The 144,179-nt window shown below is 39.6% G+C and overlaps 6 protein-coding genes and 1 long non-coding RNA gene across 11 annotated transcripts; 4 read left to right on the top strand and 3 right to left on the bottom strand.

Moving 5' to 3' along the window:
• Positions 1-30,394: 30,394 nt before the first annotated feature.
• PMS1 (PMS1 homolog 1, mismatch repair system component) lies at positions 30,395-74,581 on the bottom strand. 3 transcript variants are annotated; one of them, XM_030952385.1, is made up of 13 exons: positions 74,536-74,581; positions 72,082-72,228; positions 68,239-68,421; positions 66,204-66,306; positions 64,954-65,117; positions 53,605-53,721; positions 49,822-49,944; positions 48,558-48,701; positions 46,468-47,363; positions 42,046-42,501; positions 41,373-41,503; positions 32,592-32,752; positions 30,395-30,816 (listed from the first exon to the last, which is right to left on the bottom strand). In XM_030952385.1, exons 2-13 carry the CDS (start codon positions 72,211-72,213, stop codon positions 30,625-30,627), a joined length of 2,802 nt encoding a protein of 933 aa, XP_030808245.1. In that variant the 5' UTR covers positions 72,214-72,228; positions 74,536-74,581; the 3' UTR covers positions 30,395-30,624. The 3 variants fall into 3 exon arrangements, with proteins under 3 accessions (XP_030808245.1, XP_030808247.1, XP_030808246.1); XM_030952387.1 differs by lacking the exon at positions 74,536-74,581 and adding an exon at positions 74,436-74,446; XM_030952386.1 differs by lacking the exon at positions 74,536-74,581 and adding an exon at positions 74,248-74,367.
• ORMDL1 (ORMDL sphingolipid biosynthesis regulator 1) lies at positions 74,422-81,039 on the top strand. Of its 2 annotated transcripts, none has more exons than XM_030952390.1 (5): positions 74,422-74,594; positions 74,838-74,900; positions 75,968-76,161; positions 78,493-78,644; positions 79,592-81,039. In XM_030952390.1, exons 3-5 carry the CDS (start codon positions 75,988-75,990, stop codon positions 79,725-79,727), a joined length of 462 nt encoding a protein of 153 aa, XP_030808250.1. In that variant the 5' UTR covers positions 74,422-74,594; positions 74,838-74,900; positions 75,968-75,987; the 3' UTR covers positions 79,728-81,039. The 2 variants fall into 2 exon arrangements, with proteins under 2 accessions (XP_030808250.1, XP_030808249.1); XM_030952389.1 differs by having other exon boundaries at positions 74,535-74,594; positions 75,981-76,161.
• A 409-nt stretch (positions 81,040-81,448) lies between these two features.
• On the top strand, positions 81,449-87,525 carry OSGEPL1 (O-sialoglycoprotein endopeptidase like 1). The gene is made up of 8 exons (XM_030952601.1): positions 81,449-81,733; positions 81,875-82,124; positions 82,760-83,147; positions 84,050-84,254; positions 84,335-84,483; positions 85,040-85,170; positions 85,317-85,388; positions 86,242-87,525. The coding sequence occupies exons 2-8, from the start codon at positions 81,913-81,915 to the stop codon at positions 86,330-86,332; spliced, it is 1,248 nt and encodes a 415-aa protein (XP_030808461.1). The 5' UTR covers positions 81,449-81,733; positions 81,875-81,912; the 3' UTR covers positions 86,333-87,525.
• ASNSD1 (asparagine synthetase domain containing 1) lies at positions 86,615-90,318 on the bottom strand. The gene is made up of 3 exons (XM_030952600.1): positions 88,820-90,318; positions 87,773-87,954; positions 86,615-86,940 (listed from the first exon to the last, which is right to left on the bottom strand). The coding sequence occupies exons 1-3, from the start codon at positions 90,299-90,301 to the stop codon at positions 86,679-86,681; spliced, it is 1,926 nt and encodes a 641-aa protein (XP_030808460.1). The 5' UTR covers positions 90,302-90,318; the 3' UTR covers positions 86,615-86,678.
• Positions 89,814-92,993, bottom strand: ASDURF (ASNSD1 upstream reading frame). The gene is made up of 4 exons (XM_030952602.1): positions 92,846-92,993; positions 91,525-91,578; positions 90,976-91,051; positions 89,814-90,394 (listed from the first exon to the last, which is right to left on the bottom strand). The coding sequence occupies exons 1-4, from the start codon at positions 92,918-92,920 to the stop codon at positions 90,324-90,326; spliced, it is 276 nt and encodes a 91-aa protein (XP_030808462.1). The 5' UTR covers positions 92,921-92,993; the 3' UTR covers positions 89,814-90,323.
• Positions 92,994-117,640: 24,647 nt separating this feature from the next.
• Positions 117,641-134,025, top strand: SLC40A1 (solute carrier family 40 member 1). 2 transcript variants are annotated; one of them, XM_030951923.1, is made up of 8 exons: positions 117,641-117,883; positions 118,104-118,171; positions 122,332-122,491; positions 123,305-123,420; positions 123,743-123,869; positions 126,879-127,121; positions 128,974-129,633; positions 130,731-134,025. In XM_030951923.1, the coding sequence occupies exons 1-8, from the start codon at positions 117,844-117,846 to the stop codon at positions 131,048-131,050; spliced, it is 1,734 nt and encodes a 577-aa protein (XP_030807783.1). In that variant the 5' UTR covers positions 117,641-117,843; the 3' UTR covers positions 131,051-134,025. The 2 variants fall into 2 exon arrangements, with proteins under 2 accessions (XP_030807783.1, XP_030807784.1); XM_030951924.1 differs by lacking the exons at positions 117,641-117,883; positions 122,332-122,491 and having other exon boundaries at positions 117,899-118,171; positions 130,731-131,094.
• Positions 134,026-138,294: 4,269 nt separating this feature from the next.
• On the top strand, positions 138,295-143,105 carry LOC115905556. The gene is made up of 3 exons (XR_004060871.1): positions 138,295-138,409; positions 141,917-142,104; positions 143,014-143,105. It is a non-coding gene; the product is annotated as an uncharacterized LOC115905556 (long non-coding RNA).
• Positions 143,106-144,179: the final 1,074 nt, after the last annotated feature.

The raw sequence follows: 144,179 nt of genomic DNA, 5'->3' as shown, positions 1-144,179 counted from the left end.
ATGTCAATGATTACTTCTGTTCTTATTGTTACATCCTTTTATTTGCAAGGCTCAGGTCTGAGAGACTTCAGCAGCATTTGCGAATACTTTGTACAGCTCTCAAAACTCACTGTTAAGCTGTGTATTCAGAATAATGAAAATATCCAGTGAGGGATGATGTGTGAGGAACAGCATCATTTCCTTACCCGGCATCCTAAGAATCCCAACGAGAATGAACCAGGTAGAGTCCAGCTTTTCAAGGCAGTGTCCAAGTGCCCCAAGATGCACGTGCACACCTGCAACAGGGCAGTTCCTCATCTCTATACTGCTCCAGTTCTTCCTCTTGGCTCTACTCCCAGCCCTTTCCCTCCTAACATGAGCCAGTCCTTTTCCAGGGCTGTTTGACCCCTACCTCCTACCCAGCTTCAGTTACACTGCAACTCGAGTAGCAATTCCCCTCCCATTTCACACAGCATCTCCCATCCCATCCCATCCCACCCCAGACTTTTGCCCTACAGCCCCTTTTGGAGGGGGAACAGCCCCCTGCAGTACTGCCCTCCTGTCCCTTAAGCAGATCCAGTGCATCCTGCTCCTGCTGGAAGCTGTGGTTAGAGGAGAAACCTTCCAATGCGCTCAACAGAGCCTGTGGGGAATTGAACAGCTGAACACAGAAGTCATCACCACTAAGCATAAATGCACTGCAATTTTTCACAGATGGACTGTTTTGCTAAATATGAGGAGATTTCAAAGGAAGAACTAAAGCCCAAATCCATTCATAGCTTTAGGTAGCTTTTCCTCAATTCTGTGGAGTCTAGGTTTGGGGTTTGTGGTTGTTCATTGGGCAATTGGGGGTTTTTGAGGGCTTTTTTGTGTAGTTTCTTATGTAATCAGACCTTGGATGTGAATGACCTATTTTGGCTAAACGTCTCAAAAAATAAATCTGCTTGAGATTAGGTTTGGACAGCTCAATCCAGGCAGATAGATTTTGTTAAAGCTGCAGTATAACAAAGCAGGTTATTATAATCTGAAGCACTGGACGGACAAACTTAAAAACCAAAATATCCCACCTCAACTTATAAAGTTAATAGCTTTCAATAAAAAAAATTAACTTAGGAAACAGTACATTATGGGAGGCACAAGCTAGAAGCTTTACAAACAATGCTGTACCTATGTAACTCAGCAAAATTGTCAGGAAGAACCTTAGGGATGTGTTTTAACTGACTCAAGTTAGCCCTGTGCTTCCACTTGAGCCTCCTCCCAACAATGTTAACTGCAGCAAGCAGGTATCTATACATTGATTTAATACCAGCAATGAAACCAGTAATGCAGCTGCTTCTGCTTTTCTGTCAAGTCTTCCCCTGCAAGAAGTAAGACTACAACTCTGGCTCAAAATGCAAGTGTAACATGTTTGAATCCATAAAAATTAAATGTTAACAAACTCTGGAAACACTAAAGCTCCAATTCTCCCATTCAGTTTATAAAAGCGCTGACAAAATCCAAAGGAAAAAGTTAGGGCTGCAGGCCAATTTCTGAATTTGAATAGGCAAGAAGTACAGTTCTGTTCACTCTTGGCCAGGCCACTTCTAAATAATCTCAAAAAAAAAAAAAAAAGTGATAATGCTAACATCTGTTGTAGCAATCTTGCAAAACAAAAAAGGAAATGGAGAAGTGCAAATGTACTGCTCATTTAACAAGGAATTACTCCAATTAATTACTAGGTGCATTGATAAATTAAACAGAATTATTCTCTTTGGTGGCTAGACAGTGAATTTGAGGGATGAAGAACTACTACAGTGACTGTAAAACAAAAAAACTGCCTGTTTTTATTGCTTCAGAATATAGATGAGAACAAGTATTGAAGCCCTGTGTAGATGAGGCGTCAAGATCAGCAACAAGCCTTGCAGCATTTTGAGTGTAAGTAAGTCTGGCTAATTCTCACCAGCCTTAGGCACTAAGGCTCTCTGAGGCTACAGGAAAAACTGTTCCCTTCTTTACAAGTGGACATAACTCTCACATTGTACATGCTTTCAAAACAGCGCTTTCAGAAAATACAAAATAGCTTAGTGTGCATGAGTCAGCTTGTGATCTTGAACTTGTGCTCTTAGAGACTCTGTGCTCTAAATCTAATCATGAATCAAAAGTAGTCAGTGGTCCTAAAAGCTGCTGCAATTTCTCCCCATAGAAATGCCTTTGACCTACAAGTCAATAACCAAGTTAGATTTCAAACCTGTAGCTTTTCCATTATATTTATCATACTACCTCTGTACAAGAAATCCCTCAAGAGCTGAAAGCATTCACCTTGAATGAATCCCACCTGTGGAAAGGCAGAGGAACAAGCCCTGGTTCAGCAGTGCCTTTCCTGTTACTCCTTGATGGAGTATGGGTGAGTATGGGTGTTACTCCTGTATGGCCTTGGGTGAGATCTTGTTAGCAACTCTGGTTAGGAAAGAATAAAAATGCTTGGTTTGGGCATTATGTTCCATGTTTCACCTTTAAAATTACCAGAAGCACTTAAAGGTTATGATGGTAATGGAGAAATACCTGGGAAAGCATTATGGAAGCATTACTCGGTAGACAGCTTCCATTAAACTAAAAAAAAAGCAGTTTGGGAGACAGCTGCAACACAAACAGGACAATATACTGAAACCATGTAAGGTGTAATAGTCATTGTAAAGCAGACATGTGCTAACAGTGGTCTGCTTCTATGCACTTCAAGGAACTGAGTACAATATAAAAAGTGAAATTTAAAGCAGTTAAATAATTTAAGGGATGTAACCAAGGCAGCAAGAAAGATTTTATCTTCCCAAATCCAGGATGATACTGAAGGCATTTGCTAAACTTTTACTTCCTCTATCTTAAGAATGCTTAATATGAAAAGGTCTGCTCTTTGCCAAAATTAAAAGATATTTCACAGCAAATCTAACTTAAGTATAATCTGTTGCATCATAATTTGAATATGCAGCTATCCAAAATATAGTTACTCATAGCTTGGCTAATAGCTTGCAGTTAAGGTTCATGATTCATGCACTCTTTCTGCAGAAATCCTTATTAGTTTTTCACCTAGGAGAGGAGCAATTACCTTCCAACCAAGCCATACTATCAGGGAGTTTGAGCATTATTTCAGGGCACTTTGTGGTATCCAATTAAGCATTCTTAAGCACCCTACACAACAGCATGAAGAGCAAAGATTTTCTTTCCTCTTTAGCATCTGTGCATTTGAAGAGGAGGTTTATTCTGATTCCAAACAGCAATCATCTCTCCTACTAACATTTTCCCCATCATTTCCCCCGTTGTTATCCCTCAAACCCGGCAACGCTGCCATCCCCGAAGCAGCAGAGCAAACACCTGGCTGTCACGCATTATGGCATCAGGTTGCAGCGCCAGGTGGTCGGAGGAGCGGGAGGCACGTCAAACACATGCCTTCAGGCTGAGCTCAGCTGCCTACTGTATGCTGCTGTCATGTGGGAAAGCTCAGCCTAGGTGCTGGTCCAGGGCAAAATGCCCATGGCTTCTCTGCTGTAGGTGACACCTACCTCCACGTGCTGCTGACTGGCCAGAGCTCTCCACTTGCTTGTGCTGCTCACCAGCCGTGGGGTGGGACAACAAATCTCACAGGATTCCACTCATGATCACTGTGTGCCCAGAGGTGCCAAAGAACATGGGTTATTCTGACAAACAGCAGCATAACTTTATCATAATTGAGTCTTTTCCTTCTAGAAAGGACTTATTCTAAGAGCATCCTAAAACTGGGCTTTTCCCCAAGGCAGAAGTGTTCCTCTCATCGTATCATGGCATGCAGTTGCAGCATCAGACTTTTATACTCTGACCTGCAGTGAGATCGCACAGACCTGAGTCCTCACAACACCATGTATCAACAGTCACTAACACACTTGATAACTCAAACTAATAATATTTATTTAACCTGGGTTTTTCTACCATCCCATTTACAGTTACACCATTTGCCTAAGGAGATAGAAAAGGTAGCTACTCAAAATATTCTCTTTTGAGGCCACTGTGTTATCTCTGAAATAGTCTTAGCATACTTGTCTTGTTTTTTTTTAATAGCTTGTAACTTATTTATTATTTTGTATTGCTGTACAATTTCTTGTACTGCTGTATTTTCAGTTCTCCAATACCTTACCAAACCTGGGAATACTACTAAAGCACAGAACTCTCCTCTGCTTTCTAAGAGCATCTTACTCTTCTTGTTCCCAAACAACTGTCCCAACTTTTCTTATCAAGTAACACAGACCTAAACACAAGCTCTAGTTATCACAAAATTATAAGCCCAAAGCTCACTATCCCCTTAGGGATTAATTTAGTGATTTATATTTTAAAATTACAGTCTTAGGAACATTTTAAAAAACTAGAAAAGGTATTTTATCAAATAAGCGTTTTTCCATCTTAATCATTATTTTAGCAGGGTATTGCTCTGGAAATGGATCCTACACCAAGTGGGGCCTTTTACCACAACTTTCTTTTCATCACAGTGATACCCCTAATGCCTTGCTTTTATCAATGTACTCATGTGAAGACTACTGGCCTTAATAAAATGCTTCAGAAACCTGTAGCTGTCCTTGACTGCTCACTTCTTTACACCCACTGCACTTGTACAAGACCTCATCTGAACAGAGCTGTAGTAATTGCTACTACCATGTGAACATGAATGACAATCCTCATGGATAAAATAAAAATTGTGTCTATAGAAGGCACAGTGCAACCCTCAGCACCCACTGTTTGGGTTGGACATGGCTGAGCTTCAGGTCTTCAGCTGAAAAACAACTGAAAATTGGTTCCACAAATTTCTCTTGACTGTGATTAAGAAGGAGCTTAGTTACAACAAAATGCAATTACTCAGTTTTGGCCACGCAGCCTTCATGAGGCTTTTCCAGATCCGCTCCCACGGACCCTAATTCTGGTTTGGAAGCCAATTGTTCCTTGGCAGCGTTGCCATGGATCTCACTCAGAGATTTAGCAACACATTCTCCACCAGCTTACAGCAAACACCAACGTCTGCAGCTCACCCACAGCTTGCTTATACCACAATTTGGAAGCTATCCATATTAGATCCTGCCCATGATTCCCTTCCACAGGGAGGGTGAAATGCTGTGCCACATGAGACTGAGTTCTTGTAGCTATACCTGGCACTGCATTTTCACAAGAAGAAGTGCCAAAACACAAAGTCATACACAGAAATAAACAGGCAGGAGGAATTGGGATTTTCCAGGCATTTGCAGAGCCACTGGATCAAACTGATGTCCCCATCAAGGGAGACATCATGGGTATCTGTCATGGAACATCTAACCAGGAAATCAGTAAGCCTCCTTTAAAGAATGAGATGAAACTTCACAATTCCAGGTTAACATGGGAACTTTAACCACCCCTCAGCACCTGCAGGAAAGGCAATGCAGCAGGGCACCAGCAACCCTAGAGATTTCTGGAAGATGGTTGGGACAAGAGACTTTTCATTGGCACTGCTACTCATGCCTCAGTAAGAACGTGATGACTCAGGGTAACTGTTCTGTCCCAACCCAAGCCATTCTGTGATTCTGTGACTGACACAGCAGGGGCAAAGGAAATGAGGGAGGCAGAATAACAGGGAAAGTTTTGGCAAAAATAAGGTTCTGTGGCATCAACATGGACATTCGAATCGGGCACCTTGAATTGCCAATATTTTTGATTATTGCCACCATGATGACAGGAAAGTCAATGTTTACTGAATCTGAAAAGCTCCTGTTCCACTGGTTCTCCTACTACACTGAAGCATCTCACTTTAAACTTGTATTCCATAGAGAAATACGTTTCTGTTTGCTTTTCTCTTTGTTTAGGGTTTTTTAAGTATGGGGAAGCCTTCTAAATTCTGTATTTCTTTTCTTCTGGATGAATGCACTCTCAAGCTATGGGAGAACTCTCCTGATAAAGTACTACCACCTAACATGGATAAATAATTAGATAGTTCTTGGAGTGATGGGAGAATGGCATAGCCTCATTCACCAGGGCGGAGGAGGAATATTATTTTCATGCTTTGCAATTAATTTTGAAATCTTCTCTCATCATTCTTCAGTGGTGGAGATCATGAGACTCCCAACATGCACCCCAACTCTGTGAGCTGTGTGGACTTCAGACAATAAAGAAGGTGATGTAATTTTTTTGGTAAAAATAATTACATTCTTTAATGATTTTTAAAACATATTGAACATTTTCCAATAATACTTGACCAGCATATTTGGAAGAATTATTGGCATTATTACTAAAACAAGTCACAGAAAAATTCTTTTTTTTCCCCTCTGCCCAGATGGTCATATTTAACCAAACAGGGAAATAATGAATAAAAACCCTTGGACTCAATAAGAAAATCCTGGACTGGAATCTGAATTTCATGACCATTATTTTACAAGTGAGACAAAAGTCTTAAATACCAGGTTTCAGTTGTGCTAAAATACTCAAGCAATCTTTATATATGTGGAAAGAATGTAAGAGAATATTGCCATTGTGATGGTTTGCTTTAACTTCAGATATTATTAAAATAGATGTATTTTATCCCAGGAATTTTTTGGGAATACCAGGAAACCCACATGAGCAAACAGATAGAAACACACAAACATTGATTTGGACTGCTATTCAGAAACCAGGAGCCTAGATTTCTGGTCGGATTTTTTGTGTATGTCTTAGCCCCTTTTCCTTTGGCTATACCTGTTAACAACAAAGAAGTTCCACTCTCAGTGTTGGGAAGACAGTGGAATTTGGCTGCTCAGAGGAAAATTTTTAGTTGGACATTTGGAATGCTTTTTTATATCTCACATACTTGTGTTTAAAGGACAATCTGACCGTGAATAAACCTTTAGGTGAGAAAGTGCCTTTAACACACAGCTTTGACTTCAGCATTATTCCATAGTTTCATTACTACTTGAGAGTTCAACAGAGCAGGCTATAATTTATAGTAAATTACACTTAAGACTACAAAATTCTGACAGTTTTACTCCTGTGTTGTTCAATGCACAAAGTGACCCTATCATGAGGCTGTTGACCTGGCACCCTTGGGAAGTACAGCAGATTTTTCTCAGCTAATGCATGGCCTCACTCAGCAGGACAGGGCAGGCTAGCTCTAAAAAAGGGCAGCACAACAACCCCATGTTCCTGTTACCAGAACTAATGCTACACAAATGAAGAAATGAGAAAGACACATCAATTGAAATAAAGATTGGAAGAAAATTCTACCATGTGTTTGTCCCTTACAACTAACATTTGCACCAAAACTGTCTATTATATAGCAGAATGATTACTCCTAAATCAAAACCATCATTAGCTGTGTATTTCAAAAATATATTTTTCATATCATTGTGAGCATGAACTCTGACTGCCACAGACTGGGATACACATGTACTCTCACAAAGGGATGCCCTGTTGTCTCCTATGCCACTGCTCAAAACCCCCACACTGTTGCCAGATGCTAAAAGCAAACTTCATGGCTTGTAGTAATTGCAGTAGAGCCACATGAAATAACATACAAAGAAACAGAAACATAATTTTAAAAAAAAGCACTGATGATTTAACAATATTAATTCCTTTATCAGCAGTTAATCTAATAATTCCCCGTTGAAAACAAAAAATATTAGATATACAGATTTTGATTCATGTATATAATATTTTTAAATTACTTAACCAGAAAGTCCATCCTCCCTAAATGCATATTATAAATACAAATACACACCACCAATCAGAAGATGGAACTAACAAAAATAACCTTAATGAAAAATTGAAGTGTAAAAGAGCTTCTATATCCAGCTGAAGACTTCACAATGAAATTGGGACAATCTTACACTAATGGTACAGTCCCTGAAAGATTTTTCCATTCCTCTTTTCAAGAAACCCAGTATGAAATGCTGAGATCTGGAAATGTACTTCTGGCTATGATAGCTGTTCTTAATCCCATCAGTAGAGTTATGCAATCTGAAGCAGCCAACCTTTGTGTTACCCTAATTCACACTTCAATTCCCAGTTATCTCCTAAAACAAAACTATGCAAAAGTCTACCTTCAAGACTAAATTATAAAAACATTTAAAACTACCATGACCATAGAATGGTGAAAGGCGGGTTAGAAGCTAATCCATGCTCCAGACTTGCTCTTGGGTTGACTGTGACACTGGGGGGGACACAAACAGCCTCATCTTCCTGCAATTTCAAGTAACACACCCAGTATTTTTCTGAGTAATGTGATGAACTAACTGCACGCCTCATTGCTCACCCCCCTGAACTGTGGGGGAAAAAGGCAGAGAAAACTGGGACGGAAGTTGAGCCTGTGAAGAAGGGATGGCAGAGGAAAGGTGCTTTTAGGATTGAGCCTGTGAAGAAGGGATGGCAGAGGAAAGGTGCTTTTAGGATCTGTTTTAATTTCTCATTACCATATTGTGATTTGATTGGTGATAAATTCAACTAGTTTCATCAAATCCTGTTTTGCCCGTGACTCTAATAGCTGTGAGATCTCCCTGCCCTCATGGCCAACCCATGAGCCTTTTATTATATTTTCTCTCTCCCCTGTCCAGATGAGGGGACAGAGTGAATTTGATGGGCATCCAGCATCCAGCCAGGGTAAACCCACCACAGGTATGCAACACAGTCAGATTATGGAAAATTCTAGAGATATAAATATTATTTAATATCTCCAATTCCTAATATGCACTACTTAGAGCATATATTAGATTTGGGAGCTTTGACTACATTTATACTCCTGGATTAAATTAGAGTCCTTACTGAATGTGCACACTCCTATAGCAGAAAGATCCTACACCACCAAATGCCTTTGAGAAAAAAAGAAATTTCCTACTGAATGAGAAGTTTAGAATATTTTAAGCCTTTCAGTGAGGATACACTAGTAATGGAAATACAGTTTGCTTTTGAAAGTACTATTCCAGAAGGTGAACTGACTTCAAAAGCAGTAGGAAACTGAAACACCCTAAAATATTTTTTCCTCCTCCCTCCACCATAATTTTAGTTTACCACAGCTAAACTATTCTGTAGAGCCAATGCATCAGTGCACAGTGGAGACCCCAGCTGTGCAAGTCCAAGGTCCAAACAAGCAACCTGAAATAAATCATGGCAGGGACAAGCCCAGTTCTGTACCTTCAAGTGCTACATCTACCATGAATATAGCACTGCAAAGGTTTCCCCGGGATCTGCTCTGTTTCTGAACACTCCTCTGTGATTTGGATAAAAAGCTGCCACAGTGTTTCCTCAGAGACTTCACATAACCTCACAAGAATGCTTCAACACCTAATCTCATAGCACAGAGCACCAGACATTTTCCAATCTGTCCATTTCTCTGGAGCTCTTTGTCACCAGGTGATTACCACCCTATATTCAACTGGAAATTCAATTTTCATCCCTAGAGCTAAAAACCTATCAGGTGATAAAAAACCAACTCATTGCTTCAAGAACACCACGGCACGTGACTTCCCAATGGCAGAGAATTGGTGCTACTCATCAAGAAGACAGATTGCTAACACTTCTTCAGTGTAAAATATTATCAGAGAGCCATTCCAGAATAACATCTGCACATGGAAAATAGTTTTTAAGAAAGGCATATATTAATTCTGGAAGAATTATTCCTTTCAAACATAACACACAGAAGAAAGGGAAGAATATCTAGCAATTATGAATCATCCCTTGATGGGACAAGGATGGATAACACACCACCACCCACCATGACCCACTCTAAGAGCAGTCAGGCATGTTTTTGGACAGTTGCCAGCTTCTTAGCCTTCATGCAGTGTTTGGTAATTCTTGCCTTTCCACAAAGACACACAGTTTGTCTTATGCTGAGCACTGATAGACACTCAACAGTGATCTACTGCTTTTAGCTTTTCTTCATGTAATACCTACTGACATTATTTGAATATAGTTAACTTGAAAGAAGTTTGCATGGTTTTTACTACACTCTGCACATAATGAAAAAGTTACAGTAAAAAACAAAATCAAACTACACTACATCAGTTTTTAAGTCACCAGCAGAAAGAAGCAGCTTCCCAAAATAAAATTACTTCAAAGAGAATGCAATTCTGCTATGTAAGTACAAAACTCCAGTAAACACAATTTTCCCTCATCCTTCCTAAAGTTTGTTCAAAACCTGTAAAGGGGTAGGAAGCAGAGTTTAAAGATTCTCCAAAGATTGCTGTGTTCTTCTGAATCCTATTCCTGTAATGGGAAGCCTTCCTCATGAAAGGAGACACCTGCTTTTCCATGGTGCACAGTTCCCCTATGGGCCATGAATAATCTGATACATTTCAACAGTGGTTTTCATCCTCCTGAATCCAGTGGTAATCCTATTTAAAATACAGAACGGATTTTCCAAGGTAATAAATTATCTGTTATTAACATAAGATTTTTTGACAAGTTTGGCTTTACAAAATTAAGTACAGCTTTTTAAATACCTGGATAATTGGTTAGTTGTATTTTGATATCCTGCTTTCTCAGACTGACATTCTACTATTCAAGCAGAAACACAACTCAGACAACGCAAGATAACATCCTGCCCTCTAAAGATGATGTTTATATTTCATTTGTTCACATCATTACATGTTGAACCAAATACTTAGAAACAGCTAATAAACTAAAAACATGGGTGGAAAGATGAACTACATTATATATTTAGTACTTGAAAAGTCATCTGTTTCCCAGGTCCAAAAGTCCAAGGCTAGAAAAAATATTTATTATTAAGAACATCTCTTAGATGTTTAAACCAAGTGGTTGTATTCATGTTTGCTTATGGAAGCTATACTGAATTTAAAATCATCCTCAGTTAGCCAGAGATGTTCTTGCTTTTCTTCTAGCCTCAGGAATTTCACAATCTCTGCTGTGCAGGTTTGTATAAGGCTTATACATGCTCAATCATAAAAACAGACGCTCTGAATGTAAGAAAGTACAAAAACCCCAAAAACTCAAGTCAACATGATGATCTCACCAAAATTGAACACCTTTAGCATGAACCTAGCGAAGCCAAGAAGTGCAGTTTTGAAACAAATTATTGCTAATTTTATAATTAGCTTTAGTCTAGCAACTGTCCCTATCTGTCCTATATTAGGGGCATCACCTCTGCTGAAAGTTAATGCAGCATCTTCACCAGAGTCCCAGTGCAGTAAGAGCAATACCACAATACAATCATGAGCTGCTGCCACACTGCTCTGGTGAGTGACCCACTCCCAAACTCCACTTGGCACATGGGAAAAGCAGCAGAAGCTACAAATTCAGGGGTAAGTAAAGCCTTTTATAGCTGTAGCTCAGAGTTTTAAGCAGGTTTAAAAATATTACCTGAAAACTCATTCAGCAGCCCAGAGCTCTTTAGAGGGTTTTCCACAAATACACATTATTTACAAAGGAAAAAAAAATTAAGTTTCTAAAGCTTTTTGTAAAGTCTGTTTGATGAGTTTATTTTAGCCTTATTCTACATGGCTATGTTCATTTCAACCACACTGAATGGATAATGAAAACCACTCAATACCATTGCCTTTCAGCTGTAGTTCTAGCTGAAATATTAAGCTATCAGATGACAGTGGCAGCTCTCCAGGCAGGGGAAAAGTGTTTTGCACCTGTTTACAAATGCATTTAGGCATTATTCATCATTACCTTGACTCTACATCTGATTAAATACATTCATGCAAGACTTTGCTTTATGCCTGCTTCAATACCCTCCTACAGTCTTAGGTCTTTGCTTTGTCAACGACAGCGAACCCTCAAAAACTCTTTCCTGCATCAGCACAGTGGGTTGATCCTCGCTGGATGCCAGGTGCCCACCAAATCTGCTCTATCACTCCCCTCCTCATCTGGACAGAGAATACAAAATGTAATACAAAATATAATTAAAGGTTCATCATCTGAAAGGCAGGAAAAGATCACTCCCCCATTGCCATCATAGGCAAAACAGACAGGACTTGAGGAAATGAGTTGAATTTATCACCAGTCAAATCAGAGAAGGACACTGCAGCATCCCCACTACCAAGACCATGCAAACCCAATCTTTTGTGATTCAAAGAACCCCTGATATGTGTAAACATTTCCTTGAAGGCCTTTGAAGCCACCCTTCTGCTGACCTACACCAAATATACATAAGCAAACTTCTCTTAGCTGCCCCTTCCAACAGAAACCTCATCCCTGAGGATTGTCTGCTGCTGCTGATCTTACTCCTCAGTAACTTACACAAGCCATCATTCCAAGTACAGGCATGAAGGCAAAGGATGGTCTTACTTCTGCTAACAGTCATTAATCCCTCTTCTTGTTTTTACTATCACAATTGTTCTTGAAGTTTGAATCAGGCTTGAGCTGTTTTGACAGAGTTACACAACTTGGGAATTGAAATCAAAAGTACAAACCAAACATGGTGACAACATTTAATTATTTTAGAGCCATGATATGATGTAAGGAACTACTGGGAAAATTTAAAAGTGATAGAGTTCCTTTCCTAAGCTTTGTCCAAAATATTGACATCATTGCTAAAACAAACAAAAACAACAACAACAAAAAAAAGATGGGAGGTTATTTGAGGAGCAAATTAGACAAGGAAAATGTAGGAATTTCACCCCAAGATTCTGATCAACTCCAGTCAGCATTTACCAACTATGATCAATCTAATTTCCCTTAATTTTTCAGAATATGTCCTGTTCTTATGGGAAGTGCTAAGAAAAACCCTAAATTATTTATAGAGGAATAGGTCTTGAAAATGTTTTGTTTACACTGATCTGTATAAACTGCACATTTGCTAGATGCCTGCAATTAGATTTTCTTGGCATGAATATTCCTTTGGGTGTGACGGTACCTTGTTTGCCTTCCCTATTGCTTTAAAAGGGTAGTAGAGCTTTAACTGCACTTCAGGAGGTTTGGCTGATAGGTTAAAAACTCTGAAATCTGAAAAAAGTCTGTCTTGTTAAGAAAAAAAATAACCACTCTTTCTTCACCTAACTGGGGTGATAGGGCAGGGTGGGTAGGCAATCATTGCAAATATACACAAATTTACTTTGAATGTATATACATGTTTCAGCATAAATGAAATTTATTCCCCACAGACTCTCATCTATGGGATTCAAAGGCATTCTACACTGAGCTTCAGACAACACAGTGCAATTTGAAGACTGAAGAGAGCAGACCATAAATCCTTTCTACAGTTCTGCATCAACAGGTAAAAATTTCATTAATAAATCTGATTCTAAACAGCAACACCCAAAAAAACTCCAAGGAACTGCTGAAGGGAAGCAGCATGGACTGCCTGAGCCTCAGAGGAACAGGACTTTAACACGTTCCTTGTTATTTGATAGCTAGTCTTAATATAGTTAGAAGAGTCTGAAACAGATTAAGGCTGACTTTATCAGGACAGGATTGGTAAAACTTACTACTTTTATGGAGTAAGCAAAAGACATGGAGCATATGAAAAAGTTCTAGGAAAAAAAGAAAACTCATTTTTCTCTGCATTGAAACACAAAAATCTTTCCACACAGCAAGCACAAAATTTAGCATGGTTTCAGAAGAAAACAGGGGCTGGGGGGGGGGCAGGAAGATAAATCATTTGGTTACATTGAAAGCCTAAAACTATCCTTGACAGAAACTTGAGAACATAGCTAAATCTTATCACAACATACAATATGAAATATTTTCCACAAGATCGTTTCCACAATACCTCTTCCATTGGAGGCAACAGCCATTTAAAAGACCCTACTGATTTAAAATTCCCAGTAGTGGGTAGGTGGTTCCTCAGTCCAATGACAAAACAGACACGTGAGAGTCCTCAGAGGCTGCCAGACTGATCTGGAAAGCACAAGGACAGCAGGGACTCTGTCCTGTACCTACATTGAGCAGAGGGTGAGGAAACCCTGAATGGAAGAGGAGATGCTGTTCAGTGAACATTTCCTTTAGATGCTCTATGGGACAGACCCAAAAGAGCAATCAGTGCTATAAAGGGATTTGGTGCTAGTAAGGCAAGAACAGGACCATTAAGGAGATGATCAGACCTGAGCGCGAGGCAGCCCATAATATTCTTTGCAGTGAAGGAGCTTTTTGAACAAGTCACTTAGCCAGCTCATCATCTTCATAGACAGTCAAAAGGAAAAACACCCCAACTCCTAAACCTGACAGCACCCAACAGTGGGAAAAAACAGGAATACAGCAGGAGATAATGCAGAATGTAACATCTCCACCTTAGCAATTCTCTTTAGGTGATTTTCTGAGCCCAGCAGCTCTGCCAAGGCAAAGATGGTACAACCTAACACAGTTACAGGTGTGTGGTTTTGCTCCTGGCCACACACAAGCCATGTGGCTGTAGCTTACACCCCTTCCCAAGCCATATGCTTGAGCTGAGGTCGCAGCTTGACTCCAGGATGGCCAAGAGGGGGGGAAACCTCCCCAGTCTGTGTCCTGCTGGGCACTGGTCAGCACAAGAGCCAGAAGAGCCACAGGGGAGAGAGGGAGGTTACTGCTGCCACTTCTGCCAGTGAAGGCTTTGCCCCGTGGCCGCTGCTTGCCCTCAGTGGAAAGTTAAAACTCCAGAGTGGGAAGAAACAGGAAGGTTTTGCATCAGACTGTTATTTGCCATGCCAACAACAGCCAAAACAGATTAGTCGGTGTCCAAATTCATGAGCATGTCCTTCAGAGCCAGCTCCCCAGTTGTTCACCATTTATCTACTCCTCATCTCCTCCTAAGAGAGTGTTAACTGTTTCAAACCTTAAGTAAGTCACCCTCAGATTATTCATCTCAATTTCAGTTAAAGTGAGTATTCCTGGCATGGCTGGTTTCCCCAAGAGCACAACAAAATTTTTGTGTAAAAATCCACCTGTCTCCACAACCAAGTTAATGAAATACTTGTAAAGAAATGGAATTTAGAGCAGTCATTAAAGACAACATCCCATAATGATGATGAATTTTTGGAGAAGCTACAGATACTGCTACAGTTTCACTCTAATGAACTGCAATAAGAATCTATTATTCTGCGTAGACTACATAATCTCCTAAGAATGAGGAGGTTGGGGCTCTGAGAAAATTCCCTTTAATGCTTTTTCTGAAATTTCTCAAGTATGTCTCCTGCAATGACTAGGACACTGGTACTGAAAACTATTTACAAAAACCCAACAAAGCAAAAAAAAAAAAAAAAAAAAAAAAACAAAAAACAAACAAACAAAACCCACAAAAAAACCCCAACCCCCTAAATGCAATTTCACTTATTTTTAAACATATTTTGGAATATTTAATTATCAGACTGTGTCTTTAATTAAATACAGCCACAGAAGGAAATTTGAGTTTGGAGTACTAAAGATACAGGTTGAGAAAGAAGAAAATGATATCAATGAAGAAAAAAAACACAAAAAGAGAGAAGAAATAGGTAGGAGACTAGGTGAAATAGGAATAATCCTATTTCTTTCAACCTTAGATATCAAAGCTTTTACTGAGTGCTATAGAACTGAATTTAGAGTGCAACAAAAAGGAATTTCTAATTAAAGTTAATTAGGCCAGAGAATGCTATGGGGAATGAAGCTGTAGATGGAGAGTTTAAAAAGAACATGCAGACAGTTGTGGGTAACAAAATGAGAGAGTAAAAGTTATGGATGAATAGGAGAAAAAGGAGTACATTCCTCTGCTACAGAGGGACAGGATGCAAGAAGCAGTAACAACCAACAGAAAGCAAAATAGAGAATTTACTGGAGAAAAATAAAGTGTGATAGCTTTGAGGGGCAAAGCACAAACAGCAGAGATTATTTGCTGAACAAATATCAGGATTAAAAAAATTCAAATTACAGACTGATTTATTAAATTGGGGTTTCATATTATGAAAAATTAAATTTGATACTTAAATTAATGGAAAACAGTTGCACATGTCATGCAAGGAAAAAAAACCACAACACATAAAAGAGCTAGAAAGATCACAGATGCACAAAGTTATGGTTTATGCACCTCTGCAATATCCTGCTGTGAGTCACCTTCCATCTAAATAAAGCCTTTGCCACCTTATTCTAACAGATTACCTAAAAACATGATTCAATAAATTAAATGTTCCTCATGTATTAAAATACATGGATTTCTTTTTCTGCATGAAAGTTTCCAGCAATTTGTGTCTTGTCTTGGCAACAGAATCTAGTATAAAACATAAAAGGATTTGCCAAAAGCTGATTTGCTAGAGCTCTTACATATAAAATAACAAACACTTTAGAATGCTTAGAAGACGTGAAGACATGTGAGGGTAGATGTGAAGAGTACAGCGCTCTTGTGCCTGTCAGGAGACAATCAGTGTGAAAAAAGCTATTTGTACTTCTTTACACTAACTAAAAATAACAAATTTCCTTCTGTAATATATTTATTAGTGTATAAATAAAACTAAATGTATTTTTAAAGTGTGTTGGTAATAGCAACTAGAAGGCATCATAAGAGAAATGCTTCAGATCACAGCTGTATTTTATGCAAACATTTACTATCACACATTGCAATTAGAAAAGCACTTTGGTTACAGTAATAAAACTACACAGATAGCTTATTTGCATTCTAAGTGGCAATCTGTTTTTAAATAAGAATGTGTCTGAATAGAGTACAGGCAAGAGAACTAATTTTTTTTAAACTAAGTTAATATCCATTAAAGCCACACTGAGTGGGATTACATAGGTATAGCTCACAGGAACAATCTGGCTGTGTAGTTAGTGCAGGCTCCTTTCTAAGCAACAAGCAACAGAGCACATTAAGCTAAACCTAATGTCAAATATTTAAATTTATTTCAGCTTTTTTTTGCAGATCAGAGAGAAAGATACTATGATAATGTAGTTTTTCACTAAAACACAATGGAAGACCTTGCAAGAGCATTTTAATCTTCAGGCTTTCAAACTATCTGTATTGTATTGGACATTGTTTTATTATTATTTTTTTTTAATGTAAAGAAGAGTTTTTTCAGTTTTTTTATTGGCCGTTTTTTAATTTTTTAACATTCCTCAGCACCCCAGCAAATGGCTGGTGCAGGGTCAGTGCAGAACTCCAAGCATCCTGACTCAGAAGGCAACAAAAAGAATCCTGTCAGGAGCTCAGAAAGTGCATCACATTCACTTGTGTAGGCTCATACATTGCCTTTTCCCATCTGGGACTGGAAGTACATTTCTTGTGCTACCAGAAGAGTCACCTGCAAAACCTTCACCTTGCCCTGTAGCATGGTGAGTAGTTTACCTTCAGGCATGTCCCTTAATTAGTGAGAACATTACAGCACAGATCAACATTGTTCTTTTGTTTCTAGGAGAGAAATATCTGCTATAAACAACCTTTCAGGCTGTTAGACCAGACTAAGTGATCTCTTGAAAGAAGAGTTTAGCACACTCAGGCTAACATCTGTACAAAGGTTTCCTATGTAGTACAGTTAAGCTTAGTATGAGACACCCCAAGAGTGGAGAGAAACCAGTGTTAAACTAAACAGAAAGATGCCCCAGCCACACTTTACCCTATTTGCATTGCACATATCTGACATGCAAATCCCATATTTAGAAAAGACTGTAACTGAAGTCTTTATGTATTTGGCACATACAGATATTCCCCACTGTCTTGTTAATCACTGAGTTCTAGCTGAATATTTTTTCTGCTTATAAGCAACACTTAAATTTACACGAGTCTACTTACTGAAAATTATAGTGTCTTTATAATAAAAAGCTTTTCTAGTATAAAAAGGGGTAGAAAAATAATAACTTTTAGCACATGAGTTTTTAGTTGCTGCTCTTAAGGTTACAACAGAATGGCTAAGCAGGAGGAATGTTTTATCTACATCTACATATATATATACACACTTTAATTTGTGCTTCAGTTGAGGCAAAAGTCACATTAGCCTTTTTATATTGCTCATATTCTTCCTGTTTTGTAATGAACCCTTTAGAAAAGCTTCCTATACTGTTGGTTTGATCTTTTACCTTTTTTATCTAAAAAAACTCTGGGAAGAAGTGCAACGAGGAATGAGAACAGTTGTTGATGCTTTCTCATTCCAGATCTGTTGCACACTGTTCACACTCATTCAGGGCTCAGATTTACCCAGTTCATTTTAAACAGGAGATAATAAAAAAAAAAATTAGGCATAATAAATTACATTTCATCCAAAAGGCTCTTAAAATGCTTTATAGACTCTACACACAGATCACTCCATCAGTCACTGAAAGCAAGTACCTCTGGGATGAAATGCAACAACTGTTCCACGGGGCATGGCAGAGGAGAGGAAGTGAGGAATACCAGCACATCGAATTGCAATTGCAGGGGGAATTTAGGTAGGAAGAATGTAATTACCCCGTTTGGAGCCCGGCCAGACCACGGGGGTTAACATCTTATAAAGAGCCCTCTGAGAATTTTAACAACCCCTAGTGCTCAGGACCTTTAATTTATATTAGCCCTCAGGAGCAAGGCTAACTGCTCTGCTCAACTGGGTTTGTGCGCTGCAGGAAACGGGGAAAATCAACTTCTAGCTGTTCTCTGCTTCCACCCAACTACTAAGCAGATTAATACTACTTAGGCTGCAACTTTTCATGAAAATGCAGCAGAAGGCAACAGGAATGAAAAGTGCACAGAATCAGAGCTGCTCTTAATTGATCTTTTTCAAGCTACAGAGGAACAAAAATGTCTCCTATTCCAAAACGTCCTAACTCCTCATACACAAAGCACTTGGGATATCTCAGATGGTATAAGAAGAAATAAACATTATACAGATATACAGGTTGGGAATACAACATCAGAAACACCTATTCCCTCTCCAAATCAGCTTCTGAGAAAGAGCATGAAACTCAAGCATGTGTACAGATCAGTTAGTTTCTTAAGTGAAACTAACAGTTTTCACCAATTATTCTAATATATCTGATGCATGGACATTTTCATTTTTAAGAGAAAGAAAAGTAAAGGCAACAATGAAAATAAGAAAGATGAGTAGGTAAAAGAAATATGAGCATGCAATTAATCTTACTTTTTTGCCACTGTCACCTTAAAGCAATTTAAAAAAACAAAGTAGACTTGCTTCCAAGCTTCTTTGCTCTAAAATAAAATATCAAGTGAGGCTGTAATGGAGCATGGCTTTTCACTCCCATTGAACTAAAAGCATTTGGAGCAAATTCTAAGAGAGTGCCAAATACTCTTTGAAATAGTTTACATTATGCATCCATACCCCAGAGAAGTGTCTTATTTTTCAACTACATTACACGCAATTCATAATAATGTAACTTTTTTATTGTAGCCTAATGTAATGTAGTGCAGATTTTTACTTCATTGTTTTTAAATTTCTGAATGTCTCCAGGGTTATATTTCCTTTGCCTTTAGCTGACTTATTTTGTTCACTTCAGACATGGCTAATAATAAAAGTATCATGGTATTCTACATTATTTTCTCTTAAAGCCCCTTATTTGTGTTATCTTATAATGAGAAACTTATAAAGAAGAAACAAGAGGCTTCTCCAAATCAAGCAAAGCAGAGCCCTTTGGCTTGTAAATATTCCTTGGGCACTGCAGAGATGCTGTATATCACACGGACATCACAATTGCTGCAGGAGCTTTGTGATTTATGCTAATTAGCAAAGCCACCTTGACGAACAGAAAACAAAGGGCAGAACAGTTCAGTGCTGATGCAGATTTCCAACATTAGGTTTAAGTTTCACAGGAAATACCGAAGACCAGTGGTTACAGGAATCTCACAGTGCTGGTGCATATCTGGGAGTCCTTGCTGGAGGAACGTCAGTCAGAGGCACAAATCATTGAGTGATTTGTATCAAGCAGTCTTATCCCAGACTCATCAGCTCTGTGTGCTCTGGGGAAGAGTGGACAGCCCCTGCTTTTTTAAGAGGATTCACAGACCAGGACTTTCAACTACAGAAAAACCTTTGAAAAAGCACATCCTTCAGTCTTTTATGTAAGCCCATCATGCAAGGCTGCTCCACATCCCTGCAGCTGTAAGGGAGAACTTGTCTTGCTGCAGGTGCTTATGTTCAAACAGCTCTTAGTACTGGACTGGTGTGCTCCTTTTCTCTTCCCCAAACAGCTCTGGTGGATTTCTCAAGGTTGTTTAGGAGCCTAATATTTTTCACTGAGTCTCAAGATTACATGATCTTTTTTGAGTCCCTAAGAACTATATTTTCAAAAGCATTTAGGCACATGAAACTTTCCCCATGTGCTCATCCCTGACTTCTGAGCATTTAGAAAATCTCCAGTGCTGGTTGAGAATCTGTCTCCCCTTCTTTATGTTTAAAGATGACCAATCCCAAAATTGCAAGCTTTGAAAGTCCATAAAAGGCAGAAATTTGTAACTCAAGAACTCAGAATGTGTTACAGAGTACAGATCTGCTCTGAGGTCTGAGTTCATTCCATGGACATAGAAACTGATACGAACAGACAGGTTAATTTTACAGATTATATGTGTAACTTTGACCATGTAAAGAATTGGTCTAAGTTAAAAACTAATTAATTTTCCATATCTACAATGTAGAGTTCATGTCACCTTGTTGGCAAATAAGAGCAAAAAGCAGCAACTTGAGACATGGATTTAACCCTGTATAGCGATCACACCATGCAAATTATCCCGTACATACATTAATCTCATGTTTTCACTTTTTACTTAACTAAAGCATCACAGGCCATGGAGCAATTTTTGTCCTCATGCTTACTAGAAATGCTGTCCCTCCCAGTACCTCTAAGGAGGAGACCTGTGAGCATACACACTGCTTTCAAGCTATTTGTGCCTGACTTTGAATGTAGTAAATGCTACACAAGCAAAGAAAGTGCTACACACGTAATTACAAAATGCAGAACACACTATGCAGACTCCAGGATGGATTAAGGAGTTGTTCCAATTAGGTTCCTGTGCAACAAACAGCTACTAAGTGTTCCTCTGAACACGAAATGGATCATTAAAATATGACCAATTGAAAAATGCATCAAAACTCACTCTGGCTCAAGAGGCTTAAACTGCAGAAATATCTATGCCATCAAAACACATGTAAAATCTTTTCCATGCAACAACAATAAAAAAGGAGCACTTATGTGATTTTCAGGGTCAGCACTGCTAATTTATAGCAAGGCCACGCTGAACTGAGTACCCTTTTTGTATTTTTCAAAATACATGCTATCCTACAGATGCAGCACACTGTGTCACAGATGCCCAATAATTAAACAACACGGACAACTTCACATAGTTGTTTGCTATGACCTATTGAAAAACTAACAAAACCCAGCAGTTCTTAAGCTTAATACAAGGTGCAGAAAAACAAGGACTGTATTTTGCCCCATTGGTTAAGGGGAACAAAAGTGGCCATGTATCTTAACACCTGGGAAAAGTCAGGGCATGCACAGCTGGCCGCGAGCTGGTCACACATTCCTGAGGTTACAATTACAGCTAGTGTTCTCAAACCAGCCTCACTGACAAGCAGTTGCAGATGGCCAAAACGCTTATGTATGGAAAGAGCTTTACTCAGCAAAATCTTAGAAAAATAATGTATCAATAGGAGCACTTGTATCTGTATATGGAGCACTTTCCCAGTGATGTTTTCTTCAGTTAGCCCACAGGTCATGTCATAGAAACCCCCACAAAACAGGAAAACTTTTGTGTTGTACATCATATAGATCATTTGGTACCAGCATATCATTTCCCCCTAGAGTCCCCATGTAGATAAAATGGGGAAAGTCTATCAGCGTGTTCAGCTACCAGATTTGCCAAGAGCCAGCCACACTGCCAATCCTCTTCCCAATATTCCAGGTGGTGAGGGGACAAAGGGGCATCATAAGGATCATTTGTGTACACAGCTTCACATTTCTGACACTTGGGTGGACAGCTAGCAACATTGTAAAGAATGAAAACAAGGGAAAATACAAAGTACTGTTTTCTCTCTCTTCAGCACTGATGTTTTAAAAAATACACCTACATGAAGCCTTCTGTGAGGCTTACTGAAACAATCACAATTCAAACATGACAAAAACTGAAAAATTACCTGCTTAGATATGAGAAGAGAAAATGAAGGTTTTTGTTGTTTGCAAAACCATCCTTATATGACACTTCTTTAAGGATGGGGTGATCAAATGATTGGGCGCAATTTTTTGTGCTGCTGAAAGCATGGACACAATATAAAATAAACTACAGCAGTTATTAGTGTGTTAAAATACAGGAGGAAAAAGATATTTAAGTTAAATATCTGAGATGCTTTTAATTAGTAGTTTTCAAGCTCCTGGAGTGTCTAGCAAAATTTATACAAGAATTGTTATAATAAAAATCATTAGACTTTGCATCAAACATGGCCAGACCCAGCAATCAGGACAGCCATAACGACTGAATTTTGAATTAGGGCATTGATGATTATTTGCACCACTAAGTAAAAACCTCTTTCATAAGAAAGTAAGTGTTATCTTTTCCAGAACAGAATATGCAAAAATTGCATCAAGGTGTAACATTCTAATTGCAAAATCTTTTCAATTAAAAAATGCAGTAGAAGAACAAATACACAAGAGTACTGCTTGTGCCTGCTGTTCCCTGAGCAAGAGCCCTGTTACTGTGATTAGTACAGGGCACCACATGAACATCCTTCTGCACATGATCAGCAAGACTAAAAGGTCACTATGGTTTTAATTTACTATTTGCTAAAAAACTCATCTCTTCAACTGACTTTGCATATGTTTCTCAGTTATCACGCATACCTTGACATCAACAAATCAGAGGTTAGATTACAAATCACTTGCATTAATATTCTATCCCAAACCAGCTGAGAGTAGAGGAGACCTCTCCAAAGCTTCTGGCTATCCATTTTATTGGGCCTTACTCTGCACTCCCTGAGACAGGGATACGTCCCTCTCTGAATGTTAGGGAATTTTGTCAGAGTAGAGAGTACAGGACCTGACCTCTTGAACAGCAGTAGCCACACAGTTCTCTTAAAACCATTAACATTTGCTCACAACAAAACCTCCTTATTAAAAAGATTTTAAATAAAGTAATAAGTCTGATACTCAATTTCGTAGGTTCCTATTTGTGAAAATCCCCAAGTCTCCAAAACCAGAATTTGTTGTGAAGTAAATTTGAACCTGAATATTCCCTTCTGCATATTGAGCTTTTCAAAGATTATTTTATTCAGCTTGTAACTACCAGCACAAATGCTGATTCTAAATATATCTGCTGAACTCTAAATGACTTCTGTTTATAGAAATAGGACATAACAAGCTATTAAATCTTCCTTACAACAAACTGCAATGCCAAAATACTTGCTCCAGATTTCTGAGCTAGAGTTAAAAAGACTTAGACTGGTAACCAGAAGAAAACTGGCAAGAGAGTTATTGCACTGTATTTTGTCATTCAAACCTTTCTTTAAATGGACATGATTTTTATTAGTTCTGCATCCACAGGGGCTTAAAAAAATAAAATTTAAAAAAATCTCCTGGTGCTTGAAACCTTCATTACTTGATATGATTAAGGAATTTAACATAACCTTTGTTGCTACAGAGCATCTAAATAAACTCACAAGAAGCAGGACACAACAATAATGAAAAGATGCATAACTTGTGATGACTTGGATTAATATAGAGTAAGAAAAGATACTGAGAACTCCACAAGAAGTTTGCAATCAGGCAAGAATGAACTGCATACACCCATTAAACATTAGGTTCATGCTCATCCTAGTAAAAATACAAGTGTAAATTTGAATTGCAGCATTTGGAATTGTCACCCTTGTAAACTCTGCATCCCTCTCGTGGCTGACTGAGCTGTTTCTTCAGTTTCCAGAACCTACAAGCAGCTGGTGCACTATTAAGCATTTTCAGATTTTACAGTGAAGCTCATTAAGAGCATAGAGCACTGTTATTGTAAAAGGTCAGTATCAATTTTATTGCTGTTATACTTGATGTATAACCACAGTTGCTCATTTGCAAACACAGATCAAAATTGAAATTTCAAAGCCACACTTTCTAAAGGAGCTGGCAGCATTTTCAGTTGCTCAAAGGTCATTGTAAATAAAGCATAGAAGATATGGCTCTTCTAAATGGCAATGGGATCTGGGACAACCACTTTTGGAAAAGGGCATTTTGAAGCTCAGTGTGAAGCCTCGGTGAAAGGTTCTGTAACTCTCTTGTGGGAGAAGTAACTGAGTGAATTCCTCTGATGAGGGAACAGTTTCCTACAGTTCCACTTGTTTTAGTAACTATTAAATGGTTCCTGTTCTAAATTATACACACCTAAGGTATCAGGGAGGATCAGGAATGTTAATTGACTAAATAATATTTCTACTCTGTCTGCTTAAGGAAATAAGAGACCTCCAATGAAACATTCCTTTGAAATAATCTATGTACTACTAGTCTGTTTCGGCAAAGTCTAACAAGAATCATACTGAGATTTGCTACTCACAAGCTGTAATTATTAGCCCTTCAAAAAACTAATTTATATGAAAAAAAATTATTTCACAAAGATTTTTCCTTTCCATTCTATTGAAGTGAGATGACAGGAGTCTTAAATTTACTTAAATGGACATGAGAGGGTTTTTCCCTACTCTCTCCTTTTTTTTTTTCAATTGAGAAAATAAACTCTCTTACCTTTCATCAAGAACATCTCTAATTTATCTAATATAAGCACTACCAAGCTAATAAGAACTAAGGAAGACATTCCCTTTTCATTATTTTGTATAATTTCAGATATTTTTACTTAAGCATCTTGAAATCCTCCAAGAATAGACTGCCTGACATTAGAATTAACACAATCTTATTTCTACCAATGCATTTTCATTACTGCAATGACCTGATGAGCAAACACTCACACATAAATGCTTTATAAAGCATTCCTCTGTCAAAATGCTTGCCCCTTGTGAATATAGTAATTTATCAGGCATTTCAAGTGCTGAAGCAAAAAATATCAGTGATCTAAAATATGTAAAAAATGCAATGATTCAATTAATGCTGAGTTACTCCATGCATGAATGAACAATTTGACCTGGGCTTGAATACAGTATTTTTAATAATGCAGCTGCCATATTCGTTGGTGTGTGCATTTCCTGAAAACTAATCTGCCAAACAAGCCACAGAGCATGAATCTGCTGCGCTTCCGTTCTTCGAGGGTCACTCGGTAACGCTCCCCCACGCACGCTGGGTCACCGCAATGCTGCACGCTTCAGAACACTCACACGCACTGCCATTCCAAGATTAAGACATGCATTTCCAGTTGAAGAATGACTACTGTCACCTCTGAGCATCTAGTGGACACTATAGGTTTTTAGGAAACTTCCGGTCAGTTTAGGCAATAATTTGTAATTATTTTGGAATACTTGTTTTGGTTTTGTTTTCTAAGTACATGATATTGTGTCTGCAGTTTTTAGATGTTTCTTTCCAAGAGGCTGTCAGATTCATAGCTTCTCTTTAAAACTGAGGCAGCACTACACATTTGAAAATAAATGAACTAAAACTATTTTCACACAACCCAAAAAAAAGCCCACCCTCTCCTGTGCCACCTAACTGGTACTATTCCAACTGCAGTGCTTAACCTGAGTATACTCTGGGAAAGCTTCACCTATAATCAACTTCACACGCAGTTCATACAAAATTAATGTGCTAGACTGGGCCCTGAAGAACAATTCCCCCACCCAACCTCTTATAAATATAGCTTGTTTCATTTCAGGTGAAATTTCAAATATAGAAATAACCTTTGAGTGAAACCAAAATCAAGGTTACTTTGACTGAGTAGCTCAGTCCAATGAAATCATCAATAAAATTACTGATGTGAAAAAACATTTAGGCTGGGTTGATGAAAGACTACAATAACTTTGAATAAACATTTATAACTTCAGATAAAAAGTGATTAAAAAAGTAAGTAAATATTCTTTAACTGCAGATGACAGCAGCAGTACAGTTAATATTTAATCATGACATTATGAGAATATTCAGTAGTGGAAGAGAGGATTAACATATTGCTTTAAAACATTCCATTACTTTCTGCATCTGTTTACTGATAATAAAAGAAACAGCTGTTCTAAATGTAACATTAACAGGTGTAAACCATTCATTTGAGATTTTAAAACAATAATTCTCCTCTGTTTCCTCCTTAGCTATTCTAAAATGACATTACAAACACCCCTCCTATTAGCTTACACAATTAACTCGTAATTGTTTAACCTCTCTGCATGTCCCCAAAACGTATACATGTGGAGTTAGCTTCCTTCTCCTTTTGGGCAAAAGGCTCTGTTCTCCTGCACTGCACATCCTGAACTAATGCACCAGATGTGTCCCATAAAATGGTTGGTCACACTGTTCAGCAGCTTTCCTTTAGCAACTGTTCTATATCAAATTTACTGTAAAAAAGCATCGTAATTATGAAGTAACACTGTATCAAATTCACAGACTGAATATCTCACTATGCTCGGTTAAACTATGAATGATAATTGAGCTTGAAATTGTATATTTACTTTAAATAAGTCCTCCAAATCATCTGCAACAATGTGTGCTTAATTCGAAGCCATTAACAAAAGATTTAACATTTCCACATTTATACTCTCCATAATTTCAGATATGATACTCCATACTTACAGAGAGAAAGGGAGAGGGGAAAAAAATAAAAGTTCTGGTAGCCTTCCATTTGCAAAATTAAATGGATGTACCTGAAGTTTCTTATAATTGCTAACTCATCCTGTTAAATGCTGGGTACAAATGAAACAAAATTCTCAAGAACCCTCCAATATTCTACTGAAACCAAAAAACAAATTCAGAATTCTAAGTTTATTTAGCAAAAGAAACCAAACCTCAATATGAAACCAAAACCTGACCTGCTTTATAGAAGATAAAACAAACTCTGAAGACCAAATACTACAACCCTTTCAAAAACCCAGTAAGGTTGTGGGAGAAAAAAAAAAGGAATTAAATACTTGAGACTAGGGAACATTTGCTTGTATAACTAAATAAACTGCTTGGAAATATTGTTCCTATTGATAGATATTTTAAATATTCCATATCAGAATGGATTCTGCTCTATTTTCACATTCTAACAAATCCCAAACTCCATCATCTAGATTTTACTGTTGCCAATGACTGCTAGGTGCTCCTGAAATAACTTCAGTGTTCCTCTGCTTTTCCTGTAGTTCTCTGAACTATACTAATCATGATAAAGGGGAAAAAGCCAAACAAGAAATAGTGCAACCTCATTCACACACACACTGGTGAACTGGAACAGAAACTTCATTAATAGGATTCCTACTACATCCAGAAAAGACACATGTAAAAGGTACTACCTCAATTTCATGTTCATACCCATATTTACATGCAAGAGAAAAATAATTTTTCTTTTCAATGAGATTCTCCTCTATTTATCAAGTCAGATTTATATTCAGCTGTTTCCCATTAAAGGAATGTATAACTTCTCAGGATTTATGTGAAGGGGACACCTGAGCTGCAAACACACTACCAGAACCAAACCTGCCCCAACCAATGATACAAATGATCCTCTGAAAAACGCCAAGCTATGTACAGCCAAAAGGCTTTGGAAGTTTTCCTGCGAGTCTGGAAAGCTCCTGACCCTCCCCTAGGGAACACTGCTACCTGCCCCAGGCGTATTTTAGGAAAGCAAGCATGCATACCACATGAGGAGCAAGGTAAGCAATAACGCTTTCACCTGCTGGGGACGCCAAGGAAGGAAGGAAGGAATGATGCTCATCCATGGTCAGCCCCAGACCTTAATTTAAGTCCAAATTGTACAAAACCGAAATGCCAGCAGAGGGCAGCGCAAATACGACAAGTCCCTGGAATGCCCCAGCCCGGCCACTCGTGGGGAAGCAGCAGCGTGGGGGACAAGGAGGTGGCTGCCACTCGGTGGCCGCTGGGACACGCACCCACCACGCCCCGCTCCGCAGCTCTTCCTCCCTGGGAACAGGTCAAGGACGGCAATATGCAACTCCACCCAACGTTGCACATTTCAGGTTTTCCTCTTCCTTTTAAACAAAGTGCTCGCGGAGCTGGGGACGGACTGACTGCAGGCAAAGGCAGCCTTTGTGTGCGTCACCGTGTAGCACCCCGTGCTGATGCAATGGCAGAATCCTTCTCCAGAACTCCTACCTCAGGCACACCATGTAACTTCTTCCAACCTGGAAACCTAGAACTGGGGTATTTCTATTGTTTAAACAACATAAAATGGATGCATCACTAGAGGCATCAGTGAGAACATCTCTAAGAACAGAAAGTAGCATTTATTTTTGTTCACACTGGATAAAGCAAGGAGAGACTTCCATCCACCCTATCCTATCTAAAGCCATCTCCCACCAGCAGAGCAACTCTCAATTTCAGCTTGCAGTCCCAACCATGAGTGGTGGGGAGACACCCAGACTTACAGCTCCAAAGCCGTGCTGCAGTCACTGCTGGCACCCAGCCACACCACATCCCCCAGAGACAGAAAACAAACTATGTACACATACCTAAGGAAGAACTCCAGAGCAGCTCTCAGAGGTGCAAGTCCAGCAAACACAGCAAGGAAAGGAGGGAAGCCCCAACTCATAATTACCTAACCTGGTGCACCTGCACTTAAAATGCTGATGCTAATTTGCTTCCATAGCAACCAAACCCACCCTGGCACCTGTGGATACCATTTGCCAATCATGTTTTGTCCTCAGTCTAGGGCCTGAATACCAATTAACACTTGTCCTCTTGATGCAGACTAAAGTGTTACGAAAAATACTAGCACTGGCTTCAGTATAATTAGGATATAGCTATCTTACCTTCTGGAAAAGAAGCAGCAATTATTAATCTCATTAAATGCTGTACATTATACTCCAAACTGACTAAAAGTGGTGCACACAATAATTTCCAACAACCTTAGGAGATAAACTTCCATTCTGCAGCTTGCTTCTGGCTTTTCTCACTGTAATGGCACCTCTCTAAACTCTCAGAATTTGTATTCCAACAAGAATAAAAATAAAAAAACTATAACCTTCTATATCCCATGCAAGGCTGGGATCCTGTTTCCCCATCAGAGCCAAGGGTCATGTCTCCTTTTTCTATCTCCATCCACCTTCTCACTTCGATTCTAAAAATTCACATCTTCTGCACTGAGTGACATTTAGAGCCAAGTGTCCGGTTTGCAAGTGACATTCTCATTTTGTACTTTGCTACCATTAAGCTTGGAAAGACATCCTGCTTATGCCCTCTGATCATCCTTGCTCTTTAGGTAAAGGACAAACTTACTTTAATGGCATAAACAAATAATCATAAAGGTCCCCTGCAGTGAGCAGGGAAATCTTCACTAGATCAAGTTGTCTAGAGCCCCATCCCACCTGACCTTGAGTATTTCCACAGATGGGGCATCTACTGTGTGTCTGAGTAACCTCCTCTAGTGCCTTACCACCCTCATTGTAAAAAAACTTCTTTCTTATACATAATCTAGATCGATCCTCCTTTGCTTTAAAACAATGACCCCTTGCTCTGTTGCAACAGGCTCTGTGAAAAAGATAATCCTTGCCTTTCAGGTTAGAATTTACATGTTGTGATGTATGGCTGTGATGTGATTTCTTCAATTAGTTCACCAGTTCAGCATCAGTGATTTACACATCCAAATGCTACATTTGCTTGTCTGGTCCAACACTCCTGTCCACAAACTAACTTGCACTTGGGCCTTTCAGCAACCTTCAACCATTTACCCAGCGGCCACAGAAACACTACACAGCTAGGTCCTACCACCACGTTTTCATAGTGCCAAGGTTTGCAAACAACAGCAGGGGATAAACAGGAATTTTCAGGTGAGATTGAAACTTTTAAAACATACTCTTCCAGAGACAAGGCATCTGCTGTGCACAGAAGGCCTAGGGGGTAGGTTTACAGAAGTAGGCCACTACTTGAAATAGAGGAGTAAACATTGTGTTCTGGTAGAAGAGAATGAACCAGTTTACCAAAATCAGTAGCTCTCTATATAGCAGACTATGCCCTAGTTATGCCACATTCTCCCTGAGGGAGGACAGTTTATGTTTCCCACCCCCAAACAGTTTGTGTATAGCACTGCACCAATAAACATCCATGGGCACCTGACTTCAGTGCTAACCTGCGCTCCTGTGACTCACATCCATTCTGATTTCATGGAACTGGCCAGTTTTTATTGGTCTGAAGTTTTTAAACTTTTGTACTGTACTTTTGAGAACCATACTTCTGTAAGTGTAGAATTTTTGGAGACTGGAAACTAGAACTGTCAAAACTCATTTACATGAGCTAAGAATTTCCAAATAGAAATACAACACTATAATAACTACATATGGCATAACTAACTATAATAACTGCATATGGCAATGCCACAATCAAATACTTACAGCTATCTGGCATTCCTCTGAATATTAACAGTTGATGTCCTTAGTATAATAAACTTTGCCATGCTCTGTTGAAAGTCTAACTTCTAACCACTTCACATCTAAAAAATTCTGACATACTGGTATTTCTTAAACCTGCAGCAATAAGAGAAGGAGGAAACCAGTTGAGAACATTTCTTTAATAAATTCTTCTTAAAAAAATAGTGGTGAGTTGTTTTTCTACAGTATTTTTTTCTGTTTTCAAATAGCATTTTTATTTAAATAAAGTCTTTAGGAGGTGAACATGTAACAATGAAAAGTCATTAAACAAATGCTTTACACAAAACATACTGAAATTACAGAGTAGTGATCAAAATTAAGCAAGAGAAGTATGACCCCAAACAAAATGTTCCATTTACTGAATAATTTCCATGGAGTTGTGCTTGTCAACTTCTGGAATATCTGTTAAGTGATGAAAAAAAGGACGACCATGAACACAGCCTTTATTTTCCTTTCCAAGCTGTTGCTTCATCCTGTAAATTGTGTTTTGCACATCTTCTTTTGACAAATGTAAGGGCAGCTGCCGAGCTAAACGTACTGCTTCTCCCTGTGGAAAGGAAAAACAAAACCAAAACCCCAATAGTTTTAAAGTACCACTTTTTAGCACATCAGCCTGTGGCTATCAGAAAGCAGGAATTAAAAACTCACTGTTTAAAGGTCATCCTTTTCTGCTGGTAAATATTCCAAATCTCAGAAATCTAAATATAACTTTAAACATTTCTTATTGGTCAGTTCATGACATTTCTATAATGGAGGCATGCACAGTCAGCCCCCTGGTTATGTTTGCACTTTTAGCCTACTTTTGCAAGATGCTTTGTGTTTCTGATTTCCTGTTGTCACCAGCATCAGCTGTACATGTTTACCAGTTCATAAGACACATTTCACACCACAAACTTTAGAAGTATCATAAATTAATTCAAGCATGCAGCAAGTACAATTTGAAAAATACTACAGCAAAACTTCATAGATTAATTTGTAATTACTATGATCTATTGCATCCACTTAACACTAGAAAGCAGAAGTGACTGCTAAAGCACTCACCCTCAAAGAACTAAGGAACTTCAAAAAGAAGTTTTGTTTCCTCCTCCAAGATGGGCCTTACTGCCACTGCCTTCTCTTCTGTACCTTAAGTCATGTTACCTGGATAGAAATGTATGTGGCACACAACCTCCCTTCATGCTGTACAAACCTGAGCAGCATTCATAATGATTTCATCTAAATAATCTCATTTTCTTTGTCTGAGATTTCCTCCCACTCCTCCAAGTGGGAAAAAGATCACTGTGGACTGTTTTACACCCTGGAAGGCTGCTGCTTCAACCATTACCCTATGCTTTCTTCTGCATCTATCCACTGACAGCAAAAGCTGCAGACATGCTGCCTGCTCAAACGTGAAATGAATGATTAAAGTAGTGATTCTGAACATGACAGTGAATGGCATTTCCGGTGTTTAACCTCCCAGAATGGTCAAAAAATTCAGTGCTTATTTCTGAATAACAGCTTTTATAGTTGTCTGGTTTTTTTTTACAAACCATTCCTGTCTCAACACTGAACTTATCCCTTCTTTAAGCTTCTTTCCTGAGTGCATGAGAGTGGTTCAGCAGTACATAACAGAATCACTTGCTGCAAAGGCAGCTTACTACCCTCAAAAGATAGGGAAAGATTTGTGTAATAATGCTTAAAAGATAAAACACATACCCTGTGTAAGTATGTGCCTGGGTCCCAGTTTGAAGTAACCCAATTCATATTATAAATGAGGCATGTTATAAATGCCTTAGTAAGAAGAGACTTTACATATATTTTTGGTAACCTTTTTGAAGAGAATTGGAATCGAAGAGCATTAGTGAAACAGCTAGACAGGAAGTGATTACTACTACTATTGTTTACTCCAGCTTTAACTAGAACCATATCTATTAGTTATCTCTGAAACTTCATACCATTATTGTCTCTGAATGGACAATTTATTATTTGCACAGAAAATATTAACATGAATCACTGCCATTCTGTGGCAGTTTTCTATCCTAACATGGAGAAATGCCCTTCCAGTCTGAGAAGTGCCTTACAGAGGAAACACTTTGTGAAAATCACCTTTTGGCATATGCTATATCACACTGGGTGACTGCTTTTGGGTATATCTGATGGAAGCATTTTGGTAAGGAATACACAACTCAGAGAGGATATGATACTCTCTTTTTCAAGTTCTAAAATTCTGTTTAGAACACAATGAAATCAATTAAAACACAAAGTGGAAGAAAGATTTTCAAGCTGTTTCAGGAATTATTACAAGTTTAGCTGGCTAATACTAAAAGAAAGCTTCTGTCTCACCTCCAAGTAGTTTATCACTTTGAGAGGCCTACATTCACATATCTCCTTTGCATTTCTGTTAACTACTGCATTCAGAATTTCTTTCAAATCAGAAATTCCATAATACGGCAGACAATTTGCCATCCCTTCTATTTCCAGATGACTTTCTGCAGCTGAAACACCTGAAAATACAAAAACAAAACAGTAATTCATGCATTGCTTTGATTTCTATTCTATAGCAATTCACAGAAAATTAAACTGATGCAAAGTAATTTAGTACTTTAGTCCAATACAATTAGGAAACTTTTTTGTTCCTCCCTTGGAATGAAAAGCATTTATTTGCACAATGTTTCATTATGATGATGTGTGTTTATTCACATCACAAATGTCTCAGCTTACATTAATCCAAATCCTAGCTGGCACCGTTTAATGCTTAAAACATTTGCAGCATTCCTCGTATTGAGCACAACTTTAATTAAAGCTTCTGTGACTTTAATTAAACATACATAAAATTAAAGTTGAAGCTAGCAATAAAACACAATTTAGTTTGAAAAAATTAAAACAGTGTTGGCACTATTTCCTATGTAAGTGGTTTAAACATCTGTAGAGTTCAAATGTTATCATAACAAATTTGGATTCTATTGAAATAAAAAGCATTTTTTTTCTCCTACCACATCTGAGGAAAAACTCAAACCCATAAAACTAGAGGCTCTGTGACTGAGTGAGTTCATTTTATCATTCATATGGTATCAGTGCTGGAGCAGGTAACACTCTGAGTAGGAATGATGAATAAAAAATTAAACAGCCTTTCTAACAGAGTGTCTATTCAAGCATTGAGGCCTATATGATTTCCCTTCTTATTCACATTTCAGGAGAGAAAATTGATTGAAGTTGTTCCGGTATAGCAACTTTTTTTCCATTCCAGTTAGAAGTAAGTTCTCTGGTGGCCAGGCTCACATATTCTCATTCAGACTATCCTCTCATTCATCTTGTGTGCATCTGAGAAACCTCAGCCCAACCTGCACAGCTACCTTTGCTTTTCTTCCTCTACAAGCCTAACAAGTACAAACTTTCACAAAGACATAGAAAAACTGAATTACTAAAGAAAATAAATCCACTCTCATCTAATGGCTCCAGGTAGGATAAATTACCTTCAGCTCAAGTCATAAATAGTTTTTGTAAAGTCAAAAGAGCTGGAGACAAATAGATTGCTCCAAGGTGGATTAAACTAACAAACTCTCACAAGGCATAATTCCTGTTCCTAATCCAAACAAAAACATGAAATATTTCAGAAGTGAGAGAAAATATGTATGCATCATAAGTCAGCTAGATGTACTTTCATTACTGGTAGAATGAAGCTGAGTTATCCATGTCCAGGCACTACATGACAGTCATTAAACAAGATGAACAGGATAACTGTGCAGGTTGAAACTTTTCCTAAATATGGGTGTGTCACTGGGTAAATAATGCTCTTGGGCCTCTTTAAGCTTCATGGCATGAGACACTTTGACCAGTGGGAATTTGATATAGGGAACAGCCCCTCATCCCCCTTCCCCCCAAAAATCACATAACCTTCTTCCAGCTATGTAATAAACACTGCTTTACATCTGAAAACTTATTTAATTTTTCACCCAGCATTGTCTTCCTTCTTTTTTCAAGCTGCTTTTCCCTAATTGCAGCCAGCAAGCAGAGACATGTTTTTATATAATACTGTAAACCTGTGTTCAGATTCAGCTTAAAGCAAAATGTTAAATTATATGAAAGTTTGCCAGATATAAAGGTGAGAAAAGATGATGTACTATGCTAATATTTCCCCATGGGCAAGCCTGTCAGTAAAGGACAGGAGGAAAAGATAAAGTCTCTTTTTAAAATCTCCTTCAGATATTTTGTCTTAATTTTTGTCCTATTTTTGATTTAATTACAGATTAGATTTGAGGAACTATTCCAGACCATTTGATTCTGCTGCTTTCTCTCTAAAATTAGAACTTAGTCTGTTTGAAAACCTTTTAATAATTACCCCTCTATGTGCTACCAAAGACAGGACACAATTTTTTTAAGTTTCGGGTATTTAGACATTCAGTTTATAAACCTGTATTTCCTGTACTTCCTTTTAAAATTTTATGACAGTGAGGTTCTGAATTTGCAAAACATTTCCTGCTATACTCTTCAGCTTCACCAATAGCCATTGCTCCATCTGCAAATTCTGACAGCCAGATTCGGCTTCACCATTTTCCTTTTTCATCTGAAAGTCAAAAGTGGGCTTGAAAGAGTTTAACATAAGAATAAACAATACAAACCCTGGCTAAGGGAGGTTTATTTTTTTGGTATTTCTCTTTGTGTGCCACTCTCCTTTTCTGCTAATATTCTTTAAACTGCAAAGTAGCCCCATTGCATGCTGATTAACAAGTATTATCTGCAAGCCTCTGCAGGAACTCTGATATTGGCAACACTTGATGATTCAAGCAGATGTCCAAGCCTCAATGTACTTCTAAATTTGTAACAAAGTATATATTGGGATTTTTGAGTATTCAAACAGCAGTTCTCAAACAGTTGCCATAGTAGTTTCTCTGAAATACTTTGCAACTTCCAAGGAAAGTGTTTCCATGAACAAATAAACTAGCTTTCAAATGAGTAAAAATGTGGATTTCTCATTGTTACAAATTTCCCCTTTCTCTTTCCAAACGAAGCATTTACAATCATCTTTGGATAATTCCTTCTTGATGGCCAGGAAAAACTGTTCCCTTCCAGCTGCCATCTAGATTAGGTGACACTATAACACTGTCTATGTCCCAGTCTATGGTCAAAGTCAAACTGAAATTAAATTGTAGCATGGTTTTCCACTGGTGGATTACAAGAGCTGAGGCAGTTCCTATCACCAAGACCAATGGGTTATTTACCTATTACTGCTCTTTGAGGCCTTATAAGCACATTCTTTGGACATACTCGTGTTGACTGCATGAGGCAGACAATTCTACCCTAAAAGCCTGCCTTGGAGCATGGCTCAAGACCCAGCATGGATACAATACCAGCTAAGGTGTGTTCCTTGGTCTCAGTTCCTCTCCAGCCAAGAATTCCCATCTCTCTCTAGGCCTTTCCCAAAGGCAAACAGACAGATGTGCAGTGAAGGCACATATAATAAATACATCTTAAGAAGAACTGGACAGAAAGTAATCCATCTTACTTCTTGAAGTGTTCCCTGCACGAAGGGGTCACTGTGAGCAAACAAATGCCTGGCAGGTCCCAGAACACTGAGTATTAAGTAATTTGCTTTATTAAGTAAAAGCAAACAGACTGCTCTCCCAAAGGTAGCATCACTTGAAGCCTCAGTAAGGCCAGAACATGAGGGGGTGGGAGGGCAGTGGAAGACAGACTGGAGCTCAGCGTCACAGCTTTGCAAATTACAACAACTGGCACATTCCACAAAGAAACCATTGATTTTGCCTAACTGACACACGGACAGCAAGAAGTGTTTTCTTGGCTATTTCACAACATGTTTTTCACTGTGAGCTATCCAGAAAAAAATCTAGTTGAAAACTCCTTAGACTGATGAGCAGTTAATACTGAGAGAAACAGGGAGACAATACAAAGATCTTAATCTACCAAAAACATGAGGCAGATGGGGCACTTCCAAAATCTAGGATACTTGGAATAACTTTGGCTGCAGTCATACAGAGTCTCTGAAGAGAGTAAAGGTAGATTACCTTTCTGTCTTCTAGCAAGAACACATTCAAAAGGCAGACTTATCCTCAAATGAAACAATAGGCAAGCAAGGCCTCCAATTCCCACACTCTTGCAAAAATTAACATCCAAAGGTGCATTTGTGAAAATAAAGACATTTAAGGAGCTTTCCCACCAAAATGGCAGAACAAGAACAAAACTCCATGTGGAACTGAGTTCTTTCCAGGAAGTAAACAGCTAATTAGACCTTCCAAAAACCTACTAGGAGTAGTTTATCTAGTGCCACATAGTGTCATGGGGTTCAGAGCAAGGCCTGTGAGAAAGACTCCTAGTAAATTATGAAAGCTCAGAACCACCCCACTAGCTAAAAGATATTGACCATTAAAGAACAGCGTTGTATTTCTATGAATTCCAAGCACTGCAAGGAAATAAGATTCAGTTTCTCTGTATTGATCCCAAGATTAATGCAAGATTAATGAATGACTCATTTTTTATCCTATGAATGACACTGCCCCTAACATGTCATCCAAGTAAGGAAAAATTAATACTTTCTGGGTGAGTTCTTTTTCAAGTAAGAAGCCATAAGAATGAAAATCTTCATAAAAAGCCCCTCTGTGCCACAAGTTAGCAGAAGCTAAGATTCTGAACTGCAAAGAAGCATTTTTAAAAAAGATCAGTTGAGATGCAAACCTTATGCAACACAGGAATTACTGGTCACCTTCCAGATTCAGGCAGCTGCCCAGGGCTTTTTAAAATAAATAACCATTCAGTTCTGCAAAACACCCCAACACCACAAGAAAATAAGGAATAAACCTATGGTCCTATATTTGAATTTAAATCATTATAGTGATGCCTAGAGAGGCTACCTGGAACAGAGGCTGGACAGAGTTAAAGGAATAAAGTAGGAATTTATTAAGAGACCTTCAAAGGATACACCTTGGGCAGTACAAGAGCCTGGCCATGGCTCTACCCAAGATGGACCCTGAGTCACGAGTTTTCACACTTTTATAAGTTTTGGTCCATTTAAATATTGGAGTTAATTGTCCAATAACAGATTCAGGTTATGAAGTCCCATCCTCCCAGACTGCTCTCTTCAATTTGCCATTGTTTACATTTTTGGGCCCGAAGCTGCAATGGTGTCCTTGGTTCTCAGGCTGCAAAAGGATTGTTTTGTCTGACTAAACTGCGAGGAGAACTTGCTCACACTTTATATTAAGTTTAGAGTTCCACACTAGGGCAGTAGAGAATGTGAAAAATATGAAAGCTAAAGCTTAAGGCATCAATAGTTATCTAGGAAGCTGTCCTAGTGGAGTGTGCAATACCAAAGGCAAGAGGTCCAATGTTCCAAGTTAGCATCTGGGTATTATGAGTAGACTTAATATATGGTAATGAGCAGCAATACTCTGGGTCCTTCTCTTTGATAGAAGAATATCTGTAGAGATTTAAACAAATAATCAGTGCAACCTACTAGACTGACAATCCTCTTAAGAAACCACCATGGGTCAAGGAAAGCCTCTTCTATGACTAAAACATCTGAATGTCAAATTGAAGCAGCTAAATTTCCTTTGCTCTTGTTTTGGGAGGTATCTTAGAGCTACGATGGCATCACAGTCTTATTTGCATGGATCAACAGAAGGGCTTGTTATTTTGCAAAAAGAAATTACTAGAAATACCACTTGCACATTGAAATTAAAATCTTAAGAAATCAATCGATTAATCAATCAATCAATAAATTTGCTTGCAATGTAAGAGGATCTCTCTGTCAGAAAAAATAAATTTTCTACTAAAGAAAATAAAACTCTTCACTCAGGATGAAAAAGGAAGCCATGCATATTAACAAGTGCTAATAAGTGTCTATTAATGAGAAGTAAATCAATCAGCAGTCAGAAAGGAATATCTATTATGACCATATCAGGGCTGAAGTCCCAGAGGAAAATTCAGATTTCTGAATATGCTGCATCAGACCCTGGCAGAGAGAAAGAGCTGATAGTTCAGTTCAGCTGAGAAACAGCAAATACTAGGACTGATCCAATTAATCCAAAAAGATAGGAAAAAATTAGTTTCAGAGGTTGTGTGCACAAAGAATGGGATTTTGGTGTGCTCCTACGGATGCTGCTAAGGAGAAACTCTCCAGTTACCATGGGTTAATGGCACATTTCCATTCTAGGACCTCTCCACAGCAAGCATCATCCACCATGCAAAGTAGGAACCTCTGGCCCAAAAAACCTGACAATATATCCTGAAGAAACATAACTTTTCTGAAGGAAATTCTAGTTCAAAAACATCAGAATGCTTCTCGTTCAGGATGTGTCTGAATTTCAAAAACCCCACAAAAACAGACAGTGAATACAGACAGTGAAAAAAGGTAATGCTTCTAATAAGGATTGTGAAAGATGTTTTATGAAACAAACTGGTTCTTTCAGAGCTGAGAGATCCTACAGAATACTCAGGTTTAAGTGGGACAAATCACTCCTGATATACAAAAGTCCCCTTCTGTAAAGATTATACAAGAATCTATGAATTAAATCACCTTAAACTTCATAGTGAAATTCCCAGAGAAGGACACATTAGGAATGTTAAAAAGTAATACCTGTGTGACTAAAAATCAACTCTACTAAGTATTTGTAGAAGATAGTGTATTTCAGGGACAAGTTTAAAAAAAGAGGAGAAACTGATTAAGAAGAAATCTTTGGGTCAGTTAGAAAAAAGCTGGGAAGAAGAAAGAAATTCCACTTGTTTGCTGGTATTTCTACCTTCATCTACAGTGGCATGCTCTTTTAATAAAAAAGGCTGTAACTGCTATAATGTCATCAGCAGAAGCTTATAAACATGACTGACAAGACTCATTAACTTTTCAGTCAAGTAGTTAAAATAGAAAAGTAGGACAAAGAACTGAATTAGATTGCCATTCTTTACTGGGCTATTCCTATGGTTCATCAACCTCCACAGTGCATACAAAGCACTTTCACTAAGTGTAAACCAAACAAGTACAGTTTCCTTGAGATTTCATTTACTTAAATTTACACCTTAGGAACACAGGATGGGAAGACTATGTTCCAATTACTGTGTCAAGTCCTTTGTTATTATAGTGTTAAAATACTGCTCTTAAAATAAGCAAGCTGTCTTAAAAATAGTTATGTTTTGGCCAAGACAGCCACTTTTGTTCACAGCAGTTAGTATGGGCTGTTTTGGACGTGTGCAGGAAACAGTGCTGGTAAGACAGGGATGTTTTGTCACAGCTGAGCAGGGCTGACACAGCATCAAGGCCCTTTCTGCTCCTCACCCCACCCCACCAGTGAGGAGGCTGGGGGTGCACAAGGAGCTGGGAAGGGACACAGCTGGGCAGCTGACCCAAGGGACATTCCAGACCATGTGGCACCAAGCTCATAGATCCGGGGCAAGGAGAAGGAAATGGAGTGCTGTGATGATGTTTGTCCTCCCAAATGACCATTCCATGGGATGGAGCCCAGCTTTTTGGGGTCAGGTGAACACCTGCCTGCCCATGAGAAGCAGTGAACTAATTCCTTTTTCTGTACACAGCTTTTGTTTTACCTGTTAAATGGTCTTTATATCTCAACCCACAAGTTTTCTCACTTTTACCCTTCCAGTTCTCTCCCCCATCCCACTGAGAGGGGAGTAAATGAATGAGTGGCTGTGTGGGGCTGAGCTGCTGGCTGTGGTTTAACCATGAGACATCTGCAGTACTACAAGACTGGTCACCAACTTTCTACTGTTGCTTAGAAATAAACTAGAAATTAAACTCTTCATCCAGGATGAAAAATTATGTATCTTCAAATTTTCACATTCAATTTATTCATGTCTAGGTTACATTAATTAGATTTTGAGCAAACTTAGAATATCAGGAGGTAAAAAAAAAAAGTTGGTGAGCAAAAGTGCTAAGCGACAATCCCTCTCTCCCATACTTGCCTAAGGACATATCATAGATGTCCTCAGCTTTTGATCTGCTTGTCTGAGTAAACCATATAAGAGCAGCCTCTTACAGTACATGCTTTATTTCCCTAATCATTCATTCCATGATTATTATCATGATTAATATCAACACCTCTTCTACTGAGGTGTTGGTATTTATGTGGAGATTTAGTCAGTCAGAAGGAAGTTTCTTGTTTTTGCTGTGCATGATCCAGTAAGGAAAACAGCTTTGGCTCAGTTCTTCACAAGAGCCAGCCTCTGAGTGAAGGAGTTGGTCTACATCCCTTTTTTGTACCTACCCTTAAAAGATCCCATATGTTACAGTACATCTGTCATCACTGTACATATGTGGGGATCTGTAACACATGAAGCTATAGCATTTCTAACAGCTCTTATGGCCAATCTTTTCCCTGAGCTGTCAGCTAGGTGTTACCCCCAAGGAAGCTTGCTTTTCTTGGAATTCTGCTATAGAATTCGTGATCTGCAGAACCTCCACTGGGTCACCCCTAGGTTTCCAGCACGTCCTAGAAAACATTCTTCAGAAAGATGTAAAGACCTTTGACTTCTCTTGATAAAGTGAAAAAATCTATGAAATGCATTTTTCTGTGATCAAGAGAGGTATTGAAAAGTATATTCCTTCAGAATGTATTCAAATCAAACTCGGAGAAAAGGTGTGGTGATCCTTTGACCATCTCTTTGCTGGCCCCTTTGGGCTCTGGGTTACAATTTTAATAGAAAAGTATGACATTAACCAGGATCCAGCTCCTTACTGGACCTCCTTAATGCTCAGCAGTACAGTAGTCAGCTAAAGCACATACTTGGTAGAAGGTGCCTGGGCTCAGGAATTCCTGTCAGTTTAAGCCAAATTATATCAGAATGACAACTGAGGATATGGGCATTGAGCATTTTGAGAAAAGAAGGAAGAATTGAGGAAAAAATGCATTTCAGAGCATTCTTTGAAATACTATTTAAGTTTTCTCTTCAGTCATCAGTTTCTATTACTCAGTGTTCTGTGTGGAAGATTACATTCTCTGCCAAGAAATAAATATATCTCAATGGTAAGGAAAGCACAATGCTAGAGCTTTAAAAGACAAGGTAATGCAGAATAACATGATCCATATTAACAATAATTTAAATCATTAAATCATAGGAAGCAAGCTCCAATGCAACTAATAGATTTTAAAACCATCATACCTTCTATCACTTTTATCTGGAATCCATTTGCTACAAGCCTTGGATCTGACAAATAACCTGGTCCATGGAAACTCTGGTAATTCTTCTGCATTTTATAAAGAGCAGCTATATACTGAGATCCACCAATAAGACTGGAAAAAAAAAATCCCCAAGTGTTAAAAACCAACATCCCTTATGTGAAAATTACAAGCATGCAAAAACCACAGAAAGAGATATCGAGTGATAAGGAGTTATCAAGATTTTATAAAGTATTTTGGAAAAACAATTGCTTAAAGAAACAAAATGAGAACTATTCACTTATCTTAGTGAGGGGACTCAACTTAGGCATACAGTAATAATAATTCTATCAGCCATTTCCTAATTCTTGAGGGAAAATCAGTTAAAGTGAAGTTGTGAAAATGTGGAGCTTTAGTTTTCTTCCGGGGGAGGAAATTTGTATTTGATGCACTACCAAGGAAACTAGTCAAAGATCCTACTTATTTCAACTAGAATAAGACCAAGGGCGCTCAGTACTTCAAGATCAAAGTATAAAACCCAAAGCTCTGTTTTAATAGATAAGTGAGTGCACAAATAAGCCCAGCACTGGCAAACAGGGCCTTGCCAGAGTTTACTGTAAATAATTATAAACCGATGTTTCAAGTAATATATACATTTTTGCTCAATAGTACTATACCTGTCTGTTAACACAATTGGATTGTCCAGTTTCTCTACTGGAAGCTTATGGTTCATCAATAATCTCTTACATAGCAGGGCCTCTTCCAGTCTATACGGATTCAGCAACTTGACATTTTTTTCAGTAGCAAGTATCCAGACATCAGGAAAACTCTGACGACGGATCAGGAAAAGTTCATGTTCATCTGAAATATTTTTCTCTTGTCTCTGAAGGTGACGTCTACAGGAACTCAGAGAAAAGGGCACTGTCACAATTTTCACAGGCTGTTCCAGTTTCCCCTTCTTTTCAATCTGGTTATGAAATATCTTATCAAGCTTCTGCTGGTCAGATGCAGAACTCTTCAGCTTGGCTTTGTGTTTTTCTGCCTCCTTTGCTGGTCGGTGCATTGGCTGTGCATTGGCTTTCCTGACCTCTCTGTTGTACCGTTCCTGGTCCTTAGTGGCTTTTATTTCATAACTTGAAGGACAAAACAAACCAGTAGCATCAGCAGATAAAAAGTTCCAGACCCCAAACCCCTAACACACTAAAGCAGAAGAAAAGGTAACCATTTCAAGAGCCAAGAACCACACCCATGGTCCATTCAAGTATCCACATCAACATGCTGCCCACTGCAATTGAGATGATGACGGTGACTCTGTTACATCCCATCTTGAACAAAAGCTGGAAATTTTCCTTCAGGACAACCAGCAAAACCTCAATTACTGTAAGGCGGAGGAACTATTACTGTAAGGAATAGAGTGCATCATATAAAGACCTACAGCAAGGCTCTTTTCACCTCAGTCCCTTGTTTAATTTGCAATCAAACTCAAAGGAGTTTTTTGTCACAGGCTCATCCAGCTCAATTCACAAAGTAGTTTGAGCTTCTAGAGCTCTACAGCCTTGCAGGGGCCAGCAGGACTTTGGAGCTTGAATAACTTCCCAAACCCCAGGTCTTACTTACTTAAAAGCGTATTTGATTTCAAATGGCCTAAAATTAGCCAGATGAAGTGTAAGAATAGAAGATATGTATGATTATCACAGAAATCTGTAAGTAATAATCAATCTTACAGATTTTTCAAAAAGAGTTAATAAAAACTCGCCCTAAATGCTGTCTAAATGGTTAAAACATTACTACATACTAAACCTCTGCAATATGAATGGATTCTTAATGAGTTTATAAATGTCAGTGAGATAACCAAACTTTTACAGGTCCCAGGTTTATGCTTGTCTACTGCTTATGAATTTTACTTTTCTGAAAGCAAAGGTTGTGATTTGCTGAACTCTCTCTTTTTGCCCTTATTTGATATTCTGAATTCTAGAAGGTAATTCAAACCAGTCTAATCTTCAATTAAAACAAAACCAAAAAAAGCAGTACTATCATATGTTAGTATTGGAAATAAGTATTTTAGCTGGTCATATTTATTTATTGCTACTTGCTGGAACAGTTTGATTCAATTATGTGTATGCACGCTGGAAAATTAAGGTCAACAAAAGGGTCACCATTTGCAATTAATTATGATGTGCTAGCATTCACATATGGTACCAATATTTAGTTAACTAAAAAAGTCAGCTTAAATAGTTTCTTGCAATAAATCATGTCCTAGAAAATATGGAGCAAACATTAAGATAAAAAACATCTGCTCCTTTTAAAATGAATGGATGAAATCACTTGAACAGATTTTTTTTTAATCCCAAATTCATTTACAGCTTTGACCAGATCAATAAATACTTTATTTTGAACAGACCTAACTGTAATGCAGAAAAACATTTAAGTGTAGGAGAATTGAGCCTTCAGTGATCACTGATAATCCAAAATGAAAGCACTTCCAAACAAAGTCCAACTTGCCTGTCAGTTTAGGCTACCACCAGAAAAATTCTAGTCTTACAAACTTTGATTGTGAGCATGTTCCAAATTCATACACATCAGTATCAGCGATTTGCCCAGCACCAAAGAAAAACTGCAGATTTATATACTATGAGAGAACAACACCTTTGCCATTCTGAACATCCTTCCACAGAGGAACATACAACCAACAAGTACTACAAGAACTGCATTTCCCTGCTTTGTGAATTAAGACTGCAAATTCAGGACCTTCTTCTGATTCTACAAAACCTAAAGATATGAAAATTTGCAAAAGTGGAAGTAAGCAGAGTGGAAGAGTAGAATGAAGTCTAGTTTCAAAGGCAGCTTTGGTTTAACTAGAAAAATGGACCAATGATATATTCTTTCCCCCTCGCAACGTAAACCCAAACAAAATAATAAGCATACTAAGAAACCCCTTTTAACGTATGTCTCTCAGCCCTTATAAGACAAATAATCTGAATTTGAGTATTTGTTGCAAACTCTGACAGCAAAGACCATGCTACCTGAAAAAATATTTCTCCCAAGGTACAAATCTACTCATGAAGAATTACTGCAGAGTGCTGACAAGGTGATTTGTTAGTCCCATGACAATGTGTGTAACTTTGAACCTTTCCTACACCTTCAGGGTAACTACTCCTGCCACTGTTATGGCACTTGGAGGGATTTTTCCCACTCCTACCTGAGCCTGATATGCAGGAAACATGAAGGCCAGAAACACATGCAAGCTGTATTAAGTAAGAGGCGAGTGACTGCAAGGAATGAAATCCTTTGCAAAGCAGGGGGATATGTGATGCTGCCAGCATGGACATGCACGGAGCTTTCCTCCTCTATTATAACCTAAAGACCATAACATTTGACATTCCGGTTGTGTAATAAATGCTGGCTTGTTTTGAAAAGGCCATCCTGTGTCACTATGAGACATCTGGTGCTTGTACTACTCCCAGAAGGGATTTAAATTAATTGAGACCCGATGGAGGGGCCACAGAGAGAAACAGAGAGGCTGAAACCATGCACACCAATTGCACAAGGCAGGACTTTATCACAGAAGGATGAAGGAGTGGAGCCCAAGAAATGTGGGGCTGTGCCAGCATGATGCACGAAGTACAGCTGTGGCACTCGGCTGCCCTGATGTATTTACATTTGTTGTTACCTCTAGGTGGCCCAATTTATCCAGAGTACCTGGAGGCAAGGCTCATGTTCTCTGCCACAAGTCCTTCTGGATTGCTGCTCTGCAGAAAAAGTTGTCTGTGTATCTCCTCCTATTTGCTATTCTCTGAGGCAATTTTAAGATCATAAATGTGGAAAGGTAAACCAAAGCTGGTATTTATAGATACAGCTAGTGGTGAATTCTTCATTTCCTTCAACAGCCATGGGACTAAATTCTACATATAAGGAAAATATATATGCACTGTGTGTAACATATTGCAATCAGTCCTACATATAAGGAAAACTTGATTACCAGAGATGTCTCCTTCTTGAACTAATGCAAAGTTAATCTGTAGGCACACTCTTTAACATAACAGTTGTACCAGGAAAGCAACCATGAAATCTCAAAAGCTAAAGCAGAGCAAATTAAAATTTTCTGAAACAGCTGGCAGAATCTTTTGTTTCATTTCATTAAAAGCATAAATATAATTGGAGTAGATTTCTACTATTACATCAATATTTCTGCTTATGGACAAAACACTTTCTCACATGTATGGGTTTGTGACCATGGCATGTTGCTTGCATAGTAAACTTTAAATTAGGTAAACCAGAAGCTGGGTGAAAAGCTTTCAATTAACTCTGACACAGCTAACATTCAGAATAATGCAGATGTCTTATTAAAATATTTCCTTTTCTTGCAAATGGATTTCAAAAACTCAGTGACAATTCATTTTAGAACAATTTGGAATTTAGCTATTCAGATTGTAATCCTTAAAGAGACTTGGTCTTGTCTGAAACAGATTAAAATCTAGACTGTGCTATAGTCTCTGAACCAGCAATGGAATAGCTGGTTAGGGGAAAAAGGAATTCCTTGTGCCATTGGACTGGGTTTTACAAATACAATTCTGAGATAGCCTTGGCTGAGATACATACGAAATTTGGAGGAATGGAATTTACCCAGTATTCGAGTACCAAAGTTCCTAAAAAAGAATTCTCACTTTATAGTAATAAAAGTTGAAAAACCCCTGAAGAACTCTACAGTGCCTCATCCATCGCCATGCTGGTTTTCAAGGACAGTGCACTGGGAGTGATACTGTAAAGGCTGCCCTTAGAAGTTTGTAGGAATCAAACAATCAGTTTCTTGCCTGTTATTTTAAATAACTGTTCAGCAAACTGTCCCTAACTACTGCTGTCCCTAATCCAACTGCTGCACAGCACAGCGGCAGAAAGAATAATTCCAATCTGCAGGGCACAACTGCACACAGCAAAACACAACAACTCTGATGTGAAACAATACTGAGTCTGATCCTGAGAAGCCAAAATTCATTATCTATTTTTTCATAAATAACTGGAACGTTACAATTTCTTTAATTCATTGCAAGTCACTCTTTGGTAGCTTCCAGATTCAGAAGCAAGACACAGCCTGAACTTACTTCCGTTTTTCCTCTTCATTCAAATTCTTCCATTGCTCTTCAATTGTCAGCAGGATGTCATTCATGCTGGTCTTTGGATTATCATCTATCAATTTTGGACGACACTCATGTGTGAAAAATTCAAATGCAGACTTTGGTTTCTTTATTATTTTGCTATTAATTAAGTCATAAGCTGTCACACGTCCAAATTTTTCACTTATCACATTTTTTTTCTTTATGCTTTGATCTGAGCTTTGTAGATCACTGCTTTTTTCACCAGTGTATTCATTTTGCTTGTTAACTGTCCCTCCAGCTCCAGGAATTAAGATCTTAACAGGTTCCAGCTTGTCTCCCAGAATGTCTTCAAATGCACTTCCCATACTCCAACTATCAGCAGAGATTTCAGGTAAGTCCTTAGGGACTAAAGCTTCCTCATTTTTATCTATTTTGTCAATATTATCACAACTCAAAACACACTCATTGGCTTTTTTAGACTCGGGATCCACAGGAACACTATTACTTTGAATATCACCCATATTCTGTCCATTCTGTTCCTCCTCACGCAATAAATTTAAGGAACTGTCTGGAAAGGCATCACTCTTAGAAACCTCTCTTTTGTCCAGGCAACTGTGTACATTATCACCACTAAATGTCTGATGATTTAAGCAGATCTCTGCGTTTTTTCCTGCTTGACAGTTTTGCACATCACTGCTGAGTGAAAGGAATGAAGTATGAGCGTGTAGCTCATCATTTCCAGATGGTCCCATTTCATTAACAGCCACATCTGTTTGGTCTGTTCTATGAACAAACATGTCTTCTGAGGTAACATCTGTTTTATTACTTTCACCAGGGACTGCAGCAGGTAGTGGCCCATACAGTGATTTCAACACATTTTCAACTGCAAGTAAGACAGATTCCTGGAAAAAAAAAAGGAGAAAACACACACACACACACACACAAGTGCACCTGAAAATGTAACTGTCTGATACCAAGAATATGGAACAATATGCAAAGTGCTCTTATTTGGAATAATCTTTAGACATGTCTGGGCAGATCATTGCATTTCAGTTGTTCACACATTCCTGAAGATTCTGAACTGGACACTTTCAGCTTCAAATATTTTGTGACATTCTGCTTCACTAGTTTACTCTGATATCACAGAGCAAATTAAATGCTTTCTTTTTAACAGGGTTTTGACTACTTAAACCAGTATCATGTAAAGTTATTCCTAACTAATATGGAGTTAGAAGTTTACACCCAAAACAGGTGCACCAGCAACATCCAATTTCATGTGGATGTGCTTTCATGGTCCATGTTTCCAATTCAACTTTGCACCAAGTGATGGAAATGAGCAAGATAAAAAACCCAAACCCACAAAAAAATAAAAAAAAAGAAAAAGAAAAAGAGAAAAAAGAAACTCCAACCCTTTTTCTAATGCCAAAGAAAAACTAGATCAGATGCAAAAATGCTGTATATTAATTTTCATACAAGCGACCCTTAACAGGCAGGACATTTGCAAGAATAACACAGACAAATACAAAAGGTTTTTATGAACAAGAGGATTAACATACTGGTGTGACTACCTATATTCACTTTGAATAAGCACATTAATAACCACCAATGCAACCTTTATAATTTTTGTGGCACTTAATTGATGTTATCAATAATATATACACATAATGACAAAATAGTGCTTTGATGAGAAATCAACTCCCCTCCTGCCTACCCTCACCTTATTGGTGGTGTTTAAACAGTGATTACTTGGTTTAAATATGAAGTTAAACATGAAATGTATGCAGGGCTACATAAAATAATTCCACTTAGCTTCTCTCCCTGTAAAGCCATCTGAAACCAAAGTGGTACATGCATATATCTGACAGCATCAAAACATTTTAAATGAACTGGGAAACTAATTTTGAAGAATCCCCCAGTTAGCCTGTTCAGTACTTTTTGTTCAAAACAGTGCTCTGACAAAGGCAAGCTGTCATGTAACTAAAAAAACTCCAAAAACCCAGTGACAGTGTTTATGTTTGAACATACTGGTAGTCCCAAGGCCCTTATCACGCTTATGTAAGGACTGACAACTCAGAAACAGAACAAACCTTAATTACCTTATAATGCAGCAAGACTTGTGTTTTATCAGGTGTTATATTCACATCCACAGCAGAGGCAGGTACAGTAATACTCAAAAAGAAAACAGGATATAAACGAGTACAGTCCTTTTGCGTCACCTGACTGTAGTATTGTCGAATTAACTAGAGATTGATGTAATAAAGAGACGTCAGTAAAGGCAATAAAATAGACAAAAATGCACAGAAACAAAATCTGACATTATAAAAGCATAATTGGTTTGCTGGCTTTGTCAGTTTTTCAAGTTAAAGAAATGCTTAAAATGTCCTCATATTCACGTAAGCTAGAATAATCACCAAAAGGCCAGTTCTTGGTCATTTCCATGGAGGTTTAAACATGATATACAGCCTATTTTCCATGCAGGGCTCTGTATTTTTACTTTGTGTGCTGAAACCCACCTTGAATCCAGGCTTCCCTGGTCTTGTAAAGGAACCATCTCTGTCATGGGATTCAAACTAAGCTTTGAACTCCCAGAAGAGCCAGGCACATCAAATAATACATGGAGATGGATTACCCTTATTCAGCATTTACATACCAACATAAGTTCAGGGTTTACATATACAAAGCTTTGCCTGCCAATTGAAAACTGTCGTTGTGTCCACTTTAAAACCTGCAGGAACACTTTGGCATGAGCATGACTTTTTTCCCTGGTGATGACAAGGATTAAGACAGCAAGGCTGCTCCAAGTGAAGTGCTGCAAGGTTCAGTAGTGAGAGAAACCCAAGAGTATCAAATTCTGCCTACACGATGCCTAGCTGTAGCCAATGCTGCTGCACTATCACTTTCATTTCTACCCAATGCATACACAAATTTAAAGGGAAAGCATGGGTGTTTGCTTGATAAGCCCACAGCTGGTAGCAGACAAAGTCAAAACTATTTTACAGAAAAATTCTCCTACAAGAAACTGCATAAAGTTCACTTATGGGATATTGCACAGGTGATTTCTACAGGCTAATACAAAGAATCAACTATTCTGGTGTCCTGCGTAGAGCATCTGAAATTAATTTTGTTAAACAGTCAAAAACCCCAAACCTCCAGCTCTGTGGTCTGACTGCACCAAATGGAATAGAACGGAGGCACCAGCATGTCAGACTTGTGGAAGGGCTTTCTGTTGTAAATGCTAGTATTTTCACCTGTAATACTTCAAACTGTTGCATGGGGGAAAAGAAGTTGTAGATTGCTTAGGCATCTCTGTCCTCAAAGAAATCACATTTCTATTCCTCGAATTAGGATAGAGGATGTTACCTTCAGTATTTCCTTCTGAAGAACTGGACGATTATTTATAAAAATGAAACTCCTTTCTGAACTTGAAAGGCTTGTCAAAGATGTGTCTGAGTCAGCTTTTGGGAGAAATCCAGAAAGATTTATCTACAATGATAAAACAAACAGTGCAAAAGTCTTCTAAAGAACCCAAAATGTTTTTTTATAAATGTAAGACAGTAAAATAAAATTGTATGGGAGTCCAAGCCATTCATACACATGCACTGCTTCTCAACAGCTACAATAGACAAAGAGAGTTAGAGAAAAAAAATAGGCTGAGAAAGATGGGTTTGTATCTATTTCCCTTGGTCCATTTATTGACATATGTCCCATTTGGACTGCCAGTTGCAGCAGGACGCTGCCTGGAGCTGCCAGGCCAGCAGCTCTTGTCTTGCTGACTATGGGGTTGCCAACCTAAGCCCTGTCCAAGCCAAAGGCACAGAGTGCTGCCCAACCTGGCCAGGGCAGCAGTGAACCACCCCTACAGGGAAAGCCCAAAACACACAATCCCTCCTTCTCTATGTACAGAGCACCTTAAATAGCCTGTCACAGGGCATTTATTCAGGGCACCTAAATTTACCTACGCCACCTGTATCCAAATCATCTGACTCTCAAGAGTGCTGAGCACCCACGATTCACAGGCTGCAGCAGAACCTGTGAGCACAGTACTGCCAGGGAGCCTTGGAAACAGCACATGATTTGTGTACCTAACATGAACTCCAAGTTTTAAGATTTTTCTGTTGAGATTTTTTAACAGGTTTTTCAGGTCAAAATAAGGCCAATGACTTGCGCTGCTTGTCCCATCTCTTCCCCCTCTCCCTCACTAAGTAACTTTGAAACTGTTGGATGGATTTCAAATCAATCTGATAAAGAAGCAGAAATCCCAAAGATGTATTTCCACAATTCCTGTGATAACTGACAGCTGTTTGGAGAGAACAGCCTCAAGATAATGACTTTACTAAAGAAAAGGCAATTGTAACTTTTCAAAAGCCAGGAACAGCAGCATGCAAGAACTGACATCCTGGGCAGCCCACATCCTGCCCCACACACTGCCCTTCTCCACCTGCCCAACTAACAGGTGAAAGAACACTGAGGCAGCATGAGGATTTTGGAGATATGAGAAAGTCTGGAGAATGTTCTGGTAGCAGGGTGGATCACTGAACACAGAAATGAGTCCTCATAAGCTCTGCTTTTGGCAGAACCCCTTGTATTTGCTAAAATCCAAATTATCATGCATTTGAAATGGAATTTAAGATCCATGGGACTTGGCCTATCCTTCCCATTCATCTATGTCACGCAGCTATCTGCTCATGTGCTCCCTTATTCCCTCCTGACCTTGGACCAAGCATTCTGTGCTAAAGCTGGCGTGTTCTGGTCAGCAACGTCGCAAAGAACCAAACACCACTGGTCAAATTAAAGAGGTGTCAAGTATCTGTTGGATGATTATCAGAAAACAACATGCAGCACTTTGAGATTTTATTCTGCAGCTTTAGCACATCCTCCCTCAATGTTCCTCCTCTGCGCTTCTTTTCTAATTCACAAATATTTGTACAAGTCTTTCACTTCCAACAATATTTTTATATACAGAAAACATTAAAGCAAAACTGAAAGTCTCTAAACAACTCATTTAACAAGTTGCCAGATTTAGAAATGGCCGACTGCTGTTACTATTTACAGCCATGTAGAATATCAGTATGCTCATTAAAAGTTACCTACAATTTATGATAATAGTCTTAGTAGAACTTTCATATATGAAAGTATATGAAGTATGAAGACAAAATTACAGAGACTGGAAAATATTAATGAAACTTTGATTTCATACTAGATCAACTGTTTTCAAAATTAATACTTTAATAAAAACTACAACTTCTATATTCATTAAAATATATCTGTGACAGGTGGACAGCAGAATGCCTTTCTTTTATACTTATTTTTCTCCCAGGGCACATGTAGCTGCTAAACTTAACCTCCATAGGAAAAGAAGACAATAGGGAAATTTCCTGTGTGAAAATTTTCAGCCCAAATAAATCTATCCATTTACAAGACTGGGGATCTCAAAAGTTTAAGAAGTTGTGTTAGTTCTTTATTTTCTTGGTTTTCTTTTTATTTTACACATAGCTCCTGGATTTGCATGCTTCAAAGCTAATTTGAAATGTGTTCCTCTTTCATTCAGTGCCCATAATGGAGATGTTCTCAAGAAGGCACATCTTTAAAATCCCTGGATCACTTGTTGAAGAAGTTTAAACTCTGCAGTAAGGAACAGCAAGATTAGTTTTGCCTTCAGAGTAGACTTTGCAGCAAAGGAGCATGCAGCTACACAATGAAGAAATAGGAGTTAAAAGACATAAAGAGCTGCCCTCTGGTCTGTGTAGCAAACGAGAGACAGACTGAATGAGAAGGAAAAAAAGCAGTATATGCCTTGCCCTTAAATACCTGTTCCAATACCTGCACACAAGGGAGGAAAAAATGATTACACAGGTAACTTGTCACTCTGTAGTGTTTGGCTGCCTAGTTTAGAAATGTCCACAGTTTCTGAACGTCAACATTATGCATGGATCACTTATACACCTATAAATGATGCACATGGTATTTTACACACTATTTAGAGACAGAGAGAGAGATGGAATGTTCCCCAACTTCTATTCAAGGAATATGGATGCCTCACGATATAGCAGAGAAGTAATGTGAGAACTTAAGTGCCTCCTCCAAGCTAGTCCCTCTAAATACCCCCTTATCTTTGCTTTGGAGCCCCCTGCACATGTCCTGGGGGCACATCCAAGCTACATTCAGGTAAGAATAGCTTTGGATGTTCAGTTTGGACATAAACAAATGAAACTTTGTAAAGTACAAGAAGTGACTTTGCTTTGTTCCCCCTCATTCTACTGCATATACAAAAGCACTCTGGCAAACTCAATATTTAAGTCTGAATAATGCTATTAAGCTACACATAAAAACAGTGAGACCTTAAAGTCTGAATAATATTATTGAGTACCATGCTGAATGCAGCATTGGTAAGTTGTGTCTAAGAGCCATTGTGACATGAGAGGGATTAATCTCATCCTGTCAAGGTTTATTACTTCATGATACAGGAAAATGCATCTTAGCAGGTTCCGAGGTAGTAAGATTCCCTTTAATAAAAAATTTCTCAAAAAAAAAAAAGGAAGCAGAGTAAAAAAGTATTGAAAACATTAGACAAAGGAGGGTATCATGGGTAATTCCCTCCTTTTCAGAAGGGGAGAAAGAAGGCAAGAACACAGAATTTTTTGCAAACTATAAAGTGTTTACTTGAAATACGTGTTTGGTGGAGGTTTTGCATAACTTGCCCTTCTAAGTATGTGTTTCTTTCACTGCTCAGGTGCCCCTACTGAAATTGAGGGAATACTCTTTAGAGTACAAGGCTAAGAGGCCACGAAGATGAGAACCATCTAAATGCTCAGATATTAATGAGAGCACAACCTGCCTGTGGGCCAGGAATCCCAACTGAGACAGCTCTGAGCAATCAGCAATTCTGGATTTGTCATCACAACTGTTTTTACTGCCATTTGATCAGTGCCACATGAGTCCTGACAAGGTGATTCTTGGAGTGGATTTTCAATCACCAAACCAATTAATTTTGTGGAGAGGACAGTAATAGAATCAAATGCATTAATCAGATGTCAATCTGGAGACACACCTTCTTTTTCAAAGTCTCCTTCTTTTTGAGTATTTCTTTAGCTCTCTTCATTGACAGACCTGAAGTGAATTTGGGAGAAGGAAGTTAAAACTCACCTCAGGATATTCGCAGCAGTGCTGAAAAGGTACCATACTGCTCATAACGGCTGTTCCCAGAACTGACATACAGGCCATTTTGTGATCTGATACCCTGGTCTTCTGCCAAATAACTGCCTGAAACAAATGGCACAGAGTCAAATTTTTGACATTATATTTGTTGAACTCATGTCATGTCTATGAACATGCATATGCAACTGCATACACACTGTATATGTAACATTCTGTACCTTGACCCTCTGAAAATCACAACTTTCAGTGTTAACAGACTCGATATGGTACCTTTTGACACGTCTTCTCATATTCTGTTACTTATTTAGACACACAGCAATTGGGAAACTAAGCAGAGCTTGTATTCATGCATGTTCTGTGGCTCTTCTGGACTTCTGTACCTGAGGGCAACTGTTAAAACCAAGTCAATACAAATATTACTTCTCCTCTTAGATATACAGCAGTGAGATTTGTGCTTTTCCTGAGCAGTTAAAGTACCTCTCACAGGCTGGTCAATATTTGAAGGTGGGCACTGCAATGTTTAAGTTACTCATACCAAAGAGCTTGTCTCAGCAGAAATCAGGCTATTAGCTTCCATCCATAGCTCTCACCTGGATAGTCTAGGTGTATGATAAGCTTGCCATTTAGAAAGAAAAGCAGTTTCTAAGGAACTATATATTAGGAAAGCAGTTGTTTGTCTAATGAGAACTTTTACAAGTTAGAAGGATGAAGGACCACCTGCTGCATTAGCTGCATGTCTTGAAATATAATGACAAAGACTTAATAAATACAGTAAAGCAATATGAACTGCAACTTGCAACAGAAGTCACATGTCAAGTCCACTTATGCATACAGAAGGTATTACTTACTTTGGGAGGTGAAATTTTGTTTATCACTAACGAGAACTCCTATGCCAAATAGTCACAAATTTAATTCTGAATCTGCTGACTTTCTTTGCTGTGTATCAACAAAAAAAATGTTATCCTTGGTTGGTTTTCTGCTTCTAGGCAACTGAGACTGCTACACTCAGGCCCACTTCATTTTTGCCACTGTTAGTTGCCTGAGTGTATTCAAGGTTTTCCTTTAAATACAAAAGGAAAAATAATGCAGCATGTTACATTTTAAATTGGATGTTACAGTGCTGTTGAAATTTATATTTTCAGTAGGTATTAGGTGTCCAATAAATTCAAAATAAGCTCACAGTATTCAAGTACATGTTGTTAAGTGAAAGGATGGTGAGAGAGCAAAAAATACACAAGCACCATCTCAAGAAATGCTATACATAGCCTTAAAATTCCACCTGTCCAGTAGAATATTTGCTGGCCTTCAGGGGTGAATTCCACAGAAGAACACAGTTCTCCTGGAACATGATATTCCCTTCCTACAGGACAGGTGGAATTGTAAAGCTTTGAGACTGTTGACCCTAAACTATTCCCCAAATCTTTAATTTTCCAGTTCCATTACATTCTGCAGTATTTGTGAAGTGGGGCTTTTTAGTCCTGCCTGAATGTAATTCATCTCCTACAGAGCAGCCTGACAGCCCTTTGCACGTGCTGGATCACAGCTTGGTTATTCCACAGCGAGGTGAACCCCTCAAACATAAAACAGAATTTACATCAGGGGGTAGGGAACAGAAAAAGGGGAGAAATGAGTAAGGAGAGCCACAGGTCGGGTATCCACAGCTCTGGCAGGGAGTCCCCCCATGCTCCAGAGCAGGCAGAGGTGAAGGACAGCCCAGGGCTGCCTCAGGCTCTCTCCTCTACACCTGCTCTAAGCCTCCTCAAAGACATTCTGGAGTGATGAAAGAATCTGTCCTCTTCTTTATAGCTCCTCTTATAAAACATATCCTGTACTGCTTCTATTTTAAAATTGATTACTTAAAATGGAAACAGAAAGTGCCAAGTGATTTTTTTTCTTTACTGGATGTATTTTAAATTAAATGCATGTGACCAAACCGAGAAAGACACTTGTTACATGACTAATATAAACATCATGCTGTTTATTTTCGGGTATCCTAGTGTGATGCTGCAGGTACAGATATAAATCTGAGTTGCTGATTAATGCAAGGTTATTACACAGCTTGACCTGCTAGAATGGCTGATACTCAGAACTTTGAAAAGATCACTTGAGTAAGGTGGTTTTAAGAAAGCTGTGGAAAATGAGAATTTATTAAATGCAAACTTGCTAAAAGTTGATACTGTAATAGGTTCAGATTAGTTCTTTAAATAGAACTTTCATATACTCACCAGATACTCAGTAGTACAGACAGAATTTCAGGAAATAGTTACCACTGTAGCTTAAATTAAAGCCATAAATGAAAGAGGCCATGCAACTCCTAAATTTCTTTACTATATATAAAGACATAATAGAGTGTGTATTCATTTCTAGTCCTGACTGCACATTATGAAGCAACAACATAGGAAGAGCTGGCAATTTTCAGAAAATTATTTTTCTATATTCCCCATATGTATCAACAGCTATTAAAAAAATCACAGAAACAATGCCTGTTCCATTTCATTTATTTTGGAAAGTGTTGCCATGAGGTTCCTGCATTACCCTATTTTTTTAACCTTGCTTATACCCTTTAGTTTATCTAAAAATACACCCCTCTCACACACCCCCCATATTTTTTCTAGGTCATATAAAGCGGGTGTTGAGAATGAGCCAAGGAAGAATCTGACTCTAGTCAGTATGATGACGCTGCAGAAACAGCCTACTCAAAGATATATTATTACATATGGCCCATCTTAGATTCTGCAAGAGCTAGCCAAATATATTCCACCTCTCTGTTTCATTGAAGAGGATTGCACGATCCAGATCTTACAAAATGTTCTAATGCATATAAAATCTATTGCACATATGCAGAAGATAATGATGTGGGCGTCTGTGTGTACCTATTCCTCCACCCCATGCAGCCCTGGGACACAGGCATACTTTTTTAGAGGATGACAATGTACACTCCAACCTAAATGATTGTATGACTCCATGCACACACAGACTAGGCATCTGTTATTTCAGGATGAACACATATAGTGCAGGAGGATTCCTTGAAAAATGTGTGAAGTGCAGAGAAAGAGCGTGCAACCTCTTCCCACTGGGGTCCCTGCTATACAGGACTAGAGAGAATTAAGAGCTGCTCAGTATTTGTTTCTTCAAAGACCTCAAGGAAGAACAGAGACAAAAAACCAGTTGCTCTGCATCCCTAACCATCCTTTATATTTTAGAATTTTTACCAGCAGCTACAGTGATTTGCAATCCCAGATAAAAGGAAAATCTTAATTAGAGCTGGGACTAGATGCTGTTTCCAACTATGGCTACTTCAGCACAATTATGATGCCACAAGTTAAACCAACTTATTCCATTTACCTTATTACTACATAATGGCAGTATACTTAAAGTAGACTTTTAGTACCCAAACCCCACCTATTTTCTTTATTTATTTCATGACAGTCATATTATTCACCCTGGAATAAGGTTTGGGGGTGTAAAAGTCTAGTTGAGCAAGCAGTTGTACATGAGCTGCAGGCTGGTAATGTAACTTGTTAGCTCTTTAGAAGAGAACTGCATTTCAGTTTCTCTAGTTTGGTGCTACATTCTTCAAAAATCTTGTCACCCTGGCATCTGAGATCTCACTGCAGATAACTCTTTGGGCCAGTATGTTCCTCACCTTCCTGACCTAAAACCTAATAGCCTATTAGGTTTCAATTGGAAACATTGTTGCCTACCTGTTTAAAGTACACAAACAGGAACAAAACTAGGCAGCAATATCCCAAGATTGAATTGAGCCCAAGGGAAACAAAACCACATCCTCCAATAATATGTCTATAACTTCATCATCTTAATGATGCAGACACCCAGCTCCAAGGGCTGGCACATTCTCTGCAGTGGAAGAAAACCCATCTGCTAAGATCAAAACTGAACTAATATTAAGTTCTCACCACATTCTTTAGAATGCCGGCCTTGAGAAGCGCTGCTGTTTTTCAGCTCCATGCCTTAACTGGTGTCCTGTTTTAAAATCAGAGGTAAGTTACCTTACTAAAAGGGAACCCTTACATAAACTGCCCTTGAAAACAGAAATCACAAAAATTATTATATTTAGCTTATAAAAAAATTAAGCAACAAATCAATTATTTTCCTAGATATTTTACACTCACGCCTAAGGAATCAGTTGCCCCCTCCATTTGTATGTGATGCTGGGACAATTACCAGTGGAGATATCCAGTACAGAAACTCAAGGCACCATTTTTCCCCTCATCAGATGCAGCTGTATGTACCTGTCTATCCAATGGCATCACGTTTTAGAGCTATCAAGGGGATTTGTTGAAAGACAGTCATATTCCACAGTACTGTTCAGTCTACAAATTCCAATGTATTCCTTACTCAGATATCCCTTTCATGACACGAGAGCACCCTCACAACAAAAAGACTGTCTTGAGCATGACACAGTGGAGAAATGCTTGGGTTTGGGAATTAGGAGGTAAGTTAGGAGAGGAGCTAACAGATATTACAAAGAGCCAAGGATCTTCATCTGGTAATACCTGTCTTCAAAGCCTTTCAAGAATTCCAAAAACTCTTGAGAGTCTCATGCTTTTTATTGCTTTAACCACACATGTTCAGCCACGGGTGTTCAGAGAACCCGATCTCCTCTGATGACCAGGTGACCCACCTAGTGGATGAGGAGAAGGCTGTGGATGTAACCTTAACTTCAGTAAAGTCCTGGACACTGTGTCCCACAGCATTCTCCTGGAGAAACTGAAAGCCCCTGGCTTGGACAGGTACACTCTTTTTGGATGTACTCTGTCTGGATGGCCAAGCCCAGAAAGTGGTAGTGAATGGAATGAAAGGAAGTTGGAACTGGTAACTACTGGTGTTCTCCAGGGCTCAGAATCAGGGCCAGGCCTGTTTAACATCTTTTCCAATTATCTGGAGAAGGGGACTGAGTGTACCCTCAGCCAGTTTGCAGGCAACATCTAGTTGGGAGGGAGTGTTGATCTGCTGGAAGGTAGGAAGGCTCTGCAGAGGGATCTGGACAGGGTGAATTCATGGGCCAAGGCCAATGGTGTGAAGTTCAGTAAGATGAAGTGCCAGGTCCTGAACTTGGATCACAACAACCCCCTGCAGCACTACAGGCTGGGGGAAGAATGGCTACTAAGGTGCCCACTGGAAAAGGACCTGAGGGTGCTGTTTGACTGCAGCTGAACATGAGCCAGTGTGTGGCTAAGAAGATCAATGACATCCTGCCCTCTATCAGGAATAGTGTAGCCAGCAGGACCAGGACAGTGATTGTCTTTCTGTACTCACCAATGGTGAGGCCACATCCCATGTCCTGTGCGCAGTCTTGGGCCCCTCACTATAAAAAACACACGGAGGTGCTGGAGCGTGTCCAGAGAAGGGCAATGAAGCTAGAACACAAGTGTGATGAGGAGAGCCTGAGGGAGCTGGGGATGCTTAGCCTGAGGAAAAGAGGCTCAGAGGAGATCTTATTGCTCGCTACCTCAGAGGAGGTCATAGCCAGGTAGGAGTCAGGCTCTTCTCCCATGCAAGCAGCAACAGGACAAGGGGAAATGGCCTCAAGGTGCACCAGGGAGGGCCAGATTAGGTGTTAGGAAAAAATTTTTCACTGCAAGAGTGGTTAGGCATTGGAACAGGCTCCCCTGGGAAGTGGTGGAGTCACCATCCCTGGGAATGTTCAAACACTGAGCAGACGTGGCACTTCACAATGGGCTTTATTTGGCACGGTGGTATTTGGTCAAAGGTTGAACCTGATGCTCTTGAAGGTCTTTTCCAACCTTAATGATTCTCAGGTTCTAAGAAAAGGTTCTTTCCCTTGGAGGGTGGTTGAGCCCTGAAACAGACTCCCCATGCCTGTGGTCACAGCACCAAGCATGACAGAGTTCCAGAAGTATCTGGACAACACTCTCAGGCACATGGTGGGATTCTTGGGGCATCCTGTGCAGGGCCAGCAGTTGGACTCAATGATCCTGTGGGTCCCTAAGGTATCCTAAGATTCTACTAAATTCCACTTCCCTAGCAGGAGGAAAAAATAAATTTAAAAAGCCTCCTAAACAATCAAACTACTGTCAACATCCAGTTTCCAACCCAAAACTGTGATTCAGAAAATGTACAACATCACAGTGAATTCTGTTTAAATAAAGGGAGGTTTTAAAGCCTTTCTTAAAACAGCAGTTAACAAAAATAACATGTATAACAGTGACAAAGTGCATTGCTAAAGAAGAGTGAAAATACCCATGCAGCTTTGGAAATCCTTTTTTTCCACGTACCTTTTTAAGCCAACAGTGTGAGTGCAAAAGCCTTGCAAAGGCACATCTCAGATTCTGCAACACACACTGCATATGTGAAACAGTAATTGTTTTGAGATTTTTGACATATACTGTGCTGTCATTTGTAAAAAGTGATGGATGAGAAACTGGAAACCTCAAGGAATTAGTAACAGGATATAAAGCATTTCACCTCTGGGTCACCAGTTCAAATTCAACCAGGTTGGTAGTGACCAAAAGTAGTTACCATCTGGCAGCTGTTCTCTGGCTGATGTAAATTGAGTTGAGGGTCTCAGCGCATTTCCTAGTGGACAGGTGTCCTCAGCACAAAAAACCACCATAATTAACTCTCTGTTTGGCTTTCTCAGCAAAGCCACTGAACAACGAATAGAAGCAAAGACTGAGCTGTATTCCAGGTTAGAATGGAAGCATGTTGGCTGCAGAGCACTGCAGATTCTTAATCATAATTCCTCTTTATATTTTAAGACACACAGATTAGGGAGGGATTTCATTCATCATCATTACATTAAACAGAGTAGCCTTTCCAATTCAAGATAGAGTTTATGTGCTGCTATTTCTGTTCAATTCAGATTTTTTTTAAACATGCAGCTACAGCAGAGTTTGGAAGCAAAATGAATGAATGCAAAGTATATTGACATTATTAAAAATGGTAAATTTACCCTAACACACTCACTCTCTAAAAATCCACACTTATTACAGAGGACAGGGACACAGAAAAAAACCCTGGATTTGGATTATTTCATACAAACTGTTGGTTAAGATTATGCAACTTTGGAAAATAGAGGAGACTTACTGTAAGGAAAACAAAGATGGCATCCTTTAAGTCAACACCACTGACAAAAGAGGTTTTGGGGAAGACACTACCCACAGTTATTACAACACTTTTTAAATGGACTTTGCATCCAAAAGTTCTGACTTATGACTCTCTTAAGAAACAAACAAGAAACAGTTTTAGGCAGAACTGCGTGTGACCAAGCTTCAAATGTTATGTGTGAAAAACACAGGAAAAAAAATTCACTTATGCCAAGTTTTCCTCAACAGGAACTGGAAAATTTACTGAGCCTACTTATGGCCCATCAGTACTTTGCACAAGACATGGGATCACTTGTGCAGAGTATGACCTGCTGATAGGCACCATCTAAACCATCTGTTGCTGAATTTTTTGGGCTCTAATATATCTAATATTGTTAAAATAGGCATAGTTACTGGGTGTCCTTGCTCATTTTGGCATTTGTGGAATAAAGGCAATTGAAAGAGAATTAAAGCATTCCCTATCACCAGTCTTACAAAACACTGATGAAATACTCTTCTATTTCTTTAACATCAGTGGTTTATAGAGACTGAGCTGGGGGCTACTGGTATTAAACAGAGAAGAGTGTGAAAACTGCAGTTCTGCAGAAGAGCTGGAACTACTAAAAGCTGTGTTTTACCACCTTGGGTAAAACGCAGCCAGAGCTCACAGGTTGCTAGAACACAGCATTTGGGGCTGAAGGGTTTGAGGCAGTTTAAACAGTAGCTGACTTTGAAATGTTCTTAACACGCCTTCAGATAACATTAACTTTAAATAAACTTGCTGAATACTCATGTAAATTATTTCCATTTGGCTGTCTCATTATTCAATATGCTTTCAAGGAACATGGTGATGAAAGAAGAAAAATACCTCTTTCTAACATAACCATACTGGCAAGAGGATCAACATTATCAGTATTCAAAGAATGTCTTGGCAGGATAAACCTTCATAAAAAGAAGGAGCACTAGCTAATCCAAGTTGTCAAAATAGCAATAGTACCTCAAGGCTTGATCTGCAAAGTGATTCATTATTTATTGCTAATGCAAACAAAACATTCTGAGCAGAAACAGCAATTGAGTGTTTCCTATCTTGGAAAGCAACTGATGGAGAGTCTACAATAAATAAATCTGAGGAAGAACAGAGAATATCTATTTTCTTACCCACTAAAAATCAACCAAAGGCTGGAAGAGGTGGTTCTTTTCTGTGAAGAACCACACTTAACAGCAATCAGTATTTTCCAAACTAACATAGACATGAAATGTAGGAAGAAGAAAAAAAAACCTGGAAATTTCATTCAAAAGCATAAGACACACACCTTTTGAAAAATTTAATCAGACATGGTGGAAATTCACCATGCAATGTAGCATGCATCCTAAAACCATCTATACTTCAACAGCGCAAAATAAGTTTCTGCTGGAATTCATCAGGTAACCATTTTCAGATGCCTAACCTCAGACACTTCATGGCAGCTTCAGCCTTTCTGCATTCCTCCCCAGTAAAGCCAGGGCTATGCTTTCACAGAATCACAGAATAGTCTGGGTTGAAAGGGACCCTGCAGATCATCTGGGTCCAACTCCCCAGCTATGGGCACCTTTCTCAAGACCAGCTGCTCAAAGCCCATCCAACCCACCATTTTCCTTCAACTTCATATAAAATACAGGGCTGTAAAAACTGGGGGGGATTTGGTTTTTCTGGGGGAGGGTTGTTTTTATTTTTGTTTTCTCTTGTGGCTTTTTTTTTAAAAGTATCAGTTTTGTAATTTATTTAGAAAACTTCCTTGAAATACATTTTTATTTACTTTTCTCACTTACTATATTTTCTAGTCTTTCAATCCATCTTTCCTTGTCTCCTTCTGTAATAGCTCATCTCTGCTATCCTGCCCTTTTAAGCCCAGGAACCTGATTGTACTCTCAAAGTGTACCTTCCTCCATCGCAACAGAAAGTACTGGTTCAGCCTCAAGAGTTTGGGATTCTAACAAGTCCTCTGAATAACTACATATACAATTTGTGTTTTAAATGAACACATTATCTATGAGCTACATAAAAAAAATAAAATTATTCTAAGAAGTTGATTCTTTCTCCTAGTACATTTCTAACAAAAATATAACAAACACACAAATAAAATCACCAAGAACACTATTCAGCAGAGTATTACTATAGCACAAATATGCTGTTGTGTCTGTATGGAAAAACACTTTCCTGATCCAAATTAGCAATTGTAATGACAACAATATTTAGCACAGAAAGGCAAAAGAAATAAAGACTATTCATGTTCTGCGATAGGTAAAACAAATGCACAATCGACCAACTGCAAGTTGCTACACACTGTAAATTCAGAATTTCAAGTCTTTTAAAAGGTGTGATAGAACAGGTGAGTTTTTATTTTGCACAGAATGCCAACAGCAGTAGAAAGACAAGAATCTGAATACAGATTTTGTGAAGTTCAGTTCAGTTTTTAACTTCCAGACTATTTTAAAGCATCTCCACATGCACAGAGACAGACCACACTTTCTCTCTACTTAAGCCTTTAATTTTCCTGTCTCAGTAATGGCTACTGAGCGACCTCTTGTGATGAAACATTTGAGCACTTTCTCACTTCTTTTCTCTTTTTAAAAAACAAATTAAATGAACAAAAGGTTGGCAGTGCAAAATGAAAAATACAAAAAAAACAGTATCATTTTTGTCATAACAATGAATGAAACTTTTTTACCCACTCATATAATCCCTAAAATTGGGTACTGAAGAATGTACCTCTGAAGCTAATAAGTGAGATTCAAAAAAACCCCCAAGGTGCAATGGCAATTATCACGTCACTCTTCACACCATTTTTGCAGGAAATGTTGGGAAAAATACATGTAATCACCTTCTTGGACCTTACTGGCAAGGTCATAAAATAAGCTGAGAAAAAAACATCCCAAGATACTCAATAGTCTGATCAAAGGGATGAAATCAAAATACCATAAAGAAAATAGCATTTATGACTTATTGAAGAGGGCAAAAACAAACCACCAAGAAGACAAATTTAGTTTTATTGACCAACATCAGTATTGTGAACCACTGGTAGTTATGTCGAGGAGCTCAATGCAATATTTGAGGCAGACACCCCCCAAGATGTCTGGTTTCAAATTCTCAGTGATCTCAATGAAGTAAGACTGCAAGTAGCTACTCTTTCTCAGCCTTGAAATACTAATTCTGTAGCCAGCTTCAGTTTTTCACAGTATCTACACAGTGATATTTAAAAATACATACATAAATACAATCACAGCATGTTAAACAAGTCCAGAGGAGGAAGGGAAATCTGTAGTCATTTCAGAAAAGCACACAGTGCCTTTTCCTACTCCCACTGCAAAGGAACTGAAGTGTGAATGTTTGGTTGATGGGGTAACTGATCAAGTCACAGTGAGCATGACAAATATCAACAAACAGCATTATTGTACAACAGAAACAGAATTGCTGAGGGATCTGGCCACGAGATGTCACTCTCTACTTTGTGGCAACTTGGAAGCTCATTAGCACAGCCTCCCCCTCAGAGGTGTAAAAAGCCAGGGTACAGCCAATGAAATCTGTTCTGTTAAATCTGGGTCAGGTTAAGGGGAACTGCTTAACATGTCATTTCTGTAGCTGTGATGTAGAATTCCCATTCAGCATGCAGTGAAGTCAAAATAACCTCCAAGTAACCCCTGCATTCATCCTCCCATGTTTAACCAAAAGCAACTAGCTCAACTAAATGTTGTTATAACATTACTGTTCTTACAGCAATGACAAGAATTGTTTTGAACTTTCCAGCCTGCTTAAATAAAATCATTGTATTGTACTGAGCTCTTATGACTTAGAAAACAGCAAGTTGCCTGTATGAACTATAGCTTCTATCCAGGTAAACTGTCTAAAATAGTAAGTTTTACAAGTTTTTTGGTTAACACTTTATCAGGTCCTGTGGTCTCGCAAGGTCTCACTTGGTTTGCAAAATATCACCACCATCTTTATTAACCACTAGCATGTAAAATAATTTTTATACTTCATATATCTAGCCAGGCATCTCCTGCAAGAGACCAAAAATACCTGACCCTGAGTTTTAGGAGCTTAACATCAAGATCTGTAGCCATTATAAATATACACCTATGAAAGGAGAAAGCAAGTGGAAGTCCAAAATAAAGCTATGATGAAAGAAAAAATTTAGGAATGAAACATTTTGTGTAAGTATTACATGAACTGCATGGATTAATCAGAAACTGATCCTTAAGACAGCTGACAGAAAAAACTCATTATTACCTTATTATGTGTTAATGTTATCCTCAGGTCTGGTTTTATGATACCATATGCTGTCAGTAGATCTTGGACTTTTTTCAGTTCTTCCTTACATTTTCTATTTGTTGAGTAAAACTGCTTTCTTACAGGAAGATTCTTAAACAAATTTAGGACTGTTACTGTGGTACCTGCAAGAAAATAAAGTAGAAATTATACTGAGAGCAAATAACTGACTGGATATTGAGGAAACTATTTTTACATAAACAGACACATTTGTATGCTGCTGCACTAAATCAGGTTATTAGCATGAGAAGAAATATACCAAATTAGCAGTCATTCCCACCAAAAAGGCATCAAGACTTTTGATTCTTCTCCTGTATTTAGAGTTATGACTGCAGCATTAAGCTTTCTTTCATACACACTAACAACAGCAAGAACCAGCACTAAATAAAGCTGTCTCAATGCATAAGTTAGCTTTCATTAGCAAAATGATTAATTAAAAGACTAGAATCTAATCACACATATCTGGAGGCAAAGGAACACTGTGCTTCATTAAGGATCTTCACAAGCATTTGCTTTAGGGTAGTACCTGAAGTGCCAAATACCTCTGCTCAAGGTACAGTACACAGTAGGAGGAGGAATATTCATCTACCAACACAACCACATGAATTCCTAGCCCATAGGGATATTGCAAAGCACTAGATATGTCAGAGAACTCAACAATTTCAATGGAAGACAAGGCATTGCAACCTGAAGGCATTCTGGCCGTGGAAAACACTATACAGGCTAAATCTTAAGAATCCTTAGTAAAAATTCGGTACACACTCTTCCTGCAGGTTAGAAAGAACTGTGACTTTGCCTGGTCCTACAGCCACACTGCTTCCAGCAATGGCAGCACGGCAACTCTTCCTCCTTTATGCAAGGATTTTGCTACATACAGAAACATTACTTTGGTCCTGAAATCTTTCATATACTTACACAGACTAGGAGCATTTAATTTTACAGGTTTTATTTCCACTGTCGGCTTGAAGAAGTGAGTCAGAGAAGGAGAAACTAGTTTATAATTACAATCTAGAACAACTTCCAAGACGTATCATTTCTTACACTATGACAACACATTCTCAGCTGACAGACATAAGGCATGAAGCATTTACAGCTGCAAAGATTTCATACTCAGCTTTAAGTACCCAACAGGTATTTCAACATCAGATAGAGCCTCAGAGAAACACAAAATACACCTGTCACCTTGCAACACCAGAACAGTAATAGCCTACCTTGCCCAAGATGGGAAGGCTTTTTAGAGGTTACACGTCCATTGCTATCCAAAGCATACTGCATGCCAAAATCATCAGCAGCTGTCTTTGTTGTGACCAAAACCTGAAGAGTGATGTAAAAAAACCTATGTTAATCAGAGATAGACAAAGTTCAGAATGAGCTTAGATAAGCTTTGCTACCACACTCACCACACCAATCTGTTACTTTAGTCACCATAATTACATTTAATTAGTTTATAAAATTTCTCTTGAACAGGTATTTCTTTCAGGCACAGAAACATTCAGCATTATTCTGTGTGTTTCCTGCCATTTCACTAGAAGCATTTCTATCATGCTGATTCACAAAGCACAGCAATTCCTGCTACCTACAACACACATTGCTCTGTCTTCTATTCTAGCACAGATTAAATAAACTTTATCAACTGACAGTTCTGCATTTTTACCCTCTGTGAGACAAACAGACCATGACAACTTAAATTCATGTGAGATTCCACAAACTTTAAAGACTACTCTCAAACAAACAATATATTTTCGTTCCACACCTAAACATATCTGGCAATCAGTCACAGCAAGTTTTGTAAGCTATTAAGGTAATTCACAGATTGCTTTAGCAAGAGCACTCATAAATCAGAGTTCAGTTACCAACACTGAGTAACAGAACCACTGCCCTTTAACCACTTGGAAGACACAGTTTACAGAGTTTCAGGATATTTTGGTTTATTTTAGTGTCTCACATGAATCATTCAGCATTCAGTCATGTCCCTGGAGAGAAAAACAATAATTGATTAACTAGGAATTACAGTATTGCAGACCTACTTAAGCCGACTTAAGGGCCAATAGCAAAGCACCTTCAAACTGCAATTTGAGGGGGCAGTTTGGGTAGGCAGAACACAATTAATGCCAGGAGCTTTAATTAACGTAATTACTGGTACAAGGAGTAATACTTATTAAAGCACTTCATATACTCAGGCCACCTCCCATCTCTTATGAAATGTACCATAGAGCTGATTAGAAGCTCTGAACAGATGGCATTCTGCTCTGAGAGCTCATTAGAAGGAACCAATGATTGAGGTCTGTCATCATCTATCAAAACACCAGCTCTTTTGAAAGCATCTTTGGAAATCTCCAAATACACAACCCACTCCTGCTTAGCGCAATGTGAATGCAACCCAAGGTACCAAGGAGTGAAGCTGTACCATCATCTCTCCTGAGCTCAACAGCTGATGGTTCCAACCAGACACAGGCTTTGGTATCTTCCTGCATGATCTAATCCTCAGCAGACTTGCACCTAAAACATGGCCTTGGTGCAGCATGAATTCAGAAAGGGAGAGCACAAGAGATCTGGCAGATGCTGTGCCTTCAGCAGCCTGAACACTTTTCAGATGGTTTTGAACAAACATATTTACTTTTAGCCAACAAGTTAAGTAGCAAATGTCAGTACACTGCCAATCCTCTTAATACAAACACAAGGCTCAGACTCAGCTAGGTCAGGTAGCAGGTTCCTGTTTACCCATAGGGACAAAGTTTGTGCAATTGCAGTCACATACATGTCAAAGAGCAATAAGGAGCCCAGCAAGATCCCATGACTGCTGATCACCTAGATAAGAAGGCAGAAATCATTACTGCAATGGTGGCTATGTGGGCCATCAGTTCCCTGAAATTACTTCTCCTGGCCATCACCTGCTGCTCCTTTCTTGATCTATCCTAAATCAAGCAGCAAAGCCAGCCATACTCTTTGACATGATACTCCCTGACACAAAAGGAAAGAAAATACAACACAATCTGTTACCTGTTCTGACTAAGCAAAATAAACAGAACACTGCTGTGACCTGTGTGACAGAAGGGCAGGACTAACACAAACAAGAAATTTCTATGACATGGCTTCTGGGGCTGGGGAGAAAAGCAGCATACACAAGCATATCCCTGGCAAGTCACTGGAACATTTAAAGTCTTTGCACAAAATAAAACTTCCATGAACACATACAGGCAACAAAAATCATAACACAAAGGCTCCACATGTATTGCTAGTGCTCACTTCTGATATGCTGCAAATCGATCCCAAAGCTTCCCCACGGAAGCCGTACGTTGTCAGCCTTTCAAGGTCCTCAGAAGAGCTGATTTTTGAGGTGTAGTGTTTGATGGCCATAACTGGGACATCATCAACCTTGATTCCACTGCCATTGTCTCTTACTTCTATTTTGCTAAACCCGTAATTCTCCTAAAAAAGAACAAAACACAAAGGAGCAGTAAAACAACTGAATTGATTAAGATGTAATTTTGAAGCAGCTAAGGTTACAGCTTCTAACTAGCCATACAGAAGTGGAAGCTTTGCTTGTTTGGAGGAACTGAGCAACTATTAAATGTCTCTGTTTAAGGAAAAAAAAAGAAAAGGAAAAATACACCATGTTAGGAAAAGACTGATGGTTTCTCTAATTAAATTACATAATTCATCTCCTGTGATTTGGAAACAGCAAAACCTAAGCTCAAAAGGAGACCTATAGCTGGAAAGCTGAAGATTTTTTGTCTCTTTTCACCTCTCTTACCTGCTTGGTATAAATTTTTTTGAAATCACTTGAATGCAGCTCTGCATCCATTGAATTCAGCAGACCCTCACTTCACACCATTTTCAGTTTAAATTTTGATTGATGTGATTCCACTACATTTTCTAAGTTCTGCTTCCCAAGTTCAATACACAGAAGCTGAAATTCTAATGTGGGGCAAGGCATGAATTGTAAGGGTAATAAAAAAGCCTGTAAAGAGATATAGTATTTTACAAAAAGAAGTAAAGGTTCCCAGAGGCTCTTTTAAAACAGCCTTCACAGAAGCAAAGTTCAGTCTTTGTGATTTACCTTTACATACATGTAAGGCATATTTTACTGAATTCCAATTTAAATGTCATTCCAGTAAGCACCAGCATAAACAGGGTAAAATTCTGAAACCCAGATATTTACAACAGCTAAATAAAAGATGAAATTTAGGTTCTGTAACATCTCAAACAAGTGCAGGAAAAAAATTCTTCTTTCCAGCTACACTATAGTCTGCACAAGTGAGCAGCACCTGGAGGAACCACAAGCCAGGAGGAGAAAGTAATCAGAGCTGCAGGATCACTAACTAAGCTTCTTCCACAGAAGCAAGACTGGCTCTTTGAAAAGATTATGATGCAACAAACAAAAAAATGTGCTGTAGTGTGTAATGCATCTAGGTGACCTTTGCTTAGAAAGATTATCTTAAAACAGTGGCTGCCATCACTGATGCTGGACAGAGAGTGGGATGGTTGATCACTGAAAGCAGGTTGATTAAATAGAACAAACCTTGCTGTCCTACCTGGGCCTATGCTGAAAACAGTTATGAAAAATTATAATGTAGTCACTAGGTTATTTCTTGAAGTAAAAAAAAATGATGCAATCAAAAACAAAAGAAAGGGATCTAAAGAAACCACCTGCATTCACACATAATCTGATTTAGGAAACATCAAAAGCCTCTGAGGTAGGCTCAGAACCACAATACACAAAAAACAACAGACATATGGGTATATTTCACTTTCTGTTTTAATGAATGGTGCAAAAGCTGTCTTCAGGTGAAAAACGATGCTTTTGCTCATGTTTGGGTCAACTTCCTACTGGACAGCAAAACAGAACTAAGCAATACACCTCAACTGAGCACAAAAACACATAAGGAAACAGAGGCAGGAAACCCTCTAACCTGCTGCTGTATGTGCTAATGAAAGGTATGAGAATTTTACAATGACCCCCTATTTTCCATTCTAATTTTTACTTTCTGACCAGTTAGTTGTTTAAGAAAAGTGAGATTTATCTTGAATCAAAATGTTACATAAATGATTCTCTTTCTCTTTTAATCTTATTAATTTTTACTTTTGTGTGTTTTATATAAATATTATGTAAACCTAATTAAACTTTGTATTTTGTAACACCTTCCTTCATGAGCTGAATCTTACCAAGGTTATGAACCCATGAAATGTTTCAGTTGCTCTGCCAGGTCACTGATGCCAATGAGTATGATTCAGCTTTGGTACACAGTGCAAAGATGCCAAATAACATCACCTATGGCCAATCAAGACTGAAACACCAGCCAGTTCACCACTGCCATGACTCTTATCTGAGATCCATTCCATCTTCAGGTTAATTTCTGCCTGTCTGTCAGAAAGGAATTGTTATCTTTGTTCAGGCAAATTGGATAAACTATGTCCTCCTATTCCATCTGAAAAATATTAAAACAATGAAAATGCTGCAGCTTCAGGCAAAACCCATCAAGCCTTAAAATGGAATTTCCAAGTTTCTCTTCTCTGTCATGCTTTTGAAGTAATCCAGAATTATTGTGGTCATTGACCTCTATTACATGGTCAGAGTTATTTTAATTTCCCATTAAAAAAATACCAGAAAAAATCCATTGTTTTACAGTATTACTGTCTAGAGTTGTACAGAGTACAGATTTTCTCCTCTCCCCTATTACCCACAGAAGAACAATCATCAAATTTCTTTAAATTGCTGACAACTTGTGTAAAGCCATGTTTGTTTGTTTAGAACTACAGTGTTTTGGATTGGACTGGACTGACACAAGAATGTCAGAGTAGTATAGATGACTCATGCACTGAAAATGGTTAAAAATGCTCTTTTTCATTGATTTGGGACAAAGCTGGTTACTGTGCTGTGAAACTCACACCTAGTTAGAGGGCTCTCTCCTCTGCAAAGTTTGCTCCAACCATTCTGGAACACTCCAAAACCTTTCTGTTCACTCCTTGCAGTTACTGATCAGCTCCCAGGATCTGATCCCAATACCCTTCACCCCCACAAATGTGTACGCACTACTCATTTTGGAGTTACTCAAGAAGCAAGATACTCTGCAATCTAAATATTGAGAAGACAGATATTATGAGAGACCATAGCAAAGACAGAACATCTTCAGCTCACTCAAAGCAGTAACAAACGTGCAGTGGCATCTACAGGAAAGCACTCTTACATGGAACAACTCTAGTCAGAAAATACAGCAGACATGGACAAAGAAGCAAGGAGAAACTGAACTGCCCTCCTAGTTCAGATCATTTGTCTACCAGTTAACTCAAGAATATCCTATGCATTCACTGTTATCTGCAGAAAGGAAATTGGATACAATTCTGAATATATACATTTATACAGGATATAGCAACACATCTTTCTTACTAAGCAGGAGATACAGCTACTATACAGCTGCTGAAAAAAACACTGCAAAAGCAGAAATAGGACAGCAAGAGAAGCTGACCAGTTATCCACTTCACCCAATTTGTTGAGAAAAAAAGGCTCAAATTCTTTATTAAAAGTAGTATTTTCTATTGTCAGAAACTATCCCTGAATGACATGTTAACTTTTTTGAACAGCTTATAAACATAAAGAGTTAGAAGTAGACAGAGTTCACCATGCTAATTAGAGACAGGGTGGTGATTTGTGTTACAAAAACATCTTTTGTTTTGAATGGCCATCCACCTTTCCCACTGTCTCCATTTTTACCTTTCTTACAATACTTTGTAATGAGAATTAAATATGTCAGCCTGACAGCAAATCTAAGTCCAGCATCTTTCAAAACAGGCTCTTAGTCAGAAAACATAAATTTTAATTGGAAAAGGAAGATTAGGAAAGCTGATAGTTTTTACCCCATGATATGCTCAGAAGCACAAATATGCCTTACTGTTTCAGAGCAGGGCTTCAAAAACACAAATGGGAACTAATTTTGTACCATTTTTACTTGAGGTAAGAATATATACATATAAATATATAAGAATCATTGTCATTCCCCAAACCACAATAGCCTAAAAAACCACATTGCAGTGGAACAATTTTCTAGGCATCTTATTTTATATCCAATTCTTTCTAAGAGAAAGACTTACCAGTTTAATATCAATGCCTGTAGCACTGGCATCCAAGGAATTTTCTATCAGCTCCTTCACCACGCTGACAACTGAAGTAATCACCTGAGAACTTGAAAGGAGCCGAATTGTCTCTCCAGGCAGCTGTTTCATGGTGGAAAGATTCAGCTGCACAGAAAAATAACAGAAAAAGAATGTAAAAGGAACACCACAATCACACATTTCTAAGAAACTGTTTCACAGGAACTTTGAAATGTAGAAAAACACAGCATTATGGCTGGAAAGTGAAATTTTCAAGTTCCAGTAGGACTCAGCTTCCTCTGCAGCCAACAGGTGTTGGGAGAGAAATGGGGAGGCAACACACTGGTGCTGAGGAAAAGCCATATTCAATGGCAATGGGATCTACTTGCAAAAAATCAAAACCAAACCCAAAAAAGTTCTCCATTAGAGTCTTGCTTCTCTGATCTGATGTACTGTGTGCCCTCAGGCAGGTCATTTTATTTCTATGTCACTCTCTCACTTGAAGATGAAGCTGCCTTATAAACCAGTAGAGATTTCTTTTTTTAATTATTGGAAATACAAAGGGTTATAAAATTCTTGCTATATTATAGACACACTCTTCCATGAAGAGATTGTACACAGATCTGTGAATTTTAGCATGCATTTCTGCTTAAGTACCTACATTGACACAAAAAGCCAAGCCCCAGGAAAACTGTTTTGCTGATCCTTGTAGCCTGCCACAAAAGAATTCAACCACAGTTTTATATGCATATGAGAGAGGCAGGGGAATGGTTCAGACAGGTTTCTTCTCTTCTCTAGTTTATGCTATATAATGCTATTTACACTGAAAGCAAACAATCCTGGCAGTCCTGGCTTTCCCATTGATTCAGCCCAAGGTATCTGCTGAAGAACACAGACTGCACACTCAGCACCTGTCCCAAGGATATGAGCACACATGGAGGAATGGAACAAACACAGATTTCCTCCTGACACAGCCAGGTCCTGGTGAGGGATTGCAGCCAACACCCCTGAGCATCACTGCCCTGCAGGGTGTATGCAGCTGATACAACAATTACAGGACGTTTCTCTGTCTCAACATCCTTCTAAAGACAGCTACTCTTCAAACATAAAAGACAAAGTAAAAATGTGGTTACTTGGCTTTGGGGGAGGCGGGGGGAGGAAGTACAGTGTTGTGAAGTACAAGCAGCACTGAAACTTTTCTAGGAACAGCTACAAAGGGGGGTTTCTCTTTATTATTGTTATTTACATTGCAAAGGGATGTAAATGTCTTTCAAATGTGGTGAAAGGATCCCATGAATCGTTTTTCCACCAAGTGGAAAACAAGAGGAGCAGGACAACACGTGCACTGCTGAAGACAAGCCGATGTTAATATCATGTACACATGTTAATATCACACGTGTTATACACGTGTTCAGAGAGGCAGGTTTTGAGGCATTCATGCACTGTACAGAACTCCTGTGTCAAGTGCTTTATGATTTACTCATGGGAGTAAATCAGATGGGAGCTGGATGTCTCTCCATCAAAAGACACTGACTAAGAAACGGGAGGATCTTAAAACAAAAACGCTGGAGACTCAAAGACAAATTTTCTATGAGGTGTGACCGACGCAGGCAGCTCGGGAGAGGAATCAGCTCCCGGCCGTGTGGCGTCCCCTGCCCTGGACCCTAACTGAGGGACACAGCGCTGGCACATCTCGGGAACACCTCTTGGGACGCACAAAGGGACCTCTGGGATGTCCTACCCATGGAAAGGCACCCAACCTATGATGCCTTTTAGCTAAGAGACACGTATCTCATCCCAAGCCACCTCACTACTGTAACTCTTCACGGACCAGAGGCATTACAGCCGTGCTCTGTGGGACAGCGCAGCATTTTCTGCGTGGGAGCCCCATCACTGACCTAACCCTTGGATCCTTCTACAGACATGTCCGACGTCCCAACAAATGCGGTTCTACCCATCCTCAGCTAAACCGGGAATAACATCTCTCTACCCTACACGGTTCCGGCCCAAAAACATCTCAAGCCACACCAAGAACCCCGCCCCCCCCTCCGAGCACCGCCTTCCTCAGGGGCCCTCCCTCAGCGCGCACTGAGGCATTTATTCGGTTTACGAGCCGAAAAAGCGAGCGAAAAGCTGCACATAAACCCTGTGGGCCCTCCACTTTACCCCCGACCACAGAGCCGTCCGCAGTTCCCGGTTCTCGCTGCGAGAGGCGGGGCGCCCGCGGCTCCCCGGGGCCTGCCCGGCCTCTGCCCAGGGCCGCCCGCGGGAAGCGGCGCCCCGGCCCCGGCGCGGCCTCAGCGAGGCGGCGGCGCTTCCCTCCCGCTCCCGTTCCCGCCCCGCGGCTGCGCTACCTGCGCGCCCGCCCCGCGCCCGTGGGCGGTACGGACGGCCCGCCCGGCCCCTCCGCTCCCCTCCCCGACCGGCCCTGCCCACGGGCACCGCGGGCTCTACCTGCGGCCGGCGCCCGACGCTCCGCTCCGGCTCCTCGGCGGCCGCGGGGCTGCGGAAAGGTGGGGCCGCGGCGGGGGCGGAGGGACGGGCGGCCGGGGCCGCCTGCGCGCCGGGGCTGGGGAGAAGGCCACGGGCATGGCCGGCCTGGGGCAGCGGCGGGGCCGGGGCGGCGGCGGAGCGGGGCCGGCAGGGCAGGGATGGCAGAGGAAAGGCGGCGGTGCGGCGAGCTGCCCCTCGGATCGGGCTGGAATCGTGGCGTGATGTGGGAAGGGATGGCGGGTCACGGCAAGATGTCTGTCTAGGTGCTGGCTCGGCGGGTGCTGCATCCCGGGAAGAGAGGAACAGCCTTGAGTCGTCCATCCCAGGTAATGTGTGCCCTGCGAGTGCACGGCTTGGAATGCTTGGTGACAGGTTCTGGGTAAGGTCGGCAGTGCCCCGGTTCGGGTTCAGCTTCAGCGTAGCTATTTTTAGTCTACTGCTGTTCATATTGCAGAATTCTCGGGTGTTTTATATGTATTTTATACTCCATACCTCTAAGGTATGGAGTATAAAATAAATAAGTAAGTGTCAGAAACAAACTTCCTACCAAAAGCAAGCTTGCTTTTGCTGGTTAAACAGTGCTATTCTGATTCAGATGATTGCTAAAAAACCCCACTTCATGCCGCTCCCATAAATATCCATAGTCCCAGAAATCATGTGAGTTTTAAGTAAGTAATAGTTTAAGGGTTTTTTAAAAATTATCATTACAAGTTTTACTGCAATAGGACGAGAGTGGCATTGTAGGTAAGTTCTGTCAATTTCCTGGATATATCAGCATATGACATCATCCTTTGTATCTCTGCATGTGTCTGTTGCTTAGAAAACTTTTGAACCTGTTTTCTAATTTCAGCCAGATTTAGGAGATGGAAATGTCTGTCTGGAAACTAATAGATGGGGAGAGGTGGGAATCTGCACTTTGCTTCTAGAAAAAGAGGTGTAGATTACTCCTTCATTACTCTTTCTAGAAGTGTGTGGCTGGGCAGTTGGTATGTGCAGAATTCTTCACTAACCATTACATGAACAAGAAAGAGGAGGAAGATTGTCTGATGTGCGAAGTGGAAAAAGCTCTGGATATTGTCATGGATGGAGAAACTTAATTCAGAGGATAAAAGTTATTAGCTTGGTTTCTTACAGCTTTGCAACTGTAGCTTCTGACGTCACAGCTTACTATTTTTTTAAATGTCCCTTCTGTAGCAGGCTTGTGAATTTTGTTTGGACTTGTTTTAAACAAATAGTTCCCAACTGTCCCGTTTACTGATTTCTCTATAAACCATAGCTTGAAGATCTTGAGGTGCTTTCTCCAGAGACCTGCTTCTTTAAAGCAGTTTTTTCCCACATTTGAAAATTGCATATGTTAAATACTCCTGTAACAGCAGTCTCAGTCTTCAAACAGATCTGTTTTATAGGGTAAAAATGAACGTAGGAGTTGCCCACAGCGAGGTAAATCCAAACACTCGGGTGATGAACAGCCGTGGAATGTGGCTGACATACGCGCTGGGAGTCGGCATGCTGCACATTGTCCTGCTCAGCATTCCCTTCTTTAGTGTCCCTGTCGCCTGGACTTTAACTAATGTCATTCACAACCTGGTGAGTACCCTCTCTTGGAACACTGTTTGAACAGTGGTTGTTCATAAATACTTATTTTCAGTAGCAAGGGAAGAGGAAAGTAGCCAGTCTGTATGGACAGTGAAATCCTGCTGTCCAAAACACCACCTCTCCTTGGCCTATCCGCAAAGGATTGGCTGTTTTGGGGAGGAGGGGTGATACACAACTGCTTTCAGTTTAAGCATGAAAGACATGAAATATTCTTTATGTATTCTTTTAAATGGCATTTAATTAGGAAGGTTGCAGACATAAAATCATCATGCCAACCAACTTTCACAGTGTTCTGTATATTATTAGACAGCTGTGCTGAATCCATAAACTACCACATTTTTAATTCTTGGACACTATCTACTAATTTTGCCACATACATCTTTTAGTATCCCAAAATGTTTAATTTTAGCAGCCTTTCTTTAAGAGAAATGCTTCTATTCTATTTTTTCTAGTTTTGCTTTCTGGCCAAGCTGCATAACTCAGAATACAATGTTGTCACCATACAGGACATTGGAGAAATCTCACTTGAACGCAGTGGGGAAAACTGAACTACTTTGACCCCAGCCCTGAAACCATTTGTTATTCAGAGGGTTGTGACTTGCATGATGACTTTTGTATGCAAAAGATTTTGTGAGCTGCTTTCTGCTCCTCTCCCCAGGATGCTATCATTTTCCTGTAACCACGTTAGGTAGTGCAGCTATCTATATTGGTCCTGCCATGCTTAGAGGAAAGAGGGCCATAACCCAGCAATTTAGATCGTACTTGAGGTTTGCTAGCTCAGCTTTCTAACATTGCCAGCAAAGAAGACAAAAAGATAGTTCCTTCCTTATTGAGGAAAATGATAGTTCACTGAGGATGGGTAATAGCCTCTTGAATGTAAAGTTTTAATTTTTATTTGAGCTTTTTGGTTTGGTAGATAGGTTTAAAACTACTGGTGGAATTGTAACTGTCATTAGAGCGTTTTGTGTGTTATCTTTGACAGCATCAGACATGTCTGACTTCAGAAGATGTTGGCAGAGACAAGTATTACTAAATATTTCCCACATGCCTTACTGAACTCATTGCAAGTAGCTGTAATGACAACAGGGATGAGAACATGCACTGGCAAGTAGTTTTGTAGTGGAACACTAGAAGATGAGTATAAATTGCACTGTTGGATATTTCAGAAGTTAAATGGCACTTCTTTTGGAAACAATCCTCAAATGGTTTGACAAAAAAAAAATCTCGGATTTCCACTAATGGAGAACTCTTAGCTAACCTTGAAAGCATTTTGGATGGTTCTTTCTGCAAGTACCACTGGGAAATAAAATGTGGAGTAAGCAGTTGGATCTGTCCTAAAAGTGTCTTTATGGTTATTAAAATAGACGCTGCAAACGTCATGAATCAAAAAATTAATTAAGCAAATCAGTTGTCCTAGGTTCACAGGGTTCTGGTCTGGAGGCTGTTCCAAAAAAAGGTGGAAGGAGACATGAAGTGATTTGCTGATATTTCACCTCCATTATAAGAGTTTGGAAGAAATGTGATTTTTTTTCTATATAAAGCTTTCTTATGGAAATTTTTGTATGTGCATAGAAAGAGAAGGAAATCTTTGATATTGTCTCATAGAGATTCTTCCCTAGAGTTGGTGTGCTCTCTGTGATAGAAAACAAGTGTTTTTTAAAACTGGAAGAGGGTGTACTCTCCTATTTGAAACTAAGAGGCCCAAATTGGTCTTTCAGAACAAACCATACTTGGCATGTTCCCATCAAACAGGAACAGTCACAAGGAAAGTCCGACATGTTTAAGGAGAAGCGGCAAAGAGGTGGACAGATGGTGTTCAGCAGAACGCTTAGTCAGTTTCTAAGGATTTGAAGCTGGTAAGGGGGTGAGAAAGCTTTCAGGAGCTGGTGTGATATTGTCAGTGTTTGTAGGTAGATTTTTGCTTTATGCACACTATACTACTCATCACTCTGTTAACGCTGTGCTAGGAAAGTGGTGATACAAATCCACACTTGTTACAGTGCTTGTTAAAATTCTGTTGCAAGGAATGATGAATGCAAGGAGCTTTTGCCCACTAGTGTAGAAGGCAAGGGAGTGGATTGGATGCCACACAGACTCAGGCTTTAATTCCGACTCTGCACAGTCTCAGGCAAATCACTTCTTGTCTCTTCCTTCCTCTTCAATAATTTGTCATTACAGGCTAGCAGCTCTTCTGGGTGACAAATCACTCACTCTCCTTTTTTTTAAATTTTATTTTTAAATTTTATAATGCATTGAACAATGTAACAATTATTTTAAAATATTACTAAAAGTGCCTCTGTGTTCACTTTTTGTTTTCCCCAGGGAATGTATGTGTTTTTGCATGCAGTAAAGGGAACTCCTTTTGAAACACCTGATCAGGGCAAAGCTAGGCTACTAACACACTGGGAACAACTGGATTATGGAGTACAATTCACATCTTCAAGGAAGTTCTTCACAATCTCTCCTATAATTCTGTGAGTTCAAAACTGTGTTATAGATCAAGTGACACATAAAGCCATGATTTCAAAAGCTGCAACATAATGGGTTGCAATTTACAGTCTAAAAACATTTTCTGTCTTTTTTTTCTTTTTTGTTTGTTTATTTCTACATCACAGCTGTAGGGACTATTTATTTACAGGCTGTGTAATCAACAGTCTTTCTTCTGCTTTTGACACTCCACATACTGAAGTCAAAGTTTGTAAACAGTTATTAATGGGGCAGGCTTTATTGATTAGAAATGTTGTGAGGAAAACTTACTGTTAACTCTGGAATTTCTTTAAGAGATTGTGAAGTCATAAATATTGAAAATCTAAGCTAATTGCTTTTGTGACAGCATTTATTAACCGTTTTGCAACTTTTGAGCTAGAAATGTGTCAGACCTCAGTAAATGGGATCTGGTGTCAGTTTTGCTTTGTGCATATTTTCTTCTATTTACACTATGCAAATAGCATAGGAATTCTATTCACCTGTCTCTGTTGACAAAAGTGTGGTTGTGTAACTAAGAAAAATCAGATACATATTTAATGTCCGACTCTAAAAGTCTTTCTGTTTGTTCCTGAAGAAAATTTACATGTCCACTTACATGGCAGAGTGAGAGGGGAGGGAAGATCCTGCATGATGTTTAGAAAGTTGGCTCATAAAGGACAGAAACTGAGAAAATATATATAACTCCTCAAGGTGGGGAGAAGTGCTGGAACAAAACAGTAAACTAAGAGTTGCTTTTTAGCACCTTGAGAGGTATGGGAAGAAGAGACTTAGACCATAATTTTGCAGTAGATACTCTAGAACCTCAGGTGAGATATTTAATACAGATACAGATGTTAACCAGTAAAATCTTACTAAAGCACTTCTTTCAACTATGCTTTGTATGTGTTTTAGACAAGGCTGCCATCAGCTAAGCTTGCTCCCTTTTCTCCTGCAGGTACTTCCTGACGAGTTTCTATACAAAGTATGATCCCACACACTTTATCCTCAACACAGCCTCTCTCCTGACTGTGCTTATCCCCAAGCTGCCACAGTTGCACGGTGTTCGAATCTTTGGCATCAACAGATACTGAGCAGAAGGTTCAACACTGGCTGCCCCTGACATGGCTACTGCTGCTCCCCAGGTGAAGGAAACGAGTAGTCTGCTGTGCTGAGTATCTCATCATAGCCAGGGAGAGACGCTTTTACGTCTGAGATACAATTCCTGCTTCCTGCAGCATTGTCTGGGATGAAAATCGACTTTGTAAGAAGATGCCTTCAGATACTTCAATGTGGATTGGAAACGTGTAGAAGAAAGATTTTCATGAAGAACTGGGCAGGCTCAGTTCTAAAGCCTAATCCCCACTAAGACTGTACGTGTGGCTGAGGCAAGTGGCTTGTAAGGAAAGTTCAAGTAACAGCTGAAATGGAGAGCAGAGTTTCACAAATACCCATCATCCATAATGCAGGTGGTAACTTTACATATAAATTCAGAATCCTTGATACTAAGGACTGGTGAGGCCATATTCTTAGATTAAGAGAAATTAGGTAGTTTCTGCTGTAATGGATTGTAAGTGGTTGTGCTTGTTTTTGCATTGTAAAAGTTTGTCCCACAGTAAGTACTGTGACAGCGAGCATAAATTGATGGTATAATTCCTGCTTTCTCTGTTCTTGCGTTTTCTTAGTTTTTTTTTGTCACAATAACTGAATAACATCCTTAACTGCCAGCTCAGGGGAGTTCCACATCAACTCAAGAGCTCAGTTGATGTATGCTTTTACAAGTTGCCACTGTTGTGTTTATTTCATTTTGCTTACCAGGATACTGACTTTTCTATGTGTAAGTGGGACATCCTGAAAAATTGCAATTTCTTTTTAGGTGTGAATTTTTGACTGTTTTCTCTGCTATTCACTGATGGGTTATTTTTCAGTAGCTGAGAGGCCTGTGAGGTGGTGGGGAAAGGCTTGCTGCTGTTGTAAGGGATGGTGCTCTGTTACAGAGCAGTGTCTGAACATGGAAGCTGTGTAGGTTGTAAGCTAGAATAGAAGCTGAACTAGGAGTAGGTGAGTAGGCAAATCACATGGACTAACTATGCTTTTGCAGAAAAAGGTATAGATAACTTGCATGTCTTGGAAATGTGGAGGAATGCTGTGTTTTAGGGGTACTGTGTAGTATGGGGTAATCTTGTATATTATCAACTCTGGAATTAGAGTGAAGGAGGTACATCTACTGCTCTGAGCGCTTATTTCTCTGTCGTGGAAAAAGGATGAATTTTGAAGTCTGCTGTGTGTCTGCCAGCCCAAACCAGCTCAGATTTAACAGAAGACCCCATATAAGACTTGATTTACATTTTGGTTGCAGTGGCAGCCACTGAGCTGGAAAAAAAAATTAAAAATAATCAAAATACAGGCCTACAGTGGTGTACTTACTTTTTGTTTTCTACAGCAATTTTCTGGCTATTTACTTTATCGATAAAAATGTTTAAAAAAGGGTAATGAGTTACGAATTTTCTTTAGCAATTGGAAGTAATTAGTTCTGTCTGTTGCTTGCATAGAAAGCGGTAACTGGCTGATTTTTAAATAATGGCCATCACAAGGCTGTGCTGCCTTTGGGCAGGGACTGCAAGACACGGCCCGAACTTGGTGTCCCGAGGGCCGGGGTGCCGGGGGGCGGATGGATAAAGGCCTTGGCTTGCAGAGGATTGCGGCGGAGTCCCGCTCTCCGCACGGCGGCTGCGCCGGCCCGGAGGACCGCCCCCGACCGCGGCGGGGCGGAGCCGCGCCCGGGAAGGGGCGGGCGAGGGGCGGGGGTGGTGGCGGATCGCGGCACGGAGAGGACGCGAGTGCGCTGCGACTCGGGCGGAGCCGGGCCGGGGGGTTCCGGCCGCCGCTCCCCATGGCCGGGGCCGGAGGATCCGCGGAGGTGGAGCCGAGCCCGTGACCCGGCCGAGCGGCCAGACCTGCCCTGTCCTGCCCACATGGCCTCGCTCTTGCTGCGGGCCACGGGCCGGCTGTGACCTCCCTTAGGGCTGTGACCTCCCGTAGGGCTGCAAGAGGCACCGCCACCAAGCGTAGTGAGGAGCTCTCTTCACGCGTAATTCAGGTAAAACGAGATGTTACCTCCCAGCTATTTTTTCTTAGGGTCTTAAATGTCGTGTGTGGCCATTCATGACTTTAAAAGCTCTTCAGAAAATCAGAGCAGAACACGTGCTTGAACACCCTCCGCTAGTAATAAACTGTACAGTTCTCTTCTAGACGTAACCACCAGGTAGATTATAAACAATGAACAGCATTGCCAGAAGGGTTTTGCGGTCGGTGAAGCACGGCCGAGCTGCGTGGCTGAGGGCCAGCTCTGCTCGCCCTGGGAAGCAGCGTTATCACAGGATGGTTTTGGGAATAGAGACGAGCTGTGACGACACCGGCGCTGCTGTGGTGGATGAAGCTGGCTGTGTTCTGGGAGAAGCGCTGCACTGTCAGAAGGAAGTTCATTTACAGTAAGAACAGACTTCTCTCAAGGCTTCTGCCTTAATAACGATTCTGTTGTTATTGTTACTTATAATATCATCCATATGAAAGTCTTCCCTGCCCCATAAAACTCAGTAAGTGGTGGGTAGGTGTGAAGATGTATCACTTTGGCCTCAACACATACTGCCTGAGATAGTACTAAGAGGGAGGAAATAAATGCCATGAATTTAACAAGTTTCCTCTAGTGTTTTCTTTCAAAGAGAGACATTACTTTTCTAACTTGGAGATGAAAACATTGCTACTGTTAAAATCAGCGATTTTAATTTTCCCTTTTTAAAGGGAATATTAATCAAATATAAGCATTGGTGGTTTAAGAACATGAGCTGACAAGTGAGGGGTTCTGAATATTAAGTTATATTGTTTTGGAACTGTTTTGAGATACATTTAAAAAGCATCTGTACCAAAAAGGGCAAGTTACATCCTTTTCTGGCCTTCCACTGATAATTATGCTCCCTTCAGTGCCCTTGATACTAAACAAGGCGTTTGAGAACGCACTAAGGAAACAGGCAGGATACGACAAGGTTAAGAGGTGCCCGAAAACTATTTTTATGGCATTCTATCTCTTGCAAACCACCAATGCATTGCAATTCCTTGGTTTTACTAGATCAGGAGGAATAATTCCTGTGGTGGCACAGCAGCTTCACAGAGAAAACATCGACCGAGTGGTTCAAGAGGCCCTTTGTGCCAGCGGCGTTTCTGTGGCTGACATTGCGGCCGTGGCCACCACGGTGAAACCCGGGCTCGCTCTGAGCCTGGGCGTGGGGCTGCAGTACAGCCGGGGCCTGGTCAGCAGGCACCAGAAACCCTTCATCCCCATCCATCACATGGAGGCTCACGCACTCACCATCAGGCTCACACATCACCTGGAATTTCCCTTCTTAGTTCTCCTCATCTCTGGAGGCCACTGTCTCTTGGCAGTAGCACAAGGAGTTTCAGATTTCCTCCTGCTTGGACAGTCCATCGACATCGCACCGGGTGACATGCTGGATAAGGTAATATCTCCTTTCCTTACCTTTCTGTAGTTGTTCTCTTCTTTTTATTGCTTTTATACTACACAATGGTAGTAATATCATCAGCCTGAGGACAGCAATTCAGTGCAATACAAGTTTTATGTAACTTTTTTTCTATTTTGAAATGCCATATATGTAAGATACGAAAGACCATTAAAAATGTACACAAAACATCAGTTGTAACGTATGTACATTAATTATATTTTAGCAAATAGCAACATAACCAAAACTGGTGTTGGATGTTTCATTGACACCGATTATACAAAGAAGTTGTATTAATTAGAGAAGATTTATAGAGGTATTTTATAGAGGTATTATTATGCTGTCACGTTTAAAGCAATGCATGTTAAAGCATTTCTTACTATTTTTAGTTTTTAGAGTTTGAAAAGCATGGTTTGGCCTTCACAATCTTAAGTTTTCTGGGTCCCTGAGTACAGTCTGTAAAATTGGTCACTTATGGCTTTGTTCTCAGCACTGTTTTTAAACAGTATTTGTGCATATAAATTAAAAAATTGGGGGAGTGCATGGAATCATAAAGGGGATTCAAAAGTTGAAACCAGCTTTGTTCCTGTGTATCTGGTAATACAGTATGGCAGACCATGTGTGTTTCCTATAGCTTAAAAATGGAGTAATTAGTATTTCCTGAAAATTTTGTTGATCCTTATGTTTGCCCAGATTGTTCTAGAATTGCATTTCTAAATACTCCAAGAAAAAAAAAATCCTGCTGAGCTGGTGTTATCAGCCATGATAGCCTTACCATGCCCTGTTTGTAATTTTACATTGGATTGGATTTTTTTGTGTCACATTTTACTCCATAGACTGCAGTACAGTGATGCCATTCCAGGAGGAACTGATTCCAAGTCTGTTGTTTGTCATCTCCTTAGGTGGCACGAAGACTGTCTCTAAGAAAGCACCCAGAGTGCCACAGCATGGCTGGGGGGCAGGCCATAGAGCACTTGGCTCAGACTGGGAACCAGGAACTGCTCACCATCCGACTGCCCATGCAGCAGTATCGGAACTGTGACTTCTCTTTCTCCGGACTGCAAAACGTTGTCAATAATGCCATTGTACAGAAAGAAAAAGAAGAAGGTATTTTTAGGCAGTCAGATACAAACTGAGCTTTTGATGACCTGCACTCAGGAGCCCCCTTTGATGATATATTTTTATAGGTATTCAGGAAGGTGAGATCCTGTCCTGTGTTAAGGATGTTGCTGCTGCTGTACAGCACGCAGTGGCTGTTCATATTATCCAGAGGACATATAGAGCCATGCTCTTCTGCATCAAAAACAGCATATTGCCATCAAAAAATGCCACTTTGGTGGGTATACCTTTTTTTTTCCTTTTTATCTCTGACTCTATAACATCCTTTGAAAATGCAGATGCTTCGTTGTACTTTCTGCCTTTGACATATGAGGAAGATCTCAATATGTATTATATTGTTAAAATGTCAACAATATTGAAGTAACAGTCATACAAATATTTAGCTGGGGTTTAAGCTAGAGAGAGATTTTCTTATCATCTAATCTAACCTCCCATAACAACTTGCCCTCGTGCTGCCCAATACTTGAAGGCTGTTCTAGTTACAGTAGAACTATAGACTGGTTTAGCTTGGAAAGGACCTTAAAGATCATCCAGTTCTAAGCCTCCTGCCACAGGCAAGGACCCCTTCCATTAGACTGATGTGCTTCAGGAATGTCTTTGCATAATAAGCAAACTTAGCATACTCTTTTCTGGCAAGTTTTAATCTTCAAATGCAGCATTCATTGCTGTCTTTAGAACTTAACTGATAACACGTTCTGAACATGATGCTAATTGTGTGTAACCCCTAAGTACTTTTGAGTTAATGCCTTTTTTTCTTTTTGAAATGCTGTCAGGTTGTATCAGGAGGAGTTGCAAGTAATCAGTATATCCGAAAAGTCCTACAGAATCTGGCAGATGCAAATGATTTTGCTTTACTGTGTCCTCCTCCAAGACTCTGCACTGATAATGGTGTTATGATTGCATGGTAAGAGTTGTTTCTCTTTAACACACAATACAGGAGCACATGCAAAGTTGACATGAGAGTCAAGAAGCTCTTTTTGTGCTGACTGAACCATGTGCTCAAATGCAGAGTTGTGATGTACATTTTTCTGTAATTGCTTTGTTGCTCAGGAATGGCATTGAAAGGTTACGTGCAGGGCTGGGGGTCCTTCACAGCACTGCTGGCGTCCGCTACGAGCCAAGGTAAGTGACTGCTCATTCCCAGGCTCTGTGCTCACTACGGGCTGGGAAAGGGGAACAGGTCCCATGAAAAACAGGCACAAGCTGCTGAGGAGTCTCTCTGCAGCACATAGTTTAAAAGTTACCTTCCAAGGCAGTTTTAAATACAAATGATCGAGGCTGGTATTTATGTTTGTTTTGGCTCAGAAACTTAATTTATCATACATAATAACAGTTCTATGTATTTTCCTACTATGATTATATAGATGTTAGGCTTAAGGCCAAACAAAATGCAGATATTTCAAAAGTACCAGCTGGTCTTAAACTTTGGAATTTTTTTTAGGTTTTTTTTTTCCCTTTCCATTTTCAGAAAAACAGACCTGGATGGTCTCAATAAAAAAAACCAAAACTGTATTACAGTTTTCAGATGAAAAATTATAAAATACTTCAAAAATAATTTGCTGTATATATTTCAGTGAATAAAAAACTAAGTTTTACTTGCTGTAGACAATGAATTACTTAAGATTATCTTAGTAGTTACCTGTGAATCTCTAGTGTTTTGCATTCATCAGCAGGACATAAAATGAATTATCAACTAATATCGGAAGCTAAATACAACAACAGGCCCAGAAGATAGCTTTGAAATCACAACTGTGTTTCTAGACTTTGGAATTGCTACAAACAAAAATATTTCCTCATTGTAAAGATATTTCCAGGTACAGACTATTTTAATGGTCACAGTCTTAGAAGTGCAGGGCATGTTCTGAAATACTTTGACTCCTGTGCTAATTGTAAAAAAGGTCTGTGAAGCTGTACATCTGTGTGATATGGCAACAGTGATGTTAATTTTTAACAAATACATAATTTTGTTTTCTAGAGCTCCCCTGGGAATTGATATTTCAAAAAGAGTTGAAGAAGATTCCATCAAGGTGCCAAAATTAAAAGAGATACGATGGTTGGCATCTTAAAAAGTAACTTAATAAAATAAATAGTTCAATGAAAAGTGTTTCAATGCTGTTATGATTAGGGACAATACCTGGATTACAAGTGTTGAAATCACCTGTCAGAGAAACAAATGCTGTGTTGCTATCACCAAAGTGATTCCAGTTACTATGCCAAATTAAGCATTCTCAGTATTAAAACAAAAAGACTTAAAAGTGCAGGATGCATTCATAGCGAGTTCTTTGTACATGTACAACTCTGATTATTAATAAGTACACCCAAGTGTGTAAAAAAACCCAGACCAAACATTGTAAGAAAACTTGATTTACTGACTTTGTGTATAGAATAAATGCAACATCTCCAGATACAGCTCTATAATTCATCTACTGAAAGTAACTTCAGCCTGCTGCATGTGTCAGATGCTTTTTCACTGTTGCTCTCTAGTTTTGCAATCCGAGATCCAAACTGCACTGCCCTTTTTGGCAAAACAGTTGAGGCTGTCAGGCCCAGCTCCTTGGCTGCAAGGCGCAGAATCAGTTTCTCACCAATTCCTCGAGGTAAAGTCAAATCAGCTTTTTCTGAGACGGGCAGGGAATTGAGGAATGAGACAACATCTTCATCGAGAAAAGGAAACCTGAAAGAGAGACTTACATGAGGAAAGACCCTTTAAAAATTCCACAGGAATAATCTTGGTTTTCCCCTTTACCACATGCAAAGACCTTGTGAAACTACACTGTAACTTTGAAACAAAAAGATTTACACAACAAATGCTGGTATAATTGTGACTTTCATGCATTTATACCTAATCATGTGCATGGTTAAGAGCACTGCACATCCACCACTGCAACTGTTCTCGTGCTGAACTGAAAATGTGCAACTAAGATTTGGAAAAATACTGGCACAAAGATCACATGAGAAAATCCTTCATGCACCTGAGTGGCCTCTGCTCCTGGACAACACCTAAGGAATGGTAGCATGGAGGAAGTAGGCACAAATAAAATGATTCTTCAACTCTTCAGACTTAACAGCCAAGAAATGTGGTGGATATTGACTATGCTTTACTGCAGGGATAGGAATACACAGCTCCTGTTAACACTGTCTTTCTCCAGAGACACTCCCCAAAGGTCTACACCAGAACACTTCAAAGCTGTGCAAAAGACTGTTTAGCTTAGAATTATAAAACCAGCTAGAATTTCCCTATTTCAACATCTGTTGCTTCTTCTTAAAACTTCTAGATGGAAATCAAGTTGCTAAATTTCCTTAAGTAAACTCTTCTACAATATACTACAGACCACTTTTTTAAAAAACAAAACCAAAAACTGCACAACTCAGTACACATTAACAAAACTGCAGCCGAACTAGAGACAATAAAACACACAGAAGTTTCAATTAAGATTTTGTTAGAGGTGTTAAAAACTGCATCTAACCAGCAAAACCAGTTTTGCTCTGTGTTAAAACAGTAATACCTGGCTTCTTTTCCATGATCACTGATGATCCTGTCATCTCTGCCGAGATTTCGAGAAGAAATGCACCCTAACTCCATTTCAAGTTCTTTATTAAGACCCTCTGAGCCATCTTTTGTGAAGCAAACACGATGTCGAGAATACCCAGCAAGCTGTTCATCTGCTCCAATTCCTGTAAGCACAACCTGAGGAAAACAGAAGAAATTTTAGTATCTATGCAAGTTAATTTGTAACAGACCTTAAAGGTTTAACTACATTTTAAGGAGAAAAAATTTTAATACACATCTTTTAAAAGTATTACTTATCAGAATGGGCTGTGCCTTACACATTTACAAAGCCTGAAACAATTCCCAGTACAGTCACTGGTAACTGAAATTATCAGACCTAAAGTACACACAACTGTTGTTAGTGGAGCAAGGAAAAAACCATCAAAATAATGCCATATGTATCACAAATACACCAGTATATTTGAAGAATGTCTTTGTTAGTTTCTAGGATAATAAACAGCATTTGTTAAACACTAGCCTTTAAAAATTATTGCCAAAGTCTATGTCATATGTTGTAGTTACCTGAATGTACACCCAGACTACTATTCATTTACCAGCTACATTACACAAAGTAAAAATGACTTATACTACTCAGGAAGTACAGTAAAATGTTTTTATCAAGAGAAAAAACACTATTACATCTGGCCCATTACTGTGCCTTCAACAGCTGAAATGAAACAGTTCCTTCTTCCCTACACAAACCATCAGGAACAGAGACATGAGAAATCAGAATCAAAAATAAGAGATGGTGGTTATTTGTTTCCATTGGATATTATTGCATATCCAAGTTCACTGAAAAGCCATGCACATTACATGACAATAGAACTGAATGTGATTTTTAACTCTAGAGTTACACAAATACTATAATTATAGAATAGTCTACATTCTGACATAATTTCAGAAGCCTTATTAATAGCAAAAATCCCAGCTGGTTTCTAAATCAACAAAACTGGTTTTACACTCAGAAGTCAAACAGTAGGCAGAAAATAAAACAAAACCATACCTTTGCAGGACTTTTATATGGTTTCAGTTCTCCTTGGTTACTAATGAAGCCCTCTCCTCTGGAAGCAAACCAAATTGCACAGCCAATACTGTCATCCAAGACTGTATCCAGTGGATAGATTAAGTAATTAATACGCTGTTTTCTCATTTTTTTCAATTCCTCTAACGTAACATTAATTTCCACAAAGTTCCAGGTTCTTGAAGGGTTAATGGCTTCTAATTCCTTCAGTCCTGCCCTACCAGTGATTCTGTCAGGAACATCAAAGCAAGATGAATGAGTACCAGAGTCAGCAGCAGGATCTTGACAGCTTTCTTGAGGGCAAAGCAAATCAAGCTGTACTTCATGGCCAGTATGCCTTTTAGTGGTACCCCTGTGCCTAGCTTGCTCTTTCATCATGAAAGCCACATTAAGAAGATCAATTGGCTCTTCCAAAGGCACATGTTTATCAGCCAGGGCTGCAATAACCATAGAATCAATGCCACCAGAAAAGAGCACTGCAATATGTGCTCTCTTATGAGACATGCTTGGAACTTCTCTTGTTATCTGATCTGGATCTCTAAAGAGACACAGGACTCGTCTCTTGACTGCTTCATTTAAAACATCAATAAACTGACAGGCTAGTTTTTTCTTGTGTTCCTCTGCAAGAAATTTTTCAAGGGTTTCTACAGAAACCTCGCAGTTAACATTACTAAAATTAGAGCTTGGACATACACCTGAAGCTTTAGAAACTGCTTTATTTAAGGGGATGACTGGTGCTCTAAGACACAGCTTTGATTCATTCAGCACGAGATGTACATGGTTTGGTAAGTCTTTTGACACTTGGTCAAGAACATTAATGAATGTTTCTTCTACAGCTTTCTCTCTGCAGCTGTACTTCCACGGAAACAATGTTAAAGACAAAGATTTAGTTGCTGCACAAGCTTTGAGATCAATTTTGAAAATTCCAGATGCTGGGACTTCTTGCCATTCGTTGCCTGATTCAGAACAACCACTTACAGATGAAAGACAGAAAGCTCTGTCAACCTCATTACTGAATTGCCAAAGCAAACTACGACGGCCAAAATAATCTCTGCCAAACCATAAACTGTGTCTGGGTGCTTCATAATAAATAAAAGACCAGGGACCCTGAAGTGATGAGAAGAGTGACAAAATGTCCATTTCACTGCTGCATGAAGCCAGATGATGAAACATTATTTCAGTGTCATTCTCTAGATTTCCTACATGCACTCCACTGAAAATTTCTCCATTCCAAAGAAAAACATTGTTATTGGCATCTTCCAGAGGCTGAGGAGTCACCAGTCCCCTCAAGTGAAGTACATGGCCTGAAAACAGACATTGATAAGAGAGATCAGACACAGTTTTTATCAACTGTTGGCTACTGTTTGGTCCTCTTCTTCTTAGATGGCAGAGCATGTCTTCACTGAGGAAATCACTAATTGCACGCTGGCTGCACAAGGTAACAACACAGCAAATACCACACATTGCAACAAGGAATTCACATCAACTACTTCTTGATTTTAGCCTTTTCTGAATTTTCCATTTCCTGATGTGCCTTCTTTAATTCATCTAGTGTGTCTGTGTAAGAGAAAATTACACAAATAATCAGTTTCATAAACAGAAAAGTTTATGCATAGGTAAGTGTAAGTGTATATCTACAACATTAATAATTCCAGCCACTTGTTCAATTAAAGTGATAAACATAAAACACTAATTAAGCAAAGTATTATGTTTGAGTTCCATCATTACTAACACAAGCTAAATAAGCTTGCTGTAGCATATTCCTCTTTAATTATACAAAGATGATGATTTTTTTTTTCCAAAGAAAGCCAAAGTGCAATAGGAGATTGGCCAACTCTCATATAATCACTATGACTTCAACAGTTGTAGTAGGAAAAGGGAACTGACAATAAAAACGGCAATGCTGTTAACCCAAATCAAAGCAAAGCAGCAATTGTTCACTCCAGAAAATTAAATTTATACTTCTAAATTTATACTCTTCTAATGCTTATCCCATCATCACCTTTATTATCCATTCTTCTATTACTCTGTATTGGAGACACAGCTGCAATTTTCTCATTTTAATATACCTTTGAAATAGCTACAAATACAGCTTTTAAACATTAACTATTTGAGATACTTTTACACTGCAAACTTACTTTTGCACTGAGACAGCATTTCTGTTCGGTCTGCAAGGAAGAATATGTTGCTGTTGGGTTGCTGCTTATAAACTTTCTGTAAAACAAAACCCACACTGTATTAAGTCAAACCAGCAGATTCCGGACCCACACTGCAGCAGAGGCTGGTGTGGGTCCAAAGAGACACTCCTGGTATAAAAGTGAAAGGGTAAGTTCTGCCCTGTGAACACCAGCATTCTCATGCTGCATCATCAAAAGCATTTAATGCTCAACCTAAGACAATTCTGAATTTCTCTTTTCCTCATCCTCAAGGAATCACATTTTATTTTAAACAAATGCACAGAAAAAGTAAGAATACCTCATGAATCTTTGTCATCAACTCAAACATCTTAATGAAATAAATCAAATATAAAACCCCAGCACTGCCCAAGTATACATAATCAAATAATTTGCAGGACAAATTATTCTGAGCACAGCAGACCACACGTTCATTAAAATCTGGATTACAACAAATTACATTTATTTCTCTGCTAAAATGAAATAGTTAAAAGCAAACTTGTAAAACCTTACCCGGTTCTTCTTCAAATTAGAAAGCTCATCGACTACAACCTTCTGCTCCTTAATCTGAAAGGCAAAAGATTCATTTGAATTTAATGATAAAAGCAAGACATCATATTATAATCCTAGTGGTGAGCACATCTACTGATATTTTCAGACAGCAACATGCATGTCTAGCTGAATCACTGAAGTCAAAGTAAGTATAAAAATTACATACTTAATTTCTTTAGAAACAGGCTGTTTTGCATGCATTGGTATTTCTCCTACCTTCAAAAGCCACAGTGAGGTCAGCCAAATTCAATGTGGCACACTGAAACTGCAACTTTTCCAGCAGCTACATCAATCTCTTGTATTTACACCAACAAGGCAAAGCAGCAGAGCCATCCTCTGCTACGGACTAAACCAGCCACTTGGGCATAAGAGAAGTGACAACCTGCAGCTCTGTGATGTCTCAGCTTTGCAGCTTCCAGGCAATCAAAATCCCTGTAGGCCCTATTGGAATACTGGCAGGTTGCTAGGAGGCTTTTTTGGAGTGAAAGTTCCACAGGCTTGGCAGATTGCATACTGAACAAAGATGTACCCACCAAGGAGGAGCGAGCAGATAAATGAGGAGCACCGGCCTCTATAGCTGAAATCCCCGGGGACATTTTGGGCAGCCAAAGCTGAACTAGGCTAGAAGGAAGCCGTATGAGAAGCAGGTGAGGGTACTTGGAGGGGAGACCTCATAGCAGTCTTCAAGTTCCTTAGGAGGGGAAGTGGAGAGGCAGGCACTGATCTCTTCTCCCTGGTGACCAGCGACAGTACCACAGGGAACGGCCTGGAGCTGGGTCAGGGGATGTTCAGATTGGACACCAGGAACAGGTTCTTCTCCCAGAGGGTGGCTGGGCACTGAACTCCCCAGGGAAAGCGGTCACGGGGTCAGCCTAACCGTTAAATAGCTTTTGGATAACGTGCTCAGGCACATGCTATGATTCCCGGCGTGTCCTGTGCAGCGCAGGAGTTAGACTCGACCATTGCACGTTTCTTGAAACTCACAATATTCTGTGAGAAAAACCCCACTGCGCCTCACTTGGCATTTCAAACTCAATGTGAAGTATTAAGACCCAAAATACCGATCTGACAAGCGAGCTATTAGCGAGGCAACAATGGGCTCGCTAAACGCAGGCCGCTCTCGGGGCCCGAGGGCGCAGCCCCGGGCACAGGAGCCCCGGTCCCTGGCAGCAGCCGCCCTCCTGTGCCTCACGCTGCTCGCACCCCAGGCGACAGGCCCCTTGTGCGCCTCGGCCCGGAGCCCGGCATAGGGCCCCGCGGGGCCGGGGCCGCCTCCGCTCACCCTTCGGCTCAGCTCCTCCTTGTGGCGCAGCGCCGCGCTCTCCCCATCCTCCTGCCGCAGCGGCCGGCCCGACATGGCCCCGGCGGGCACCGGGCGCGCTCACCCGGCAGCAGCGACAGCCCCCTTCCGACACACGGACACCGGAACCAGCCGCACCAAGGCGCATGCGCGTGGGCGGGACAGCGCACAACACGACCAATCAGCAGGGGCGGGCGAGCGCGCGCCTGACGGAACACCAATCAGCAGGCGCTGCAGAGCACGCGCTTGACGGGGCACCAATCAGCAGGCGCGGCAGAGCACGCGCGGGCGCGCGGGCCGGACGGCGTGAATCGTGAGGGGGCTCGCGCCCCCGGTCGGGGGGGAGTGCGGCGGCGGCTTGTGCCGGGCGGGACGGAGCTCCCGGAGCCGTGTTCCGCTGCGCATCGGGACAGGCCCAAGGTGGAGAAGATGGTTGGAATGAGGCTTGGAAACTGTGCTCCTTGTGGAGTGTATCGGCTTGGTGTGGTGTGACCCCGGGCTGCTGTCGGGCAGCGGGCTCTCAAACCCCCTTAAGCGGTTTGCTTCAAGGTATTCCAGAAGAGATATACGAATCATACACTATTTACAGACATTAGGATCATATGTTTCATTATGTTCATCATTAGGACATGTTTCTACAAGAACGGTAGACGGGGACTTTTTAGAGGGGCATGTAGTGACGGGACAAGGGGGAGTGGGCTCACACTGACAGCGAGCAGGTTTAGATCAGGTACTTGATGGAAATTGTCTGCACAGAGAATGTGAGACACACGGGTGAACAAGAAAACCTGAGGCAGCTCCATCCTTGCAAGTGTTCAAGGCTAGGTTGCAGAGGGCTCTGAGACACCTGATCTGGTTCCTGCCCATGGCAGGGGGTTGAAATGAGATAATCTTTAAGGTCCCTTTCAACCCAAACCATTCCAGGATTCTTTGATTGTATTATTATACAAGATGGATGTTTAAGACCGTCCACCTAAGATGATCCTAATATTTCTTTTTCTCTTCCATTCTACTATAGATATTTCACAGTGATGCATATATCTACCTGTCTTTAAAAATACATCGTCTCATTTTTATCCCTTTCCTTCTTTTTAAACACTCAAGAGTAATCCAAACTTGCAGACCAATTGCTACCAATTGCTCAGTTGTAGGATTTTATGTGATTTCTATCCCACTTGTGGTCCTTGTGGTACTGACTGCAGTGCAAATACAGTTCAAATCTTCATGAACCATTTGAAATATTTGCTAGTTTAGTAAGAGAGGTAGGAGTGTTTTTTTGCTTTAATCTCACATAATCATACATGTTACATATTTTGATAATACTTAGAGTTTGAGACCAAGATTGCTCCTTGGTTGTATCCATGAGTTTGGTTGGGATGTCTGTGATGCTGATCAAAATTTTTGGCAGCAGCATAGGAAGAACAAGGATTTTGGCTCCTAGCAGATGGATGAAGACAATTTGGCTATAAGAATATTTGGCAATACACTTACTTGCAAAAGCTGTGCTTATTTGCTTTTAACAGAGAGAGAAACTGAGGTTACACTTGCCTCAAAGGTCAGTCTTGCTCTTCCCTCCACTTCAAGCCCACACTTGTGCCTCCAGCCTTGCCCCACCATGGCTGGGTGTGGGGCTGTGTGCTGGGGCAGCTGAGGGGCTGATCTGTTTTTCTCAGCAGTGCCCAGTGCTGCTGTGAGTCTGGCAGTCCCAGAGCAGAGCTTTGGGAGCTGTTGTCCAGGGGATGGCGTGGTTCTGGGGCTTGTGCCTTGACTTCTAGAAGAAATAGACATATCTGGGTCACACAGATCAGTTTTGGTGCTATCGCTCAGTGTGCTTTGTAGTTTGGCACTGTTGTTCTGGTGAGTAATGTGTTTAATCTGAGTAACTCCCAACCCTCTGCTGCCCAAGTTTTATTTGTTGTTCATATGTTACAAAGGTTGATGATCAAGTAACCCAGTAGTCAAAGTATAATTTCTGTACTGATTATCCTTTTTATGTTCAGTAATAAATGCAGTTAATGTTTATCAAAACCCCATCACTCAGTGTTATTAAGTGTTTCAGAAGAGTGATGATAATGGTTTTGAGGCATAATAGAAAAGGTGGAATGGTTTTAACTTCTGGTCTTACCACAAATTGATGATTCTTCTACTGATATGTAATGGGCTTTTAACAGTTCCTTTTAAAATGAATGAATTCCTGTGACAAGATCACTCCTGAAGTTACAGCTGACAGCTAAGTGGGAAATGTCATTCAGTGACACATCCCTGGTCATTCTGCTTGTGTCTGTGCACTTGTGCCACCTCTGGTGCTCTAAACTATTTTTCTTTTATGACCATGAAACTATTTCTGGAGGTTAATAATGCCTGACACAATGTTAATAAAATATCAATGAGTATTTCAGTGTTTTAAAGCCCTCACCTTTTCAGTATCTGGCATCTCTAAAAAGATAAAAAATAACACAAATTACCCAACAAGTCATGTAAACAGCTAAAAACCAGAAGTAGTTACTGATGCCAGAAAGTCTTTGAAGTTGCCATGACCTGTTAGCAAATGCATGGCCAAAACAGTAACCTTTAAGTAACCAAGCTCAAGCTCCAAAGGGCTTCTATTAAACCACACTGCAGAGGTGAGGCCATCCTTGTGACAACACTGTCAAGTCTGGAAGACCTCTGTTCATGATTTTGGCAGTACATTTGTGTCAGAGGATTTTACAGCTGTGAGAGGCACAGGGTAGGACTGATACTGCCTCAGAGGCTTAGCAGCCTCAAAGTCTCCCTGGTTTTTGTGTGGGCTGGAGATGCACATGCACTCCATTCGGTGTCTGTCAGCTGTCACTTGGAAACATGTTCAGCCATCATAATCAGTTGTGGGTTTAAGTCTGTTCATGGTAGAAACATGTTCAGCCATCATAATCAGTTGTGGGTTCTGGTCAGAGGTTCAGCAGTGAGTGGCTGTACTCTGAGGAAACTTGTTATGCTCTAGAAGAACTGCTCACACAGGTCCTTGGAGGGCAATAGCACCAGGGCTATTGTAGCTCTAATGTTGGCCACAAGAGAGCAAGCTGAAACTGTGCTGGCTGCTCAGAGACAGTCAGGGAAAGAGTGGGGTCAGCCATGTAAGACAGGTGGATGAGGTCTCTAAAAGGGGAGAGCAGTCAGAGGATATTGCATTTATGTGGGGTTTTGTCTGTTTTGGAGCATCCTCAGTTCTGATCTCACCCTCAGTTCCTGGGTTATTTTGTATTCAGACATTGTATCGTCATAATCCACATAAGTAGATTCTGAGATGTAACATCAATCTCTGTGTTAATTTCACAGTTGAACCTATATTTTAATAACTTTCTAATTTATAGCAGTCTAAGAAAATTCAAATTGTTGAAATGAGTTGGTTTTCTTTATGGTAATCCTTCTGCTAATTTGTCTGAGACATCAGGATTTGAAGGGAGTTAGGTTAATTTACACGGCCAGGGATCTGGATATATACACACTGGAATCTAGGCAAAGTTGTGGTTTGTTTCCTTAGGTTAAGTACCTTGATTGTCAATTACACAAGAAACCTTGTAAAACCTATAATCATTCTACTTTAAAAGTCCTGCAACTGCAAGTATAACAAGAAGTCTGAGCACTTTTATGGCCTTGAAATACAGTCAGTTTTTTCAGCACTTCTGATACACTGTTAAAGCAATCTGAGAGCTCGTTTACACAAAAATTCTGTGTAGTTCACAAGAATTAATTTATTAATATTCTAATTAAAAGCAGAATTTCATCACTTTCACATGGAAGATTTTAAGGTTGTTGTAAAAATAGCTGAGAACTATCGTTAGTCTCATTAGTTTTTACAATCTGATTGCACACCTCAAAGCTTCTAAAGTGCTGAACTGAACAGCTTATTTGTAAAATATTCCCAGCAGTCTTTTATCTGATGATTTAAGTAAGAGAGAATTCAAAAACAGGCTTTTACAAGTTCACTCTGTTCTTCAATGTAAAACTGAAGTAGCTCTAATGAGAGCCTTTCTCAGGGTCTTATGTTGCTGTAGTTGAGAAGACAGTTTGACCTTTAATTTTCGTAATTTTTCCTTCCTTAGCGCAGAATAATTTGTTGTGCACTTTGTTAGACTTTAGAAGAGAGTTAAGTTCATGTTAGTGCTAGTTTCACTTAGAAATGCAGAACTATGAGATTTGGGTTTGTCTCTTGCAGGGCAGTCCCTCACATGCTCTGAATAACCAATGCACAGGTTTACTGCAGTAACTACTTTGAATATGGGATCAGAGTTCCAGATACACATTTTGAGCAGTGGAATGTTCAGGGATCTTAAAAAATCAACTGCTGGCTCTTACAAAACAACCATTTTCTTTGCAGTATGAAGATGGAAGCCTGGTGCCTGGATGCTGGAAGCTCTTCTGTTGGTGTCACCAAAGAGCAGGTGTATGAGAGGCTCAGAACTGCTCAGGAACTTTGGATAGACAGATACCTCCTTTGGATGATCTTGGATTGGGCGTCTTGATATAAAATCAGATTAGTGCTAATATTTCTGCCTAATGAGAAAAGGAAAAGAGAACTGCACCAGAAACTCTGAGTGAAGAGTCAAGAAGTCACTCAAGTGAAGACTTATTGCCCAGTAAGTGCTTTTTGGAAGCTGCATTAGGAAGTCTGGAGAAGACTGGAGGGATAATTATGGGTTTGCTTCTCTTTCCTGTTGGGAGTGCCTCCATGACAGTAAGTACTGTATTTAATACTATGTACAGCTGATATATTCTGGAAGATAAAACTCAGAGATTAGATTGTTTTGGAGGAGTAGGCAGGCCTGAGCAGGATGGGCTGAAGGCATGGAAGTGGCAGCCTGCTTTTGCTCCCATGATATGGGTCTCCTGGAATCAGGAGATTGGTAATTTCAGCTGAGATAGGTTACAGCCCCATAAAGTGCACAACAGACACCTAAGTGAGGGCTTGGGGAGAACACAACATGTCTGAGCAGGCTGGAGAAAGGGGGAAATGTACAATACCTTTGTAAGGCTCTCTGAGGCAAGAGTGAAGGTAAAGATGTTTGCTCTGAGATGCCCAGTTGGATTAGGATCTTGCCTGGGTTGTTTTATTAAATGTGTAGCTCTCATATGCTTTTTGTGCCTTTGTTCTCACTGTCACATACATTTGGACTTAGCTCCTGCTACTGGGCAAATAGAGCCACTAGAGAGACTGTTTTTCCAGGTTTGGAGATGGGAGTTGTTTGAAAGGAAACACTCAAGTTTTCAAATTCTAATGTGCCAGAGGCCGTGTTATCAAACAGCTTATTGGCCTTCATTTATTTTAAACTTCATTCTTTCTGTCTTAAGCTGTGCTGAGGCCTTCCCATTTATGCCATTACCCACTGTCCTTATTCCTCTCCAGTTTTGTTTTTATTTTCTTCTCTCTCCTAGAAGTTTTGGTACAAATCAGCCTGCACACATGGCAAAACAACGTGGGACCCAAAGAAACGGAACCCTTGGTAGAACTTTCAGTCTTGAGGGTTGTACTTGTTCATCTTCCTTTTATGGTGATTGGGATACTTAGTGCTTTCAGGTCCATGGAACTCAAAATGCCCAACTGAGATCAATGAATACAGAGAGGAATCTAAGCCAAAGCTGTGTAATTTTTCAGGGTGATGAACTGAACTTGGAGGTCCTGGCTTTTGTTCATGTTCCACCTATGAACATTAGTATTTCCATGTTTAAATTACTATTTCCATATTTAAAGTAGGGCTTTTTTGCTTTAGGAAATCACAGTCAGAAAGCTACTCATTGCAGAAATATTCACTGCACTGAATGACAAATGTGTGTCTATTTTAATTTTATCATAGTATTTATGTTGACTGTTTTAAACCTCAATTTAAACCCAAGCAACCCTTGCTTTGCAATTTGGACCTCTCTTCTCAGTAGCTGGAAAGAAAATATTCTGACCAAGTTCTCATGGAGCAGCAGACTAAGCATTCCACAGCTTGGTGACCTCTGACAGAAAAGCTCACAGAAAAGAGCTCATGAAACATTTATTTTGGGTTATCACAGCACAAAACATTTCTATTTGTCATGTTGACATAAAATTTAAAAAGGCAAAATTCCGTGGTTGCAAGTTGCTGTGCCTTAAGCTTTACAATGATTATCATCTAATTTGAAGTCTAAACATCACTGAGATGTAACTGTTTTCCCCAAATACTCTCCTGTGAAGCACCATCACTGATCCTATACTCTTTCCCACTTTAACACAGTTTTGGAATAAGTACAGCTATTGCAATTAAGGAAGAAAGGCCTATGGCAGTACAAAAGGGTAGGCTGTAACTACTGTGAGGTGTAAGAATCTCAATTAGTGTAATAGTCCTCTAAAGATTTCCTTCTCTTTCAAGGAGAAGCCAAACCTCTCCATTCTCTAGAAGCCAACCTCTCCATTCTCTAGAATGGAGAAACCAGCAAGGAAAATGCTGATAGGCTTTGAATGTTTGCCATATCTGTATCTGGTATAGTTACTTAAAATGCAGTAATGCTGCCTGCATTCCTGGTATTCTCAGTGCTGATATTTAAAATGTTCATTCATCATTTGGAGCACGAATAACCACAAGGAAGGGAGAGGTATCATTGCATAATTCCCAGTATGTATTTTAATTGTTGAATACTTAGCAAAACTTTGCCCATGGCTCTGAATTTAACAGTAATTTAGGTAATAGAATTAAGGTCTTTCTGCTACTGACATACATTATCACGTGAGAGAGGTAGCCTTCTCCCTAGATAAAATCATTCAAATTTTTAACATGGAGCATTTGAGTAACATCCTTTTTATTAATATTCTGACGTTGCTTTAAAGAAAGGTACTGGTATGTAGCACTTCAGAAATCAGTACAGTAGCTGTCTGGAAAACAAAACAACCCCAAACTAGATACTTGTACATTAATATCTCAGTCTACATACAATGCAAGTTCCGTTAATACTCTTAAAGCAAACTTTTAAAACCTTTTTACAAGGTTATAAATATGACACTCAGTGTAACTTGACAGACTTACTGAGAAGTAGTGACCTTTGTTAGCAGTGGAAGTCAGAAATAAAAATACTGAATTTACAATAAACAAGCTTTGCCAAATTTTGCTTATAGGTCTCAGTAGGTTGAAGTGACAGTCCTGTCAGCATCAGTTTACATGGCGTAAAGGAGAAAAATTTAGAGAGGCCATTAGTAAAATGGTAAAATTGCTAGCAACATGGACAAGATGTGACTACATTTGATTCTCTCCAGCCCAGAACAAATAGAGAGGCATGACAATAAATTGTAATGAAGGAATATACATTTCTGGAATTATTCCAGTCCAAAAGGATGAAAGTTCTTCCTAAAGAAGGGAAAGCAGGCAACTATTTTTTATTTCCTTTGTATCTTCTTAGCCTTGTCTGCTGTCTCCACTTTCAATGAAATCTTGAAAAATTATTATCCAGGAGATAATGAATTGTTAAAAATCCTCTTATGAACAGTATTCAGAGCTCAAAAGACAATTCAAAATTTAAAGCAACTCTTAGACACAGAGTATGGTTAAGATTTGCCTGCAGGGGTTCTTGAATTCTCTGTCCCAGCAGGAAAAAACCCTGAGCACCTGAAGTGGTGTCACAGGCTGTGCTTGCCTTAATGGTAAGCAGAGTTAAAGTGATAAATCTGTCACAACTGTTCTAGAGCGTATACAGTAATCAGCACAATTAAAGCAGAGCAGGTTTGGACAACACTTGCTGAAGAGGCCTTATAGTCCTTGCGACTATCAGATTTGCCCTATTACACAGCTACTGCAGAGATTACATTAAGGTGTCTGATTAAAAATGGTATTAATTAGAAGGAGGTCATGATCTCTTTAAAATCAGAGGAAGACAATAATCGCTCTTTTTCTTTTTTAATTTTACTTTTTATCTGAAGTATTTAATTGACTTTTAATCCTCTGTTAAGTACGTCCACTGTATACAGCCTAACAGATATTGTTTGCTACTGAAATGGATGCAGCAGCTCCTCAGCTGCACATAGAGGCATTGGAGTATTTTTGGCTAAGAAATGAGGGCTTTAGCATTCAGTTACTGTTCATGTAACTTACACTTATTTGTTTACTGTGTTTTCCACAAAGTGTTGCCAGGAGACTTTGCCAGGCTTGTTTTCAATCATACGCTAAACTAGACTCCAGCAGACTGTATGCTTCCTCCATCAGTGCTCTGCCTTTATCTTCTTAATAAAACAGCTAACACCCTGCAGAATAAAATATATTATTTGAATGACTGAAAAATTGGAAAATTTTCTTCGGAGATGACAATGGGAAATGAAATGCATTTCTTGTTCTGAGTAAGAACAATAAAAAGTATTTATTTTTTGTTTACTCTCGTATTTAGTATTTTAAACTGTAACAAAGTCATTATAATTTTATTACAGAAGAACTTGGGTATGTGATCTGCATCTTGCTTGTTTAAGTGAATAGTACTCTGCAAAGCTAAATTCTGCTGCTTTCCTCCTGTAGATAATTTGAATCAAATGACTTGATTACAAAGCAACATGAGCAAGGTTTAGGTAGTGAAGAACTATTTGGGTTATTGCGTTCTTCTTGCAGAGAATTGAAGCAGCACAGTCTTGAGCATCTTTCTGCTGAGGGATTTTCATTAGAATTAATCAAATTTCAGGTCTCATGTATATAAATTTAACTGTGTGGAAGTTTGTGAATACAGAAATACAAGTTTATATGTATGCACATATGCCTACTGTATTAGATAATGATCCTTGATAGTTTATTGTTAGTAGCATTTCTTTATATTGCAGAATTCTATGTTTCATGTGTATTTATGTTGTCAAATAAGGACAAATATGAAAGTTAGATGATAATAAGCACTTAAAAACTCCTGCAAACAAACAATAAAAACCCACAAAGAATTTTAAATAGCTTTGTACCTTAAGAAATGCTGTTCTTGCTCCACATCTGATCTGTCTTGCCTGCTGCTACACAATTTTTGTCTTGGGCTTGATGACCTCTGAGGATGCCAGATGCTGTTTTGAAAATGATTTTTAAGTCATCATGGATAACTCAAATAATATTTTTTCAAGTTTACAGAAGTCATTAAAACCTAAACTCAGGTGAGTTAACACTTGGACAAAATTAAAATTCCTACAAACAGAACAGCAAAGGAGGAAATTTTACATGTGATGTATCATGTGAAATATGCATCTGATACCACTGCAGTTTGCTATTTTCTTTCAGGCACTACTCCACTCCAAAACCATGCAGGATATCTTAGTATTTATCTTGGCAAGCATATTCAGTACTAAATGTATACCTCAACACATTATCTTGACAGTATAGTCAGTGCTCAAGCTGCTTTTAGATTTTCAAACTGAAGGTATTTTTCTTTGACCAGACTGCATCATGCACGTAGCTGATGAAGAAAGCTGAACATTTTACTGAGTTACTGAACAATTCAGTTTCCAGTCATTGCAGTGTTTGAGTGTGTCTCATATTCTGATGCTGAGGACAAAGCTGAGGAGACTGAGGGTAAAAGTTTTGTGTTCCAACATGTAGATAGGGAAGTGGAGGAAGAGGAGGTTTGCTGGATTCAGCCTCTTCCCAGCAGAGCTTCTAATGACAGGTTGCACCATCTGTTCTGCCTGCATATCTAACCCTGTGTAGAACAAAAATGAGGAAATACTTGCTAGATGATTGGCAAGATGTTTGCTAGCAGTGTTGACAGTAGTTATCTTTCTGATCTGACACTTCACTGATACTGTGTGTTTGACATGTGGGAGAATTATTTACAACTCTATCGCAACTGGAAAAATGGTTGAAAGAGACATCCAAACAGTAGAGATTCTTGCCTCTTTTAAATTTAGTTTTATAACACAAAAAGCACTGAGTGGTGGGGTTTAATATATTTGGAACTGAAAATATTTATGTTGCTCATGGTTGGTGAAATGTAATGCCACAGAAATTCCCAGGTTTGAAATGCAGATTTTTTTAATACACTAATTTTCTGAGTGCTAATGATATTTTTTTTGTCATAGAGTACAGATAAATAAGGAGAATGAAATCTCATGCTTCAATAATTGTTGGAAGGGAATCAATTTAAGCCCCTAACTCTCCTGTAGTTGTGTGTACAAAAGGAACAGTGAGTTGCACAGCTACTGAAATCTGCTCTGTAGTACTGGCTGTTGCAGGGCAGACCAGAATGTCAGGAGCTTAGATGAATCTGATGGATCTTATACTGCAGGGTCAAATGTTCCTGTTAAGAAATGAACAACAACCGCAAAAAGGCAGAGCATCTTGCACTACACTCACTACTGCTGGCTGTTCAGTATTTCAGCAATTGCACAAGTACCATTGTAGTCTCAGTTGCCTTGTATCAGAAGATAGGCAGCTGGCAGTGCTAAGCTTTTTTTATCATCTTCACTTTTGAGGCTTTCACTGTGCTAATTAGCATGACTAATTAAACATAACTGAATTCCCTGAGGTTTATTGCATTTGCTTTTTAGCATAAGAACATTGTTTTTTCCACAGAAGCATCTACTGGAGTTTTTCCTGAGATACAACTGCAGGGCATTCTGCTTAGACATTAACACAATTAATTTTTCATGGTTTTTCTAATTAGCTTATCTTTAAAAGTAAGATTTTGCAATATATCTGTATCTAGCAAATAGGTCTTTTTGCAAGGGTATATTTATTATATATCTGTCAATTTCTGATTTTCAGAACAGAGCTCATGCATAGCAAAGCATTGTTTGATTCTTTATGTTATTTTTCTCATCAGTGTACCGTGTGTTTGGATCAAGTAGCTCTCACTGCCTGTGGAGCATCTTCTGTACGCCACAATAGGTGAAATATTTCTGGTAAACTCAGCTCTGGTTAATTCATGTTCCATGTGTTACTGTGATTTGATGATAGACTGTACTTTCAGTTCTTCATATTTGAAAGTCATTAAGACACTTCCTGCTTGACTTCAGTGCTGTTGCTTCATGTGTTTATTTGCTTATTGTTTAATTGTAAAATAAAACTTTACTTCTGAGGATATTTAAAAGTCATCACCTACTCTGCACTAGGTATGAAGTAATCTCCATTTCCTGGCATTAATTGCATAACACTGCAATGCACAGCGGTGGAACAGCTGCAACATCCTGACTGAAAATTCTGCATTATGTCTGAGGAGGGAGTGTGGTGTAATCAGGCCAATATTCTGTCCTTGAGCACTCTGCAGTGTCTGCAGAATTATACAAAACATGCCAACTTCAGACAGGAAGGATTATTCATTGGAGGAAATTTCCTGGGTAACCCAGCCAGATGTAGAGTGGTCATGATAAAAGGCTCTTGCTAGGCAGTAGCTTTATCTAGCAAGCTGTTTTCCTGCAAACAGAGATTTGATGAAAGATCAGAGCGCCACACCCTGTGCATAGGTGTGGGAAGAACATTTATCATTGTTTGGTTTGGTACCCAAATGACGTTGCTGATTTTTAATTTGCTGAGGTGATGAGTAGCCTGACCTCTGTCTCAGAGGGCACAAAGGCATACCTCAAAATTAATAAAAATATTTGTCATGGAGTGTCTTGCTGTCCTTTTCTATTTCCCTTAGGATTTATTGGCTTCTTCCACAGCTGTTGCTCTCATTTTGATTCCCTGTGGTTCTCAGGGTGCAAAATATACAGCCATGTACTCCAATTACTGATAGTTATGTTTTCTTGATTATTTTGGCAGGAATGCTTGTACAGCTTCTTCTTTTCTTTCATAAAACATCCCTGGGGACTGAAGTCTTTGTTCTGATGACAGTGAGAATATTTTCAGCTTGTACCGAAGTCAGGTAGTTCTCCTAAAAGCAATGCACTAGAGCCTTTTAGCCTACAGAATTTGAATATACCGTGAGACTGTTCATAACGTGGCCACCCTCTAATGCTTTATGATTCCCCGAACAAAGGTGAGGGGTTAAGTTTTTAGCACAGCATCATCTTCCTTGGCTCTTATTCTTCTCACAATGCCACAGCCCATACTGTATGAACCGTGTAAAAAAAACCAAAACAGCTAGTTATGCCTCCTTAGCAGAATAAAAAATTCCAAGGTGCCACTGTTGGATGAACCAGGAACAGATATAGGCGATATTTGGCAACTGGAAGCATTAATTAATTTCTCAGATGAGATAAAAGAAGATGCAGATGATGACAGAGAAGCAGTGGAACAGGTTGTTCAGGGAGATTTTTCTGTCTCCAGCCTTGGAACTGGATAAAGCTTTGAGCAACCTGATCTCATAGCTGACTTTGCTTGGAGCAGGAGAATAGGGAAGAGACCTTCTCAGCTCTTTTCCAATATGAATTGTCCTGGTATTGAAATTTTTTTGAGATTGAGAAAAGCTTGAAAGTGTCTAGCATCTCACAGGGTCCATAAAACCTGCCACAGTGTATCCTAATGTTTACCAGCAAGATCTTCCTTTAATCCATGACCTCTCTTTCCAATGATCCTGCTCACATCTTCTGCTTCTGTGAGATGACCTATGTGGAACGCTAGCTAAACCCCATTTCCCTTATTTACTGATCTGTCACAGACTCTAATACAAAGACTATACTTATCAGTTGGCCCCAAGGCTGCAACAAAAATTCTGTTTGACTTCTGTGAAGTTATAGTGGAGAGAAGGAACAAGGAGAGTGTGTACCATATTCTTATTTGCAGTATACCTTATTTTCTTCTGCATGCTTAACTACTGAAATTTAATTCCTTACTTCTTCCATGCTGACAATACTACTGAGATCAATTAATCTGTTTTTCTTATTTTCATGTTTTTATCACACTGTTTGCTTTGACCTAGCTAGTGAAGCCACTTCCATTGTTCTACTCTGGCCATTCTTTAATTTCCATGTTTTTCAAATACCTAAAATAAATGGCTTGCATCTTGCATTTCAGATGTTACTGTTACTCACTCCACATTCCCTATTGTCCCTCTGATCCTGCAGCTATGAGCTTTGCTGTATGGCTGCACAGTCACTGCTAAAACAGCTGCACATCATCCCACAATTCCTGTGCAGACTGCCAGCCAAAAGGCTGTGCAAGTCAGAAAGCACAGAGCAAACGCCTGCAAGGCATGCAGTGGGGAGAGGGCTCTGAAGAATCTTCAGGGAAAGTGATGTCTGACTAAACTTAGCACCTCTTTACTCATTACACAAGGATCTTCTTTCCTTGGGGAACTACAGTGAGGTCAGATGCACAGGATATTAGCTGGTCAGTAGTTTTTTCATTACTATATATATATAGGAAAATAGACAGGAAAAATACAGTGGTAGCCCCAATACTTTGTCCATGTGCTCTGTGTCCTGAGGAGCACGCAGTACTGTGGACAGTGTACAAACACATGTTGTAGGTGTTACCAGTGTGACAAATCATGAAATGTCAATCCTGCAAACTGTCCAAGCTGTCTGCAAACTTTTCTTTTTCTTGCTTGGATTTTAAGAAGGGCTCAGCATCCTGCCACAAAGGAACTCGACTGGTACCACTGGGGGAGGAGGTAATTTTTAGTACAGTAGATCTGTAAACTGAATTACATATTTTTTATAAAACCAATTCCCAACAAATAGCCAACAACATTGGTCAGTTGATAAAGTATCATCTGCTTATAATGGTCATTTATTTAATATCACCCTGCTCACCATAACATCACTGTTCCACAACTCCTCCTCCTTGGCCTCTCTGCAGAGTTAAACTTCATGAAGTATGCATATGGTGAAACTAATTAGGAAACTAATTGAATGCTGTCTCCATTTTCAGGTTTTCAGAATACTTGATTGGCACTCAATTATTCAATATCTTAGTGATACATAGAATAATCCTCATTTTATAGAGGAGAAAATTGGAGGACATAAAATTAGACATGCCTGCATATGGCAGCACTCTGAATTTACTGTGCAGGACACTATTCATCCACAAATTTTAGAAGACTTAAGAAAATCTCTCCATTTTTATAGCACAGGAAATTAAGACAAAAAATGCACTTGTTTGGAAAGACACTGAAAACCCCTGTGATAGAACAAAAAGTAGGCTGACCAGTGGATTCTCACTCTGCAGGCACTAAGCTGCTGATAAAACTTGGAGGAAAATATGACAAGTCATTGATATGCTTTTCCTGGAGTTGGGAGCTTGTGCAGCACGAGTTCAGCATTGGTACCAGTGGGTTTGGCAGCATAAATCTTACCATGAGCTTTCTGAGCATGTACCCTTTTCCCTAGCCAGGCCCTGTAGCTGCTGCTCAACTCTGGTGCCAGAAGGAGACTGGAGGAAGAAACAGCATTATAGATACCCCCTGCATTAGCGACAAGAACCCCAGGCAGGGGGAATCCAAGATTACTGGGATTACTGGTTAGCACACTGCTGTATAACTTCATTTTGGTATCAGCAGGGAGAAAGCAAGCAGTGAATTATCAGCGCTTCCATCCAACTTTCAGTTAAGCCGGTTAAGCCACAAAAATATCCTTGTTTTTCTTTCATATTCACATGTGAAGATCTAGATGTAATGTCACTTTCTGCAACTTCTCAAGTCATGTTATATGTGGTATTTTTGAAAAGTAGCAATTGTGTTCTATAGTTTGGAGATGCAGCCTCTATTTTTTAAACTAGTTATTTTTTGTTAAATAAGTACAACTTGCTGTAGTATTTTTACAAAACCTTTATGTATCCTTGGTTGTGTTCCCATTTGAACATCTTGCAGAGATGTCAAATTATTTTTCACTGGGTTGCCTTGAACTACAAATGTATTAAGCTATGTAAGTAAACTTTGTCTCAGAATTTAATAATATTTTCGCCTTTCATCAGGCTTTCTAGTTCTCCTTAGAATTAAAAATATGGCTTATTCACTGATTATGTAGAGGAGAAACACAAGTGGACTCGTCACTTGATTAATGTGGCATATCTAGTATTTCATGTACTAATTCACACTGAGTAACTGACTTTTCTATTCCTACTATGATAATATACTTTAGTCAGTGACAGACCTGACCAAACACAGCAAATCTTAATTTTCAACAAACTAAAAATATAGTTGAAAAATATTTATGAATTAATTAATTTGAATAATTTAGAAATAAACTTTATTTCAGGTTGGTAATGAGTTTTCTCAAGTGAGCTTTCTTCTGTTACGCAACACTACCAAATTAGGTCAAGTTGTGATTTCATAGATAGTTGAATCTATAAAACCTGATACACAAAACCTTAAGTAGATTCATAGAAAAGACAGGCATATTAAGTTGGATGGAAATTGCAGTTGATTTATGGCACCCATAAAACACCAATGGCCTAACAGATAAGACTGTTTTGCCTTCCTGAAAGACTTCAGTCTTGAGCAAGGAATTGTTAGGGAAAGTCAGACTGTGGTGATTTTTATGAATATATTTAATAATACAAAATTTCAACAAACACCTGTCATTAACAGTTGACTTTGATGCTAAAGTAGGAAAAAACCCTTAGAAATGGTCTTAATTTCAGAGAGCTGATGATCAATGCTAAACATATTTGTCATATATATGATAATTGACAGTCCCCTGTATATTATGTACTCTTGGAATCTAATCTGACAATCAGTTGGGCACATGATTAGCTGATAAATAGTTGTACACATATGATTTACTTGAATCAAACATTAACCAAACACAGAATATAATAATAGGTGAAAATAGGTAGAGAAGGGTAGATGACAATAACAAAGGCCAATTTCTTGCTTGCTCTCTCTAAGCATAGACCGTTTTTGAAGCAAAGGAATGGACAAATCAGCTCAATGCCCTCCTACGGTGAATTTGGCCTTTCATCTTCAAAGCACTTTCCAAACGTTTATTAATTATCTTTACAGCAGTCCGTAAGGCTAATAGATAAATAGCCGCCTTCTTGGGAGAAACTGAAACACGAAGGTGGAGCCATTGCTTGGCGGCCCCGGTGAGTCAGCACGGAATCCAAGATCAAAATCCAGCAGGGGCCGGCACCCGCGCTCCTGGGCGCTCGCTGCAGTCAGTCTCTTTCGTGGTCTTGTCCTCCTGTGTGCCAAAGACTTGATTTTTTGTTTTGCTGGTTTTCTTCCCATTTGCCTTCTGCGTCCTGCAGGCCTCACTGGAGATCAGATCATGTGCAAATTGGCAGGTACAGTTTTCATTTTTCTTTCTTTCCTCAGCTTTCCTACTTAAGTAAATGCCCAGCCTTCTTGTCCCTTTATGCCCTATCCTTGGACTGTGCATTTTAGAGAAAGTAATAAACCTTTAATTGACTGAATCTTACATTAATTAATTTGACATATCAGAGCATAATGATGTAATTTTTCTAATTAAATGGCTGTACCTAAAAAATCACAAGAATGGATCTCATGTCTTGAATCAATTAATGAAATACTTCTTTTGATGGTTTCCTATAAAATCTCCAAATCTAGATTCCTGTTAAGGATCTCAACTATTTTATTCCAGTGATTCCCACAGCCTATAGCCATGTATTTAACTATCTAAGGAGTAATGATTGTGAAGACAGGCATGTTCCTTTGGACAATTTGGGATGATTCTTACCTTCTTAATCAGTACCTCATCCAGTTACAACTACAATACACTACCAGAGCAGAAGCTCATATATCGTAGAGGCCTCATTTTCTCCTTTCAGACTGCCTCCTAAAAACCAGTCAGGTTCCCCACTAAGACTCTATCCAAAGGTTCTCTTGGCTCCAAGGGATCATCCTGGAGAAAGCTGGCCAAACTCAGTCCATGTAAATTGCTACTAAGTGATAGCATTTCAATTGGTTGTGTGTAGAGATTTCCAGTGGAAAATGCTGGACACGAAGACTTCTACAATCTGAAGTAGATTTGGGAAAACTGAAGGTGGCTCTCAATCTCCCTGGACCTATGTTCTTCCCTGTAAAACCTAGTGCTGAAGTGGTGCTGAGTCTCAGTATAGAAAGATTGGCAAAGTACTCTGAGAAAAGACAAAAATTTGCCAAACACGTGCTGTCCTGAAGTTACAAAAGCCCCAGTAAGGTTATTATAGAGTAGGAATTTGATCTGTTTTTCTAAATTTAGACATCTCTTACCATCTGAGATGACAGAGGCTATCCTGTCTGCCACTCAATTAATACACCTGTAGAGCTCAGGTCTCTTACAGGTCCTATGTTGTAGTTGCCATTTGGATGTTTTAATTTCACAGGATCTCTTGAGTTAGATACCTATGTTTGGCAACTTATTTTGACCCTACATACCATGTAGTCACTGTGAAGTTTTTCATCTAAATTAATCACTGTCTTGAAACTTGTTATGGACAAAGCATAAACAAAACACTCGTTTTGCAAGGGGAGGTATGAAATCGATTGCTGGCAATAAGAATGTGGTCAAAACAGAAAGACTACAGAAGAAAGGAATTCACAAATGAAAAACCTGTGCTCCTCAGGATGGATGTGAATATTGTGTAAATAGACATTAGTTAGAGGTTTAATTGTGACAACGTTGTCTCTCATAATTATAGGTTACAACAACTCTTCTGTTTGCTCGCAAGGTTAAACACATCACAACAATGCTCCTGACCATGTCTGACATCCAGAATTGCACCTTCACTTAAGAAACATCCTCTGCCTGTTTATCCTTTATAATTTCCCAACCACTTTGGAGCCCTATACTTAATTGACTTTGGCATGGATTCTCATCCTGAAAACACTTGGAAGCACGTGCATAATTAATGTTTGAGTATTTCTACTGAATACAGTAATGGGCAGTTATGTGTTTTAAAGGACTGAAGACATAATTAGTGAGCAGCCCATAGATTTAAAAGACTACTTGAAATTTACCTTGAAAAGCAACTTAAGTCAACCTCTTCTGCAGTGAAGCAAGAGCCCTCCCTCAGCCCCAGCTGAGGTCAGGAAAAAAAAAATCAATGTACTGTATTAAGACAATTTGAAATCCTTTGATCTTGCCATTGTTTTATGTTTTCTGTGTGCAAACCCATGTGGTGTAGTTTAAGAATTTAGCTATTATACATCTGTTCTTGGCAGTACCAGTAATATACAGACTTCTTCAGATTTTTTTCCTTCTCCTAGTTGTTTTAAGTTGTTTGAAAATATTTTCCCTTTTTCCTGACATTAATGTGTCAGGAAAGGATTCTTGTTACCTCAAGATTCATATGACTTACCTCAAGGCTTCATATGACCAGGACCCCATGATGTTGCTAACTTTCCATATTAGCTCCCTTAATTTATTAATGATCATTTCATCCATTTGGGAGTGCTAGCCATAATAATAGGGTGGAGAAGTATTAGATAACAGCAAGTTATCAGCCATATGTGTATTTTCTTGTTAGATGATTAAGGGTACTGAGTAGATTTGTGCTTAAGATATTTAAAAAAAATAAGAGCTCTGCAGAAACAGGTAAGCCACGTTTCCAGCTCTGCTAGAACAGGGTTTGCACAGAGCTGAAACTGAGGGCTAAAACCTCCTCTGGGGCCAAAGGCTTTGAAAAACTTTCTGAGGCAGAGGAGTTTGTGTCCTGTCCCTGAGCACACTACATAAATATATTTCTGCTAGCAGATTCCACATTCCATTTTGGACATTGCAGGGTCTCCCTGACGGTCTCTCTGGAATATGATTCAAGCCCTGCATGTCATTAATTCAAGCCCTGGATGTCATTAAAGAGAGAGTGCTTTCTGTGGTATTATCTTAACTTTCACTTCAGATCAGTTAGAAAATTAAGAAAACAATATTAATATGAATGTTCTTATTAGAGCCCTTATAAAAGACATTTCAGAACAAACTGAATTTTTCAGGTTTTGGGTTTTTTAAAATTTTTAAATTGATTATTATGCTTGCCACCCTTAAAGAAAATAGCCTGAAGATGGACAAAACTTTCTGTGGGAACAGCTTTCCCTGGCTGTTAGTTGAAGTTTGCTGTGTTAGTGAAGGCATATACCATCAGTGACAAGAAGGTATCTGATGGGTAAACTGTTCTTTGAAAGCTAAGGTTAGGATTTATGAGAATTGAAGGCTAAGTAATTGTAGAATGATGACTAATTACTAGATGATTATGTTGTCATTATTATTGTAAATAATCAATATAGCACTAACATCAAAGGGTTATGGTAATGACATTGCAAAGGGAAAAAGACTGGCTTATTATTCTTAATAAGATATGGCAACTTAGTTAGTCACTGTCTAACATCAAATACGGTCAGGTGGTAGTGTGAGGTTTTTCTGGTACTCAGAACTGTGTGTCAGACTCATCTCTGCAGGTTTTGTTAAGATGTATCTGGCACAGTGTCATGCCCCAGTGCAGAGCCCTGTTCACACAGGGTGCTGTATATGGATGGGTAGAGGGCTCTACCTGCAGGATTGATGGCTACACAATTGATGGCTGTTGAAGTGCGTGTTATTTTCATAACTCCAGAACAGTTCATGTAAATGATTTTGTTTGTTGGCATATGCTTCCTTCACCACGTCATTCTAAGTACATCTTGTGCTTTATGCTTTACCTTCCAAAAAATTGCTTTCAAGTTGTGGCTGGTTTGAACATAACTGTATCTTGGTCTCCAAAGACAAACATGTTTTTATAAAGGCTGTTCTGGAGACACCCAGAAACAGAAATTGATAGTACAACTGAAGCTCTTCCCTTTTCCTGCTGTGGGATCACTGATACTACAGGTTGTTCAGTTCAAGCTAGTGGCGGGTCAAAAGAAACTTGTATTCCCTGATTCACTTCTATTCCAAGAAGTTTTTCAGCACTGTCTTAAATCTAGAAATGTTTTTGTTTGGTCTATTTAATTGAAATCAATAGGAACTAAATATGTGCCTGAGTTAAAAACGTGTTTTAAAGTATTTTCTTGGCATAGAATCAAAATAAAACATTGCAGAAAGATGAACAGGGACACCAAAATCTGACTGTCTTAAAGAGGTCAACAATTACCTCCAATAGGAGTTATTTAAGGGAAGGATACCTTTTACTTCTAACAATTGCTTTTTTTTAAAGGGACACAAATACTGTCTGACTTGTGTTCATATTTGATTTTATTGTATGTGTCAAAATTCATTAACAATGAATTAAGGAATAAAGGCAAAATTCATAGGTATTAGAAGGCTGTGGGAAAAATAACAAATCCCAGCCTTTTCATATTGCATACTAAAATACACACAGGAAACAAAATACTGTTTATTAAGCATTGTTTTATTGTTTAGTAACAGAACAATGACACCCGATAGGAGACAAACTGCAGTAAGTTCTAATGAAGAAAACAAACCAAATGAGTTTAAATTGCAGATAGGCTGTTATCTTACCCTCCAGACTCATTTCAGGCCCTTCCTCAACAGAGTGTTCCAGTTCAAGTAAATAATTCCCTCTCTTGAGAGTGAATGTGCAGTATGATATAGGCAGTTTGCAGAAATGTTACTCTTGACATTTGGGTGCAAAACATCCACTTGTAGTAGTGGTGACAACAAGTAGACGTGGTGACTTCTTTTAATTACTTTCTTCTCATTTGGAACAAGATGTTTCTTTTATTTTAGTTTAGGGTACAGTGTTTTCTTATGACTGAGAAGGATTGGACAAAAGGAGTCTCTTGTTGAAACCATTTATTCTATAACATGTGGCATAACATATAAGGTATTATTTAAGTTCTTTTGGTCACTAGTCAGGCTGTCACTTATCAGTTACAAACGTTTAGCTTGCTCATGTGAACACAGAGCTGGTTCAGCTCCCTGAGCTGGAGTTGTGTAGAAGGTAGATAATTCTAACTTCTCCAAACAATCCTCTCAATTCTGAATTTGCTGGAGGTTCTGTACGGTTTTCTCACAAGAGTTTGTCACAGGAGCCTAGCTCTGGTCCTGAAAATAATGATTGTTTCAGGTTAAAATGACTGATCTCTCATCTAGCCCTGAGAGACAGGAGCTGTCACTTGGAAGTCTGAATGAAACAAATCCCATAAGAGCATCCCACTGTGGATCCTAGAGAAAGTGGGAGGGAGTAGATGTTTAGTTAATGACCATTAGTAGGTATAGATGTTCAAATTGCTAGCATGTAAGTGACATGAACAGGTCTGGAGTAAAACCTGGGAGACTCTTCTATCCCACCTCTGCCTGTTTCCCTGTGCAAGAGCATTGCAAACTTGGAGTGTCAGCTGATACAGAGGTGGCAGTTCTGGGAGTTGAACATGTGGGGTTATGAGCAGCAGAGCCACAGCTTCCCATGCCTAAGTCATAGCAGGGGGCAGTGCAGTAAGGGCTTCTGAGCTTCACCCTTCAAAAGACACAGATTATGTATATTCTTTCCAGTTTTGCTTGGCTTTGTGTGAGCTGAATGAATAAAAAAAACACTTTGCACACCAAGAGGTGTGTCTTAATGAAGAATGGCAACAGCATGATAATTAAACTTCATGAAACCTCTCAGCTGAGTGTAAGATCTGAGTGTGGATGAGGTCTCTCGCTATGATTCATGCCTCTTTGGTTAAACCATGATGACAATTGTGAGTATTATTTGGTAAAATTGCTATTGTTCTACATTCAGCAGCTCTATTACAAGCACAGTGCTTAAAGAAGCTGCCACTGATGTGGGCAGTCGTTTAAAGCCAAAATACATCGTCTCTTATTTTTGAAGCTGTGTCTTTCCTGAAAGTGTATCTTTGACTATTACTGACATCATAGTTATGCACTTACCAATAATGAAAAAAATTTCAGTTGTTTACATCTTATAGTTTAATTGTTGCCCTTGTTGCCAGAAAAATTAAATATAAGGGGTTTTTTTCCTAGACACCTGTCTTATTAGAAATACTTTGAAGAATGCCTTTTGAATGAAATTTTTTTATGTTTAAATCAGAACCTTTAAAAATCTAAGAACTAGTTTAGTATTTATATTTCTTCATTCAAATAACAACTAGAGAAATTATATTAGTAATATATTTTTAAGAAAGCTTATGGAATTTATCCACTGAAAAAACTTCAGCTAGGAAGACTACAACATAAATATATGTCTTGTTAATTCAAATGTCCATGTTCATTCTGCCAGTGACCATTAGTCAGGCCTGGTCTCAAATCCATGGCTGGTGTGCTGTGCCATTGTGTAAATTGTTGCTGCAAGACTCCTGAGTCGGGGGTGTACCAAGTAAAACTGGAAACTCCTCTTATACAACTTCCAGCTATTAAACATCCTAAATACATCAGAAATCTGTAAATGTTGTGAAAAGACTCTGGTGAGCCAGTCAACCTGAATAAAACACCTGGATCTTTAAAAATATATTTACAAGGGCTTCACAAAGCAATCTGATGAAATTGGGATTTAGTGGAGTATTTATAAAAATATTTGAGGCTTTTTTTAGCAGCATCTTAGATGTAAAAATCAAAGTGTTCAAGCTACTGTATTATGTTGGACATCAGTATTGTAAGGGAAAAAAGCCTGAGCACAGACTTTAATAAGCATGTTGGGAAGATCATCAGCAAAATGGTGGCAAATTTAGGAGAAAAACGATGAATTTCCCCTACCTGCCAACTCCCCTGCTTTTGGAAACACCTCACAAATCAGCTATGGCCTTTTAGCTATGTATCCAAGTCCTCTGGATATTTGGCAGGGAAATTGTTAGAGAAGGGTATAACATACCTACCTGTGGATGTAAGAAATTCTGGCTGGTGCCTGCTGGCAGCAAGTACCCTGTGTCATTGTGAGCAGTGACTCTGGTGTGGCTGGGACAGGTGTGAGCTGCAGTGGATGAACTGCAGGGTTTATCTGCGCCGTGCAGTCCTGTGCAGCACCCCCTGTGCACTGAGGACAGGCTGACCCCACTGCACGCACGATACAGCCTTGGCTGCCATCCCCTAGAGCAGCATCCCAGACTCACTCTGTGCTCACTCTGTGTCCTGCTAGACAGAGTACAAATCCCAGAGACATACAGCAACCAAAGGATGTTGTCCGTGTTTTCTTTGCCTCTTGGCATAGCTTAAATATCAGCCAAACCCAGTTCATTACCAGTAGAAAAAATTGCCGAGATGATGATTTCACCTATATAATCCAATGTGCTTGTATAAAGTTCAGCAAACACTCAATCAGAAATTATTATTTAAACTCTCATTCTAGAGAACTAGAAACTAGAGAGCACATTGTTTTCTAGTGACAAAAAAAGGTCTAACCAGCAGTACTGTGCTGGTAAGTGTTACTGCTGCTGCTGCTGTATCACATATATGGTGTATGCATTATGTACATCACAGACCAGGTCAGACCCTGTCAACCCAGTAAATAAACCCTAACAGTGGCTACAAGTAAGTGCCATGAGGGACAGGGCTGGAAAAGATGTGAGTCCGATGGGATAGTCTGCAACGGAGCAGGGCAGGCATCTGTGACACAGAGCTCTTCCAGGTTGTGCTGCCTTCCTGCTGAGATACAAGTAACAGCCAGGGCTTAGACCCAAGTTCATCTCTGTGTCTACCTGTGGAATACACTGCCCTTGTCAGTAGGAGTGCAAGAACTGACAGTTAAGAGACTTAAAACCACAAAATATCAGTTTTGATACACTGTAGGGTTTTTATTTAACATGGGCTAATAATATTAAAATTGTTAAGGTTTAGGAAAAGTAATATTCTTTTTAGCTGTTAGTAAAGAAGAGTACAGTTTAAGCAGTGAGGCTGTATAAGAAAAACCATAAAAAAATTTACTCTGCTTTTGATGACAATCTGAGAAAAGATTTCCTGCAAAATTTTAAGGAATATACCATAAGAAGAAACACTTAACTCACCTAGGATAACCAATCCCATTAAAATATCAATTTTAGGCTTCCTATGTTTATATTGAATTTTATTTCTGAATTATTTTTCCCAAGGTATAGTTCCCATTATGCAAAGTATAATCCATGATTCATGCATAGAAAGTCATCTAATTAATGTAAGAATACTTTGAACAAGATCACAGGAGTGGCAACACCAGGACAGGTTATTGGTCTGTTATGTCAGGCATTTGCTTCTGGGGTGGCCTATATACTTGGGAGAAAAAAGCTCAACCAACCAAAAAAAAAAAATCAATCAGAAACCCACAACCCAAATCAAAAGCAATTTTACACACAGAGGAGGGAACTTCACAGTATTACACAATGAAAATATAATCTCAGCTCTGGCAGCCAAGAGTAATCATGATTTCAACCGCACAAGGACAGATAATTCTTAAATATTTTCATAGTGTCCTGAAAAAGATCTAGCTTATTGTACATTTTGACCATTTCTTAAGTGCTATAAACATGCAGTTTTTTGTGGTGGTCAATACCAAAAGTAGGTCACATAGTGTGCAAAAAAGTATTTATGGTAGGAACTGGGATGCTTCATCTGAACCAGAGAGCGTGATCCAGCAGCAACTGGGTCAATTGTACACCACCTTCATTAGAATAGAAATGCTATTTGAATTAGCTTAAATTTTGGTACTCTGTTTAGGTTTTTTTTTTTCTTGGAACCTCAGAATTGAGAGCACTGTCCTTGGCAGTGTTTCAACCACAGGCTTGAGGTACTTGGCGCTTCTCTTACAACCCCAGCTTCTTGAATCAGCATATTCAAAGACGTCGCGTTTTTTAAGATGCCAGAAAACAGAAAGGCACCAGCAGAGAGCCGCGGCAGAGGCAGCACTAAGGGGCTCAGGGTTGTCGGGGTGCCACCCGCGGTGCCCGGAGCCGAGGCTCAGCACCAAGCGCTGCCCACCGGAGCCGCTCGGGGCGCCCCTCCTGCTCCGCCGGGCTCTGGCGGTGCCGGGGCCGCCCCCGGGGCGGGCCGGGCGGGGGCGGTGCCGCCGCCGCTACAAAAGGCGCAGCGCCGCCGCCTCCCAGCGCGACGCTTTGTGCAGCCCAGAGCACTGAGCCGGGCGTCGAGCGGCGCTCGGCCCCTCCGCGGCGGAGCGTCCCCGCCGCCCGCGGCGCATAAGGCCAAGGCTTTCCGACTTCAGCTACAGTGCTAGCTAAGTCGGGGAAGGCAACACGGAGCGAAGCCGCGTGTCCCCCCCTTCTCTCGGCAGCGGGCAGCGGCGGAGCGGGCCGGCATGGCGCGGGCAGCGGAGCCGGAGGGCCGGCGGCGCGGCGGTCAGTGCGGACCGGCCGGCCCCGAGCGGTGCCGGGCGCGGAGCGGGCGCGGGTGACCGGGCGGGGATGCCCGCGGGTGGGGGGCACCAAATCGCGCCGTGTCCCGGTGGCGCCTCCGCTCTCAGAACGGTGTCCGCGGCAGCGAGTTGCGCCTGCTGTGCCGAAATGCGGTGGATGTGCCCCCATTTGCTTTAGCATCTGTTTCTTATTTCTCATTTAGGATCTGTGATTGCCTATTTTACGTCTGCAAAGTTTCTTCTTTATCTTGGACATGCACTGTCCACTTGGGTAAGTAAAATACTGGCCTGGTAGAAGAAGGTTTTTATTAATCTGGCTATGATTTACCTGAGCTTTATTGGTGCTTTCCAAAAATCTTCACAAATTAGCACACCACCGTAGAGGTCTTGTTACAACACCTTGCTGTTAAAAGTCTTCATAATCTTTACAACATATGTTGCAGGAGGTTTAGTTATAGTGCAGTAGTCAATTTTTGGAAGGACTGGTTCTGTACCGTTTAATGTTTTTAAAAAACTGTAGAACCAGTGACCTTATAGAGGAGCAGAATGAGAGACAGCCCATTGCAGCATTATATGGAAAGGACTCATATTTACTAATCGGAATTGCTTAGTGTTTACAATGGACTCTATACTGCCACTCACGAGCTAACTTGTTGACAGCATAAGGAGTTGTCCTCTGTAAAATTGCTTGCCTCCTGAAATTATTTCTTTCTGTGTTAATATAACTTTTTCTCACTTGAAGAATACTAAAAAAAAAAGCTACCTTAACATATGCACTAATGATAGACAGTCTGATTCTGTTCCACAGAATAAAATTAAGAATATGTGTGTATTTTAACACAAGCTTAAGTCTCCATACAATGGCTTGGTTGAAAAATAAATGGTAGGTTCCCCTCCATTTTCTTTGTTCTGTGTTTTGGTCCTGTGTTGGAACATTTGGATTGGTTTGATGTATGTGTTGAACAAATGGCTGATCTCCAGTTACAACAGCGCATGCCTGACTCTGGAGCTTCTTGCTTTCGCTAACTTGAAAGGTCATACTGATGTTTCTCTTAATGAAAGCCGTCTTTGAGTGGTATCAAATGTTTGTTTAAACAAATGCAATATTTTGGCAGTTGTTAATATTAAAAAGCAGTGAGCCAAACAGCTCCTTCAGAAGTCAGGGCTTATTTCCTGCCACAGTTTTTGTCAGTCATGCCCACAAAGTGCCTCACTGGCAATTTGGCCAACCCTGCTTACTCTGGCCGGTGCTTCCCAGCTCTGTGGTGGGCTTGCTCCAAGTCCCTGAGTAAAGGTGGCAAAGCAGAGTTGGAAAACAATCTTGCACAAAGTAACAAGTGATAGACTACAAGATGTCTGTTTATCAGTGTTAATATAACCTGGTCAGGTCCTGGTGGGTTTTCTGCTGAAAGTCCTGACTCAAAATACCCCCAACCAAATCTGTTCAAACAACAGAAGTTATTCTGCAATAGCTTATTTTGACAGAATTGGGTGCAAGGACTTCACCTTTTGTATCTCCTAAGCTTTGGTGTTCCTGTAGTATAAAGGTTTTTGCTACCAGAAACAGTAAACAAATACCTGACTCTTCAGAACACCAAGTAATAGATCATTGTTTTAGAATGGCTCTGTCCACAACATAAAACCCAAGAGAAATGGGGTTTTGCTGTAACTGAGGGAGCTGATTGGGTTTCTGTGTTACTATGCCATGCCCAAACGCCAAGAGAAGCTGTAAATGATTAAACATGTCACATCTCCAGGCATGTTCAGACTTGAACAAAGTCTAGACTCTGTTGGGCCCTTGCTCAGTCAAGTGTTTGAATGTGTGCCTGGCCTCAGGGGTCTTAATAGGCTGGCCAGCAATGCTGCACTGGAGTCCCAGACCTTATACTGTTGCTGTCTGTCCCTCAGCAATAAAGGAACAGCATGGAGCTGGATTCTCCTTGTTGGTGTCAGGCTCAATGTTTTCCAGGAGATCAGCTGATTCCAACTTCCCAGCCTTATCTGTGCCCCTCAGGCCTCAGGAGGCTGGCAGTAGGTGGTGGCCTGGCTATTCCTCAACTTGTTGGCTTCAGTTCTGACGTGGATTGTATACATTCAGTATAAGGGTAATTATAATTACAGAAGGGGAGGAGTTGTCTTTAAAAGGATAGTGATGCTGAATAGCTGTAACTAATTAAAAGTTTTCAAAAAGCCACATTTTAAGGTGGGACTAAGTGTATGTAATCAAGGATCTGCCTGTTTCTCTAAAGAATATTTGCTGTTCAAATTTCATGAGCTCTTAGCTTGAAATGACACACTTGTTACAAAGCTCTGCAATCCACTAATATTATTCTTTTCCTTTATCTTTGCCTATTCTTTATGGTTTTTAATTCTTGAAAGAAAATCATACTTTCTGGTTGTAACAGCTGTGGTTTCCCCAAAAATCTTCTCTGTGGGTTGGCCTGATCAAAATACTCTGGGTAAATGTGTTGGATAAAGTTGAACAGTGTTCACCGGCTTTCAGATAACTACAGCAAAATCATGATGTCTCTGGAGTCAAATTAACCTTTCCATGAGTTTGAAATGAGATTCAGTTTTTCACTCCAACAGTAGTGACATGACTACTAACTTGAACGTGCTTAAGTTTTTTTAAAAATGCCTTTTTCTTTTTCTCAGAATCCAGTAACTGAAACATCTATGCCTAAAGAAAAAAGCCAAACTTAATATGAAAGGTTTTTTTTAAATTGTTTTTCTAGCTTAATAAACAGTTATCTGGGTTAATTCACCTGCATGTATTTTAAGTAAAATTCCTATAAAGTACCATCTCAGGAGGCCATATTAAATTTAAGTGAAAGCTGGAATTGAGAAATGATATGCCTGTGGATTCATTGCTGGGATATTTTCTATGTATTTCTGCTAACTAGCCATGGAATGTAAGTGGAACATATTTACAGAAGGCTTTAGGTGTCTCTTGAGTGAAAAATGGTTTATAATAGATGAGAGGAGACACAAGATGATCATGCTTATAGTAACATTTGTCAATTTAGTTTAAAAAAGCATACAAAATACCCTGGGGATTTTATTTGGAAAGATGGAATTTTTCTTCCCATGATTGGAGTATAATTTTTTTCAGCCTGTGTTTAAGGAAACAAGTATCAAAGTTTACATGTTACAATGTTTGCAGAAAACTCCAGTGAACTCAAATAACATTAAAAGGCAAGTGCTTTTTGTGTCTGTACTGTACTGAGGGCTAATCACACTTTGCAGTTATTTTGACCCTCCAAATAGTGTGCTTTTTATGTAGCTTTTGATTGCTGCGTTACATAGTTAGATTTGGCTGGCTTTGATTTTTAAAAGTTCTTTTATGTCACCTCCCCCAGCCCTTCCGAATATTTGAGGTCCTTAGAAATTTGTACTCTTTGCTGTATCACATAGCAACTATTTATTTAAGATAAGGCAACAGAAGAAAACAGTTTCATGTTTGGTTTGTAGGAGACTAATGTTAGGGACCCTTATTAAACAACCTGTGTGCCCTAGAATGGTATGAATGATTTCTATTCATCTGGTTTTTTACTGATTACAGAAAGGATTTTCTGTCATCTATTGCTGCGATATATTCAAAAGTAAAGTGAGATGTGACAAAAAAAACCTCCATGTATTTATTAGCAAACCTGAGAATGTTTTGAATACAATGAAAATGACTTCACTTGGATGTGTTTAACAATTTGGGCATCCTTTTTGTACCTGTAGCAAGTGGTTATCAGGACATGAATGTGTTTTATTTTAAGCACTAGGTTAAATTAGCAGTAGGCTGAACAAGCAGTGAGTTTACAACAGGTTAAATGAGCTATGCCTTTCTACCTCCTCTGAGTAATATGCCAGTGCTGAACACTAAAAACAGCTGAAGTCCATTGATTCTAGAAACTTCAGTTAACATTTACCTATATCTGTCCTGAATTGTATGATGACTTGTTTCCACTTGACTCACTCTTGTGTTATAAAGCAGCAGTTAAGCTTTGATCATCTAAGAGCAAACTGCTGCCTTGAAAAGTTATTTAAATAGTGATGGTAAATCTGTTGTTAGCATTTGATCTGTGCCGGAGAATTTGTGTAAGCTCTTTGAGGCTTGTTGGATGTGGCTGGTGACAGACTTTGTCCAGTAAGATACTAATAGAAAATATCTGAGATTTTTGGATTTGTGGTATTACAAGCTGTAATGATCCACTTGATTAGGATAGATGATCTTAATGACACTGGGATAAAATCAATGGTGACAGGATGTATCAATCAACAAACCTCCTAAGAAGCCAACAACCACAAAATCCCTGTGCCACCTCTGTACATGTAACAAACCTCTATTTTAGTCCAGACTTTTGGCAGAGCTTTAGTAAAACAGTGAACTTATGTACCTAAAGAGCAACCAGTAATGTGTATGTTCTCTTACTCTTCAAGGGAGATCGGATGTGGCATTTTGCTGTGTCTGTGTTCCTGGTTGAACTTTATGGCAACAGCTTGCTCCTGACTGCAGTCTATGGCCTGGTTGTGGCGGGATCAGTTCTTCTCCTGGGAGCCCTTATTGGAGACTGGGTGGACAAGAACTCCAGGCTCAAAGGTTAGATGCCTTGAGCAGGTTATTTGCCTTCCAAATTCATGTTTAAAAGGTGAAGCTGACAGTTAATTCAAGTCAAATATGAGAATGAGGCTTGCTCATGTCTTCTAAGAAGGGCAGATGGTTTCAGAGTGGTGATGGTTATACAGAAATACTCTCAAAGACAGGTGGAAAACAGTTTTAAGTCATGATGTTTGTTACTCAGGCCAAACCCATGTGATGAGTAGAGATGCATGGAAACACAAAAGGTAAAAAATATGTAACTCTAAGGGCTACAGATCAAATTCTGTTTACATTAAAACACTAACATACACATGCATTTTTGTCTTTTGTCTGGATACAAACATCTTTCACTTGAGTGTTAACACACTGCATTTGCATTAACCATATTGTATGTATGATCTAGTCTGTTTTAAAAAGAAAATGGGATCAAGTTCATCAAATGAATTTTTACTTTCCAAAAATTTTCAAAATAGTAATCTTTCCATGGTAGGTTGAAGATGAATTTTAGAGGCTTGAGCTAGGTTTTTTCTTCTTGAAGCATAGTGTCAGCATTTAAAGAGGGACTTTGAGAGAAGAGCTACTTTGAGTGTAAATCAAGAGCTACAAAGTTACATTAATCATTAGTTTGTTTCTCTAAGACAATGGAAGATTCAAAATCTACTATAAAGTATACTTTTGCCACTTATGTTTTGGGGCAGACTAGGAAAACAAGGCTGTTTAATCTCTGTGTGTTCCTTAATTATGTCCACCTTAAGGCTCTGGTTTGCTCATTCTTATGTTCATAACTGTTGCTCTCTGTTTGGTTTAAAACAGTGGCCCAGACATCCTTGGTTGTGCAGAATTCATCTGTCATCCTGTGTGGTGTTATCCTGATGATTATCTTCTTGTTTAAGACACAGCTCTTGACATTATACCACGGATGGCTTCTTGTGAGTGCTTCAGCTTGTTAATAAGAAATTAATTTGTGAAGAAACTTTGGGAAGCATGGGAGATGGATGAATTTTTATCTTAATCTTTAATTCTTTAATCTGTACAGACATTTCTGGGAGCCAAAACTGGCAAATGAAACGGCACTTGTTAGGTAAACAGAGATGATGATTGTTTTCTGCTAGAAATTATAGACTTGATCTTGTTTTGTGTGAAGAATAATGATGAAATATATGGAATCAAATATCAAGTCTTTTCGGCTTGTGTAGAAAGTGGAGATGTCCATCAGTTTTCTCACATAACTCTTTCCCCTCATCTCTCTAGACATTGTGCTATATCCTGGTTATCACAATAGCAAATATTGCCAATTTGGCCAGCACTGCCACAGCGATCACAATTCAGAGGGACTGGATTGTTGTGGTTGCAGGGGAAGACAGAAGCAAACTGGCAGGTGAAATATATTGCCTTTATAATACCTTGCATGTCTTACTTTCCAAGCTTGATTTTATTTTTGTTGTAAGACTAGAGTTTTACAGAGATCAGTGCATCTTTGAGTTCCAGATATTATTAGAAAAAATCAAGTAAAAGGGCAGCCTTTATTTTGCTCTTCCTCGCTCTGGACTACAACTACTGAGATCACAAATTACTGTTGTGATTACAGTTCAGTTAGGCATCCCCAAACTTGTTTTGCCCTCCTCTGAGTCCTGCTGCAGCTCTATTAGGAAAACTAGTCTTGCTGAACAAGCCAAGTGTTGCAATACTTTATTTTTAGGTCCCTGGAATGAAACAGAGAACTCTTGCGTAACTGGGCTCCTCTCATAGGGATCAAAGAAAGATGCATGAGAATGAAGTCCAGAACAGTTAAGTAGGTATATTAGGGAATTGCCAGTAGGTAATACTGTGCGTGCAGGCACATTTGTAACCTTGTATTTCTCTAGCATTAGATGTCTAACTCAGAGCTGTGAACTTCCCTTCAGTTGGAATTGGAAGTTCTGCTTTCCTTTGACATCAGGTACTTTTGAGTGTAGACTACAGACAAAATACTTTCTAGGCAAAAGATTATTTATGTTTGCTTCTCCCCCTGTGCCCTGCACTTCCACAGTGACATTGATACTACTAGGAGAGAGAATTAATTCCCATTTCTATCCTATTGCAGCTTGGTAGTCATGATACTTCTTGGATGTGAGAGACTGGGCCTCACCAAGGCTGCACAATACAAATTACATCAAAGGGTGTACAGCAATCTTTGGCTATGCTGCTCCTCTGATTGTAACACAGTGTGGGAAGCAGCATTTTTTGTGATGAATTTGGTCAGGCTGTATAGACTCTGAATCAACCCCATAAGGGGACTTAAGCCTTCTCAGATAGAGGAACTGATACTGAACTGCAAACAAGGCATAGAGCAGTTTAACATTACCCAGACCTCTATAGCTCACCTCTATAGTTTAGATACCTTCAGGCTTAGACAGCATTTCAGCTTCTGGACTCTAATTTTGTATAAAGCTGCCTGAATTGCCTATAGAGTTCAGAGTCCTTTTGGAAATTTCAATCCTGTATTCCAGATTTTTACTTGATGTTTATCTCCAATGAAGAAATATTATTTACCCATTTCATCCAGGAAAGGCTAATTCTTAGATGCATTAAAAGTGTCATACTTTTATTTCCCAGTCTACAAATTATCTTCCTTAATCTTTTATTTTGACCTTGCAGTGCCTTTCTAGGTCATGTCTTTTGTAGAGCAGTAATACAGGTGAACTTTCTTTACACATGTGAATCACAGGTAGAAAAATAGCAGCTATCTGTAAAAGTCTTAGGTTAATGAGAACTATTAAAACTTTTCATGTTGTGTCAGATCTTACTCAGCAAATCATCTCCCCCATCCCTGTCCCACATAACACGTGAGATAAAGCACAGACCATGCCTACAGAGAACTGCTGCCTGGGAGTCAGTCCTGCCTCTTTACTGCTTCTTGAGCTCAGCCACAATTGTATGACCACTTACAATTTATACTGAGAAATCAGGCAAGCGATTACTGTAAATTCTCTTATGACTTGATTGAGAATGAAAACAATCACTGGATTAAGCACCTTAGTTCAACAGATTTATTTGAAACATCCTTTCCAGGCTGAACAGGCTTGTTGTCTGTTTAACTATGATGTAACCTGGAGACTATTGAAACTTTTTTTTTTTTTACATTAAGTGCAGACACTGACTTTGCAGCAAATACTGTTGTCCATCTCTGCATTGTTACCTTTCCTTAAAGAGAAATCTTAGTTATGCAAGTTAGCGGAATAGGGAAATAAAAAATTCCTTTAACTTCTCCTTTGTTGCCCTTGATTAGTTTTCCTACTCACTCTTTGTACCTCCTCTGAGTGGAATTATAACTCAACTCAAAAAACAAAGGTTAGTTGGTTGGAATTTTTAAAGCCAAATATTATGCAAGTATCTCGCTTAACTATTTGACTGAGGGTTAACTAGGTTAACATTGAGTTGACTTTGAAATAGAGTAACCAAATGTTTCTTTGAGGACTAATTCTCTACAGATTCAATAAAGCAGCTTCATATTGATGTAGAATTTCACTTGGCCTTCACAAGCTCTAGTTTTTACAGTAGGACTCTAAAAGGGGCTTCATGCGTGAAACCACGGTCTAGCAATTTGTAGAAGTGGAAGAATGGCACTATTAATGGCACTGTACTGGAACCCAGACAGCTTAATGACAGTAAAGTAGATAAGATTGAGGAGGGTGAGGCATTCCCTAGCAGCAAATGAAAGATGCATTTGTGCTGAGAATGGGTTGCTTGTTTTGACTGTAAACATCAAAGGACCAGAAAGGAGTGAGGACTTTGCTCAGTAAGATCTAAGGATGCCTACAGCTGCCATCAACCAATGTGACTGAACAAGGAAATGTAAAAGCCATTTCAAAGTTCTGCTGCTATCACAGTGGTTCTTTGGCCACCAGTTATTAGAAGTGAATGGAGGAGGCTAAGAAATAACATGTTCCAGTGTTGGGAGATAGTAATCTATCTTCCCAAGAAACATTTCCACCTTCTGAGATTCCTGGAGCTGTGCATGCTAGATTTGTGTGTTACAGGGCTAGAGCTCAGAGTCCACAGTATCAGTGCTGTGTAAAAGTGATCTCGGCTCATGATGAGCAGTTTTACCTGATCCCATGATGAACAGGACTGCGCTGCCTCTGTGAACCCAGCATGCTAAACCTGGAAGACCTCATGCAGGCAAAACTGGTAGGAGTAGGGTTTTGGCTTACAAGCACCTTGGTTGATTGCAGTGAGCTTAAATATTGAAACAGTCTGAAGGTGCCTCTGGTTATTTCTGGAACCAGTTACAGTTGGAGCAAGACTTGTAGCTTTACCTTTATACCTGTGCAATTCACAATTATGTCAATGAATATTTCACTGTAAGTGATCACCAGTCATTTCATCATCAAATAATTTCTGACAGATATGAATGCCACAATAAGAAGAATTGATCAGCTGACCAATATCTTGGCCCCAATGGCTGTTGGTCAGATAATGACATTTGGCTCCCCCATGATTGGCTGTGGATTCATTTCTGGCTGGAACCTGATGTCCATGTGTGTGGAATATCTGCTGCTCTGGAAGGTTTACCAGAAGACCCCTACTCTGGCTCACAAATCTGCAAAAGTTGAAGCATCGGAACTGAAACAGCTGAATGTAAAGAAAGGTATTGAAAACACAGAAATGTAACTACTCAAATTCACTATATATCCATGGCATCAGTCAAGCCAAGTGTTGACTTTTGTCTTCCACAGGCACTGCTTTGAGGCTACATAGCTTTCTACTCCTAGCTTGGAGATTGCAGGTTTGGGGTGTAGATACCAGAGACTCTAAGCAACAATACTTTGTGCAGCTCTTTAAGGCATTTCATAAGAGGCAGCCACAGAGTGCATTGTCTTCTCTTTGCTAATCCCTTAGAGTAAGTCTGCCTTCATGCTGATCATAAGGAATACTCCTACCCATCAATAAGGTGATAAGCTGAACCAGGCCCTTGGCTCTGCAGTGCCTACAGCTGCTGTAAGGCTATTCCTTGCTAACTCATCTCTGCTTACACATAGTACTGACAGGCTTTCAGGAGGTTCTAGAATAGATGGTCATACTTCTATTATGGCATGACTTAATGATTTTTACATGCTGCAGGAAATGGTGGAGGAAAAAAAATAAACTCTTTTGACCTTCAGCTCTGCTTCCTTGGCCAAGCAGTACAAGTGAGATTTGCAGTGTAGATGACTATGGCTATTACTATAAGTAACATTAAAATTGATATTGAAGTTACTTTAGATAGACTCAATATCAGAAATTTAAATTCAGAAGCAGACTTTTTATTGTGAAGTAGTAGAAATGTCAAATGCTGAAATACTAAACTTAAGTGTTTCCCCATTTTTAAGGTAGCAGTATATAACAGTGATGAAAGCTCATGTTGTTGCCCCCAGTCCTAGCATAGGTGGTGGGTTTTTGGTTTGTGTTTTTGTTATTGGGTTATTTAGGGTTTTTTTGAAATAAGAATTCCTGGGTTTTGTTTAAATGCTAACTAACAGTCTTGTTTCAATATATGGTGAGTTAAAAAGCTGCTACTAAAATTACTGAAGAGATCTGTCTTCCCAGCCATCAGATCCGTGGTGGTAACAGCTGGTCCAGTAAGCTGTTGCACCAGGCTGGTGGCAGTTGAGTATTAGAGAACAAGAGAATGTAGAAGGCTCCACAGCTTTGGAACTGGCTCTTAAATACTTCTGCAGAATGAAGCATTTAGCAACTCTCAATATGTAGGAAACACTTATTAATCTTTGCTGTTACAGTATTGTGATTTCATTAGAAGACTTGTGTTTTTAAAAGTTGCTGAAGTACTTCATGCATCTCACTTGCTGTATATGGAGTTAGTTTTGAACTTTATAGTGTAAAAGCACTGCTCAGGTATCCAGACATTTGTGGAATTTGTCCTCCTTAGTAGTGTAAATACTGCTGTGAGTTTTTGGATTTTTGTTTGTGATCAGTGGAAGTGCCTTTTTCCTTTATTGCAGTGAGAATGGAGTGGTAGAAATGTGTAGGTTTTTGGTTTGTTTGTTTTATTTTTAAGTTAAGCTTTGAAATCTTTTGACTCTGGACAGGCTTCGGCCTTGACATGAGATACTGACAGATGTTTAAGTATGCCCTTCTTTTTTTCAGTCAGTGCTTTTAAGCATACAGAGCTGTGGTAAAATGCCAACTGACACTGGCATTCGTTAAGCAGATAATTTCTCTGTGGAGATGGGGCATTCTCGTCTAGAAGCAGGCAGTGCTTTTTCCTATCACTGTTTAATTAATTAAACTGATAGGGATAAACTTTACTTAATCTTACTCCCCAGGCAGGATTTAAGAACATTTTAAATGTTTTTAATTTAGGTAATTAAGAGGAAGCTTGGCAGTGGAGCTTGACTGATGCACTTCTGCAGTAGTGAACTTCTGGCAAACAATCGCCTGTTGCTTTACACCGTGCATTTTGCAGGCAGGAGTGTATCTGACAGCTCCATTTCTGTTTACAGAGAGTGACATGAAACCTGCTGAAGGAGTGCAGCTCATTATTGAGAAAGATGTAGCCGGCTTTGAGCCCCAGCAGGAGAAGGAAGTCGGCTGCGCTGCCCGGATTGCCGAACCTTTCATAACCTTCCGGGACGGATGGGTTGCGTACTACAACCAGCCGGTGTTCCTTGCAGGCATGGGGCTTGCATTTCTCTATATGACTGTTCTGGGATTCGATTGTATCACTACAGGCTATGCATACACTCAGGGGCTGAGTGGCTCTGTGCTAAGCCTCCTCATGGGTGCCTCAGCAGTCACTGGAATCATGGGAACAGTAGCTTTCACTTGGCTTCGGCGCAAGTGTGGCCTCATTCGCACGGGCCTTATTTCTGGAGTTGCTCAGTTTGCTTGTCTGATCTTATGTGTCATCTCTGTATTTATGCCTGGAAGTCCTATGGATCTGACTGTTTCTCCATTTGCTGACATCAGTGCCAGGCTGTTTGAAAATGAGCCATTGCCTACTATAGCATCTCCAGAACCTGAAATGATTTTTGCAACTGGAATGCCCAACTTGTTAAACGGGTCTATTGCTCCTGCTAACAGTGACCCAGAGATGAGTCCTGAGCCTGTGCCTTTAATCTCTGTTAGTCTCCTGTTTGCAGGAGTCATTGCTGCTAGAGTTGGTAAGTATTGCATCTCTACAATTTGGTTTAATATCTGCTTTTAATTCTAAAAGTTACAGTGCCTGTCAACTGAATAGAACTTTAGAACTAGAGGCAATAATTGGAATGTTACATCTTGTTTCTGGGGCTAGTTGATTATACATCACATAAAAATGAAATGATCCTGCAATAGTATCACTAGGGTGAAGACTGCAGTACTAACTCTGTGTATATTTTATGTCACTAGTAGGAGAAAAGTTACCACATTTGGAGATGATTGTAACATATTTTTTGGAAAGCTTATCTCTAAATTATTTTTGTTCACAACCAAATGAAACCACTTGTTACTAGGAAACAGCACCAAACACATCTGCTATGAAAACCTTTGCATTTCAGAGTTTACTAAATTAATCCATTTATTTAAATTGTCTTGGCGTTTAGAAGGGGAGCTTTGATTTGGATGACAGCTTAAGTTTTTGAGGTATTGCTGGTTAGCATAATATTAGTATCTGTCAACAGAATAGGCAGTCTAACATAAATGTAATGAATAGTAATGGTCATCTGTAGAGTCATTAGCCTCAATTTCTGCCATTTTTTCTGAATTCTGGAGGAATGAAATACTTGATTCACGTGCATTAAGTTTTTTTGCAAGATAAGCTTCTAAAGCTGAGTCATGAACAGACTAAACCAGTATGGAAGTTGATGTCACCCATTTGAAATTGTGTATACTGCATAGTTTAAAAGATGTTTGTGGGTTTTTTTTAATATAAAAGTTTGATGATTGGACCTAGTCCAAATACACTGTAAATAGCTGTAAGCCAGTTATTTAAACAAGAAAAGGATGAGTAAAACATCGACTCCCTAGTCATGATGAAACAGGATGTGACAGGCAACTTCATGTATCAAGTTTGTTTATGTATCTCATGAAATTTTTTGTAAAAGGAAAGTAAATTGCTCTTGACTGTGAGTGTGAAATCGGTTCTAGTCAACAAGAGGATTATCTTATGCTGTGCATTTTTGGCAGAAGTGAATGCTTGGAAGGATGAATTGAATTGTGCCAGTGATAAGTTTGCCATGGGAAGCCCAGCAGTATGGATAATTGTTTTCTCTCTCCATAGGCCTTTGGTCCTTTGATTTGACTGTCACACAGTTACTCCAAGAAAACGTCATAGAATCTGAAAGAGGCATCATAAACGGTGTCCAAAACTCCATGAATTATCTTCTTGACTTGCTGCACTTCATCATGGTCATCTTGGCCCCAAACCCTGAAGCTTTTGGCTTATTGGTGCTTATTTCTGTGTCTTTTGTTGCAATGGGCCACATAATGTACTTCAGATTTGCCCAAAAAAGCTTGGGAAAACAACTTTTTGTTTGTCACACTCCTGATCCCAAAGCAACCCCTGACAGTTCACCACCTGGTAACACTTCTACTGTCTGAAAGGATCCACTTCTCTTTACTAACTTTGCTTCACAAATACCATGGTTAAGCACATGTACTTCCTTTTATGACTCTGTTTGAGGTGTTTCTCTAGAGTTGAATGCATAACTTAGCTCTTTGGGGAAGCTTTCCCAAGAGAGAAAATTCATTTTACAGTGACCCTGGAAATGTTTCATGTTTGGCAGAGGACAGCCTGGATGGATCTTGACAGCTGCAGTATCAAAGGTTCCCCACAAGTCTGGTGTTTGATCACAAAAATGCTGTTCAAGTTCCATGGCTGACCCCTACAGTGATACTGTGGTTAAGTGGTTATACATACTCAATTTACCATGAATTCTGAAAAATTCTTGTGTTCATTGGGTAAAATGAGGTCTTGTCCTTCTTTTTAGTTACTTCAGAATAATTTTTATGCAGTATTTGATTGTTTGGAGTTTTTCTCCAATATTCTTTTACCATGAACAGTTCTGCTCACCTTTATTCTTAAACTGGTATAAACATCCTCTCTAAAAATTGGACTTTGATGGTCCTTGTGGGTCCCTTCTCACTCAGAATATTCTATGATCCTTCTTGGATTCTTCTAATAAACAATTTTATCTTTTTTTCCCAAAACCTTTATGGTATTTTATGTTTTGGTTTAACTTTATGGAAACACCTTTGCAGGTTTTTTGCATGTTTCCTTACAAATTAGAATACTGTTAGGTACAAGATATTATATTACACTTTTGTTGCACTTCTTAGAGTAAAGCAGCCTCATTTAGCAGAAGCTATTGATGTAATATTACAAAGCATGGCTTTTAAATTGCAAATGGCAGGTTTGCTCAGGTTTGATGTAGCAGAAAGTGCTAAGGTCAGGAGTACTGGTACAGAAAGATAAGTTCTAGTGCTAACTTAGTTTTTGCCTCAGAGTACAAGCAGCTTTAATTAATTTTCCAATATATCAGGCTTTAATAGGGTTTCTGAAAACAGTTGCATTTGCAAGTAGTTAATATTTCATGCAAAAGGTGGATTACTTGCATTTAACTGATGTGTATGTGAATTTTGACTTTGTTCTAAAATACTGCTAAACCAATGAGATGATGGATTGAGAGGCCCTCTAAAGCAACTTCAGAGCAATGAAAATGATACATCCCCTCTGTTCAAGAAGGCCTTGCCTTTTTTTTTGTTGTATTTTTTTTTTACCCTGCATGTGTACTAACACAGTACTCCATAGTCATTAACCCTCCATGCACTTTTGTGGAAATTACGCACTTTGCTTCCTCAGTAGAGTTGAACCTGGTGGTGTTCTGAGTTTTCCTATGGCTTGGCAATCTGACTTCTAAATTTAAATATTGGTAAACTGTTTGTTTGCAGAATAAGTAGTATGTGAAAACATAATGTCAGCAACTTGTGAAAAGTATCCTCTGTAACTTTTAAGGGGTTTTTTCATTTTAGGTACTGTCCTTCACAGTCATATACGCTGCCAGACTCAACCCTGGAATGTAAGTGTGAACTCCATTGAAATTAAAGGCATTACACCAGGGCTGAATCTAGGTCAGTCATCACAGATTTTGTAACAATTACATTATCCATCAAAGCATGTAAAGAACCTCTAGTGGCTTTTGTCTCAGATATGCTGTTTTGTGAGAGGTATGAAATGGAATGAATGGGAATCCAATGTACAACCAATGCACTTGTAGCCCATACTTTTCAATAACTGGATGTAATGATTTTCTCCTCTAATGGACCAAACCTAATAATTACGTTGCTGAAAACTTCTCAGGGATGTTTTCACTAGGTTTATAAGTGTTTATACTTTGACCAAGCATTTGGGTTTTGTTTTGATATAATAAAGTAAAATATGTAATTTAGAGTAGGTTTAAAATTTGTGACTCAATCCTGAGTGTAACTTAAGGAAAAGGGAATTTTGCCATCAGCAGAATTTGTCAGAAGGCAAATAAAACAAGCTTATCTAGATTTGTAGAGTAAATATGTCCAAAGGATAGCTTTATGTGGTATATGATAAGTGCACTAGTAAATAAAATAGCTCTGATTTGCCAAATAGATTTTCTCATGTGTATCTAATTTAAATTGGGACCAGATTTTAATAGTGTTAAATATAAATAAAGGTAGTCCAAATGTCAGTGAATGCCTCTATACTGCACTTTGAAAAATATCTGAATGCCACCGTATATCTTGGACTCATTGGCCATCAGGGAAACAAAGCTGAAAATGCAGCTTTTTTTTTGTGCTGTCTGCAGTGCACAGAACCCAGGGTGCCTAAAATGTAATGCTGTAGCACTAAGCACCAGCCATCCCAGAGAGGATGTGTTTCTGAAGTCTAGAGAGCTCCAAAAATGTGACAAATAGAGCTGGAAGCATGCCACATTCCTGCCTGTTCCCAAAGACTTTTTTTTTCCTTTTACCAAGAACAATTTGGTCTTGTTTAATTTCAGTAGCAGTTTGTTTCATAAATAATTCCACTAGATAGTGCAGTACTATTAGGAGAGGACTGGAGCCTTGTATTTAGTAAACATGATGTGGTTAGGATTCATTTGTGCACATCACAGCTGGAAGGCAAGACAATCCTAAAATAGAAAATTGAATGCTAGTTTGAAGACAAACAAGGAGGTTTAAATTTGAAAAGTTGTGTGTATTGGTCTGCATTGGATGTCAAAAAAAAGTGTATGCTGCTTGAGCACAGCCCATTTGTGTGTGAGTCCAGGATGTGTGCTGACACCTGTACTCAGTAGTGCTTTGAAGCAGTGTGGAACCTGAAGTCTTACTTAGCAGGACTTTCATTAAGCGAGCATTTTTGGCCTTGTATTTATTTATTTTTTTAAAAAAATGTCCAAATTGGATGAAAACTGCCCTTAAAAATGTACGCACTAGAAATCAATCTTACCAAAATATTTTATTATACAACCTTATGCTGGACATAGTATTGATTTATGTATTACTATTGTTAAAGCTAATGAATAAATTTGCATAAAAACTTATTTGTCCTGTGTTTTTCAGTTTGTCCTGTATTTTTCAGTTTGTGGGTATCTGGGTATGCTACACTTATCATGGAGCCTGTGTAGAAAGCTTTTTTTGTATAATGGGCTGGAAGTGATATGAAGCACAAACAAAGGGCATTGGGGAGGAAGCAAATAACAAATGTCAAAATCTTTCAATGACCTTGTTGCTCTTTGGTGAATTGATTTTTATTTACCATCCACAGTGCTAAGTTAAGACACAATAGATGAAGCTCTTGCAACCCCAGCCTGGATCTTGCATTGGCAATAGAACAGTTTTGTGTCTTGGCCTGCTGAGCAACAGAAAGCAAATTATTTTACTTTGCCATGTATCTTTACCATACTGAATTTGGGATTATGACCTTCTGTGGCATCAACCTGTAGGTGAGAGCTCTGGGGATAGGAGTGGTCAAGGTTCAGTAGTCAAGTACTTCTCAATACTAAACCCAGAATGTTTCCTATAGGACTGATTCTGGCTTAGTGCATTTAGGATATGCTTGCACAAAGGATCAGCCTTGACAAGGATGTTGCATTGGTTCACCAGGAGCTCTCTGAATGGATTCCTCTTTGAACTAAGAGTTTCCTAGAAACAGACCTTTATGGTTGTTTGCCTTCTTCACTGCCACTTAAAATTAAGACAAGTGTTAAGAATACTGATTTGAAAATGTAGGTATACATATCCACCCCTGTAATTATAAAAGTAAAGAGAAAAAGATTTGTGAATGATAGTGTGTACTTAATAGGTAAAGAATATACTTCTTTAAACTGAAGAAGTCCCTTCCCAATTTACTGTTTGATGGTTTCACTGGCAGTTTTTTTACTCAGCTGTAAACATTTTGCAAAGTTCTGAGTTTTTTAAGTCCCTGAGGAATTCACTGCTCAGCAACCAAAGGTAAAAATGATTGGAGATATCTCCCACTGTTTGTTTGTTTGTTATACTACTTGGCTTACCCGCTAGTTGAGATATCAGCCCTGCCTGTGGAGGGTGAGGTATATTGTATAATCTGTGCTGTGTTCTTCTCCTCTGAAATGTTTAGCTGCTTTTGTTTTAAAAAGTGAGTACTGGTAATGGGGTATGAAAGTTGAATCTTTTTAAGGGAGAAACAGTGAACTCAGACCCTTCACTTGAAACTCTTTCGTTTCTTTGGTGAGAAATCTAACTCAGAAATTCCAAAGGAGTAAGTAGGTTCATATCTAGTAACTTGAAAATACTACAGTCCCTTCTGTATTTGCTTCTGTAAAGTAGATGGAGGATGTCCTAGGAATCAGAGTAAAGACTGTTTCTGCTAGGGACGAGTGCAACTAGTGGGTGTGGCTTTTCTGGATGCAGCACTCTGGAGGTGGCCATGCCTTTCTATCTGCCTCACGGCTGGCCTACTTTCAGATTCTCCAGGAACATATTGTGCTGTACTCTGCATTCATGTCTTTCTCAAGTACTTAGTACTAGAGAAGTTAGTAGTAAGTGTTACAGTAGTAGTCCTTTTTTCTCTTACGCTCTGTAGTTACACATTCTCTTTCCTGCTTGTGGGTGCTTTAACTGCATGGTGTAATAAAAAGTATTTTATTCCTGGAATAAGACTATGCCTTTAGCTTCTGCTTTTAAAAAGACACAATGTTGCCCCTCTGAAGGGCAGAAAAAACTGAACAAGGATATTTGCTTAAAGGCTTGCAGGTAGTATGGACAAAGTGCATGCTGCTCAATAATGCTTTTTCAAATACTTCAGCTTGTCCTTGTGTGAGTCAATAGTTCTTTCTAGTTAAACTTTATTTCCCTTGTGGTCACAAGGGAAGCATACAACTGTGTGTTTTTTACTCTTGGTGTAGGGTGATGGAGCAATCTGTTTTCATACATGCAGTGTTAAGAGTTCTTAATCCTTTGTATAAAGTGTAAGGGAAGTTACTTCATTTACAAAATCTGGAGTCACTTCCTTTGGCTGATAAGGGAAAGAGAAGGTACAGTAGATATCTAAGCATAACTCATTAAGATCAAAAAACCTTACCCACAACAGCAAAGAGCGGCTCAGAAAGTATCCCAACTTTTTCATGGTAAGTCATTGTTCATGTCAGGAGGGAGGGAGACAATATAACAGGATATCCTCATCCCAGTGCCACCAGACTCGAGTCTGAGCGTGAATCCTGCCTTGAGCAGCCCCAGCAGCGAAGCGTGGGTTTCTCTGTGCATGTCCTTGGCCTGTGCCAGCTGCAGTAGCTGTGGCTCCTACCCCTGCCTTGTGTCATCCTGTCTCTGCAGTGAGCTGGGCCCGCAGTGCTGCCCCTCCCCTGCTCTGTGGGCAGGGCAGAGCCCGTGCTCCCATCCTGGGAGTCATCCTGTCCCTGCAGTGAGCTGGATCCTGGGCAGTGCCACTGCTCCCATCCCTGGGCTGCAAAACCGCTCCCATTGGAGAGAGACCTGTGCCCCATCCTGTGGGCAGTGCCACACAGGGCAAAGCGGCCATCCTGATCCTGGCAGTGCACAGAGAGAGCCCGTGCTCCCATCCTGGCATGCCACAAGCATGTGTTCCCATTGTCCAGGGTCAAGCCTGTGCCCTGTTGGGAGTGCCACAGAGCAGAGCCCGTGCTCCCATCCTAATTGCAATGCCACAGACAGACCTGTGCTCCCACTCCTATCCACATGGTTCCCAACTTGAGAGCCCCCATTACCACAGTGCTCCCACCTAATGCAGTCACAGAGGGCGTGCTCCCACCTAACCTGGCAGTGCCACAGAGCAGAGCCCGTGCTCCCATCCTGATCCTGGGCAGTGCCACAGAGCAGAGCAGAGCCTGTGCTCCCATCCTGATCCTGGGCAGTGCCACAGAGCAGAGCAGAGCTGTGCTCCCATCCTGATCCTGGGCAGTGCCACAGAGCAGAGCCGGTGTTCCCATCCTGATCCTGGGCAGTGCCGCAGAGCAGAGCCCGTGCTCCCATCCTGATCCAGGGCAGTGCCACAGAGCAGAGCCTGTGCTCCCATCCTGATCCTGGGCAGTGCCACAGAGCAGAGCCTGTGTTCCCATCCTGATCCTGGGCAGTGCCATGTGTGCGCGGGGCCCGTGAGTGCTCCGGGGGAGGGATGGACTGGCTGACAGGACAAACAGCACCTGCCAGGCCTGTGCTCTGCCAAAGACCTTGGGGAGCCCAAACAGTCCCAGGCTTCTCCTCTGCCCACCTGCTGAATCAAATTTTGAGACCTTTCTCTTTCATCATACTTAGTTGGAATTAACCAAATGATTCAAAAGCTGTTTGTTAGGAAGTGAAGGAGGTGGCAGAGAGCAGTGTGATTGAGTAAGTTCTATGTCCTTGGAAAAAGAGTGGGTAAAAATATGTCCTGTGTGAAATGTCAGTGTGTCTATTGCCAACAGCACACTGTAACAAACTGATGAAGTAGTCCAGAAAAAAAAAAAGATGAAATTCAATGCAAGGCCCTACATTTAGGCACAATCAACTGACTCCTCAAATACTGGGTAGAGAATGCACATCCCCTGTTGTAGAAAGAAAGCATAACAAAGAGAAAACATATGTAAATGTGAAAAAATAAGTGGAAATGGGATCTGTAGCATGTATGCTTCATTAGTTGAATCATACAGGATGCTGTTCTCTTTGAATTTGAAAAAAATGGAGACTTGCATCCAATTTTTCAGCAGTGATAACCAGAGAGAAGCCAGAACAGTGTAACAGCTGCAGTCAGAGCTCTAGGAAGTGCTGAGTAAAGTGCTCTAGGGAGCCCTGCTTGAGCAAGGATGTTGGACTAAGTGACTTCCAGGGGTCCCTTCTAACCTTACACATCCTGTCATTCTGTGTAGAGAGTGAAAGAATTCAGGGCATTTAGAGACTGGGGTGAAGTGCTAACCATACCTGCCTGTGTAAAGGGGATGGAAATAATGTGTAATCCTGCTCGAGAGGACAAGCATTAGCCAAGTCAGGTTACAGCATACTTGTAACAGTTGTGGAGTTTCCAGTCCTGATTCTTCAAGAGCTGGTATGATTTTTTCCCAGCTCTGTTTTTCTCCAATTGCATGTGATGTATTTCTGCAGTTCTTTCAGTTCAGTGTTTCCTCTAGTACTGCTGCTGAGGCAGTGGACTAGTCTTACTGTTCACCTTCAGTTTATAAGCAATTTCTGGATTTGCTATTAAAAGTAGTTCTGCAGGATTAGTAAAATGTTTGGGAAGCCTGTTTAAGAATTTAAGGGTATTTTTTAGTACTGTCAAAACTTCACAATTACCACAAGCGCTAATACAGCAAACCCTCACTGTTTTTCAGAGTGCTCACATAATATTCCTGTGCAGAGCCTGCCTGCATTTGATGTGTACATCCCCTGTCCAGCCTCCTTCTTTGAGCTCCTTTAGCTGTTGATATCCTGCTGATTTAGGTAAGAGCTTCAGTTCTTGGAGAATTGGGACTGTGTACTTTTTGGGCCTGCTTCTTGAAAGGCACAATTTGGTTCTCAGGCTGCTGAAAAAGTAAATAAGATGTACGAATTCCTTAATTTCTGGAAGCTTCCTTCCACTGGCCAACCACATCACATGTAAGGGAGTTGTACAAATATGTGGTCTGTCCAGCTGGGAAAGAGGGAGGAGGAAAAGTCCATGTTAGAAATATTTGTTCAGCTGCTATTGGAGTAAGGCCAGTCAAAGTTACTGTTTACAGTATTAAGTGTGCTGCAGTTCATTTATCTTCTAAAGATAACCAATCAAGATAAAGAATCCATTCTTTGGGACAGTTTTGGCTTTATTTGCCTGACTGCAATATACTATTCCCTGTCATCCTGTACTGACCTTGGCATTGTTTAGCCATGCCTGATGGGAGCAAACTGTGACACAGCTGGGGACCAAAGAGACACTGAGCAGCCCATCCAGGTTGTGGAGCTTCCTAAGTGGCACAGACACAGCTGCTTTGCACAAACCCCCTGTAAATTTCAGTGGTGTAGCCTCAAGGTATCTGTGGAGTGAATGGATGGTATGAAAATCTCCTACAACCCCTGCACACAGTGAGGCACTTGGAATACAAAGAGCTCTTGGAGAGAAATGCACAAAATAGAACTGGTAGCATATGCACATCAAAGGAATGTAAAAAAAATAAAATTAAATGCTTCTCCAAGGAAAAAGGTTTTTGTAAGAACATCTCCTGAATGTCCTTTGAAAAGTTTCTTCCCCCTCTGGAATACCAAGAAACTTTGTATGTGTTGGGAAGTCTCTATTTACTTAATTTTAAGACAATGTTTCTCTTATATCTTACTATAAAGCCATTTTATCTTTCACCCACCAAGGAGCTTTAACTGTAATTTTAATGCCTTTACTATCCAAGGATAGCCTTGTCAAGAATTTTCAGTTGTCAAAGAAGTAGAGTCATGCTTTAGCTTTTTTGCTTTCTTTTCTTTCTTGCTCTGATTAGTGCCTGATGCTGACAGATGCCAAGAGCCTCCATGCAAAATTCACAGTAGCTACAAAAGAACAAAATACATCTCATCACCTTTAATTCCTTCCCCTGAATCTGTGTCATTAGGCTCATCTTAGCCAAAAGAGGGAAAAGAAACTGTTCTCCCACTGTTTGTTTCCTCTATTTTCTTTTCTTTTTTTTGTGACTATGTGGACCCAAGGAGGAACAGACTTTGTGAATAGCAGAATCAGACCTGAGGAGGCCAAGTCTTTGGTTTCACACCAAAGGCAACCTGACTAGAAAAGAAGAGATTGTCCTTTTCTTAAGGTATTTGCTTAGGTATGTCCTCCCTCCACAAATAATGAATTCTTATCCAGTTCTGCTTTACTAACAGAGTAAATTTTCAGTAAGAAAATGGTAACATGGCTTATTTACTTGGATTTTTAGTACAGGTTACCAGTTGAAGTTCAGGGTTATATAGGAATGTACAGTTTTATTTTATCTGCTTAACTGTGATAAAATCTAGATGTTGTCTTATCTAAATGGAACAGAGCAAAGAGACCAAGGCTGATAGCTGGATGTTCAGCAGAAAGCTGTAACTTCAGGCTGATTTTGTACTTCTTTTCCATGTTGCCTCTACTGTCTAGTTGGCATTTCCCACTTGGTCACAGAGAACAGAGATTAGATCAGTATCAGAGCATGGAAACAGAAGTGCTGGAAGGTCATGTGAGTAACCTCAGCACTTTCTGGCAAATCCTCTCAAATGTCACAGAGGAATTGAAGCACAGGTCAGCATTCTCCTCAACCCTTGCCACATTCCTCCACATCCACAGAGCTCCACACCATGGAGGTTGTGCCTGTGTGTTCAGGATAGGTGCTGATTTCTGAGGCTGTACATTTCCAGTGTGTCACGTATTTGCTGATGATAACTTTGTATGCATTGACAAATTTAACACCAGAAAAGAGGGATAAAGAGGGCAGCGAACTGGGGGCACCCAGCAGGGTTCTCAGTGGTTTTCATGGACTACCCTTGTGACCTAGGGCCAAACATGGTAGCCAAGGCAATAGCAACTGTTATTTCTGTGGTTCACCTAAGGTATGCAGCATTTCCTGGGATCATACTTCAGCATTACTTGAGGTAATTCTGTGAAGATCTCCATACACTATTGTAAATTCCAAGAACCTTTACATTGGGAAAGGACAACAAGCAAATGTTGTACTGAATTAAAAGAATACATATTCAGAGATTGATTATTACCATTTTGGTCTTCTAATTCTCTTTATTAAAAGACAGAATCAGTAACAAAATTTACAGTTCTAATCCTCCTTGCTAATACTTCAGAATAGGAGGATATTAGTATGGTTTCCTGCTTCTCATTAAAAACAATTTAGTCATTATATATTAATGCTTGTGAAAACTGTTACTGAGTAAAAGTTTAAGCAATAAAATGGTGAGGAATATCTCACTTCAGTCAGTATCAATTGTACTGTATCAATTCCTACAGTGCATTTTTATTCAGCTAACTTTGCTTACCTCTGCGAATGACACTGTTAATAAAAAGGGAAAAGACCAGTTTCTCAAGACCATCCTGAGGAAGTGATACAAGGCATTACTAGATGTGCTTGAGGATGACTCAGTGATTCTTAAGTTACATCATGCTAAATAAATTATGCCAGAAGTTTGGCTACAATCACAAAACAACAGGATAGGGAAAATAAACCAGTCCCAGAGGCTGAAGCACAAGAATTAGTTTGAAGTGTGCAAGACAGTTCTGGCTGGGTTTAACAGAGAAGCAAAGCAAGACTAATAAAAAGAGAGGCATAGGAGCCTGGGATGATAAAAGGAAGAAGAAGGTGCAGCAGCCCAGCAGGAGTGTGTGACACAGGACATGGTGCAGATTAAGGATTATTGGTTTAATGGGATTACCTCTCTTTCTTTTAGTCATTTAAATTGCTGCACCCTTCAGGCCTTCAGTTTATTCCATGAACATTCCCATCTTTCCCTGGTCCCTTGATCTGAAGCCTCACTTTGTCCCCTGCAGTAACTTGCCTCTAGATCCTCCTGCTGCCCCTGAAGTCAGCTGGACTGAGAGAGTTGTGTACCATCCTACTGACACTGACTGAAAGCTAATTATTACAGGTTGGATGTGTCTCAGGCTCAGTGACTGCAGGATTCTGAATGTCTCAGTTACTTGCTGTTGAAATCTAAAGGACTAGGATCATGAAGCAAAATGTGTTTTGGGGGATTTCAGCAAAAAGAGCAGCCTATCAAGCACAGATCAAGAGGAATTACCTAATTAGAGCTGTGCTGAAGAGTTCAATGGGTTACTCATGAACTTGTGAGAAATACATAGCACAAAGTTAACTGTGATTATCATGTGTTGAGGGTTCATTCTGTATAGCAGAAATATGTGGCACAGAGGACCTATAAACCCCTGTGCCATGTGAGTACAGTAGCTTTGCTAAAGCAGCAAATTAACTCAGCCTGTCTCTTCCACAGACCCCATGTGCTCAGCCTCCCACAAGTTGCAGTTCTGTAAAGGAAACTCTGGAAACATCACCCTCTGCTTTCTGAGTGAACTGCCCTCCACAGACTCTGGGCAGCTGGGCCACCCACTATTCCTGCTTAGAGATTACTTTGCTTTTCAAAGATGGATTTTATTTGTAAGAGAATTTACATAATGACAGGTAAGTTAGAGATAAAATGCAAGAGCTGCAGCTTCAAGTTGCTGTGGCACCACAGATGTTTTTCTTACTCCTCTTGTATTAAAAATGGCATGAGAATATTTCTTTATGTGAGACCCAAACTCTTGGGTAAAGGTAACAGAGCAGATGGTTAAAGGGTAATACATTTTCTGTTTTTCTTAAAAGATGTTTTAAATAGTCACATACTATATGGATGGCAGTCAGCCACTGTGGAGAGGCTAAGTCAGCCAGAGAGGTGGCAAGTAGCACTTTCACACTGAGAAAATATTTCTTCCCTTCTTAGTCTTCCTTCTACAATTTTGCATTGCCTGTCCCCTGGCACTTCTGATGAGAGGCTGCTCAACCTGACTTATTCCTTCCCTTGTCTCTATTCCTATCCTTAGCACTCCCACGGTGAGGCTGGCAGCAGCTGTGGTACAACGGGGCCAGAGTGAGAGGCCCTGCATGCTGGCACATGGGGCTGGAAAGAGGGTGGCACCTGTGCTGCTGGGAGAGGGGTGTCCAGCCACCTCACACAGTGCCCAAGTCCAGCCCAGCAGCCTGCATGGCACCCTTGCTGCTGATAAACCCAGGACTTCAGTCCAGGGCTCTGGCACTCCAGGCCTCAAGGAATAAGGGAGAAGGTAATGAGGCACACAGAGAAGCTCAGAAGGCAGCTCTTGTCTGTCTTTTCACCTACGTGATGCTGAAGGCCAGGAAACACAGTAATTACAAAGCTTCTTAGAGGACATAATTAACTCCAGCTGGAGCTTTTCAACTCAACTTTTTAAAACCTTTCCCCCCTCATTAAGGGCATTAAGCAGTCACTTTTTCCTAGATCTCAGACAGAATCACTTTCCTCATATTAATACAGTCTTTAAATGATCAAGAAATGTTCTTTTCTCCCCTTAGTTCTAAGAAATAACTTCTGGATCATGTACTGAGAAAATCAGTCTCACCAGGGAGGACTACAGCTGGGAGATGAGTGACATCTACTACCCATCAATTCTAGGTAAGAAGGCACACCTGTTCTGAGGTGTGTTAAATGCAGAGAGCTCACTGAATGCTTTGAAAAGGTTTTGGGAACATTCTGTTAAAAGCTGATATTGTGAAAGGGAGAACAACTGTAGGAACAAACATATTTGCTATTCTCTTTCTCTCAAGGAGACAGAAAAGGTAAGAGAATGCTTTTTCATCCTCTGTGACCAGCAGCTAATCAGCAGGCTAGAACAATAGGGAATGTTAATAGCTTGTGTGTGCTTTGCCAAATGCAATGCTATTTTTGGTATGAGTCTAAGGGCATGATTCAGCAGTTTCTTAGCCAGCAAGCAGTGCAGACCTATCTCAAGAGTATTTTAAGACTCATGGTATCACATGTTTCTTAGTAATGGTTTTCCTTTCTTCCTTTATCTGTGGTTATATAGTAATTCCATTAATGCATCACTCATTAGTCAGTATGGGAAAACATTGGGTTATACAATATTGTGAGAGAACTCAGTCAAATGAATGCAGTGATCACTAAAGGTGTTCCTGCTGAATAGAATTATCTGTGGGGCTCTTTACCAAGCTTTAATTCTTGTGAGACAGTTAATTTGAAGTAAAGATAGCTGAAATCCATGAAATATAACCATGGCAGGGTTACCATATTAGTTTTACTAACTTGTCAGGCAGGTAGGAAGGTTAGAAACCTTCTCAAGGCTACTAATACCAACTTGTATGTCTTTTTGGCATTGTCAAGAAAAAGATAAAATCGTCAGAGGTCAGCTGTAAGGCTGGAAATTTGAACTGACAGTGTAAGTGTGAACATAAGTATAATGAGAGAGGTAAGGATTCAACTACCTTTAAATGCAGGGTGTGTGTGAGAAGCTCTTGTTTAATCTGCAGTCAGGGGTGCACTACTCATGTTCACTCTCTATAGGAGAAATACAGCTTCATGAGAGGCAAACAGTGTTCCTGCTGCCTTTGCCATAAATATCCTGATCAGAACTAAAAAGGAAACAAAACTCCCATGATGGAAGCTTGAGCAGTTTAAATCCCCTTTCTTTATTCACACTGAGCACTGCACAGATCTCCTCTCC

This window comes from Camarhynchus parvulus, chromosome 7 (genome assembly GCF_901933205.1).
Source record: "Camarhynchus parvulus chromosome 7, STF_HiC, whole genome shotgun sequence".
Taxonomy (NCBI): domain Eukaryota; kingdom Metazoa; phylum Chordata; class Aves; order Passeriformes; family Thraupidae; genus Camarhynchus; species Camarhynchus parvulus.
Note: the sequence above shows the minus strand (reverse complement) of the source record. Positions and strands in the feature narration are given on the sequence as shown.

Bases quoted from the DNA above. Each gene is read 5' to 3' on its own strand.
- OSGEPL1 (XM_030952601.1), top strand. From the start codon at position 81,913: ATGAACAGCATTGCCAGAAGGGTTTTGCGGTCGGTGAAGCACGGCCGA. The intron at 84,255-84,334 runs GTATTTTTAGGC...ATATTTTTATAG, and splicing joins ACAGAAAGAAAAAGAAGAAG to GTATTCAGGAAGGTGAGATC. The intron at 85,389-86,241 runs GTAAGTGACTGC...TTTGTTTTCTAG, and splicing joins GGCGTCCGCTACGAGCCAAG to AGCTCCCCTGGGAATTGATA.
- ORMDL1 (XM_030952390.1), top strand. From the start codon at position 75,988: ATGAACGTAGGAGTTGCCCACAGCGAGGTAAATCCAAACACTCGGGTG. The intron at 76,162-78,492 runs GTGAGTACCCTC...TGTTTTCCCCAG, and splicing joins CTAATGTCATTCACAACCTG to GGAATGTATGTGTTTTTGCA. The intron at 78,645-79,591 runs GTGAGTTCAAAA...TTTCTCCTGCAG, and splicing joins ACAATCTCTCCTATAATTCT to GTACTTCCTGACGAGTTTCT.
- PMS1 (XM_030952385.1), bottom strand. From the start codon at position 72,213: ATGAAACAGCTGCCTGGAGAGACAATTCGGCTCCTTTCAAGTTCTCAG. The intron at 68,422-72,081 runs GTAAGTCTTTCT...GTTCTTTTTTAG, and splicing joins CAGGCATTGATATTAAACTG to GAGAATTACGGGTTTAGCAA. The intron at 66,307-68,238 runs GTGAGCACTAGC...ATCACTCTTCAG, and splicing joins CGATTTGCAGCATATCAGAA to GTTTTGGTCACAACAAAGAC.
- ASNSD1 (XM_030952600.1), bottom strand. From the start codon at position 90,301: ATGTGTGGTATTTGCTGTGTTGTTACCTTGTGCAGCCAGCGTGCAATT. The intron at 87,955-88,819 runs GTATGGTTTTGT...TGTTTTCCTCAG, and splicing joins CATATAAAAGTCCTGCAAAG to GTTGTGCTTACAGGAATTGG. The intron at 86,941-87,772 runs GTATTACTGTTT...TCTCTCTTTCAG, and splicing joins GATCATGGAAAAGAAGCCAG to GTTTCCTTTTCTCGATGAAG.
- ASDURF (XM_030952602.1), bottom strand. From the start codon at position 92,920: ATGTCGGGCCGGCCGCTGCGGCAGGAGGATGGGGAGAGCGCGGCGCTG. The intron at 91,052-91,524 runs GTAAGGTTTTAC...TTTGTTTTACAG, and splicing joins CTAATTTGAAGAAGAACCGG to AAAGTTTATAAGCAGCAACC. The intron at 90,395-90,975 runs GTAAGTTTGCAG...TCTCTTACACAG, and splicing joins AATGCTGTCTCAGTGCAAAA to ACACACTAGATGAATTAAAG.
- SLC40A1 (XM_030951923.1), top strand. From the start codon at position 117,844: ATGGCGCGGGCAGCGGAGCCGGAGGGCCGGCGGCGCGGCG. The intron at 122,492-123,304 runs GTTAGATGCCTT...GGTTTAAAACAG, and splicing joins CAAGAACTCCAGGCTCAAAG to TGGCCCAGACATCCTTGGTT. The intron at 127,122-128,973 runs GTATTGAAAACA...TTCTGTTTACAG, and splicing joins ACAGCTGAATGTAAAGAAAG to AGAGTGACATGAAACCTGCT.